Genomic DNA, 125,523 nt, shown 5'->3' with positions numbered 1-125,523 from the left:
AAACACTCTATTCTAGGGACCTCCTTGACCGTCTTTTACCCTCATACAACACATTTGTTTCTATCCTTTCATACCCCCTGCTGACACTGCTCGTTCACCAGTGGAAACTTTTGCAGAGAAGCTCACTGAAAGTCTGCAGCCAGTCCAAGATTATCCCAGCCTTCCCTTTCAGGGGACTTCCTTTCAGGGAGTCTTTTGGTAGATGCTTTCCTTATGTACATTGATCAGATCACACCATCTCTGAGAGGTTCCCAGAGTTCTTAGAGCTTCCGTAGAGCTAGTACAGCATTAAACAAATTGCCGGAGTTTACAAGTCTTTTAAATGGAAATAGTGGTTGTAAGGATTGAGACTGTACGTAAGTGTTCAGTATAAGCACTCAATAGTTGGAAGTTGGTATGAGGCCCTGTATACTTCCCACATCTCACCATTCAGTGGTATTGGCAACGCCTTCCCTGCAAAGAGTGGGAGAAGTTGCCTAATTTTGCAGTATTTTATACACATCTTTAAATTGAACTTGAAATTTAGCAAGACAGAGAACATTTATTGTAAGTCTGAGTCTTTGACTAATTATATCAGTGACTCTTAGCAATCTTGTAAGAGAGATATTACCCTTATTTCACATATAAGGAAACCAAGGCTTAGAAAATAAATTGTGTACTTGATTAATGGGATGGAAAATAGCAGCTTTTGAGAGGAGGTTATAATAGTGGTTAATCAATAGTCTATGTGGACTATGATTTCTAAGGCCTCTCTTGATGGAACTATGAGCTGCCAAAAAGCCTTTTAAAGTTTCTCCTAGTTCTTAATGAAGATAGCATTACAAATTATAGAAGATAATACCAATTTGTGTTTTCTAGTAATTTAATAAATATGAAGAAAATTAGCTTGGTTTTTATTTTCATATAAATGACAACTGTTGAATATCAGTGCCATATAATTATGTATTTTGCAGTTAATTTGGGTCAGATAAGGCAAAATGAAATGTGGTTTATATTCACACACCTGCAGAAATAAGCCAATTAGCTCACTTGATGGGGTCATAATTATAATGAGGTCAAGACCACAGGTTCTATGCATGTGCAGACCAGTATTGTACCTAGAGGCCTTCCTGCTACAAACTGTCCCTGACCTTGTCAGTTATTAGCAAGTGTCTTTAGGTTTTGGTTGAGAGAATGAATGGCACAGAAGAGAACATCTCTTTGTGTAGAAAATTCAAAGGACATACTCTGATCAGTATGTTGACTTAATTCTTGGAGCAATTTTGGCTCTTTATAAGATATTAACTACTGCCCATGATTAGTTTTATTTGTTAAAATATTCAGACCTTAATTTGAATTCTTATACAGCAATGCCATTTCCAAACCTGTTGACTATTCCTGAATAAACGCAGTGCTTACCTATTTTATGGAGAAAACGCCATCATCAGATATAGTGGCCTCTGAAATTAACTCAGCATTTTATTGCAGTGCTAAGTGAAGATGTGCATAAGAATACAGATATATTTAACTTGTCACATTTAAGTTTAAAATGTGAAAATACAAGTGCTTTTATTGCTTTGTGAGGTTCTGCAGTGCATCTGAACCTTGTAATTACCTAATCTGTCTTGATTAGAAGGAGCCCTTATAGAGTGAGACAGTGCATGGGCGATCATTTTTAAAACTTGTCCATGTACAACTTCCAGTGGGAGATGTAAAAATTATTGTCTGCTTTCATTTTTCATTTTCTGTATACAACCAACAAGCTAGAAATAATGTGCTGGTTCAGAAAAATTAAAGGTCAGTTTAAAATGCCAGCACCTATTGTTTACTGTAGAAAGTGAGGCTGGCAAACCGTTTCAAACACTGTGAGCTATTTAATTGTGAGGAAGGGGAAGGAGGTTCTTAACTGCACCATCAAATTAGAGAAGCCATGATACCTACTTTTAATATTCACAAGGTGAGTCAGACTTGATTTTATAATGCATCGTCATCTTATATGTATCATGATAGTCCCAGATACTTACATGGCTTCTATAATCTGAGGGAGAGAGAATGAGGTCCTCTTCATAGTTAAACCAATAGAGCACTGGCAGACAAATTTTGTAACAAAGGTTTAGAAAACAATTCTGTTAAGCATTCCTTATTTAGGGCAATAGAGAAACATATCTTCAGCATTAACCAGAGCAGTATTTCAATTAACAGTTTTCATATATGAGATCTTACATGAACTGAAAGTTTTCAAAGAACCTGGTATATAGGGAAATGACATGCAAGTCATTCTCAGAAGTAATACCAGGACCCGCGCAGGGGGTAGGGGGAGGTCAGTGGCAGGGCTTCCAGCCTGTATGCTCATTTGTATGTGTTTTATATATTGGAGTTTTTAAATGTCTAAAATACGCGTTAAAGTTGTACATCTTTTAACAAACTTGAATGCTACTAAAAATATTTCAATCTTCTAACAAAAACTCTTCTAAGTAGCACTTAAACCTTTTTTAAATTTTAAAATTCTTTTAAGTTATTGTAACCATTATAACAATCATTATGATTGTGGGAAAATCAGTGCACAGCAGTACATCCAGTGGGTTTAAAATAATTACCTGATACAAGCCTGTTTTATTCTATTTGGACTTTCTAATTGTTTTTGTTCAGGACAATTGAGAGTCTGATGACATTCTTTCAAGATTTGTTATAAACTATTAATTTCCTAGGCTACTGCCTCATTGTGCACATTTTGCCGGCAAGATTGGAAGGAAATAAAATTTTTTCAAGTGCTCACTGACCCAAAATGGAAATGGGAAACTACCCCAAATCTTTCAAATTGAAAAACCCTCAAGAGGAAGACATATCAGACCCAACCACTACTTAGGCAGGGCAAATGATAAATGCAAATCACAGACTTCCTTTTTCTTCTGCCACAAATGTCAGAAACGCTTGGCATCTGAGTGCATTGCATTTTTTCCCCTCTTTTCTGAACAGCTCAACTTGGAAAGGTCAACATATCCCTTTGGGAAAAATCTTTTCTTATAAATTGGAATGTTTGCACACGTAACTGTAGGAAATGTTTAACATTTGCTTTCATGGGACAGCAATTTGTTCAATAGAGTGGGATTGTTCTTGTTTTTTCCATTTTCCTGCCTGTTTGTACATCACAGGCACTCTAATTACTGAAAGCAACTTCGAGGCACTTCTTTCTATGGAATCAGATCATCCTATCCACAAAACCAGCCAATGCCTTGGGCTTCCAAAAGGCAAACATGTTCCATCTTTTAGTTACTCCAAGGGACTCATTTGTGAGAGACTGTTCTGAATAAAAGCAGTAATTTTCCACAGACTATACAGCTGAAACCCTGAAGAAGGAGGAGAGGGAGGGTGAGGGGGTGTCCAGTGTCTCCAATGGGTTGTTTGAATCTTTTGGTTTATGTAAAGGAGGATATAGGACATTAAGACGATAAAACTGTTTGCTATTGGTGATCAGCTGCATCCAATCTGACAATAAATATTTGTGGTTTGTGGAGAATTCTTTCTAACCAGAGCCTATCCTTTCCCTCCAACTTGAATTGATGAAGAACAATGCTGAGTTTGTGTAGTTATATTTGTTTATATGGAAACAAGCAGATACTCAAAACAGGCTTATAATTTTTTTAAATAAAAATGCTCTTAGCAATGACTTAAAATAAGCACAAGGAGGGACTTTAAGGAAGATACCAGTATCTAAGTATTGATCTGGGCAGGACTACAGGAAGGGACCTGAGTCAGCATGGCTCATTATTTTGGGACACTTCCGATTATTCACCTCCAGAAATAGTTTCCCTTCCATTTCAAACAAATCCTTCTACTGCTGACGAGAGCTGCAAGATGTGTAAATACAAATGTGTGTGCTTGAGACACGTGTGTATTCCAGTAGAAATGTCCTATCAGAGACAAACCATCTCTCCTCACGCACATATTCCCATGCCCTGGATCCTATCCCTTCTTTTCAAGGGCTCTCCTTCCTCAATTAATTTATAATTGTTTATTATTTTATTCCCTCCTATGTCATTAATTTGTTTCTCTTCATTGACCCAATCACAAAAGCATACAAACATGTTCTGTCTCTTCTCAATATTGAAAAATTAACCTTTGACCTTATATCTCCTTTTAACTACCACTCAATTTCCTATTCTCCTTCATTATAAAACTTAAAAAAAGTCAGCAGCACATATTTCTTTCCACTTTCTCTCTTCCATTCACTCTTCAACCTGCTCCAATTGGCCTTCCATCCCCATTTCTCCAAGGACTGATCTTGACACAGTCACTAAGACCTTGCTGTCAAAGCCAGTGACTATGTAACTATTCTCATATTACTACCAATCTCTTGGTGGGACTTCAACACAATTGACTGCTCCATTCTTCTTGAATTACTCTCTTCTCTTGGTTTTTATACTACTAGTCACCTAGTTTTGCTCTTACATTTTGGGCTGTTATTTCTTTGGCTGTTTTGTTGGTTCTTCATATTCCACCTCTACCTAAATGTGGAAGTACCTCAAAAATCCATTTTTGACCTTTTTTCCTTCTCTACACTCTTCCTGGATGACCTCATTTGTTCCCATGGTTTTAATTCCCACACAAATGCCGGAAAGGTTCAGTGTTACAACTCTACTCCTGACAGCTCCCTTGATTTTCACATTTATATATACAGTTACTCTTGATGCCTCCACATAGATATTTTAATAGACATCTCAGTTTTATTTTCCCAAACTTGTTTCTCTTGAACTCTTCCCATTCTGAGCAAATGCGGCCACCACTGATCCAATTACTCGAGCCAAAAACCTGAGTCACCCCTATTTTTTTTTCTTTTCCTTACTCCACATTTAATCCATCAGCAAATCACATTAGTTCTATCTTCAAGCTATATCTGTAATTATTCAACTTAATCTCTGTATCTACTTCCACCTCGAAATTGGCATCATCTCTCATCTGGACATTACAATAGACCCCTAAATGGTGTCCCTGAATAAACTGAAACCTCTACCATGGTTTATGTGACCCCATATGAAGCAGCTTCCTGTCTACTCCAACTTTCTCCTTCCTTCTCACTCTGCTCCAGCCACACTGACCTCCAGGATGCTCCTGTCACATGGTGAGCCCATTCTATCTGATGGCCTTTGAATTTGTTGCTCTTGCAACAAGATTTTGTCCCATATTTTCTCATGATTGACTCTTTTTCATCCATTCCCACCAACGTTATTTCTTCAGAGATGTGTCCCTTGTTTTCACCTCTGCCACACTTGGTCAAAACACCTTATTTCCTTTGAGGCATTTACCACTATCTGAAACCATCTTTTGTTTATTTGATGGCATGTTGTGTCCCTCACAGACACAGAACGTAAGCTTCCTGAGGACAGAAACCTTGTCTGTCTCCTTCACTATTTAAGACCCATCCTGGAAAGTGCCCAGTTAGCATCGGAGTACCTGGTATTTGCTGGATTAATTAATTCATTCAACAGCAATTTTTAGACTTTCCACTGTGTACCAGGTACTGTATCAAGTTATTTTTAAATTTTTAAATCTTGTTTTTAGAAAACTAAAATATTTTTTAAATATTTTGGGCATCCCCAGTAGGTGTCTATATAGGGCTCATGAGATTTTGGTACAGGCAGGCAATGTGCATGTAATAGTCACATCACGAAAGATGGGGTATCCATCCCCTCAAGCATCCTTTGTGTTAAAAACAATCCAATTATACTCTTTTAATTATTTTAATATATGCAATTAAATTATTACTGATTATAGGTTCCCTGTTGTGCTATCAAATTCTAAGTCTTATTATTTCATTTGTTCTAGGTTCTTGACATACACCAGTGAACAAAACAGAACACAGATCCTTTCCCTCATGGAGCTAATATCTTAGTGGGAAAGATGGGTAATAACCAAGACATTGTAAGTAAAAGGGTGGTATGTTTAAAGGTGGTAAGTGCTATGGAAGAAGAGTTTCTGGATGAGGACTTAGGGTATTTTCCAGCCTCTTCCCTTTGTGTGGCAAATTAGAAAAGGCATTTGCTTTTGTAGACACTTGAAATCATGGCTTCTGGAGAGATGAGTTCTGAGATCCTGAACATTTTTCCTCTTTGAGGCTTAGGTCTCTTATGTGTATAAAATACTAATCTCAAAATTTTGGTGTAAGTACTAGATGAACATAGATCCAACACCTTCTCATCCCTTCCCAGCCACCCACCCTCATCCTATCATTCTGGGGAAGGAAGCTGTATGTCACTACCATATTCTCCCTCTCCTGAACACCTAGCATGCTTAACCCAACGTTCATGAAAACACTCAAGATGTACTTACTGCATAAACATGTAGACAAACTAGCGTATGGGCAATTTAAAAGTAAACAAAGCTACTTGTACTCAGAAATGATGCTTTTTAAGTAAGGGTAGGAAATCTTCACCTTTATTTAATAACTCTTTTTCCCTCTTTCTAATTTAATTCAATTTTTACAGACCCCTATTGATAAAGATGTTAGATCTGCTCTTCATTGTCTTTCTTATACATAGAAGTAAAATCACAGAGATAATTATTTTATAGGAGGATAAAACTTTTATTTAAATGGAAACACTAATCTTTATTTTCATCATGCTGAAGTGTGTGGTTACAATTTCCAACAAAACACTATATATAATAAGCAAAATAAGTTAGTACATTGTAAACTTATGCACAGTTTCATCAATTAACAGTTTAAGAACAAACAAGCCATTTAAGACTTTGTAGCTACATTTAGTAAAAAATTGCAGACACTCAAATCTTATCAACCCCAAGTAAGACACTAAAGAGCTATTCAAGACTTCTTCAAACCAATTACACAAATACATGTTTATTTTTGGTTACAGTCCCCTGCTATGCACAAGACCATTGGAATGCTGGAACGATTACACATTTTAAAACGGCACAAAGCAAAGCAAGGAGATAACATGCCAGCCTTAGAGAAGCTGTCTTGAAAGTGCAAACTGCATTTTCTCTTCCTGAACCACTAGGATAAGAACGGGTACCTCAGACGACACGGCAGGGTCATGAGCATGCTTTCTATACCGCACTGGTGGGACATTTACTAGAACCAGGTCTCCATGCCTTTGAAGATACCTCCGGTTTTAAACAGTGAACAGGCTTCAACTAAATATAGTGCAAATCAAATACCGAGGAGCAAAACGACAGAATAGAAACCGTCACAGATCGACCTCCTGTTTCTCTACCTGGCACAACCCACATGGGACACATTGGCACACAGTAACAACAACTTCTATTTAGGTTTTGATATGGAAGGCGGTGCGGCGGAGCGAATGCAGGGCAACCACGCAACAGCCCCTGAGCAAGGCCCCGATGTTATAGACAGGATCCGTTCCCCCTCTCTGAGTACTGAATGCCCACAGAACCGTGGGGACCACGGGGGCAGCCACAGCCAGGAGATCCACCAGGAAGCTGCTGCTCCAGTACTGCCTCACGACGCCCCCGCGAGCCAGTGGGATGACACCATCCAACCTCTCTTCCACGCAGGCTGCAAAATCCAGCTCTCTCATGAGGCGGTTTGCATGGACTTCTGCATCCACATTGGCGGACGGGGTCTCCACGGGAGACAAAAGGATGGCTGAGTTTGGATTTCTTGGAGTTAAATCAACCACTAAGGCAGAGAGGGACTCTGGGAAGCTCTCCATCGAGTCTGGTTCAGACTCATCAGGGGACGCCAAGCTCGAGGGACAGGGGTCCTGGAGCTTCTGCAGCACATTCTGAATGAGCTCCGAGATGGCGGGGCTGTAGGGCACCACGTCGGTCTGTACGGCTCGCTCCACCACCACACTGCCCTCCTCCAGACCCATGACCATGGGCAGCAGCTGCAGGACATTAGCCCCAGGGGTGGAATGCACAAGCTCCAGGTCACCAGATTCTGTGGTGGTGGCTGTTACCATCTCATCAAACAAATCTGTGCCATCGGCTATGCTATCTCCCACCAGTAGCTCCCTGTCAACCCCTTCCCCAGCAACCTGCTCTTCCAGAGATAACCCATCTGCCATTGTGTCAAGAGGCGGGTTGAGGGTTAAACTCTTCTCTGGGGAATCACATGGAAAATCTAGGCACAGTTCGTCCCTCAGAGAGCCACTGTGTGCCATCTCCATGCTCTGAAGGAGAGACTCCAACTTCTTGTTTTGGATGTTTATGTCCACAAAATATTTCTGAATGCCTTTATCTTTATCAGCCAAGCTGCTCCGCATGGTTTCGATGACCTGTTTGAGCTGTTTAATCTCTTTCCTGGCTTCTTTGAGTGCCAACTGGGCCTCTACCCGGTGGCACTCCTCCTCAATCCAGTCCTCTCGCATGCGGGCCAGCTGGGACTTAAGCTCCACGATTTCACTTTCCCTAGAGTGCCAAGACAAGCATGGTTAATAAAAAAATAAAATAACTTTGAACTGGGCAACAGGCAGTTCTGGCACAGAGCCAAGAACTCATACTCTTCCACTTGAAATACAGATGTGAAATCAGTTTTGAATGCAGGGAACTCAAGAGAACACAGAAAACTTGAGAAAACACTCCAGCCTAAACTTAAAGAAACAGTACATTTTCTCTTTGGCAGAGATTAGCCATGAACTTTCTCTTTAATTGTAGAATGGCTAAAGTAATAATAGTAATCAGAATCAGAATCAAAATAGCTACCACAATTTTTTTGAGTACCCATTATGAGTCAGATATTGCACTGTTACAAGTCTTATCATCTACTCAATCCTTAATATTTAAAATGTTATTATTAGAACATCTTAGCATCTGTTAGCGTGTTTCTATCTCCATAGCCTACTCTTTCCAAATGTCTATAGTTTGTGGAAGAAAAGGCCAGTTCACTTTTAATTACCTATCAAAGACAGAAGGTAGACTGATAAGTTTTAGCCTTGCTAAATTGTTCGGATGATATTCCAATGATAAACATTTTTGAAATCATAAAATGCTACACATGGCAGGGACTTTACATGTTGACAAGCTGCTTATTCTATCTCCTCTCAGATGGGATAATATTGAATTCATCCTACATTAAGGAGAAGCGATCCTACTTTTTAGATCCTTCACAGGACAACCCTACTTCAAGATCTTTGCATATAAATTCTTTCTTACATATAATTTTTTCATAGTCAGTCCTTACATTCTCAGTGGATATGAAGATAAGGTAGTCAGGATCCTCATATATATGAAGAGACATCAATATTGTTCATTTAAGTTTAGGCTAGAATATTTTCCCAAGTTTTACTGCATTCCCATTCCTTCCTCCCTTGAGTGCTCCAATCCTCCTACAGACTGGGCAAATCACAGACCAAACACTTCCAGACTTAAGGTCTAACTCACCCCAGAGGAGAGTTTGGGTCTCAAGTCTATTTCAGACAGATGATGAACCAGATTAATTCGGAAGATGAAAAATGTCCCTTCCTCACAGTCTGCGCCCTTATCTACCCACAGTTTTAGCAACCAAGGTCATTGAGTTTTCTCTATTTCTTTGTGGCAGCAGCAGAGCAGGTTTGGGCTGATCAGGTAGCCCAGACTCTTAGAGAATGCAAATGCCACCCTCACCCTGAGCTCACAGCTACCCTGGTCAGAGCTTTCCTGGTCTGTTCCAAAATGTTCCAGGGGAAAACCATCAAGCAGAAAAACTGGCCTGCTGCCCAGATGTCAAAAGTCTTCTCCCTCAGATAAGATCTCTTAAGCATGGGCTTTTTTTTTTTTTTTTTTTTTTCAACCTTAACACTTGGCCAAGAACAATGAGCCCCTTCCTTCAGCACAAAAATAGCATGCAGGAATTACAATGCACACAGACATCCATTCGTGCACGGATATAAACAGGGCGTAATTGGTCCACGGTGTGTGACCCATTCTGCTGGAAGTATGGGATTGTTCGCTCACGTGTTTTTGCCATTTAAAAATAGTCATGCACACACCCGATTATTTCACATCAAAGCTGTATACACTGCAAAACAACAACAACAAAAAGGATCCCCTCTAACCGACGGGTCTCCCTGAACTCCTGAAACAGCCAAATCACACAGAATTATGAAATGGCTCTTTTCAGAGGCTGATTTAAAAATTTGACAAAAATTGAATACAATCATTTTTTCTTTTCTATCTTTCTATAGTTTGGGTTCATGTTTCATTTTATGGAGAAAGAAACTGTCCTACACCCCACTGTGCAAGGAAGGCAGATTCACCTTTCATGGAGTCGGCGCTCAGATTCCTTCAGCTTGGTTTTGAGGTGTCTCACTGTAACCTCTTTCTGCTGCAGAGGAGTCAAATACTGCTCTGGATTTGGGGGTCTGACACCATGATTTTCACCGCAAGACATGTACCTTCCAGAACGCCTGAAACAATCCAAGTAATGAAATGTTACTTTTTGCCATTTCCTTTTCTATAAAAAGAAGAGTAACACAGAGTGTTATCAGCTGAATGTTTGTGTCCCTCCAGAATTCATATGTTGAAATTCTTACCCCAATATGATGGTATTAGGTGGTGAGGACTTTGGGAATTAGCTCATAAGGGTGGAGCCTTCATAAATGGGATTAGTGCTCTTATAAAAGGAACCCCAGAGAGCTTTCTAGCTTTCTTTTTACACCCTGTGAGGTTACACTAAGAGGTGAGCAGTCTGCAGCCCAGAAGACAGCCCTCCCCAGAACCATACCTTGCTGGCACCCTGATCTCAGACCTAACCCTATAATATGTAGCCCATGGTTCTCAAAAGATATGGACCAACGTCTAGGGTACTTTGTTATAGCTACCCACATTGACCCAGACACAGCTAACAGCTTGAGAAGGAATGGCAGCTATGTGCTGGAGTCTTAAGCCTCAATAATGGCTGACGTCACTTCAGAAGGTGAGCTGTAATAGAACTGCAGATCTTAAGACTGTTAATTACTTTGAAGATTGAAGGCGGTATTGGTGTACTTATGGAGAGAATAGGGACAGTGGAGGAGGAGAATTTTCTATGGCTTAGGAATGTTCTCATACAAAATAATGCACCATTGTCCAGATGCCTGAGCTGTCAGTTCAGAGTAACAGGCAGCACAATGGGCGAGGGTCAGGGGATGGGCCTGGGCAGAAGAGAAGGAAGCAAGCAAGATGACCTAAGTTTCCGCACAGTGTGCCACTGCCTAAAGATCCTGATGGCTATTTGCTGAATGCAAGTTGTTCTAAAATCAATCCCTGCTGTGAGTATGCCAGTTTGGAGGAAATGGAAAGGTCCTTCTTCTGAAGGGGAGAAGTTTCTTCCTCTACTTAACTGTCCCCAATGTGTTTTGTAAGAGAGGCTCGATGTTTTACAAAACAGCCCTTGCTGGAATCTTGGCCCCTCTCAGGCCTGGCTGGGAGCTGGGCATCTCTGCTGTAAGAGAGCTGACTGACGAGAATAGGGATGCCCAGCAGGAAGAAGGCTGAAGGAGGAAGGTGACCAGCTCCTTCCCTGACTCTGGACCCAGTCCCAGCCACCGTGCTGCCGGCTCCCTGAGCACCTGCCTGCCTCCAAGATGACCTGTGTCCATGCCCACTGTCCAGTCCTCCTGTCATGGCCTCTTTGGAAATGCAGTTCCTTCTTTCTGCTCCACACTCCCTACAACCTCATATGAATTAACTTCTTGCTTGCTCTTCAGACCTCAATTCCACTTCACTTTCTCAGGGAGGCCTCCCCGGATCGCTCCAGACTGAGTTGGACCCCTCCCCACCTTTCACACACCCCTCTAGCAACAGGTGCCTACAGAATCATCTTAAGTTGTTTTTGTTTGTTTGTTTGTTTGTTTGAGATGGAGTCTTGCTCTGTTGTCCAGGCTGGAGTTCAGTGGTGTGATCTTGGTTCACTGGAACCTCTGCCTCCCAGGTTCAAGCAATTCTTCTGCCTCAGCCTCCTGCTGCCTCTGTGGCATTTTCTCTCCCTATCCAGGAACTGCTTAGATTGCTGCGCGTTGTTAGAAATTGTGGCTTGTGCTCTTTCTGCAGCAGCCCTTGAAGAATCAGCCGAATGTCCGAAAGAAAAGTGCAGTGTCTTGTTGCAGAATCAGGCAAGGGATCAAGAGTTGTATAACCCTTAATTTCTTTTTAAAAGAAAATCTTACCAAGTAGGACAAACTAAGATGCATGAATTAAGCAGGACTCACCTCATGATGGGGCTACAGTCGCTTCCTTTATAGGAGCCTGAATTGCTACTGCTTGGGGAAGAAGGTGCATAACTGGGATGGATATTGACAGGGCTCAGCTGATTCCTGCACAGCATGGACAGAAGGTCCTTTTCCCGTGGGGATGATGGGCTGCTGCCAGGCTTGTGTGACGAAGCTCCATTACTCCGCCCATGAGGACCTCGACTGGGAAAAGCATGAAAAATGTTAAAATCCTTGGGGCTACAGATGCCCAAGGGCTAATGTCTTACTCCCTAAATCTAAGGAAATCCAATTTATGGAGTTGAAAGGGGCAATACAATTATTTGTGTAGACTTTCCTTCGGAGCGGCCTTCTTCCCACCTGCCTGGTATTTTCTAGCCTTGTGTCATCAGCACAAGCAACCTCTCCCTCTGTTGTTCTTTCAAATAGTTTCTGGCCATAAAGCTTGTTTTGGATTACACCCAATAGCCTGCTAAGAACATACACAATGTAGAATATTGATTTAGCTCAGGTTTATTTTGGACGTTGTTTTCAAGATGTGGTTTTTGTTCTAGTCCACCTGTTTCAGTTTAGAAATATTTGCGTTTGGTTCACGTCAGGGTAAGAAAATTAATGTGGCTCATTTGGAGGATGGGGGAAGGTGGTAGCACATAAAGGAGGAGGAGAAAACAGGGCAGATAAACAGCACTCATAAATGCATCATCGGTAATTTTGATCACTTAAATTTTTTTTTCATTTCTTTCTAGCCCCAATGACTTAAGACAACTTTTGTCATTTAACTGCTGAAATACTGTAACAGCCCCATCTTGGGTCTCCTGCCTTTTGCTTTGCTCCCTCCAGTAGAAGGTTGGCTTGTGGCTGGAGTGGCCTTTCAAAACAGAGTCTGATTCAATGTCCTCCTCAAAGCCTTGCCATGGTTCCCCACTGCCCCCAGAACAAAGGCCAGCCTCCTTAAGATGGTTCACAAGGTCTAATCCCACCACTCCACCCAACCCCATCCTCCACCACTCCTCCCTCCTCCCTCTGTACTACAGCATTCCAAATGACTTACAGTTTCCTGAAGGATCCATGCTTGATCATCCTTAGGTTTTTGAACTCATAATCTCCTCTGCTTAGAATGTTCTCTTGCTCCCTTCCCTAAGCCCCTGGATACCAGGATATTTCCTACTTTGAGACTGATGGGAACCTACTCTAAAGAGCCTTCTCTATATTCTTCCTTTCCTAGGCCAGTGTAGGGGCACTCCTTAATGCTCTCTAAAACTCTGTGCAAATTTCTACCATTGGACTTACCACATGGCATCACAACTGCATACTTATTTGTCCTTCCTGCTAGCCTAGGGCATCCTTGAGGGCAGGGACAGCCTGTTCTTTCTACCCTCCTACTTTTGATACATGGTAAGTGTTCCCTAAAGGACTGCTAAATAAATAAACCAGGTGTGAGTCACTGGCACTGCCACTTAGTAGGAACTTAGGCAAGTAAGCCACTTAACATGGAGATCAAAACACACACACACACACCCCCACACACACACCTTTCCTACCTTCCTCACAGAATTGATGTGAAAATCAAATCAAAGAATGCATGTGAGTACATTCCACAAGCTATTAAGGGTGACTCAACTGTAGAGTATTATTAGATGATAAACTTGTTCAAACTTCACCGTTAATCCTGTTACAGAGATTTGACACCCACTAGTGTAAGGAAGCATCTTGAGAATGTTGAAATTACTTAAACAGGATAAAAATTCTATGTCAGGAATATTACTTGATGGCAAAAAAAAAAAGAGAAAACAAGATAGCTTTCATATAGTAGTACTGCTTTCTGACAATCCTTTCTTTGCAATTTTAATTACAGCTGTATCCAACTGACATCTTAATGAGAAATGTGTGTAAATGTGAATGCAAGTGTGCGTGTGGGTATACTTGGCTTCGAAACCATGATTACTTATTTACAATAAAATATAATTTCAACTGGCTGTCAACCTTGCAAACCATACATAAATAAAACGTAACCCAGTTCTAAAGTTAAAGTTCTTTCCTTTTGAAATCATCCAAATGAATGCCGCTCTTCTCTTCGTGAGGACACTTTATATGGAACAGATGGGCTGATGGCTTTGTGACAAAACCAACTTCAGCAGCCCATAGTAGAAAGAACTTCATGAGTAGCTGAAAGGAACATGTACCCTGGTGTGCATTTTCTTTTCTACGCTTCAATTCTAAGTCTGGCATCAACCAGACTAGTTCTTAATCTGATTATGAGAAATATGGATGATTAGCTATTACATGTTAGGCGGGAATGTAAAGAGCTGTCCCATATTTTGACCTGGGGAATTTTATTACGAGTTAACTGCCACTGAGGACCTTCTGTGACCCTAGCACTGTTTCGGGTGCTTTCTGAATATTGATCAGGAAATAAATTATCAGACAGCTTGTAAGAGCTAACTTTTTAAAAAGAAGCAACATGCTTAAAAATATCAGTTCTCTTCATTTAGTAGTTCAAATGCTAACATATATAGGTGCAAACTCATTATAGGCATTGATAGGAAACATTTTCAAAGGAGACACTGAGATTCCATGTTTGTCATGGCCATGAACCGGCAAACCCAATGCTGTCCTCTTCAGCCCATCCCAGATCCTTTGGTCTGGTGGACAAGAAAAACACAGTCCACAAAAAGGAGAGAAAATTCTGCTGACCTTGAACCCTTCTACAAACCTGAATATGTAATTAGAAGGTCAGAGACAGAGGAGTGTAGAAGAAACCTCATGAGTGACTCAGGTAAGTTTCGATTCCCTGACCATGGCTCTGGACTTCAGGTAATATCATTGTTATCACCATCATCATCACCACCATCATCACCATGATCTAGGGTTGAACTGTGTCACCCCCTGCAAATTGGTATGTTGAAGCCCTAACTCCCAGTACCACAGAATAACGGGGCTTTAAAAAAGTGACTAAGTTAAAATGAGGCAGTTAGAGTGGACCCTAATCCAGTTTAACTGGTGTCCTTATACAAAGAAGGAATTTGAACAGACATAAACAGAAGGAAGATGATGTAGAGACACAGGGATAAGATGGCCACTACAAGCCAAGGAGAGGAGCCTCAGAAGAAGCCAACAGACATCTTGGTGTCAGACTTCCCATTTCCAGAACTGTGAGTAAATACATTTCTGTTGTTTAGGCCATCCAGTCTATGGTGCTGGGTTATGCAGCCCTAGCAGACTAATATAATCACCACCACCATGATTACCACCATAACCACCACCACCAGTAGCAGCAGCAACAGCAACAGTACCACGTCTCTTAGTATTACTTTCACCCCTACTGACAAAAACCACCTTTTACCAACGCTTTCACTGAGTTCTGGGCATCATGTCAAGCACTCACATATATCATCTCATTTAACGCAGTGAGGTAAGATGCTATTATTATCCCATATCCCAAAACAGGAAACTGAGGCTTGGGGTCATACACCTGATAAATAATGGAGGTTAACCTCAATCCCAGGTCTGTCTGACTCCAAATCCCAAGAGTTTTCTTTTTCTGTCTCATTTTTATCTTCCAAACAGATTCGTGTTTTAGTTAAGAAAGACAATTCCTTAGCAATATCAGCAGAGTTGCCCTTCTATGAGACAAGATGATCTGTACGCCTTTAAAATTTTGTTTTAAAAATAACTTGTCAAAAATATTCTCACCAACTCCACCTATTCCTCTCATTTCCCAACGACTGACCAATCTTCCTGTTAGCCTTCCTTCAGGGAGCTAATTCTCCACAGAGAAAATTCATTCTCTACATGGGGAAGCAGCCAATTGAAAGGATCACAAACTACTAGAGTTTGGCAGGGATAGCCGGCTACTCTTGAGGAGCTGCCCACCCATGCATGGCCCTCCGGAACACAAAATTTACGTGAAATGCCTGAGATAGTCCATGACCAAAATCTACCAATGGTACTCTGTGCCTCAGTGAGATTCTTTTATTTATTTACTTTATTTATTTATTTATTTATTTGAAACAGAGGCTTGCTCTGTTGCCCAGGACTAGAGTGCAGTGGTGCTATCTTGGCTCACTACAACCTCTGCCTCTCAGGTTCAAGCAATTCTCCTGCCTCAACCTTCCGAGTAGCTGGGATAACAGGCACCAACCTACATGCCGGGCTAATTTTTTTTTTTTTTTTTGTATTTTTAGTAGAGACAGGGTTTCACCATATTGGCCAGGCTGGTCTTGAACTCCTGAGCTCAATTGATCCACCCGCCTCGGCCTCCTAAAAGCACTGGGATTATAGGTGCGAGCCACTGCACCTGGCCGAGATTTTTAAAAACTGAGGATAATAGATAGAACACTGCCATTTTTCAATTTTCCATCTATTAATTTTTGTTAAACCTTTGAAGTCTATTATTGCTTGGCTATAACGGATACTAATATAAGCATTCATCTGATTTGCATATAATTATATTTGGCTATTTTATGTTCAACATATCAAATTTTGATCACTTAAAGAAAGCATGAATTCTAGACTAGAATATTTTCTCTTAGTCACTCTGTATTATTGACACAACCTTGGAATTTAACCACAAACACAAATTCCTTTGAAACATTTAAATTGGCTTCATCTACAGGCCTTCCTTTTTTCTTTTAGCCTTTCTATATTGTTTGATACTTTGTTCCAGGTGTATGTCATAATTTCTTGAATGGGTTGTATAAATGGCTTGTTCTCAGAGCAAGCCACATCTGATGTACACAGAATGTTTACATTCATGTCCTATAATCCCAGAGGCACTTTATTGCCAAAATGGGGGTGGTGGGTGGGGCTGGGGATAGAGCAACTGTGCTTTTTTACTGTGGACTTCACTCTTTCATTACAGGTTTGTCTGGCTTCAGCTGTATTTTTAATGATAAAACTGTGCCCTGGGGGGTCTCAGGTCACCTTATAAACATCAGCTAAATCTTCGGCTCACCCAAGAGAAATAGAAAATATTTGCTTGATGAGTCCTGGAAAGGTAGGCTTTTGGAAACTAAATAGATTTTCTCCAGGAAGAAACCTTAAAAAGTCACACAGTCCAACTGTCTTTTGGACACCGTGGCCCAGGAGAATCAAGTGACGTGACAAAGTCAGAAGCCAGGTCCCCTCATGTTCCGTGGCTCCCTCCATAGCTTCCTTTAAGTCTCTGCTCAGAGCTCAGTTCATCACTGAGGTATCCTAGGACCTGCCAAGCTAAAATATATCACAAACCACATTACTCTCTATCTCCTTCCCCTGAGTGTTTTTAAAATAATTATATTATTTTTCAATTTATTGTCCTTCTTGTCCTACTACAATGAATATAATTTTGTGGAGTTTTGTTTCCTCACAGTAGATGCTCAATAAATAATTGTTAAACGAATAAACAAAGCCACTGGTGGCAAGCACAGAATCCTGGGGCTTGCAATCCCTCCCACTGAATGTGAATAGTGGCTCCCGTGTTCTCATAGTCCTCTCCACCAATTCAAATAATATCAATGGAGAGCATTGGTTGATGTTTGCTATGCTCCATGCTCTGACTCAGCATTTTACTTATATTAACTTGTTTAATCTTAACAATAAACGCTCTGAGGTGGGTAGGGCTATTTCACAGATGAGGCAAATGAGGCATCGAACGGTTAAACAACTTGCTCAGAGCCACACAGCCTGGAGTTGGTGCTGGCATTTGAGCCAAGGCAGCCTGGCTTCAGAGCCCACACACCCAGCTAGTGTGCTCTATGGGGTGGCCACCATGCCTATGAACTTTACTACACTTTTTTCACTCCTTCCCCAGGTAAATGTTGGGAGTGGTCCGGGAGTAGCTGCTTCCTTCACAGAGGTTAAAAATGGAAGCCCAGCTAGAGGAAAAAAAGGGTGAAGTCAGAGACTTCACAGCTAAGAGACTCATAGATTCACAGAGAGGGGGTTGGGAGGGAAGTGGAAGAACACTAGCTTCCTATGCAGATGAGTACACAGGTGAGTGAGGGAAAGAGAGAAGGGACAGAAAGAGGAGTGAGCATAGAGTCAAGGGTTGGATGGAAGACAGCCATGGATGGCTAAACACAGGTGAGCCATGTGACCACAGTAGGCAAGGTAGGAAAAACTACCAATTTAAAAATCACTGTAAAAAAACAAAACAAAAAGCCTAACTGAATAATAAAATATGAACGAACAGTAATCTGGGTAGTTCTACGGACGCATAGGTGCAGGTGAGTCACCTGTGTAAAGCGTATTAATTACAGAGCAGGAGACGGTGCCTACTTGCGTGAAGAAGAAGACCGCTTGCTCCCCGCAGTCGACATATGGACCTCAGGAGCGGAAATGCTGCCTGTGCTGCTCGAGGAGCTAAAATCAGCTTCACTGCCTGAAAAACAACAGGGGAGAGAGAAGCGTGAGGGAAAGGAAACCGGAGAACACGCTGGCCAGTTCCCTGCCTTCCAGGTCCCTGCTCCCTGCACTTGCACACTATTGGCAAGTGCCAAGATCCCAGAGTTTCCAGGCTCACAGAGTTTTCCTCAAAGCAGTCAAGAGAAGGCCCAGCACAAGGACATCATTTCATAAATACAGCTAAGATGCACAGTAAGGCTGGTTTCATATAGAGGCCGGTCTTCCTGCAGACACTGTCAACAGTGACCCAAGCGAGTCAAGAAATGCACTGTTCTCCCGTGTGTGAGGCTCTCACTCCACAACAACGGGCTCACCCTACTTCAAGCAAAAGAAAAAGAAAAAGTAAATACTGATCAGTCCAAGAGCAGTTTTTCCAAGAGAGTTTATCTTTGGGTTTCTGTAGTCAGCTAGTCATACTTCAATTTGGCACGTTAGGTTTGGAGACAGTTAACCAGTGAGAGGCAGTCAGGAAAGAGCAAAGCCTGGGCTCCCAGACTGCCTGCACTGGCACTATCTGAGAACTGACTTTCTCTGACTGCAGTTTTGGTTTTTCTTTAAGGAATAGATCCTTAACAGAAAAGCAGAAATTTAACAGTGATAGGACCTGTAAATTCCACTGAAACTTGGAATTTCAGCTTCAGAGTGGGATTACAGGTAGGGATGTTCATTAGTTTGCAAAGATCACATGATACTTTGAGTACAGACTACAGTTGGGTGTGTAATTATAATAGAAACATGCTGTGCAGTAAAATAATTTATATAAATTAATCCTAACAAAAATATGTAGTTCTAAAAGAGCGATAATGGAAACATTCTCATACACTGCCTGGGGAAGTGAAAGGATGTGGAAGAGGCAAGCTAGAACAATGAGAAGAAGAAAAAGAATTTTTTAAAAACGTGAAGTACCATGTGCTTTTGAAAAATAAGTCTAGGTATACAGTTTAATCTGACCTTGTTGCTCAACTCCTACAAAACAATTTGTGCCTCTTCTGGTCTAGAACCCAGAGCCAGCTCACATTTCTGGGCTGAAGAAAATATGAATAGCCTAAATCCTTGATTTTCTAACAAGCAGTGAACAATAATTATCATAATATTGACTATTTATTGAATGTTTACTAGGTCTCAGGCCCTATTCAAGATGCTTTCTATGCTATATATTATTTATTCTTGACATCTTTGTAAAATAGACATTAATCTCATTGTTTTACTATTGAGAAAACTGAAGCTGATTTGCCTGAAGTTTGTAGGTGAAAAATTCTGTCCAGGACCAAATCTTCATACTACTTCTCCCATACTATGCTTTATCCTCAGAAAGGCAGTAGGAAGAAGCAGCGGAACAGGAGAAGTTCTTAGAGAAACTCTACATTACCATCTCCCTAACAGGCCAACACGAACCACAGGTACAAGATGTGGCCAGACTTTGGCCTGCTGGGGAACAGATTTCGCTCTCTGATGGGCTTTATTAGTTTTGCTAGAGAGGAAGGTAGGTAATCACAAGGTAGAGAGAAAAAAAAACGTCCTTTCCCTGGTTTCCAGGAGCTCTCAGGAACCCCAGCCTCTAGGAAGTCCAGGTCTCTAGGAAAGAGACCGAGAATGACCCATTAGCCAGATGACAGCAGTGACTCCTGGCTCCCAGCAGAATTCTGGGAAGATTAGCATGGCAGTTTATCAGAACTGAGACCAGCTATTCCTTCTGGATTGCACAGACTTTGTCTAATGATGTAATGAGCTCCTAGAAGCTTCCCAAACTTCATCAGTTGACTCTAAGGAATGCACTGGTTAAACTGTAGTAGTTCAATCTCAAGGATTCATGATTGGTAATGGAGTCCAGCAACATGAGATTCCTGACAGCCTAACTCAGCCAGCTTTGTTTGCTAGTAAATTATCACGTTTGTTATCCAATGATAAAGGTAGGCAATTTTCAAAAATAGATCCTGTGGTTACAGCCATCAGGTTTAAGATATTATTTTCTAATGTGCAATTATTCCTCTGAAACACTCAGCTTTCATTCCTTTCACAAAAGTCCATCGATTATAATTGAACTGCTTGCCTAAAAGCAGAAATTCTAGAACAGGAACAGATAATTGTGGAAAATCCATTGTTACCCCATGGTGCTTCTGATCTGTGGTAATTACGTTCTGTGAACTAAAAGGACAACTTTGTTCTACATTTTATTGCTACTGGAACTCAATATATTGACTTTTATGTATTTGCAGGGCCTAAGGTCACTTTGTTTCAGCACTTTCCTCTCTTACTTTCTGTACATCTGAAAGAGATTAGAAGGCACAATCGGGTCCCTGCAGCTGTATTCAGGACTATTTGAATAGCACGATAGTGAAAAATGAATATACTACTTCACAACTATTTCAGTTTATGAATTTAAAAAACACAAACTGGTTAATGCAGTGTAAAAATCAGTGAACGCTTTTTAAAGGATACACAGGAAAGCTAAATGTAATACATCATCTGATATACTTCCTTCAATACTAAGCAAAATAACTAAGAGAAAAGCTGGAGACCTAATCACCGCACCCCCATTTATCTATTAGCTGGCAACAAAGATACAAGGAAGGAGAGGCATTCTTTATTCATTTCCTTTAAACAGTGTATGCAACTAATATATTGTTTTCAGTGCTCTTTTGGGTTATTAAAATCATGCACAGAGTACCTAACCTAAAAACATAGAACCTCGACTGGGCATGGTGGCTTACGCTTGCAATCCCAGCACTTTGGGAAGCCAAGGTGGGCGGATCACCTGAGGTCAGGAGATTGAAACCAGCCTGGCCAACATGGCGAAACCTCGTTTCTTTTTTTTTTTTTTTTTTTTGAGACGGAGTCTCGCTCTGTCGCCCAGGCTGGCAAAACCTCGTTTCTACTAAAAATACAAAAATTAGCTGGGCGTGGTGGTGAGCACCTGTAATCCTAGCTACTTGGGAAGCTGAGGCAGGAGAATCACTTGAACCAGGGAGTCCGAGGTTACAGTGAGCCAAGATGATGCCACTGCACTCCAGCCTGGGTGACAGAGCAATACTCCATCTCAAAAAACAAAACAAAATAAAAACAAACAAACAAACAGACAAAAAGAAAAAACATAGGACCTCAGCTAGGCAGCCTGGATTCAAAGCCTGCCCCTAACCCGTATTAGGTGGAAAGTTTTAGCCAAGTTACTTCACTTCTCTGTGTCCCAGTTTCCTAATTGGTTAAACAAAGATGATACTCATAGCGCCTGCTTCATGGGTTTCTTGGAAACAATGGATGTCATCCTCATTAACAGTCTTTGTTCCTCATCAATATTGTTTTCGATCAGGCTGCCAGGTTAGTGGAGTGTTATTCCAGGACTGAACAGACAGGATGAATTTGATGACCTTTAAGATAATGCTCTGATGCCAAACATTTAGTGACTAAGCATCCTGCTGCAGAAGGCATTTTTCCAACTCTAAAGAAGCTATGCCCAGTGACCTCCAGAAGTTCTGGCAGTTTTTTGTTTCATAGCACTGCTGAACTGTTTTGAGAGATATTCCTTTTATTTATAACGTTAGGATAATTAAGCGTTCTGTGCATGTATGCTAACGCCAGGGAATTAGAAAAGGAAGAAAAAAATGAAAACAAAAAGAATATGTGTCCAAACCGATAGCTAACTGACTTATTTTTAAAGCACTGCCTGTAATCTGGTCTCTTAGGACATTATTAATTTTTCCTGTTTTCAAGATATGGAGCAGTCCTCATACATCAGAACACCACAGTATAGAGCAATCCTGAGATCTACTAAGCGGTATTAAGCCATTCTAAAACACTGATTTAAGTAACCCCAAACCCTCTCTTATCCTTTATCACTGCAAAGCTATCAAATTAATTCACGTTGGACCACCTCAAATAGAGGCAGTAAAAAAAATAAAATAAAATAAAATAAACCCACCTAGTTCCCACCCCTTCTCTCCCATCCTCCTTCTCCACCCATCCCCCCAAAATACACAGATTTTTAAATTTACAGGTCGGTCTCCAGGGAGGAGAGAGGAACCATTTTCACTGAAGCCAAGCACAGCTATTAAGGAGCAGCAGAAGCAGTGGACACATGCAATTATAAAAGATACTATTAAAAGAAGCTGCTCTAAAGTACATTCAGTAGAACTGACTCTTAGCTGCTAAGGCTTGGGGGGCCCAGCCAAGGAATCCAAGAAATGCTTCACAGCCTAAACAGAGTTTTTGTTTTAGTTTTTGCAAAATTACTTTCCTAAACCCTGTATAGGTATTTATCTCGGAAAGGGAATATTTAGTTAAATGATCAATACATTGATAAGATACATATACAGGTTTTTTAAAATTTGAGAATAAAAATATTCTTGAAAAATTGTAAATGTAATTTCCATTTATATCATAGTTTCAGAAAATAGTTTTCTTCATTCTGATTGATGCTAAATTGATGGAACTGCCATATACTTAAAATCATACACACACATACACACACACAAACAGCTAAACACAAAAGAAGTTCAAACTTATAAAACTGCTTATGGGAAAATAGCAAGGTCAAAGCCAAATAGATACACTGAAAAAATATTTACAACACATGATAAAAAGTTAATCTCCTTAATTTACCAAAAGCTCATAAAATTAGAAAAATAAAACCTAACAAAAAAATGGGCCAAGGACATAATAGGTAGATGAAAGAAAAAGAAAAAGAAATGACTGATACACATGAAAAGTCATATAATCTATCAACGTCACTAAAAATATAAATGAAAGTAAGGAGACATTTTCCATCTATCTGATAGGCGAAAGAGTCTGATAATGCCAACCCTGTTAAGGGTTTGTAAAAACAGAGTTAGTAAGAGTGTGAACTATGCTACATGCATAAAAAGGAAAACTGTACTGCTAGGAATTTATTCTGCACATAAGGACCCAAAAAGGCAACCTAGTTGTCCATCAATAGTGACTGGTTAAATCAGGTGGTATAGCAACAGCCTAAGAGAATACTCTGCCATTGTGAAAAGGAGTGACATGATCCTGGGTGTGTCGAAGTCAAAAGATATCAAATACCTGTTATTAGATGAGAAAAACAAGATGCAGAAAAGTGGGTACTGCAAATCTGCTTTTTTTTTTCTGTAAATAAATCTTTAGATAATATGTAACCTGCTATAGGCACAGAACATTTTTCTTGAGGTATAAAATGATCTGTTAATAGCGGTGTCTCTTGGGAACAGGAAAGTGTGGATATAAAGAGACTCTTATTTTCATTTTGTTATCTTTCTGAGCCATTTGGCTTCTCTAACCATGTGCACATTATTCACATTATAAAATACATATAGGAGTTCACTGACATATGAACAATCCATTTTTTCCCTTTAAAAGTATAATTTTCTTAAGGAAAATCTTTTTATAATAAGAGTAGTCACACCATATTATGTAGTATTAAGAGAGTTCTGGAGTTGAGACACCTGGGTTTGAATCTTGGCTCCTCTACTTGCTCTCTGTGGTGCCTTGAGGAATGAATTTACCCTCTCTCTGCCTTAGTATCCTCATCTATAAAATAGGGATGAAGTTATTAATATTAAGTATTGCTAAAAGGTTGTGGAAATTCAGATGACACATGCAAAGAAATGAGAACAATGCCTGGCATATAGCAAGCCCTCAATAGTACCATTTTAGCTGAAACTACTGGTACAGTGGCCCAAAGGCCAGAAGAAGGCTTCTCAAGAAAGGTCTTGATTACATCTATCTCTTAAAAAGAACTACAATAGGAAATGCTTTTTTCTACTCATACATTTTTAAATTACTTTTTGTAAAAGGTGATTTTCCTTTTGCCATTGTTCAGCAAAGAGCATGTTTCTGTTTTTTAATTCTCTTTCTGTGTGTGTACCATAGGGGGTGTGTGTGTGTGTGTGTATACCATGGGTGTGTGTGTGTGTGTGTGTGTGTACAAAAGCACGTCTCCAAAGATCCTGATTCTAAAAGAGACTCCCCATGGATGCCTCCAAAAGTTCTAGAGTCTCTTGTGGTTTAGAACTCTGCCTTCAGAAAGTCCCAGGGAAATATGAGTAGATTTACTCTAGTTCTTATCTTCGCAGGGCCCAGTCTCCTGAGTTAGGTAGCTTGGAAGGTCTGAGAAAGGGAGGAGGCCTTAAGGAGGCCAAGAGGGTCAGAGGCAACGCCACCCAGTTCACTCCTATACCTTGGACTGGCTCAGCTACCTGTCTAAGCAGAAATACAGGCAACCCATCTGCTGAACAAGAAGAGCGAATGAGAGAAATGATAAGCAAAGAGGGTGTAAAGAAACCAATAAACAAGGGGAAGTGAAAGTTTCTGACAAGAAGTAGCTATAAAGCCCAGCTCCACCTGTCACTAGTTGTATATCTTGACCAAGTTTTCTTAACTTATCTAAGCCTTACTTATATATGTATACACATACATTTTAAAAGGTTAATTTATTATTTATTTAGCAAAAAGTTATTGAGCACCTGCCATGTGTCAGGTCCTGTTTTAAGTGCAAAGATAATGATTCCCATCCCATTGGGTTGCTGTGAAAATAAATTGAGTTAATGCATAGAAAGTGCTTGACACACTCATAAATACAAATTTTAAAATTATTATTAATAATGCAGTGGTCCCTAAACCTAACTGTGCATGAAGATTATCTGTGAAGTTTAATAATAGTGCAGATTTCTGGGAAACTCTCACAAAAATTCCAGTTCAGAAGATCTGGGAGGAGGGTGAGCCAGGCATCTGCATTTTTGATAATTACGATAGCTGATTGTGCAGCAGGTGGTCCATGAACCATATTGTGAGGAAGAGAGCTCCAAACGTAAAAAAGTGCCTGGACTTTCTCTCCAAGTCCTGTCAAATTGCAAGAGCTTTCTTCAATGCGATGTGAACAATGAGTGAGCAGAAACGAAGACAGACAGGCCAGCGAAAGGATGAGGAAGAAATTCATGGACAAACTGCACAGGAGAGAATTTAATTTACAGAATGATCTGTACCCTCACGGCTCTCCAGGAACACTTTCCTGGAGTGAATACATTATCAGAGGACTGGAGGGAAAGATGGAAAGTACATAAGGCACAGGTTGTTTGAAACTGGGCCAGTTCCAGCCAAACTCACGTACACAAATGTTGGTTTGCAAAGCTAGTAGGATACTTAACAGTTGGTTCATGGTTCAAAGTCCTCATAATCCTGTTGTAAAAGAGGAGGGGCCAACCAGTGTGCAGTTGAACATGTCAAACGCCATTCAGCAGAGAAAAACATTTCACAATCCAGCATACGCTGCATTGGGGTTATTCCATCAGTGCCAACCTGGATTTTCCATGGCAGACATGTTTCACAGCATCAAAGGAACCACACACAGGCATTCATCATCTCCCACACTGACTCAGCTCAGGAACCACTCCAGTAGCAGGCATGTCCAACGGGCAGCCCTCCCCCCACTGCGTTTCACCCAACGGGGCTGGGAAAGGTTACATCCACTGTGGTCATAAATTTCATCCTAGCTCATTATCTTGGGGACCCAGTAAAAACAGAGCGAATCCTCCCTGAAGTATTTTCCAGACTTGAACATGTTACTTATCTTTGATTTCTTGTCAAATTTACTGAAGTGAATTGAATTTCTGCCCCTTTAAAAGAACTAGCTGGAAAGCCTGCTGCTTCTATTTAAGGAGAAGCATTTATCCAGTGTTTACCAAAATGAGATGCCTGCCCTCCTGTCTGGCAGGAAAACCTAAATCAGGAAGAGCAGTCCTAATGGTAGTGCTGGGTGCGGAGCAGGGGTGTCACTGCAGGAGGCGTTCATAGGGGAGGAAGGAGGTGATGAAGGGCTGGGAGAGAAAAATGGGGAGTGAGACACCAGGAAAGACAGAAGGTCAGGACGGGGATAGGATTTAAGTCTATGACTCAGTCCAGAATATAAGGGAGAAGGAAAAGATGAGGAGGTTTTGGAGTCACCTCATCCTCCACTCTTCTTCATCTCAGTGAGGTGGTGCTGTCTGCTTGCAATTCTAGACCACAAATGGAATAAAACACCCACTTACTGGGAAACAGATGACATAATTCACAACTCATTGCCAAGACATCCAATGGGGCCCTAAAATAATGTTGTTGTTTTTTTTTAAACCTCATTTCTGTACTTAAACATGGGTTTTCTTAATTGACTCTAAGACCTAACAGCCTTGACCATTCAACCCCCATCTTCGTCCCCACTGTGTGACAACCTCCAGGGTACATCATCTTCTTGACCCACAGGTTCCTTCCTTCCCTTGGCAGTGGCACTCAGAGTGTCAGGAAGGTTGCATCTGTCTCACATGTGGCTCACTCCTTGGATTTTCTCAGTAGCACTGACCTCCAACTCCACTGCATTTAAACAGAGCAGAGTTCCGACACCAGACTCGGCCATGCTCCCCTTCCAATATCTTGACGTGCTTTCACCCTCCTCTCTCTTTCTCACTTGCATTTTCAGTCTCCATGAAGTTATTTCTCTTTGCCTTTTTCAAAGTAATACGGTTTAGTAGTTTCAGTTACTAGCTGTGTGACCTTGGGAAATACAAGCTCTCCGGGCTTCACTTTTTTCTATGAAAGGAGAATAATAATAGTATCTATTTCATAGAGTTGTGTAAGAATAATGTAAGATAATATATGTAAAACATGAAAAATAGTGCTGGCACTCAGTGAACACTTTAACATTTCACTATTATTTTTATTTTTCTTCTTATGATTACCTTCTTTGAACCGTATCTAGGTCCCAACCCATGTGAGGCCAAAATCTGGAAGAACTTAGAACAGGGACACGGAATGAGGCGAGGCTGTTGTGTGGTGTGAGTGGCAAGAAAGGATTCAAAACAAGCATGAAAATAAAAAAAGAAATAGAAGATGGTCCTGGCAGAGGATGGTAAAAATTTTTCTTTTAGATTATAAATCAATGAGTAAGTCTTCCTTAGCTGTATTGACTGAATATCCCAATTTCATAGGAAGGCCTGCAGCACACTAAGCAACAGGGAGCTAATGATCCAGACCTTCTTATAGGGTCTGTGGCTCACAAATAACACATGGTGAGAGCTATTATCTCCACATTAGTTCATATTTGTGTGTTCCCCAGCTCTTTGCTAGCACATGTGGGCTGAGACCATAGTTCAGCCTTCAGAGACAGGCAAATGTCTTAGGAGGGACACAAGTTAGGTGCTAAGAGAGGTCACCAATGGGAAAGACTGTTTCCTGCTGGAAGCATGAAGACTTCATGGAGGAGGCACACTGAACTAGCCAGGTTTTGAAGCCATTTACAACAATTCATGACTGTAGCATGCAGAGCTGTGGAGACAGCACGGGGTGAAGGGAACAGCATACAGAGATGGTAACGCAGAAAGAATTAGAAGCAACAGCAGGCAATGAGGCAATAAAGGCAACTGGGAGGCAGGTGAATTTAAAATCTTCCTTAGACACAGGTCCCAGTGGTTGCCACTGGTCAAGTTAAGAGTTGCTCATATTTGACACATAGGTCTCTTTTATTTTCTAAAATCCTCACTTTCACTTCTCTAAGAAAATATGCAAACATATTACCTTACTCAGAGAGGTGAAAATGAAAGAAAAGGAAGCACATATTTTTCCTATTCTAGGGATCCTACAGCCACAATTCTGTCTGAAGTGATTCCCCTGACAACCCTTAATGGTCTACTGATGCGTGCCCTTCATGATCTCCATTTAGAGGTTGAACATGCTGACATGTGTGAGGTGAGGAAGTGGCAGGTCAGAGAATGCTGTATGAAACTAAGCATGGAACTATTTTTCTATAGATGAGTGACATTTCATTATTCTTTCTGTGACCTAGAAAGCTGTTCTCTCAATGTATTTTTTAAAAGAATCTCAGATGCAAAGAACTGGATTAATCATAATTCTTGGTTTTTGACATTCTCTCATCATTGGCCCATGCAAGGCTATCATTAGTTTGTTTATTTGCTGACTGCTCTGTTTATGTATTTATGTTTTGTTTATGTTTAATATAATAAATAAAGAAACCACCAACCCATCACAAAAACTAGAACAGTGACACTAACTTGCATCCACCTATGTGGTCTTCCTTCATCTTATCCCCAGTTCACCATTTCCTTGCATTCACTTTTACAAAGAATGATCACATCTATATATTTTTAAAAGGTAGAATTTGAGGATTTTGGTTTTATTTGTTTTTAACTTTTTAAAATAAATAAGTTATCATGATGTATATAAAATCTTTTGGGACAATTTTCATTCAATATTATGTTGCTAAAATTCTCCATATAGTTGTAGTGCATTCATTTGACTGCTATATAATATTAGAGTGTGTGATTTTTATCCATAATTTATACTTCATTCTCCTGATAATGAGAAAATGAGTTGACTTTATTCCAGTTACTCGTTTAGCTAGATTTTCCATTCCAATAAACATGTATTTGCATTTCTGGAGTCTAAGAAAAAAAAATCAAGAGGAAGTCTACTCTTAGTAATATATTTCATAGGCAAGAAGAAATGCTCTGTGGACCACCTGTCCTTACAGATTCGTACTTATACCCTTCTTCCTGTCGTTATGAATAAATAAAGGTAGTTATGAAGAAGAAAAGTAAAACTAGAATCTCTGTTTTACCTTATTCCAATTTTAGGGTCCAACATGCCTAGGGTGACCCCTTGTCTCATGGTAGCTCTGACCTTGAATAGCCCTAGAAGATCAGGAATTACCTGATGCCCTGTTGAGTCTGGCTTAGGTCACTTCACAACCCTGTACTTAGTCTTGGCAAGGAGACGAAGCCCATGAACGTGAGAAGCTGACCCAGAGTTGCTGGATTATGCATACAGCCTCATCGAGGGAGAAACCTCTTGTCCCAAAATGGGGAGGAAGAGTGATGGGAGAAAGCTTCCCTGACAGTATGTGCTGGTGTTTAATGCAGCCCAGAACTCGTTCCTAATTCCAAGGCCTAATTCCAAGTTGCAAGTGAAGAAAAGATCTTCATTTTAAGGCAAGCCCCGCTGTTTTGGAGAAGGGGAAGACACCATGTAAGTCTCTGTATTAGAGCTGGGTGAAGTGGCTCCCGTCTGTAATCCCAGCATTTTGGGAGGCTGAGACAGGCCGACCAATTGAGCCCAGGGGTTCGAGACCAGCCTGCATAAAATGGTAAAATCCCATCTCCAAAAAAAAAAAAAAAATACAAAAACGTAGCCAGGCATGGTGGTATGCGCTTATAGTCCCAGCTACTCAGGAGGCTGAGGTGGGAAGATCAATTGAGCCCCGGAGGTTGAGGCTACAGTGAGCCATGAACATGCCACTGCACTCCAGCCTGGGTGACAGAGTAAGGCCCTATCTCAAAAAAAAATTTTTAAGTCTGTATGAGGAAGTAACTGCTATGCTTTATAAATGTTAAAGGCAAAGTAAACATTTCTATCTTTTGATTTTTATCTAAGCATCTATGTGTTAGAGCTGATGACTTGTCACTTCCAAATGTCTTTGTGAAGTTAAATGTCTGTTCAGCGAGTCAGGCGATTATGGGATAGATTTTAAACCATCCTCAGTGAGTCAGAAACACGTTCCCAGGTGGTGCTGATGCTGCTGGTTTGGGACCACTCTTTGAGAGTCACTGTTTCAGAATAATGAGAAAGATGACTAATTTAGGAGCAGAGATGACATTTTGTAAGATTAAGTAACTTATGGGTAGAGGCGAGACCCAGTAATGTAGGTTTTAATAAGCCCTCCAGGAATATGGACACTAAAGTTTGAGGACCACTGCTCTAAGACTGGCCTATGCCTGAGATCCCCCAGCAGCTTCCTGAATGGCTGCCTCTGACAAAGTGAGAGCAGCCGGCTTGTCTGTAATTTAACATACAGATACACACTGTAGTATATATTTTGAGAACCATTTTTACATATTTCACATCCAAAAGGAGTGAACTGCTTAATTTACTTGGCATAATACTGAGTGGTACTAACCATGCTGTATGTAATTGACAACATGTATTTAACAGCTGTGGTTAAGAGCAGGTGCTAGCATCAGCAGATCCAGGGCTCAAATATCTGCTCTTTCATTAACGACAGTGTGACCTCAGGCAATCACTTAACCTCTCTACACCTCAGTTTACTCACTGTAAAAAGGGACTAAAAGAGTGCCTATCACAGGGAATTTTTGTGAGAATGAAACGTCATAATATGAACTACTATAAGTGCACAGTAAATATTCATCATCATCATCATCAGCCTACTTATCCATGTTTGGTATGTGTGCTGCTAAACACTAAACTTTTCCAATAATTCTTGCATATGGGCACTATAGACTATTTAAGTAATGTGATTTAAGAAGGACAGGTATTTATTAAGTGACTAAACTCTAAATACAAGTGATAAGTTATATATGACCTGGTTTCTCTCAGGAATAGTTAGAAATGGCTTGTTATGTTCACACACTGTTCAAAGTGCCTTACAGGCATTCTCATTGAATCTTCATATCAAGCATATGAAAGAGGTACAATTATTATTCCTATTTTACAGGTGAGAAAAGTAGACAACATGTAACTTGCTGAAGGTCACACAGCCCTTATGTGGGGATCTGAAACATCACAATAAGATTCAAAATATGCCTTAAACGCCATGAAAGTACACCTGCATGGAACTTCAAGATTTGGGGCAATTTTGCACCCCACTCCCCAATTCCACCCAAAGTGTTTGCTTGCTCTTGCAAGGGGCACACTGAAACCTTTGAAAATACATTTACAAACAATCTGCAATAAAAAGTCGCAACAAAATTACCACTACTCTATTTTGCATGCCCTACCAGAGAGCAAACAATTAGTGAACACAGACTATACTAGCAAGGAGACTGCCCTTGTACAGTAAACAGTAGGGCTGAGTCATTCATCTACTTTCAACAAAGATAGTAGGATTGAATCTTCATTCTTAAGCAAAAAGTTAACATAATAGAAATATATTTTAAATAAGTGTTTCCATTTGAAACATCAAATAGGTAGGGTTTTTTATGGTACAGTCTGAGGACCACCTGCATCAGTATCACCTGGACTCTTTGTTAAAAATACAGATTCTTGACTCATACTCCAGATCCTCTGATTGAACTTTCTTTAAGTCAGTCTCGTAATCCATCTTCATAAATTGCCCAGGTGATCTTCTGTGCATGGTAATGTTGTGAAATCACTACAACAAATGGTTCTTGTTTTCAAATCTGTCTGTTTAGTAACTGTGTCATTTGTCTGCTCTTTCCCATCCTGAATGCTCCACCTAAGGCCATCATCATTTCTCACCCAGAATTACTGAAACAGCATCACACTGTGCCCAGCTGCTCCTTGTGGCCCTGAGCAGTCTGTCTTCCACACTACTCCAGAGAAGAAACCTCATTAGGCAATTCCCTTGTTGAAGCTCCTCAATGGCGCCCTGTGTCCATAAAGTCCAAACTCTTTCGCATGATTTACAAACCCTCCATAATCTCTTCAGACTGTCATACCACAACCCCTGCCAATGGAACCATTCACAGTTTCCTGAAGGAGGCATGATATCCTCTAGACTCCCAGTTTTCACACACGCTGTTCCCTCTAGCTGGATTATTTTCCTGTCCCTCTGGGCCTGGCTAACTACTACCTGTTCTTCAGTCTCAGTCTAGCCTTGACCTTTACTTCCTTCAGGAAGGGGATTAGCTGGCCTTCCTTTATCTGACCCCACCCAGAATTTAACAAGTATTTATCACATTGCACTGCCATTGCCTGTTTGCTTTAACAGATTTTCCAGTATGCTTGTCAGCTCCTTGAGGGCGTGTTCTTTTGTACCCCAGTGTGTCACACAGCGTTTAGCACAGAGCAGATGTTGCTGTTTTGAAATGTTATTTCACAGCATTAAAAGTTTCTCCACCATTGGCATTTAGGAATAGCTCCTCTTTCTCCTATTTTGCCCTTTAGGTTGGATTAACAGACTGGTGTTATTTCCAATTAGGACAAAAATACTCCCTTCCACTCCTACTTCCAGCCTGTATGCCCAAACCACTTAAAAGTCAAGTTTTCAACCCAGGATACCAGCATGCAAAAACCATGCTAACAGCAAAGACCTCTGTCTTGTTCATCACTGCATCCCCAGAGCCAAGAGCACAGAACCTGGCTTATAGGAGACTCAGAAGAATATTTAATGAATGAGCAAAGAAAGGTACCAAAAGAACTTAGATATATGATTGCAGAAATGGTATCATTAACTTTTGAGAAACTGGAAAGGATGGGAGGTAGAAGATTGGAAATGGGCAAAAAGTCTACAGGTCATGAATGTAGAGAAAAGATAAATTCTGAAAATCACAAACTTGTTTGGTGTTGATCTCCAGTGAAATTGTAGAGAAGGTCCTTTAATAAGGCAAGAAGGAGCCAGCAAGAGTTCACTGGGTCAGATGTGAAAAACAATCCGCACTTCCTTTTTTTTCTGACAGAGTTATCATGGCCACATACATCACATATCTGGAGTTCAGCACATGTTTAATGTAAACACTTAGGATACTCTTATGAACAAGGTTGACATGTGTGCACTGGGTGATAGCACAGTCCAGTACCCACAGGATGTTGACAAATGGACTGTCTATCAACCTCCAGGGAAATCTCTAGTAACACATCACCTGGCCCTGGTGTTGTCCATATCCTATTTAACATGCTTTATTAATGACACGAATGAAATCATGGATGGTATGGTGTTGACGGCAGACCCCTGATTACGCAAAACCTTGAAGGGATAACAAATGCATCGGATGACAGCGTCAGATAATAATGCCACTAGCCACTGTGGACTCAGAGCCTACTCTGTCAAGAACTCTACAGCTGCTATTTCCTTTAATCCTTTCTCCCAAAGACATACAAGTTAAGACCAGGAAACCAAAGTTCTGAGTGATGCTGAGACTCACCCCAAATCACAGAGCTAGTAAGCAACAGAGCTGGCTTGTCTGATATTATTCTGCTTGATCCTTGTGATCAGTATTCACAAAGATCTAAGGACAGGAAACCAAGACAACAATGTTCAATCTAGCCCATCTCAACTATGCGTTAAACACTTTCTACGCTAAGGCACTGGATTGGGAAGGCATGGAGATACAGAGTTCCAATGCTCAAGGGTTTCCTAGGAGGAGTTAGGCTATGCAGACAAACACCCAGGACATAAGTCAGAATACAATGAGTGCACACAGAGAGGGAGGGCATCCAGAGAACACAGAGGACGAAGAAATCTTCTTAGCTAGGGTGAAGGGATGACGGCAGGGGAACACGTCACGGGAGAGATGACACTTGAGATGGGCCTGATACACCAGGAAGAATATAATGTAGTGTTGGGGGCATGGACAGGAGTTGACCTTGGGTGAAAGAGATCACATGAACTAAAACACAAAGGAAGAAAAATACAGGGCATGTTTAGTATATATATGGAGTTCCTTGTATGGCTAGAATGTAGTGATCAAATGAGAAAATGCAGCCAAAAAGGTGAGTTTTAACCAGGGAGTTGAAAAACGTAAAAACTATGCTATGGGCAAGAGGGAACCATGACATATTAAAGGCAAGAGAGAACCATGACGAGTTTTGTTTGGGGTGGTAACATGAACAGTGACGCTTTATGAAGACAACATGACGGCAATATCTGAAAGAGAGACTGGAGGCTGGCAGGGAATTCAGGTGACTGTTACAGTTTGGAGATGGGTCATAAGGTAAGGGAGAAGGAACGCTGAAAAGGGAGACCTTTTCCAGGTAGCTCTTAGGTTCACAAAATTAACTGTATAGGTTCAAAATCATTTGACACTCCAGGTGAACCAAATGATTAAAAATAGAAAAAGGATAAAGTCAAGTTAAACATTTAAAAAAACCTTTATCTTATGCCATATGCTTGATTGCAGTGTTCCCACATAAAAGAACAATTGAATGGAGATACATATGTTTGGAAAAGCAAACAAAATGAGAAATACCTCAATCAAATGAAAAGAACAATGTCTCTTATATATTGCCTGAAGAATTTGTGAAGAATTGGATAATCTGATAAGAATGGATTGAGGTACTACAAGGTCAATGCTAGATTTACCCTCTGTGTAATTTTCTTTCCTTTTTTTTTTTTTTTTTTTTTTTTTTTTGAGACAGGGTTTCACTCCCATTGCCCAGGCTGGAGTGTAGTGGCACAAACTCAGCTCTCTACAACCTCTGCCTCCCGGGCTCAAGTGATCATTCTGCCTCAGCCTCCTGAGTAATTGGGACTACAGGAGCATGCCACCACACCCGGCTAATGTTTGCATTTTTGGTAGAGACAGGTTTCATCATGTTCACCAGGCTGGTATTGAACTCCTGACCTCGAGTGATCCACCCGCTTTGGCCTCCCAAAGTGCTGGGATTGCAGGTGTCTGTAATCTTTAATGTAAACTTTGTTTGCAAGCACAAATGTCAATACAATAAAACAAATAAGCTGGGAAAATTTTGGCAATTTCTGGCATCTGCAGGGAGTGTGAGAACAAAAGCAAATGGAGAAATGGAAGGCCTAGTGGCGTTGGGGTTGTTTTTAACTCTGACATGTGTTCAAGAAACCCAAAAGAGAAAGGAAGAAACAGAATAATGAAGTCACGAGAAAGTATTTTCAAGATAAGTGCTGGCAGCATAACAGAGAAGTGTCTGGATCAGGTGATGTGGTCAGAGGAAAGCAGGTGGAAAGCAGGTGGAACAGCTCCTACACGCCTGCCCTGGGACACCTGTGCAAGGATCACAGAGCCCAGCGTCCACCCCAGGAAGGGAAATGCACTTGGGATGCCTCGTTCCTACTTGTCTTCCTTCTTGAGCTGGGGCAGAAGCTGATGAGAGGCAAAGAGCTCTGTCTCCAGCAGCAGGCAACAACATTTCACCTCATACCATTGTCTATCAATTGAAAATGATTCTCTCTCTCAAGCTTCTGAACAAAATGTTTTTGAATTCCCACTCATCCTTCCAGAAACATTTTCTACAAATCCTGGTTTGGTTTATAGCACTTGAAATGCACGAAGCATACTCACGATTGGATTTTGCTCTGCACACAAATTATGCTCTGCATTTCCTTGGACTCCTTTAGTGGAACCTTCCCCAGGATCTCACTGTCAGTGACGTCTGGCACAAAGCACATGTTCCCAGGCCAACCCTTCGCTTGCCCAGCTACTCTGCCCCACCCCCCTACACAAATTAACTTTTAAATTCAAGTGTACTCAGTGTTCTCTACTTTCTCCACCCCTTCCCTCTCCAGCCCACAATGTTCTGTGAAAAACCAAAATAAAATGGAAAAGCAAAGCAGAGTATTACGAAAAATAAATCAAGGCCATTCTTTTTAGGACCATCAGAGAGTGTTTGCATGGCATTAAAAAAAAGGGAAGAAGTAGGCTTTGGAAACAGTAGTTTTGAAAATACCCCTAACATATTTTAAAGGGCATATATCTAAGGTTGTAACATTATTTTTAAAGTGCAAGGAAATGTTAAAACACACATTTCAGTACAGTGGTTACCCTTGTGGGAGTCAGAGAATAGGATCTGGGAGGAGTGTACAGGCACCTTCCCTGGCGGCAACTCTTAAAGTAGACGGTGAAATCACAAGTTTTGCTTTATTATTATTCTACCCAGTTCACGCATGTCACATACATTCTCTTTATGCATCACATTATATGTAGTATTTATAAAGAAGTAAGGGAAGCAGCAAAACTGAATGTAAAACAAAAGTTAATACAGTGATTATCAGAGAGAAATAAAGAGAGAAGGAAAGAGAAAAGATAACATGTTCTTGTTCCTAGAGAGGTTCACATTCTAGTAGAGAAAAGAGCCATCTAAAAAAATTGTTATTAAATATAACATGGTGACCATAACAATAGAATATAAAAAAAAAAAAAACACTGCCTCTAAGGGCATACATAGTATTTAAATTAACAATGAGTGCATGTAAATTTCAAATCCCTAAGTGTCTTTGCCTTAAAAATATAATTTTACCCTTCATAAGTATCAATATTGCATTACATTTCCTGGGACCCTTCCCACACCCCAGAGTCTAGGTAACATGGTCGTCCTCTGGGCTCCCACTGGACACCGCATTTCCTCCTGAACATATCACAATGTACAGGGATCCCTGGTTTACTGTTGTACCCAGTGCCTGGGTAACTGCCTAGCACATTAATAAACATTCGTTTAAAAAAACAAATGAGTAGCATTACCAGGTTCAGTTGTTTTAAATGGTAGCTGAGACTGAGAAGAAAAGGAAATGCTGAGTTGGAGAATCTTTTTTTTTTTTTTTTTTTAATTTTTTTTTTTTTAATTTATTTATTATTATTATACTTTAAGTTGTAGGGTACATGTGCATAACGTGCAGGTTTGTTACATATGTATACTTGTGGCATGTTGCTGTGCTGTATCCAAAACTTGAGAATGACCCAGTGTTGCATGGGAAAAATCCCTTTACTGTCCCTGGTTCTCTGAGCTGGGCAGTATAGGAGGCTATGGCGCAATCTGCAGATTCTAACCATTGCCCTGTATGCACTAGTGCTTCTAAGCTCATGGCTTGGATCTTTCACTTCTTCCTCTAACGATGAGGGAAAAGGCATTGGAGGTCAGGCAGTAACCCAGTATCAGATACATGCATAGCCTTCATCTTTCAAGAACAGTCAGGCCCGCCAGGAGTCTCTGCAGAAATCAGATCATCTTGGCAGAGGCTTGCAGAGCCTGCCTATCTCAACCTCAGAGGTGAGTACAAGAAGCCAAACACTCAGGAAGATCCAGTTTCCCTGAATAATGTTGCTGCCGTGTAAGACAAGGAAGCATCCTTTCCTCTGAAAGTGCCACAAACTCTCCTGACAGAAAAGGATGCAACAAATAGAAATGTCAACTGAGACCTCAGAAAGCTCCTCAGATATGACCCGAATATCATGACAGAAGCACCAAGTACCTAACAAACAACTGACGAACTGTGCACCATCAAAGCATGTGCATGCGTGACTAATAACAATGGAATAGAAAGTGGGGCATTATTTTGTTCACAGACTAGCAGAATGTAAGTAAAAGGTCACCATGCTAGTGAGGATATCATTAAGGATTTAATTGTTCCATTGCAACTTTAAAATAGAAGGCTTATTCTAGCTAGGCCATCTGAGTGATATTGCATCTGAAATTATGTTTAGCTAAACATATTCAGCATGTATGAACATACGTTGATTCCAAGTTCCCAGCCTCTCAAGACCTCATTTTAAACCACATCCTACAAATGCTACCCGCCCCCCCACCCCGCCCGCTCCTTTTCTTCATTCAAGTGACTTGGTATAGTCCTTGATGCACATGCCACGTTTTTTCCAGGGAAAACAGAAGGAAAGAAGAGAATATGCCAGGAAGAAGTGGAAATTAAAGTGGCATTAAAATAAAAATAAAGCTGCAAAATATAATCTGGGTCAACTCTTCATGAGTTTTAAAATAAGCACCAGCAGGCTCAGCACATATGGCATTGGTTTTATGTATTTTTTTGGCTCAGATGTCACACAGAATTAGTGCAAAAGAAAAAATCCCAGCATGGGGCCTATTTTTATACAGATTAATCAATCATTTCCCATCTCCTTCTCTCCCATCATTCCCCAAACTTTGAACTTAATGAAAAATGAAATTGCTTTTTTTCAAACTATGTCATGGAAAGCCTTTTAGGAAAAAAAGCTAACTTAATATTTGAACCTAGATTTTAATCATCACATTTTAAATTCAAGTTATAAATATTAACTAGACTTATGCTATGGCTCAGCCTCTTTTATATTAAACATTTACTGTGATATCTTATGTATCCATTTTGTTAATAGCAACACAATTTCATATATATACATACATACACACACACACACACACACACACATATATAGCAAAACAACAAAGCCACACATTTGAAAAGATAAAAAACTACTACTGTATATTTCACTTTTTGTTAGGTACATTCTCATGTACATAAAATCCCACAATTCCCATCAAAGTGTTAAGCACATAGTAGATTCTTAGTTAGTATTTGATAAGAAATTTGATAGGCTGAATCAAATTGAAACAAATAATTGTTCAAGCTATTAGCTAATGCCTCCCTTGACTACCAGGCGTTGTAAAAATGGTGATAATGTTTATAGTATTCATAATACAATAGAAGCTATTTTTTGTATGCTTCTATTCATATATATTCTATTCCTATAATCATATGCCAATGATTATTTCACTGAATTTTCAAAGCAGCCTTATGTGAGTGGTACTCTTAGTATCTCCAATACATAGATGAAAGAAAAGTTTTAGAGGGAAGAGTCAGATATTTTGAGGTTAAAAAGAAATCCCATACTATGCTGGGTTTTAGAGGTGGGTGGGGGACTTCATTGCAGATATACTGAGAAAGGGATATGGGGCTTTATACTATTGGTGCAGTAAAAGTTTGGAGAAAGTGTCATCCACATGGTTTCCAGGGTTCCAAAATCATGATCTCTATAGAATTTCTCACACACCCATGTTTGTCTGCTATTCCATCTACTGTTAGAAATTATATTTATGAAATGTTAAGTTAATCATCTAAAGCTTGACCCCAGTGACAAAGCCAGGGACAGAGTGGTCCTTGGTACATTCACATTCTCAAAGGGTGGTATCTTTTCACCGTTCTCAGCAATTAAACTTGAACCATGACTAACCATTGGAAAAGATGACATGAACACAGTATGTCCCTTGCCTAAGTAGTCATGAGCACAAAAAAGTAAACAAAGTTAACAATCTAGCATAATGCTGTGTTCACTTTTTTATAGGATTAAAGATGAATTTATCTATACTAATATAGCATATGTTTTGCTTTTTGTTTAGAGCTGCCAGATGTCAACTATATATGTGAACAATCTAAATATCTTAATTTTACACAATTTTAAAGTTACTGAACTAAAGTTGGAGTTGCCATAAACATAGTCTTTCTTTTGTTTCTACTAATTAATTTTACCACCACAGGCATTAATCATTTGCCCAGCAGATGAAAATACTTTAAGATGACTCACGTGTTTTACAACACTACAAACCCAACCTTTATGCTCTTGGAATGTACAGTAAAGAAGAAGTGTTAGGTCAGATCAGTTAATAAAAATAAAAATGTTCCACATCCCAATTCCATGAGCATTAACTGTTTCAGAATTTCTACTGGATGCCATGTGAGAAAAGTAAATTAAAACTGGCCAGAGAGAGGTGCTCTCAGTAATTTTCATGGTAATCAGGCAGACATGGGTATTCCCTTTCCTAATCACATGCGCAGGCTCTCTCTTGATAATAAATACGTCGTGTTTCAGCCTACACAGAGGCCCATTTCAAACTATGTGCAGTGCCAATTAGCGTTAATTGTGGCTGTGTTCATCTATTCCCTTAGCACACCACTGGTAAGGCCAGGCTTTTCATTTACAAATGCAACATGCAATGCTCATGGTTAGAAGAGCATTCTAAATGTAATTGCCAATGGTCAGTCTTTTTCACTGTGGCAGCAAATTGACTTACAACTGCACAAATAGACTCATAAATGACAAAGAGTATTTAAAATAACACGTGTATATTTTTAAAAGTTTAGTTATAAGACCATGCATTCAGAATATCTGAGAGGTGGAGATGAAAACTTGTTTTAGGCTCCATTTTGGCCTACCATAACTAACTTACACACACACACACACACACACACACACACACTCTAGCCTCTGTGATCCAATATAATTATTTACTTACTGTGACTAATACTACTTACTTAGAAGGTAAGCTCCGTAGACTTTCATGGCAAACATTGCCTCTGCAAACAACCTCCCAGCACAGACTGGGGTATGTCTTTTGCAGAAATACAGTGTGTGCAGCTCATATCTCAGTAGAGTACAGTCTCAGAGTGGGGTATCCATGGAGACTGAGCCTTCTGCATGTGCAGGGCAAGGAAGTTACTCTGCTGGCACCATAGCAACAGGAGGCAGAGGGAAAGCCAGCCTATCAGGGAAGAGCACAGGGCCTTCTCCCTGGTGACTGCAGTGTTCCAATGAAACCATCGCCCTCATGAATGGACACAAAGCATTTGAAGAAATACCAAATTGTCAAATAGAAGTAAATGCCTACACAACAGTCAAGATGAATCCTTGGACAATATTGGAGCAAAACGTATAGAATCTTTCCACATTGATTATAATATCCCAATGGGCAAGCAAGACATTATATCAAACCCCACAGAGCCTGAAATTTTATGGCAAACACAACATTTTGAGAAAAATGCTTGGTGTACTCCAATGAATTCCAGCTATTTAAATATGCACGACAGTTCACAGCACTGCCCAGAAGAGAGGAACAGGGGAGCCTTATTATTCTGAGAGAAAATGGAATACAGAGCTCTCTGGAACAATTCAAGGCAGATTCCCTCTAAATAGAAGTTTGCTCAGAAAAAAATGTTTAATAAGCTTCCACCAAAGCTCTCTATTATTTCAGAATAATTCTTACTAAGAAGGCATCCGTGACAGAATAGGACTAATGCAGATGAGATGATGAGTGGACATTCAAATGCCTTAAAGTTGTGCTATTCATAGACTTTCCTTATTTCCCATTTTATAACAATAAAAGTGATCATTTATTGAGCACGTACTGTATGCCGGGCAAATATTGTCACTACAAACACAGCTGACTGTCAAATGCCAACACCGATTTTTGCAAAGATAGAGGATGTGCATGTTTACCTCTCAATGTTGTGTAGTGCATATTAGGTGATGCATATATTCTGCTACATATCTAACACCTTTCATGATTTTCACAATCATGCAAAGAAGCTACATATTAATTATCCCCTCATATTACAGTTAAAGAAAAAGAGAGAATATTTCCTTATGTTACCAAATAAACTCCCCCCAACCGGCGCTGCTCTGCAGGTGACCTGGTCCACCCTACCTTAATGTCTAAATATAAGGTGAAGAACCCCTCCTCCCGCAATTACCTCTCAGAAACTAAGAAATCCCCTTACATTAGAGTCCTTCCAAAGCCTCTTATTACAGGGCTCTCTCATAATTACCTTCTTTGAACAAAAAGTGCCATTTGCAAAAGACATATCCTTCTGAATTGGCTGCAATCAGTGCTAGTTTTGGTTCCCTTTGGAGATCCAACTGACAGAATTGTTTAAAATGGAAGAGACAAAGAAATTTAAAAACAGATTTTGTAATTATTTGTATGGTATGACCCTTCCAGCCTTTTAATGATCACTTTAAATAGAAATACAGTGGTTAAGTTGTAGCAATCACAAAAACCTATATTCCTTTTTTTGCTCTCTGAATTCAGGGACTGAATAGCTTTGGATAAGGAAGGATACTCATATATGTATACAAGACATATATGAATGTACAGAAAAACCAGCTGTCCCATGCTATCTAGTGACAACCTGCTTGCTAGTTGCACACTAATGTCCCTCTCTATTCTCTTTTTCCATAGCAAGTACTCATTTGACTATGATGTCCTGGCTGTAACTGGAAATGACATGGGCCATGGAGTTCAAGGCTACAGTGAGTTATGATCACACCACTGAACTCCAGCCTGGGGGACAGAGCAAGACACTGTCTCTCCAAAATAATAAATAAATAAAACACCTAAAAATCTCATTAGGAAAATTAGGGGATTTTATATATATATATATATATATATATGTGTGTGTGTGTGTGTGTGTGTGTGTGTGTGTGTGTGTGTATATAGTCTCCCTATACTTTTCTGTATTTCCACCACCTCCATCCTAGGCTAAGCCATCCAAATTTAGTGTCCTGCTTCCAGTTTCACCTCAATCGAAGCTCAACAGAGTCATCAGAGGGATCCCAAACATGTAAATCAAATCATTTCTCCCTTCTTAAAACCGTCCAATGTCTTCACATTACTCTAAGGATATAGACTTCAGCTGCTACCACTCTTCTCCCTTCCTAACTCACCGCTCTGCCCACCACCTGCCACCCCATCCCCAACCCTCCCTAAGCATGGAACAATAAGGTTAAAGTCTCAGCTCAAATGTCACCACCCTAAACACTCCCCTGACCATCCCCCATCATTCTCCAGTTACCTTGTTTTACTTGTCACCATCTGAACTTATCTTGCTTGTGTGCAAGTATCAGCCATCTCCCCACGTTAAAGGTAGGCATCTTGTTTTTTCACTCCTCTATCCTTAATGCCTGGAACAATGGTGTCAGCATAGAGCAAACACTTAATAAATATTCACCAAATGAATGAATGAAAGCTAGTAAATGTACAGCCAGGAGTGAATCTATGTTTAACGGAAATCTCTTCTTGATTACGTGGTGAAATGAGGGTTCCCTTTCCTTCAGACTCCTTCAGAGCGATCATTCTTGCAGTGCTACAAACATGCCAGTCCGTGTATGTTGGAATACAAGCCTATTGCAGCTGTGTTGCTGAAGCATTACCCCACTTGACCGCAGTCGGCATTCATATAGCTTACTTGGCTGCTCTCAGATATAGGCTTGGGTGGTGGAAGAAATTAACCCATCGAATTGCCCAAGTGAACATACTATGCTGTTCAACAAGTAACTTTCTGTAAATAATCCTACAGTTCACCAAAATGCCATGCAACAGATTGTACCAGCAGACAGTGAGGTCCAGGTATTTATTCCTCTGGCTCCTTTTCTGCTGGTGGCTGTGTTCCTCTGCCAGAGTCCATAGTTCCTTCACAGGTGGCCTTGAAGTTCTCTCTCTAGGTTGGTAACTCTACCCTCCTCTTGCTCCTTCAGGATGCAGGAATGGCCCCAAGCTGTTGCCAGCACTCAGTATTTCACCACAGTTTGTCAGATCCCCTTAATCATGCACATACCTTTGCAGGCAGTCTCTTCAATAAATGCTCCTCAATTAGGGAGGTGGGGAAAGCCCAACCTAAAGCATATACCTGCATGATTCACAATGCTTGGTTTAGAAGTCTGTGTGTAAAAGAAGTTTCCAGGTTTATTTCTCTTATGCTGACAGTTGATAAATATGTTGAATGGTAGGTATCTGGTCTGCTGGAGCTTCCACTACTTTTGAGAGACCTATAACGCTTCCTTCTCAACACATTAGAGTACTGAGTGAGCATTTGGCAGGCCCCCAAATCAGTGGCTAAGAACACTGTGCATGCAATAAATCCCAGTAGACCCAGGATTTGGATGGCAGTTACCTTTGGAAAGAAGAGGATTATAATTCACTAATTCTTAGGGAAAAACCATTAAAGGGCCATTTGGCACCATTACATCATTTGGGTGCATCATCGAAAACACAGATGGGAGAAAGGCATGAGAGAAAACATGTAACCCTGCCATAAAGATAAACACGTAAGTCCACTTATCACAGTTAAGCTTTATTTTACTGGTTTGGTCCCTGCTGGGGAGATGTGATAAACTATAAAACGGCCTGCCATAAAGCATGATCTGCTGTATCCTAGGGGAACGTTCTTTCTCTCAGGGTGAAAGAAAGTTTTAGAGATCTATTTCAGCATAAACACAAAAGCTCTTGCTTAAGCTGACAAACTCCAATGATTTTCGTTTAAGAAAATATTCATGATATGCAGGGTAGCACATAAAACATTTTGACATGTGAAGAAAGGACTAGCTCATGATTAAGTAGAAAAACACTGAAGACCTTAATTTTTTTTATATTCATATCTTTATGGTTTATTTTACTGATTTGCATCCAAATGGCCTTGTATGTTCACCTTTCTGTACTTCATTGCAGTTACATTGAGGCTCACTGATTTTGTTACTGGCAACTGTCAACATAATGTACTTATGGACTGTATCAGCTAATTTATAAAAATTAGTAGGAATTTTTAGGGTTCTACAAACATTTTTAAAAATTGTGTTTTATATCAACACATCTTTCTTAATTTTAACACTCTCCTAGTGCAATTGAAATTACTCCTTTGAAGGTGGACTTTACTACTGTGGCAGCGGTTAAGAGTTAGGAGCAAGGCTACCCTGTTTAAAATCCATTTACAAGCTGTGTGACCTTGGATGAGTTACTTAACCTCGTTGTGCCCCAGTTTTCTTATCTGTAAAATGAAGGATAATGATATCCCTTTCTTGCACCGATATTAGGATGAAATGAGTTAAGTGCTTGGAATTTTGCTTGGGACAGACAGTGCTCAATAACCATTCATTTAAAAAATGAGGGTGGGGTTTGCTGCTAGAAGACCTTAGCTTACAACTTGTGAGCTATTAGAAAAATAATGCCTTGCCAAAGTATGCAGAATGTCTTCATATAACCCAAATCTTCCCTTTTAGCATTAAATTTTTAATTTTTTGCCACTTTACGGAGACACTATTAAAATGCTTGACACATTTTTCTGCCTTCATATGCATTGTGTTTTGCCAGCTCCGCCATCACATTGTTTCAATCTGCTTTTACATCAATTACTGCACTAAGTGCTACAAGTAATAAAAGCCTTCGATGGCCTAAAACACTTAAAAGGCCACCCAGGCCGAGTGTGGTGGCTCACGCCTGTAATCCCAGCACTTTCGGAGGCCAAGGCGGGCGGACCACCTGAGGTCTGGAGTTTGAGACCAGCCTGACCGGCATGGTGAAACCCCGTCTCTACTAAAAATACAAAAATTAGCCTGCCGTGGTGGCAGGCACCTGTAACCCCAGCTACTCAGGAGGCTGAAGTGGGATAATTGCTTTGAACGTGGGAGACAGAGGTTGCAGCGAGCTGAGACTGCACCACTGCACTCCAGCCTGAATGACAGAGCAAGACTCTGTTAAAAAAAAAGGAAGGAAGGAAGGAAGGAAGGAAGGAAGGAAGGAAGGAAGGAAGGAAGGAAGGAAGGAAGGAAGGACCGACCCAGCTTTTTAGTGGTCTCTGTCTGCTCACTTATATTTTCCCATCTCTGTTCATTGTCAGCCATCAGCTGTAAATTCATACTCCTGCCTGTCCTCCTAGAGCAAGTATTCCTCTCCTTTTATGCGAACTGGGATAACATAACCTGCTAGATTTTTGTTTCAAGTACACACAAATTGTGCGTGAGAGTTTTAGGAGTTTTCCTGTACATAAAGTGCACAGAATGTAGGGCATCTATTTTAAGATTACAAGTGACCATCAGTAACATTTAGTGAGGAATTACTTTCTGCCAGGTCCAACACAGAGCACTTGATATTCACTAATTTCATCTATTTAATATTTTCGATAACCCATTATACAGATGCAGAACACAGAGGCTCAAGAAGACAGCAAGTAGCTAAAGATCACACAGCTACAAAATAGTGGTATAAAGATTTGAACCTAGTATGCTGGACTCTAGAGTCTGGTGGTTAGAAAGTCCTCCTCCACCTGCACCCAATAACACAAATGTACTTTTTTTTTTTTTTTTTTTTCCCTCAAGATAGGACAAGTTGGGTAATCTGGGGAGAGGCTGTGTAAATCTATGCTCTCAACTCCCCTCTAGGTTGTTTCAAGTTATTGCAAGAATGGCCTACTCTAGGTAAGTTGTCTAGCTGTGTTTTATTTCACAGAACTAACTTTGAAGTGAAAGTGATGCTCATGATAAGAACAGAAACATTTGTCGGCTTCACTGTGTGTGCATGAGCCTCTATTAAGGGAATCAGTGTTGATTAATCACTAACCTCATTGGTGCCTTTTGAGTTTTCCAGGAAATGCTTCTGAATGTGGGAAATAAGGTTTTTTAAAGTAACCAATCCTCTGCTATTGTTGTAAGGCTATTAGAGTTCAGCTTAGCTAGGTCTCCAATTTCAGTAGCAGGGGTAGTGTCTGATGACAAGGGGATGCTAACTTAGTTTGAATGCTAAGGAGATACAGTGACATCTTTCACATGCAGATTTTAACATTTCAGTTTCTAAATGTGGATTGTTTTAAATTTTAGTGGCTCTAACCATTTGCTCTTTGCCAATCTCCTTAATCGCCACCAGTGCTTTTCTCCTTTCAAATTTTCTACTTATTTGTTTAAATTATGTAATGGTTTTCCCACCTCTCTAATTAACCTTGTGGACAAAAAGATTTAGTACTTCCCTTTGTAAAACAATGACATTAGATCTTTTTCTTCCTTGCTTTAAGATATTCCCCAAGTAGGAAGTCAAGCCTTAAATGAGGCCCAGCACTGCCATTTAATATTCTAAGGAAGTAATCCAATTAGGTAGGTCTTTCATTTCTGGGTAAAAAGAGTTTCATCAGGAAACTGACTGCAAACTAAATACGGGAGGAGCACCCAGGAGAAGGAACACCCCAGATTCCTAAAAAGTTTACCAGTTGTAAAGCCTTCATTCCTCTTCTTTTAATCTGTACCACAGTCCAAACTTATCATACAGTATTCTGCCTTAAGTTACAAGCTCTCTAAAAGCAGGGATGCTGTGGAGGATGTTCTTTGTCACAACTTCCCCACGCTCCTCCCACACAAAACATAATCTCTTGCACAAAGTATAAACTGTACTTCTCATTTAAGTATTTATTGGACAGCGTTAATACTTTATGACAGACACAATATTAGGCTCTGCAGATTCAGCCTTGCGTGTTTTGCAGAGTTGTAGACAAAAGAGAAACATGAAAACACAAAGCCACCATCCAACTGGACTGTAGGACTGTTTTTCTTTTGCTCCTTGGTGGCAATTTTTAATTAAATCTGCATAGGCATTAAGTGATAGAAGCCAAAATGACAGAAGGCTCACTGCCTCCAAGAAGTTTCCAGAACCAGTTCCTGCCTGGAAACAGGAAGGGCTTTCCTGCTGCGCGTGCTGCCGGGCCCTGTTGGCAAGGTACAGGCTTGCTCGGCTCACCTTTCCAAGCCCTTCCCCGATGTCCTGTGACATATTTCCCTTCTTCTTCTGCATCATACAGCCAGGGAACGTTATTATCTCTTTATCTTAATGACCAAAGGGGCATTTTAATAACTCCTTCCTGAGGTGAACAGCAGTGTTCCAGAATCTAGAGCAAGAGACCTAAAATTAAATGGGCTTAGGTTACTTAATGTTAAAGAGTCCCTGAGCCTCTGTATAAGAGCCACTAATTGCTTGCTATTTTAATAAATTGGTATTGTTATTAATGAGTTGACTTATTTCTTAAAAAGTAGAGCATGCATCAAGAGTTGAAGATCCGTTTTGGCTGAGAGGAGATGGTCGCTTGGGGCTATGGAGGAGGCAGGACATTTTAACCTGAGAGCAGTATCCTCTTGTGTTTTAACAGATTATGTCTCTGGATTCTATAAATTTCAGAGTCATCAAGGGGCCTCGCTTCCAGGATTTCCTCTCTTCATATTTATGAGACTGACAGTTTTTCTGCTAAAAGTTCAGAGAACTATAGGTCATGGTGCAGATTTTTGTCAAAGAACTTACTGTGCAGAATTGGGTCACACTCAAAAAAGTTGTAGCAACCTTTTCAGTGATGACATTAGAAATTTTAAGCGACTAAAAAAATAAGCTTTAAGGACCCCTTTACCTTGGTTAAATATGAATAAATAAAAAGATCACCAGCTAAAAACTGCTCGGGTGATATTTATGCCTCTGAGCAATTATATTAGAAGCAGTTGACAAAGTTGACAAAAGTGGTTGTTTGAGGCTTTGGCTTTGGGGAAGGGTCATTGAACTAGGATTCATAAATGCTAACAAATGAGATCCATGAACCCCCTGATACGGTATGTGATATTTTGTGCATATGGACACTCTTCTGGAGTATGGGTGCATAGTTTTAATGATTCTCAACGATCCATGAATCAAAACAGCATTAAGAAAAATCCTTTTATCCTTCCTTTTTTCCCTGTAATTTTTTTTTTTTTTTTTGAGACAGAGTCTCTCTGTTGCCCAGGCTGGAGTGCAGTGACATGATCTCGGCTCACTGCAACCTCCGCCTCCATGGTTCAAGCGATTCTCCTGCCTCAGCCTCCTGAGTAGCTGGGATTACAGGTGCACACCACCATGCCTGGCTAATTTTTGTATTTTTAGTAGAGATGGGGTTTCACCACATTGGCCAAGCTGGTCTTGAACTCCTGACCTCGTGATCTACCCGCCTTGGCCTCCCAAAGTACTGGGATTATAGGCGTGAGCCACCACGCCCGGCCTATTCCCTTTAATTTCTTCATGAAGATGGAGAGTCATAATACTTCTCATCAAGATGAGTGGCTGATCTTTAGCAAATGAGTATTTTCTACAGGATTAGGGAAATGTTCAGTGTGAGTTCTGTATATATACACAGAGTTTTAAGTATTTTGTTAACATATAATTATTAGGATTATTGAAACAAGGAAGGGCCATGATAATATTAACTCTCATATAGATGTAGTTTGTTCTTACTGTGCCATACTTGTCTACTGTTTTACTGTTTCCTTGTATTGCCATCACCATAAAATGTTTTGGGAATGAGGTGGTGGGGGTAGGATGAGGATAACAAAAATAAAATCATTACAGGTTATGTTCAAACCCTACAATAGCTTCATGATGAAACATACTTTTTTTTTTTTCAATCTATGAAGCTGACATTCTTTCCTACATCATTTTATCTTTTGAATCCCATAGCCTACCTTTGCTGTTGAGGTGGACAAATGTTGACTGAGTCCCTAATGTGCACTAGAGCCTGTGTTCTGGGAATGCAAAAGATGACGGGAGGGCCGGACACAGAGGCTCATGCCTGTAATCCCAGCACTTTGGGAGGCTGAGGCGGGCAGATCATTTGAGGTCAGGAGTTTGAGACCAGTCTGACCAAAATGGGGAAACCCCATCTCTACTAAAAAAAAAAACAAAAAAATTAGTCAGGCATGGTGGCGCTTGCCTGTAGTCCCAGCTACTTGGGAGGCTGAGACAGGAGAATCCGTTGAACCTGGGAGGTGGAGGTTGCCGTGAGCCGAGATCGTGCCAATGCATTCGTCTGGGCAACAGAGTGAGACTCTGTCTCAAAAAATAAAATAAAATAAAATAAAAACGTATGAAGTACTGATGCACACTACATGGGTGAACATTGTAAACATTATTCTAAGGGAAAGAAGCCATGTACAAAAGCCCACATATCGTATAATTCCATTTGTTTGAGATGTTGACAATCGGCAAATAGAGGCGGAGAGTAGGTTAGTGCGTTTCAGGGACTGGGGAAAGGGGGAACAGAGTGCTGATGGACTTGGGGTTTCTTTTTGGGAGTGATACAAACTTTTTAGAATTAGTAAATGGTGATATTTGCACAACAGTTTGAATAGACTAAAAACTATTGAATTGTACACTTTATAGGGTGAGTTATGGTATATGAATCATATCTCAATTTTTCAAAAAGGCGGTTGGGCTAAGGGAGACAGTCCTGGCCCTTGGGTACACAAGGTAATTGTTTTATTTATTGGCTAAAATTTCATGACATTCTTTAACTCACTGTCTCTTTCTTAAATATCAAGGGTACTCAACACCCTTTGTATCATCCCCATCTTTCTCATTTATAGGCTGTCTTTCCTTCTTCATTGTGTAGCATTCCTTTTCTTTTACAGGTTATTCCAAAGTGGGAGACTATTAACGAATTCATTACAACTAATGCTTATCAGGCACCACTAGGAAACAGAGGATTTCTTTTTCACAGTTTAAGTTTTCCTTGGTGACAAAAAGACCTAATATTTGGTTGACAAAAGCAAGATGAAGAATAATTCATTATGATGTATTGCGTACATCAACGACTCAGGAAGAACAGAAGCAGAAAGAGATGCTAGCATCCTATGGAAGAGGACACAGGGCCAGGCCTTGGCCTCATCAAAATAAACCATCTGTAGCTCCTTGCACAATAACGTCAGCACCAAAAAAAAAAAAAAAAAAAAACTTAGAAGACAAATGTAAGAAACGAGGACTCATGCAAGCCAGTAATCTGTCTTTTCAGCTTGTAAATACGAATAGCATAACTGTGACGGTTAAAGAGAATAATGCAATATAGAGGATACCTCCCAATGACGATGAACACATCCTTTTACTTTAAAGTTATCATTTCAGCTTCTCTAAAACTATCTTTGTTTATCTACTGCATGTATATTTCTGAGATACAAAGTATTCATTTACATAGTGCAGACTCTAAGAATTGACCTTTTCTGATGCTGCTGGCATTTCATTCACTGCAGTAATGACCTCCATTTCATCTTATAGCTTCTAATATTTTGTAATTATTGAACATTTATGTGTGTATATACATATCACATTCATATTTAAATCTCTAAAAGAAAAGACTATAACTAAGTTAGCAAGTATGCCCAGCTCTACATATTTGCATCAAGATAATGCCCAGCTCTACAGAGATTTGCATCGAGATAACCTGTTCCCTTCACAGTTTGTGGTCACTTATGATAGTACTAACTAATTGCTTAGTATAATTGAATCCAGAATTGCTCATATAGTTTCAATGTTTGTTAAAACACCTAGCTTATATTTCTTCAACTTTTGTTTCTTTTCATAAAAAAACTCTTTATAATGAATACACATGTCACTGTAGGTCACTATAGTTACTCAGTTATTAAAAACCATTTCAGACAATAGTCCACCTTCTACCCTGCCTCCTTTCAAAATGATGCTTTGGATGCGGGGTGCAGTATTAGTGATCCCCAACTCGATATACAGTTGTCTAGTTTCAAACGTGAAACTTCTCCCATCACATTGTTCTAATGAAAGCATGGCGAGTAAGTTCACTGACCTGGTTTCACAAGGCCTGACTTTGATTCCTTCTTATATCGAGAGGACTGAATGCTTCCTTCACCAACCATTCCAATCGTGCATTTCTTTCTGGTGAAGTCTTCATCACTTCCAGGGCAAAAGCCAATGGGGCTGTTTCCAGCATCTGAGGGTGTCTTCACAGGAGACACTGACTGGCTGCTAGGACAGCCTGTGTCATCTAGAAGACAGGAATCAATAGGTGTTAATTGATGAGGAGGAAATCAATGATGATGATGAGAAGCCATGCGGTGCGCCACACACACACACACACGTGCTCTCGCACACATCCACTCTGCTTATGAAGCCCAGGTTAACTGCTGTGGGGACTCTCCCTTCCTGACGCTCCTTCATTTCTCCATATTTTCATGCAAAACTTTTTTTTTTTTTTTTTTTTCAGACAGTCTCGCTGTGTCACCGAGGCTGAAGTGCAGTGGTGCGATCTCAGTTCACTGCAACCTCCGCATCCCAGGTTCAAGCAATTCTTGTGCCTCAGCCTCCTAAGTAGCTGGGATTACAGACGTATGCCACCAGGCCCGTGTATTTTTTTGTGTATATTTTAGTATAGACAGCATTTCACCATGTTGGCCGGGCAGGTCTCAAACTCCTGGCCTCAAGCGTTCCACCTGCCTTGGCCTCCCAAAGTGCTGGGATTACAAGCATGAGCCACCACGCCTGCCCCCTTGTAAGCTTTTTGACACAAATATTTCTGTAACACTCATTTTGTCAAGCATAAAGTCACATCTGTTTCAACACTTTATATAGTGTGTTTTTGGGTCATATGTGTCCATAGATTTTTGGAAGTGTTTAGCAATAAGAAGTTCACCAGAACAACTAGGATCTTTAGGGTGAACTCTTCAGAGTTTATGTCTGGAAGGTAAAGTTACTTGAATATTATTGACCACATCCAGTTTTGGATCACTTGACCCATCAGTTGGTTAACAGAATTTGAAAGATAAGTCACCTGACTTCAGGGTTCAAAGAAGCAGAGAGAAGTGATCCTGTTTTATCATACACACACAACCAAAAATACATAAATCAGATATATTGCTGTCTGGAGTAAACTGGTAAGATGAAAATGATATTCAGATTAGAAACATTCCTTTAACTTTCAAGTAACAGATTATTACCAGGGTGATTATATTAAGTTAATATGCACGATAGGAAGTGACCTGTGTAGATGCTTATTACTGAAACAGGAAAGTCATACTGCTGACTCCTAGAAATGCTTTCCATATTTATTAAAGTACTTATGATGGTTGGTTAATTCATTTGTATTTTAATGAGCAGAACTGAATTGGACCTCAAAGTCAAATCAATATTACTTAAAAGATCATCTACTCAAACTGATCAATTAGTGGTAAATTTACATTACTAAATAATCTTTATTATATGAAGATGTTTTGACGCCAGAGTTACTTTAGTAACTCATTAGACAAAACAACAAATAAAGACATTTAGTACTAATAACTTTTCAGACATCTTGTGAATATTAAGGGAGCTAAAATAACATGCCATCTACCAATGGCTATCTTAAAACTCTACAGCTTGAATAAAGATAGAAACAGAATTAGGCTTGAATAAAACATGGTGATTGCTAGAATCCATCTAAAGAAAGAATTACCATTACTTCATTTTTTGGACTTTATTTCATTTTTCAATTACAAAATATCCCAATTCCTGGAACAGAGTGAACTTGGCACTAATAAAATGACTTATTTCTCTCGATAATAGTGTTTTGACTTTTCGGTGTATTAGCAGATGCAGGACCTCTGTGGTCTGTTTCCGGAAGTGAATGGTTTTTAGTGTGCTGCTCATGCCTGCAGTCTTTGGGCTCTTTTAAACATGCTGCGTTCTTCCTGAACTGAAGAAACTCTGGCCCTGAATGACAGGGTGATGAGAACCCTTCCTGGTGGCTGTTGCTCGGTTCTTTCATCATTCACTGCCCTTGCCTTTCCCTTACACTCACACACCCCAGGCTTCAACCCAAAGATATTTGAGCTCCTTTTTAAAGGTGCAAAGCTGTTAATTACTCAGACACAGATTCCAGCAATTTTACAAGGCACAACAGGTCTGCACAATGTCTCAGGAGAGCCTCTCTTAATTCCTATCCCAAAGCAGATAAATGAATGAAATCTAACCATTCAACATTCCCTGTTGTCTTTAACATTATTTCCTTATGAATCAGTTCCATAAATCACTTCTTTTGAAAGAGAGATGTCCCCACAAAATAAAAGTCTATGCTTCAGAGTGTCTACCCTAAAAAACTCAGTTTTCCTGAAAACTCTCAGACTCTCAGGGATAAAATTAAACAATTTCCAGCATTGAGAAATGCTGTCAAAATTATACCTTCAGTTCTATTACATTTTCTGCAGTTAAATGAGAAAGAATGTGTGTGCACCATGTTTTCAGTGCTATTCCTTTCAAGGATTAAGTGCTGGGGTCTGGTTAAAATTTGAGGACTGAAATTATTTAGAGTGGTGGCAGTGTGGAAGAAGTAGTAGCAATTTTTACCCTGGAGTGTGATACCTCACCTGTCATCAGTATTTACAGCCAGGATCTCCAGAAGCAGGGAAGGAACATCACACACCAGGGCCTGTCACGGGGAGGGGGGAGGGATTGCATTGGGAGTTATACCTGATGTAAATGACGAGGTGATGGGTGCTGACGAGTTGATGGGCGCAGCACACCAACATGGCACAAGTATACATATGTAACAAACATGCACGTTATGCACATGTACCCTAGAACTTAAAGTATTTAAAAAAAAAAAAAAACCTAAATAAATCCTGAACTTTGGATCCATCTTACAGGATTCAAATTACTACAAAAAATCTCTTAACTTTCTACTCTTGTGCTTCATATGGTGTATGTGGGGGGGAATAATAGGAATTATTATTTAACCAATGAAAGACATTATTTAACCAATGAAAATGTATCAAGTCCTGGCACTGAGCCAGCCCACAGGCACTGTACCCAGGCCCCATCCTGGTGGAGTTTATAAATAAGCCAAAAGGATCTGGGTACATGTCACTCACAATGCACAGTTCTTGTAAACTGGCAAGTCTGATAAAGTTAATCCATATCCAAGAAAATCTGTGGGCTATGTGGGAAGCCTGGGGCATTTGCCTGTTTTGTGCACCCGACACTAACAAAGGAATCTAGTTTCAGAAAGGGCAGGGCCATGAATTTTCCTACTACAGAGGGCACACTTGAGCTATGTGAAGTAAGACCCCAGCAAAGGCACAGAGCTTCATGTGCTAGGGAGTAATCTGAGGTATTTTTCTTTGTGCAACACGAAAGAAGTTATCTTTACAAGTCTTGTTTAGGGCTCCTTCTCTGTTCTCCCTCCTCCTCTCTTCCTCTTCATGGCCAGTTGCAAGCTGACCACCAGTTCAAATGAAGATAACACTCCTTTTCAAAATTCTATGAAAAATATTCTTAGTTCCAATTTATCTGAGATTTTTTTTCAAGACCTAAATGAGTTCTGCTTCATTAAACAATGAAATAATTTGAGTATCTATCTACCACCTATCTATCTATTCTATCTATCTATCTATCTATCTATCTATCTATCTATCTATCTATCTATCTGTCTGTCTGTCTGTCTGTCTGTCTGTCTGTCTGTCTGTCTATCTATCTATCTATCTATCTATCTATCTATCTATCTATCTGATTTTTTTTAAGACAGAGTCTCACTCTGTCGACTAGGCTGGAGTGCAGTGGTGTGATCTTGGCTCACTGCAGCTTCCACCTCCTGGGTTCAAGTGATTCTCCTGCCTCAGCCTCCCGAGTAGCTGGGATTACAAGCGTGTGCCACCACACTCAGCTAATTTTTGTATTTTTAGTAGAGATGTGGTTTCTCCATGTTGGCCAGGCTGGTCTTGAATTCCTGGCCTCAAGTGATCCGCCTGCCTCAGCCTCTCAAAGTGCTGGGATTATAGGTGTGAGCCAGCGTGCCTGGCCATATTTACTCTGAGATTCTAAGAATAGTAAAGCCAAGCTGATGTTCTTTGGTTGTTTAGATCTAATCTTACCATACTAAACTACATGTAGACCAAGCACATATTAAAGAGATTTATTTATTAAACCTGTTTCAGTTAAACTATGTGAATGTGTCTTCTGTTTCCTGCTGCTGCCTGACTGCTGAATTTTCCTGTACAATCTATCGATTTATAAAGATAGATTTATAATTTTAGCTTTTATAAGTTATGTTAGTATAAAGAAATTATAGATTTCTTTATATGAATGATATAAGATTTCTAATGTGAGAAAACTCTAGGCAGGAAATTGCAGAAATACTGAATAATCTGCCCCCAAAGTGCAGGATGTTTCAAATTTCCAGAAGAATGACCGACAAAACTATGAACATTTTAGTATGGTTTTGCCATAGGGAAGCTTTGCTCCAAGGTTTTAGGGAAGAAGATGTAGAAGACTGTTGGTCTATTAGAGAAGAATTTACATCACAGACATGTGTGTGTGCGTGCACACACACATACACACCCCTCTTACAGAGGGGGTGTATAAAACTCTTGCAGAGTTGAGTTTTTACATTTCTTTCTCCATTATTCGAGGTAAGTATAACTTTACTTAAAAAACATGGGACCAGTTTACATGCTTTATACAGTGTGATCCATTTGAAAATATGGGGCAATTTCCTTCCAGGGGCTGCTATTTTAAATCCTCCTTAGACAGGTCCCGCATAGCCTCTGGTGGAACTCAGGTAAACATTACCCTCCTCAAGGCCACATCTAAATGATCACCTTCTAAGTAAAGGAGACTAATTTACATGTCTCCTTGATTTTATTAGAAATTGGTTCTTTTGTTGTTGTTCTTGTTCATTTGCTTAAAATTGGTGAACACACAGGATTAAGGGTAGTAGCAAGAATACTCACAGATCCGGGAACCTCAGAGGTTGTGGGCTATCTAAAGTACTGTTAAAAGTATATGCCTGTGGAATGGAATAGTTTCCAAATTGTCATCAAGAAAATAAAAAACATGCCAAGTTCTATAAAGATAGATGGGAAAAACCAGCAACTATTACAATTTTGTAGCCTAGATGTTGTTAAAAAATGATGTTAAAAATCTGTATTTCCTCTCTCTTTACATTACAAGGTCTTTGAAATATAGGATATAGTTAATAATTATGCAATTACTTATAATTCTGAAAAATATGTGTCTAAGTACTTTAAAAATACTTTGAATCTCATTTTAAATGTACTTGCTAAATTAAATTAAATCTGTTGAGGTTGTTAAAATTTTAGCTTAACTTTTAAATTATAAAACATGTAATTCTCGTTGTGTGAAATTTGAAGTACAGAAGAGTATAAAGAAGTAAAGAATAAAATAAAGACACACTATTCTCCTATAATTGTGTTACCCAGCAAAATATTTTCTGTTTGCTTTTTGTTTTATCCAATTTTCAACATATATTTTAGACAGTTTCATTATCTGTCATCGAAAATTTCTCCCTAGAACTTGCTAGGCTAGAAAGAAACAAGCTATTAAAGACTAACGAGAACCAACGCAAAGGAGGCCTCATTGGTCAACAATGAAATAATTTGAGTACCAAAAAGAACAATAAATTCAAATGACTGATAATCACTGGATATATAAAAAAATCTGAGTTCATGGTCATATAAAAAACACATTACAGAGATAGAGAAAGGCCCCTTTCACCCCCAAAATGCCTAAATCCCTAGAAATCAATGGAAATGATCCAAGGACCAATTCTTTATATTGAAAATTGGCAATTAAAAGGAAAGAATTAGCATATATTTTTATTGTAAAAAGTGTTCCTATATAAACTGTATCTCAGTAGAACTGAAATCATTCATTGTTATTGGAAAGTTTGTCCTTACAAAAGCATTCTGGCTAATGAAAGCAGATGGAATAACAGAAATATAAAGTTGCTATTCTGCAACCTCGAATGAAATAATTGATTTAGGCAACAACCCGTAATAGATAAAACCATTAGACAAAGTCTAATAGAGAGTTTACAGTGGAGGGATCAGGCCTTACCCAAATGTACCCATTGAGTCTTCTTCCCATCACCAACAGTGGGAAAACCCCTTTGACGGGATGTGAGATGAGGCATGCAGCACTCCCTATGAAGAATTCTTGACACACACAAACACACAATTGCCCCCAAATCCAATCAAGGCTTTACAGCTAATAATGTTCACCTTATGAAATATATAGAAAACAGAATAATGAGTTAAATTAGAGATTGGCAAACTGCAGCCTGCAGGGCAAATTTGGTCCACTGCCTGTTTTTGTAAATAAATTGTTATTGGAACACAGCCATGCCCAACCCTTTATATATTGTCTATGGTGGCTTTCAAGGCTACAATGGCAGAGAGTTGAATAATTGCAACAGAGGCTATCTAGCCAATGAAATAAAAAATATTTGCTATCTGGCCCTTTATAGAAAAAGTTTGTTGACTTCTGGGTTAAATGATACTACAGGGAAGCAAATAGGCACTTTTGAGAAAATCTGGGATATTTCATCATTCTCTGTCATACCAAGGAATTATGTTAATCATGTTAGAAAGTAAAAGGGCACTGTGATTATGTAAGAAAATGTGCTTTTAAAAAAAAAAAGTTATGCATGCTGAGGTATGTTGGTAGACAAGAAATGACATGATGTCTGGAGATTTGTTTTAAAATGCTTCCACAAAGAAAAGAGAGACATAACAAATACAGGAATATCTTGCTATCATTTGATCTAGATAAGTGGGTAATAAGCACATGAGAGTTCACTGCACTGTTCTCTGTTGTTGAGTATGCTTTTTAAAAGTTTCAAAATATTTTATTTGATTTCTGGAAAGCATTATCCTAAAGGAGTACTGATTTAAAATAGACATAAACATCACTTTTAAAATGTGTTTGTTTATTTTCAGACAGAGTCTCACTCTGTTGCCCAGGCTGGAGTGCAGTGGAACAATCATATCTCGCTTCCAACTCCTGGCTCATGCGATTATTCCACCTCAGCCTCCCTAGTAGCTGGAACTACAGGCTCAGGTCACTGTGTTCAGCTTATTTTTATTTATATATTTTTTTAAGAGACAGAATCTTGCTTTGTTGGACAGGCTGGTCTCAAACTCCTGAACTTAAGTGGTCCTCCCACCTTGGCTCCCAAAATGCTGGGATTACAGGTGTGAGTCACTGCTCCCAGCCAAACACAGCAGTTTTAAAGACCAATGCTTCCTGTAGGAAGTATTAGTTTGTTTTAATTTTTCTCACTATTATTAAAATTGCTTTACTACACATTTTATAGATACATCCTTGGTCAAATCTTTGATGAGCTCACAAAATGTATGTCTAATGGAATTACTAAAACTTCCAAGAAGTTTGAGACAACTTATATTCCCATTATTGTATGAACATACTCCACTTACTAAATACCTGCCAATACTAAATATTATTTGCTTTTCATTTTTTAAGTTAATTAAAAATAAAATTTTGATGTCTTAATTTACATGTATTTAATTGTTTGTGAAGCTCAATGTCTTTGTATGTTCATTGACCTTTTAAATTTATTCTATGAATTGTTCAAATCCGTGATAATTTTTCTGTTTGGATGTTCAGGTTTTCTTACCAATCTGTAAGAACTCTTTATATATTAAAAGCGTCAACCCTTTGTCATATTTCACTGTATATTGTTTGCTTTTGACTTTATAATGTTTTTGACATTCAAACCTTGCTCTATTCTGTCAAATCTCTCCATACGTTTCTTTGTGATTTCTTCCAATACTTTTATGCTTAGAATGTTCTTTTATTACTTAAAGATCAACTAAATATTTGCCTGTACTTTCTCCCAGATATTTATAGTTTCACTTTCATTTAAATTAAATCTATCTGGAATCCATTTTAAAATGTGGTATGAGGGTTAGATGCTAACTTTATTATTAATATTGTAATTTTAAGGAAGTCTACCACATTACTTTGCAATGCTTTTATGATGAAAATTTGAAAGCAACAAATACTTTTTGCATAATTCATTTATATATTTCAAAACATTAGATTGCCCAAAGTGTGTATGTATCATAAGCTTTCCTGATAATTAAACAAAAATGCCTAAAAACCAGTGCCATCAAACACATTTGGTGGCAATTATGATGACCAAGTCCCTATTAAAATCTTCTAGCTGAGGCTGGCAGATCGCTTGAATCCAGGAGTTTGAGACCAGCCTAGGAAACATGGTGAAACCTAGTCTCTACAAAAAATACAAAAATTAGCTGGGCATAGTGGTGCATACCTGTAGTCCCAGAGGAGGTTGCAGTGAGCCACAATTGCACCACTGCACTCCAGCCTGGGTGTCCGAGTAAGACCCTGCCTCAGAAATAATCTTCTTACACCAATTACAGGTAAGAATAAAACACCAAGTTCAAAAAATTACAACTATTAATAAAATATGTCTTCAAAGTCCAAGAAGCATCTCTAAAACTGCGGGCTCCTTTTTGAATGTAGATCTCAGAGCCCACTGGCTTTCAAAGATGTTGAACTAAACAATTCCAGAAGACACTTAAAAATAACATCAATGGAGGAAAATATGATTTTGTGCCATAATGTTTTGAAACATTCACTTATGGTTTGATTCTGTTTGATGTTCAGTTGTATAATTATTTTTTGGGGGGAAGTTATTGCTAGTTTAAAGAAACATTATTTTAAACTATATGGAAATCTAGTTGATTCTCATGAACAATGGAAGCATTTACTGACTGCTTATTCATCCATTCAACAAATATTTATTGAATATCTACCATGTGTCAGACACTAACATAGCTCTTATTATGCTTATTGCTCCAGATACTGGCATTTTTGAAGATAGTTTAATGGAGATAGATAACATGTCACAACTTAAACTCATGATTAATATAAACCATGTGAAATTCTTATCACAAACCTTTCAGTGCTTTTATAAGGCAAGAAGACTAACATTTATTAAGTACCTGTCATGTGGCAAATGCATTAATTATTATCATATAATTTTAATAATATGTTACTGTTGGAAAATGGAGGCTCAGAGAGGTTAAAAATTTCATGGGCCCAGAGCTGCTGGGCAATTGACTCAGGATTGAAAGTCAGGTTTGTCTGACAAAGTGCCTGTTTGCTCACCACCGTAAGCTAGCTGTTTTCTAAAGTTTTCAACTTATGTTTGTTCCAAGAGGAAACATCAGCAATTCTGGGAATGCCCAAATTAAAAACAGACAAAGGAAGCTGTTAGAAAGAACTCATCCCATAATAAACAGCCCACAGAAATTGGAGGCAAGAAACTCTTTCTAATTGTTTCCAGTATTCCTGCCTCAACACATGTAGCCATATAAAATGTGTGCCATTTTGATAATTTTGAATTCTAGGTTTTCAATAGCACACCTTGAATTTCTATTCCTTCACTCAATTTTAGCATCTTTTTTCAGTGAGAACTCAGAGATCTACAGAGCTCTAAAATCTGCTTCAGTATTATACAACATGTCACTAACCAGTGGCTGATGTTGAAGTGTATACATCTCATCCATTCATCCACTTATTTTTTTCTACAAATAATTATTGATTCCCTACGTGTGTCAGGTATTGTTCTAGATACTAGGGAGGTAATGCTGAGTGAGACACTAAGATCCTTGTTCTTAACAAGTTCACATTCTAGTGATGAGGAGAAACAGTTAATAAGTTAAAAAAATACATAAAAAGATATTTTGGGGCCAGGTGAGGTAGTGATAGCTCATGCCTGTAATTGCAGCACTTTGGGAGGCCATGGTGGGAGGATAGCTTGAGCCAGGACTTTGAGATCAGCCTGAGAAATGCAGGGAAACCACATCTCTCTTTTTTTTTTTTTTTCTGAGACAGGATCTCACTCTGTCATCCATGCTGGAGTGTAGTGATCAGGGCTCACTGCAGCCCCCATCTTCTGGGCTCAGGTGATTCTCCCACCTCAGGCTCCCATGTAACTGGGACCAAAGGTGTGTGCCACAACAGCCAGCTAATTTTTTCTTTTTCTTTTTCTTTTTTTGTAAATGGGATCTCACTATGTTGCCCAGGCTGGTCTCCAACTCCTGGGCTTAAGTGATCCTTCCACCTTGGCCTTTCAAAGTCCTGGGATTATAGGCATGAGCCATTGCACCCAGCCAGAGACCCTCATACCTACAAAAAAAAAAATTAAAGTTAGCTGGTCATGTCTATAGTCCCAACTGCGCAGGAGACTGAAGTGGGAGGACTGCTCAAACCCAGGAGGTCAAGGCTGCAGTGAGCTGAGGTCATGCCACTGCACTGCAGCCTGGGAGACAGAGTGACATCCATCTCAAAAAAAAAAAAAGATATTTGGGATTTACTGTTAATGAAGTATACCAGATGATATTATTTAGACTAGGTGGGAGGTGGGAAGCTACTTCATTACATGTATTGTCATACAAGGCTCCTGAAGAGGTCATTTGACTCTAAACCAAAAAAATGAGAAGGAAATAATCACACAAAAGGCAGAGAAAACAAGAAAAAGAATTCCAGGTACAGAGAATAAGTACAAAAAGCTCTGAGATAGGCAGGAATATGGTACATTAAGGAAACCAAAAAGAAGAAGAGCGGTGGGGAGAGAATGATGATGAGGGCAAAGGGATGCAGCAGCCCAAGTAGTGAAGAATTTTAGGTCAGTTATCTTGACTTTTATCGGAAGTGCAACAGAAACTGCAGTGTGCACTACGCATGAGATAACAAAAATTTAGCCTGTGCTTATAATGGAGAACAGACTGAATCAATGATAATATATCTAGCTAATATTTACTAAGTGCCTATTAACTACCAAGCACTGTTCTAAACACTTTACTTCTAAACACTATTCTTAAACACGTCTTAACTAACTTAATCTAATATCCCTCCAAGATAGGCACTGTTGTCATCCTGATTGGCAGGGGTCATACAAAACTAGCACTAGTGTTTATGCCACCTGTCCAAGCTTATAATCAGTAAGTGACAGAGTTGTAGTATGAATCCAGACAAGCTAACATCAGAGCCTCTTTGTTAACCACTATGTTCCATGGCTCCTTTAAGAATGAAAGGAGAGAAGCAAATAAACCCATTTGGAGGCCACTACCATAGTAGAAATGAGAGGTAACAATGGCTTGACTCAAGTGGTAGTAGTGAAAATTGAGAAAAGTAGATATGTTTGAGATAAATTTGGAAAAATAATTGAAAGCATTTATTTATAGTAATGAAAAATGGGAAAGGATTAAGAATGTCTTCTAGGTTTTTTTCCTAAACAAGTAGGTACATGGCAGTCATTTCTGAATTGGAGAAAAATGCGTTTATGACTGTGTGGGGGTGAAATCAAGAATTCTGGTTTTGCTATGTTACATTTGAGACACAAATTAAACATGACCTTGGAGATATCAAGTAGGCACTTGGATAAGTGAGCCTGGGACCCAGCGGGGAAGTCTGGAGCATCACCACCCTACAGGTGAGACTTTGAAAGACACAGGCCTGGATACAAGCCCTTGGGGAGGACAGAAGAAGAGGCCAACAAGGTGACTTGAAAGGCAGGAGGAACGCTCAGCAGAGCAGTTCACAGAAGCCACGGAGGAAAATCTTTCCTAGGAGGGGGGCTTATTCAATTATGCTGAGTGCTGCTGAGAGGTCAAGGAAAATGAGGGCAGACAAGGGGAATATTAGATTTGCCAACGTCGTCACTCACGTGCTTGCCAGGACACATTGTGGAGCCAGGATTTTGGAGAGCTTTTGCCATGAAGAGGAGCAGAGAAACAGGATGGCAGTTGCAAAGAAATGGGGGGGTCTTTTGCAAATGAAGGGCAGTTGTAAAGAAGGAAGGGAGCTCTTTTTTCTTTATAGATGGGGCGTGCGTAGGTGCTAATGGAAATTAGCTTGTCAGAGTGACTGAAATGAACACCTCACACTAAGACATGTAACTTACATCCACAAAAGCAAAGTGGAGAGTGTAGTAATTATTTACTGAGTGCCTTCCTTGTTTCTTGGAGACAAAATAATCACTTCACGGATAAACATTCCCAGGATTTCTGAGCTATTTTGGAGCTTCGAGTGCTCCCATAAAAGTCACTCTGGTGAAGCCCTGGGCAGTAAAGGAGGACGCAGGGCCAGGTGAGGTAAGCTCCATTTCTGCAGACGACTGCGTGCTCTCTCTCTGGAACATGGGCCGAGTACTTGGTTTCTACCAAGCATCAATTTGTTTGATTTGGACTAGCAGCCCATGAAGAAGGAATCTGGAGGAGAAAATATTTGGTCCAAATATTTAATGTAGAATGAGTAATGAATCTACCTAGATGTTCTGGTGAGGGAGGAGTTGGTGTTGAAACTGGGAAACAGAGGGTGACAGAAGAAAACTGAGCCCTGGCATGGGGGTGGTGAATTTGTCTTTCAGAAGAACTTTATCTTATTTTTTCTTTCATATGGTTATGATCTTTCCAAAATAGGCATGTTACAAATCTTTCTGACCTTCCCTCTCCTTAGCATTATGGGTTTATTTGCAGTTTCTAGGCCATGCCTTTTTAAAGGCTGTTTCTTTTTTAAGTTTCCTTAGTAGGAGAAGATAAAGGAGAGGGAGAAGAAAGAGAACTAGAAAGGTAGGAAGGGAAGAAGAGAGAAAGAGAGACAGAGAGACAGAGCCCAAGAAGTTATTTCTCTTCTTTTTTTGAGACAGAGTGTCACTCTTATTGCCCAGACTGGAGTGCAGAGATGTGATCTCGGCTCACTGTAACCTCCCCCTCCGGGGTTCAAGCGATTCTCCTAAATAGCTGGAATTACAGGTGCCTGCCACCATGCCTGGTTAATTTTAGTAAAGTCGGGGTTTTGCCATGTTGGCCAGGCTGGTCTCAAACTCCTGACTTCAGATGATCTGCCCGCCTCGGCTTCCTAAAGTGTTGGGATTACAGGCATGAGCCACCATGCCCAGCCCCAAGAAGCTAGTTCTTAACCTCTTGAAAAACTTATAATAAAATAACTACAAACCACTTTAAAGGCATCTGAATTAAAATGAGCTGTCTTGTAGCAATGTGAGTATTTTTTCCTTTCCTTTCCATTTTTCTTCACAGTAAGTATCTGAAAATGGTAATGGTTAAGATAAGGTAAGGGATAAAAATGAAAAAATAAAAAGCACTGTTCATCATACAGTTTATGTAATTGCTACATCTGAGTTTTTTCTATTTTGAAAAAAAGAATTGTTTTAGATAACATTTATATCATGGAATTTACTTCTTTTTTAGAAAAAAGAACAAAGGAAGAAAGCAGAGTCAAAGAAAAAATATAGTCTAATTACAGTGACATTCATAATACAAAATTCTAAATTATGAAAATTAGTCTCATAGACAAAATGTTCACCCACAGAAGAATAGTTGAACAAATTATGGTCCTCCGTAGAGTGACACGCCATGCTGTCATTACCATGAATGAGGGGGTCTTCCTTGTGCTGACAAGCAATGACAGGTGCAGGTCCTGCCTGGAATATGCATTCCTTGAGGGCAGGAAGAGCCATGCCAGTAGTGTTCATTGCTCTAGCTCAGCAACTAGAAAACTGCCTTGCACAGAATAAGTATTCAATAAATATTTGCTTAATGAACAGAAAGGATCACAGATCAATATAGCATGATTTCACTTTGGCAAAAAGCAAAGCAAAATACATCATATAAATGTGACTAGCTCCAGTCTCATATATGCGTTTGTATATTTTATAACAAATATGTTTTTGTTACTTCTGAATTTAAAAATAAAAATATAATTAGCATTAAAGAAAATATAATCCTCACAAACACTCCAGAATCAATAGAAGGGTAGCCTAAGATCCAGAGGGTCTTAAGAATTCTGAGTTAGGTCAGTCTCTAACAGTGATCCTATCTGACTGGTCACCCACACACAAAAAGAATAAAGACTGAGCCAGCTGGTAAAGAGGCAGAGCCCAGAGAAAATCCACACTGAGCAGGGAAAAGTTGAAGCATATGATTTCTAGTGTGATGGGTGAATGTTGTGTGATCTCAACAATAGCACAGGTGTGCATTTGAAAACTTGGTTTGGGTTCCCTAAAAAGAGGGAACAGTCAACCTGAAATAACAGGTCTCCTTCTGGAGCCAGAGGAGCCTAGCAGCTGGCAGGGAAGCTTCAGAGCATGAGGACTGTCTCCAGCAGTGGCCAGGGCACCAGGTTAGGAGGCATTTTCTGCTCTACTTAGTGGGAAGAGACTGGGGCTTTCTCAGAATAAAAACCACCTGGAGGGTGGGGTAGGGTGGTGACTAGTGTCAAATGAGACTCCTGGGAAACACGCAAATATGGCCTATACTAATTATCTTTCTTTCTTCCTTCCTTTTTTTTTTTTTTTTTTTTTTTTGAGACAAAGTCTTGCTCTGTCACCCAGGCTGGAGCACAGTGGCACAATCTTAGCTCACTGCAGCCTCCACCTTCCAGGCTGAAGTGATTCTCATGCCTCAGCGTCCCAAGTGGCTGGAATTACAGGTGTGTGCCACTGCACCCGGCGAATTTTTGCATTTTTTTTTTTTTTTTTGTAGAGATGGAGTTTCACCATGTTGGCCAGGCTGATCTCTAACTTCTGGCCTCATGTGACCTGCCAGCCTCAGCTTCCCAAAGTGCTAGGATTACAGGCATGAGCCACTGCAACTGGTTGTAATTACCTTTTAGATTGTAATCTGGGCTACTCATTTTTCTGATGGTTTTTGTGACTGAAAAATAACAATTAGAGAAGACAGTACTCCTCACTGCTCCCTCAATATGCCCTGCACTTTTAAGACTCTGCTTTTACCCACATTGATCTCTCTTTTTACCATTTTATGCTTTGCTTCTCAAACTCCTACACAACCTTCAAAACCTTGCTTATTTGCCAGCTCTTGAGTGGGGCATTTTCTGGTTTTCTTAGCAAGAGACCTCTCTTCTAGATGCCCACAACACCGGAGTCATGGTTCTATTGTGGAGCTTACTCTTTTTGACATTTAGAGACGCTAAACTCCTCAGGACACGGATGTTTTCTTCATTTAACCAAGCTATTTAATAGAGTACCGAGTACTTTTCTAGTTGTTTTATTTCCCCAACTACTAAGATAGTGCCATGCTCTCAATGTATTTTATAAATGAGAGAATTATTCACTTGTTCTGTTCTCATAATTATAATTTCTACCAAATTCCAACAAATGCTTACTAAGCAACTGCTAGGAGTGCAGGGGACTATATCGTTCCTGCCTTCATAGGGTTTACAGTCTTGGGGAGTCAGGTAACCAAATAAGAAATTTTAAAAATAGGCTGGGCATGGTCGCTGGTGCTGTAATCCCAGCACTTTGGGAGGCTGAAGCAAGCAAGCAAGCAAGCAAGCAAGCAAGCATGCAAGCAAGAAATTTTAAAACCAGATAATGTGGAAAGCACCTAACCTGGACACTGAAATTGATCCCTCAGCTTCTTACTCTGATCTATAAATATACTTATTTGTAGTCACATCCAGTCTTACTTCTTTTCTTCTAATTTCTGTATCTTTTTTTGGTCTACCTCGGCCTTGTTAGTTAATACTTCTCCACTATTGTTATTATTTTTCTCTCCCTTGATTTCTTTCTCTCTGTTTTATTCTTTACTGTTTACTTCTCAGTTCAAAACGTTATCAAATATCTGCCACTTGATAAACACCTGATTTTCACTGTAAATGCAATATTTGTTTTTATTCTATTATCTGTTCCCCATCCCAGTTAAGCCCTTTTTTAAAAAGTTGTCTATACTTTGTTACCTCTCACTCATGTCCCAGTTGATGGGAGTTTGATACATTCCATCTCCTGCTCACCACCAATTTGCTGCAACTGTTTCCGCTGCAACTGTTTCTGCTGAAGATCACTGATAACCTAATGGTCTGATCCTTGAGCACTATTTAATGCACATTTTACTTAATCTTGCCATGATATCTGAACCTCTTGGCTACTTAATTCTTGAAACTCTTTTCCTTTGGAAGTGGAGACTTCGTCACACCTGGGTCTCGTGCTTTATTCCTGAATGCTCATTCTCAGGTGTCTTGATTTCCTTTTCCTGCCTCCTCCTGCTATACCTCAGAGTCCTTCCCCTGGTCCTCTAATTTTCTTCCCCATGCACTCCCCAAAAGTAATATTATCAAAACCCTTGACTTCTGCTGGTCACCATCTTAGAATTTTCTTTAGGGCTCCAGACTTTTGTCTAAAATTCTACAAAGCCTAAATTGAGCTAATTAACTTGACTCCCTGCCCTTGTCTCCAGTCCTGCTTTCCATATTATTCATCCAGTGGAGATTTAGATACAATCCTTCCCCTTCACCTTCCATTTGCAATTGGTGACTAAGGCCCATCTGTTCTAGTCCCAAATCTCATACATGTCATTTATCAGTTCTTCACTTAGACTGTAGCAGTGTCCTTCAAAGCAGGCAGACTCCTGCCCCCTCCCTGTCCAACACAGAAATAGGAAGATTTTCTAAATTATAAATGTGATCTAACACTTCCTTGCTGAAAACCCTCCACTAGCTCTGCAAGATCTTTAGAAATTGCAAAATGGCAGCCCATGATCCATATTCACCTATGCACACGTGCTATTTGTCCCACAGGGTTAGTTTAAAAGCTGCATTTTTAAAATTCATAATATGTTTCGTGATGGCACACATGTGCAGTTCTAGAGTTCTCGCTGTTGTCTTCTATCCAGGTGGCCTCACTCTTTACATTACTTGCGTAGTTTCTGTATGGACTCTTGAGCTCATGAAAGAAGCTCTGTGCATGGCATAGGAGGTCTTGCATGATCTGGCCTGCCTGCCCTTCTGTCTCATTTCATGCTTTTAACTCGAGTTTGCTGATGCCAAGGCTCATGTTTATCTACTACACCATACTAACTAATGTTACTTCTTTTCTTCCTTGGGCTTATGAAATGTGAGAAGTGCAAATAATACATGGAACAATGCAAATAATAAATGGAACAGCAAACTCAAATTATAAGGTAGGAGTGTATGTGGGGTGGGTGTCAATGAAAGGGACTGGGACACAGGTGAGTAAAAGCAGTAGTGTGGGAATCCCATCCAGACGGGATAATTTGTCACCCCATTTATTTCAGTGTCCGGGTTAAGGCAGTAAAACAATTGATTTTTCTAATTCCTGTGTATCACTAATTTTGTAGCCTAAGCACAATTCCTGATCCTTTGCAGGCATTTAAGAGATGCTTACTGAATAAACATGTTTTGGTGAAGGCTTGCAAAACGCTGAATGTCCTATCACTTCCAGGCCTCGGCTTCTTTTTTTTCTGCCTCCTTCAGTGTATCTACTGGGTGTTCAGGGTACAATCTTGGTATCAGTATACCCCCTTTTTGTGTACCCCCAAATCATCCCAATATCACAAAAGAATATGCAAAATAGTAAAAAGTATAGATATAGTGAATTCAGAGAGAAGATTAATAGGAAAATAAAAAAGGAAATTCTTTCTCCTTCCTCTTACTTTGCTACCATCTGAACACAAGTTAAACCTATTATGTAGACATAAATAATATTATGGCTAAGACTAATGACATGGGACCAGCGAATGTAGAGTCAGAAGCTATAATTTCCCGGGACTGTGGAGGCATCCTTCCACATCCACCTTGCCCCATGCTCATTGGTTTAAACAGCCTGGCTGGCCACCATTTCTACCATCTTTGATCCTTATTCATCTTGCAATGCTATTTTGGGCATACCCCTCATATGCCTCATACCAAATCCTCAGATACACACAGACCACAAAGAAGTGAGGCTCAGCCTTCAGAGTGCACAAGAGTTGCCTGGAAAGCCTGTAAAACGCAGATTCCTGAGCCTTTTCATTTCAAGACAATAGTTTTGGGCTAAGGCCATTGTATCTGAGTTTTAAACAAGTTTCACTGAGGATTCAAAAGTAGGCAAACACCATACTCTAAAATTGGAAAACATTCTCATAAAGACAGGTGTTTTAGAACCTGAAAGATTTTTCAGGTTAAGTACCTTAATTTGCTTTCAGACATAGTCCAGTTCCATCACGTGTTACCTTTCACCATTCCTACTGTTAAGAATTGTTTATTAGATGACAAAAATTTTGCTCTTGGCAAACTGCAGTTACTACATTCTCAAAGAAATACTATATGCCTTTCGTTTATAATCTATTTCATTAGTTACATGCTTCTGTGGTGAGGCGGCTAAGCATTTGGAATATTTATTATACAACATTTCCTAGGTCTCATACTCATTAAAGTGATACTAAATTGATAGGGTCTTTTTTTTTTTAATTCACAGCAGGGTAGCAGTCATTCAACTGTAGTATAATTTGGTATTGCAGCTCACTTCATTTTAAGCAGTTCATCTCAGTTCTAATCATTATGTTCAAAGCTTCACTCTATCCAGATGCCAAGTTTCCCCAACTGTACAAAAGCACAGCAGAAATATTTCTGTTTGGCAAGGCCTGGCAAATTTTTGGAGGCATTGTCATGCCTCAACAGGGCACCAGTCAGGTTATAATTTGCCTTAATTGCTTGTGCCACAAACAGCAACAATAATTACCTCTAGGTCATTGGCACTCAAAGAAAGATTTCTTCCCAGCTACGGTAAGTAACAAAATACTTTCTGCAAACACCTTACTTGGGATTAGACTGCAAAGAATCTCAGATTTTGACCACTTAAAAAAATTGACCTGGTACATGTTTTTAATGTGTTGACTTGCACGCTTGCCTGTGCATCTGTGTGTGCACATTACAAACATGAAAATAACTCAGATAAATTACTGTTATCCCATAAAACAACTAGTCTTCTATCTGCATAATTTGTTCCACCTGCCATGTTTACAAGGCGCCCCAAGGAGAACTAGCTTAAAAGCCAGCAATCCATCTGCCTCTCAGTTCTAAGGGGGTAATTATTGCCTCAACTAAGCAAAGAGGAATGCACAGCATGCTGCTAACCATGTCAGGTGACTGATGTATGTGCCTGACACACTCACCCAGGTCATCGGCTTTTCTAATAGTGGCTGGGGTCATGGTACAGTAACAGACACAATTCACTACTTACAGAAAAGGGGGAGAAAAATGGATAGAGACTATATTCAATGGGCCAAACCCAGAACACAAACCAACAATGTGGGCTTTACCACTTCTTATGTTAAAAACAAGAAACATGGGGGAGAAAAGACAGGTTAACTTTATGCCAAAACACTAGTTTAAACAAACAAACAAACAAACAAACAAAAAACATTTTTTTTAAAGGGGATGGGAAAGGAGGTGTTTTGTTTCTATTAACTTTCTATTAACTATACTTCCTTACATATTTTTAAAATAAAGCATTAATTAATATTTATTAATAATGTACAATGTTCTACTTTCTGTGCACACAAAATAGGGCCTGGTCTCTGATACAGTATAAACTTAACTGTCTCCAACTAAGGTCATAGTGACCAAGACTGAGTACAAACTGTGAGGAATACTGTTTGAAGACTAGAATGATGTCCAAGCACAAAAACACTCATGTGCTGATGAAATGCACAAAACACATGCAGATCTTCAAAGAAATTCCGCTATGAAGAAGTGATTAAAAAAAAAAAAAAGAAAAAGAGCTCTTTGGGGACACACCCCAAATGAATTGCAAAAGGTCACACACAACTTCTTCCCTCTGAAATAAGGCAGAGACAACATACAAATTAGCATATAGAATATCAAGTCATTAAGTGTTCCTTGCCAAAGCTCCCATGGGAAAGCAAGAGGGAGGCAGTGGAGTGGGGAAGGAAAACTGAAAGTGGGTAAAAACGGACAGATCGCTTTGGAAATATTTCCATTCTTTTCATCTCACAGGCCAGTAAAATTATAAGAAAAACTTGGGGGTGGAGTAGAGAAAACATCAACACTGAGTTGTCATTTATTTTGCCAAAGTAGAACTACCATCCACTATCATGAGTTTTGTTTCATTACAAATGATAGAAAAGCCAGATTCTCAGAATAAAGGATAATTCTTTGTATTAAGTAAATGTTTATGAAGCTCATTACATTATCTTTTTTTAAAAAATAAAAATTTTAGAACATATGATGCTCTCCATAATTAATGCTTTTGATATAGATTTGGGGAAAGAGTCTCCAGTTTGCAGTTCTGAAAATGCAATTTTCAAATTAAATTTAATTGTGTTTGAGGTGACACCTTCCTCTATAATTTCATTACCAGATTGTAAGAATTCCCCTAACAATGCATGGCTCCTTTTACATGAGTGAATGTGATTTATAAAGAAGATAAGCTAATACAGGGGGATTACCGGAAGGTTGTGAAGCTATGATGACTATAGATCTCTCTAAATTATTTTAGTTTTGTTCTAGTAAAGGATGATATTTTTAAATATTTGTATGCACCTTGCTCTCTGACTTAATTGCCATGATTAAGCAAATGAACACACATTCTGGCCTCAGTGTTGGAGTGGCTGGATTAAAACAAGCGATTTTCCCCCGCTGGTTGAACAAGTCTTACATTCTCTATCTCACTGCCTGCAGCATTAACACTCCCCATAGTACCAAACCCATTTATTTTCCACCCACCAACCAGCCTCCTAAAGCATCATTAACATGCCCCCAAAGGCCTTGCTGCTGTCAATTTTAGCCTGCACAAGCACTCAAAAGCTTTTGTGGGGTTTATCAGAGTTCTGTAGGAAAGGAAGGGAAAGGCATTAGACTCAAACCTTGGGGAACTGACAACACAGGAAGATGAAGAGAGATGAGGGAGAGGCTCAGGAATGGAGGAAATCCTATCTGCAGGCAGGGTGCAAGGCTCAAGATTGAAAGGTTGTTCAAAGACACCCACAATTATATGCTTCTGCCACTCAATTTTCAGCTAGTTAATGGCAAAAAAATCAATATCTACTTTCGATTTTCATGTACAGCATTATAGCCTCAGCCGGAGACAGGTCTCCTAGGAAGGAGGATGATTCAGGAAGTGGTTCCAGGGAAGAATGATTCATAACCAAAATCAATAATCATATTGGTTTACCTTCATGTTTTCTAAAATATATTTGGGGTTTTCCTTTTTGTTGTTGTTTTGAACAACCTTTTCTTTTTTTCTGATAACACTACTCACCCCGAAATCAGTCACAGAGCAATTGACTACATGGAGAGAATACCAGGAATAAATGTGGAACTGAGTTATGTACACAAAGCTCTGTCAGTTTGAAATGATGTGCCCAGAGTTCATCCACACTCACCAGAGTGAGCTCTGGGCTCCAAAACAGAGTTAAAGTAAACAGCATTACATTCTGCAAATACGACTCTAGATTCTAGGAATATTAACTGTGATAGCTTCTCAGTTATCCTTTTGTTTTCTTCTTGAGAGAATAGTAAGCAAAGTGGTGGGTTTCCATCTTAAACTAGATTCATGTGATTCAAATAGAAAGAAATAAGTTTTAAAGCATAGTATTTTGATAGGTTTTTTTTTTCAGAATCAAGCAGACAATTTGAGTTATTTAGCAAAAAAAAAAAAAAAAAAAAAAAAAAAAGGCAGTGCAGAATTTCCAAAATACAACTTATGCAGAGGACAGAATAACTTTGTGAAAGTATGTAATAAATCCAAAGCTGCATTTATAAAATCCTTGAAAAATGTAGCTGCGAGCCCTAAATGCAGTGGAATGTTAGGTCCTGCTAAATTAGAGCATTAATCATAGCATCTTGATTCACGTGTTTCTTCTCATACATGTGTTAATCTTCAAGTTCCATGTTCCCTAAATAAGTCTGAAAACATTATCCACTGTGAGACATTCTTCACTAGTCATAAGACAGTCACTCTTTTAAATTTTACCCAAATTCCTAATAGTTCTCAAGGAATGTAAGTCCTTCTAAGTCATGTACTTCAATGGGAATAACAAGCTCTGTCAAGTGATACTGGTGGCACCTACAGGAATTATCAAGAGATTTGTGCTCTTACCAAACATGCTCACAACTTTAAGGAAACTTTCTTAATCATGTGCCCAAACGGACATCCATAGTTCATTGTATTAAGAACCATCATTTATTAAGCACTTCTGTAAGCCAGGCACTGTGCTAGGTGAACATTTAGGTACCTGGTCTCATTCAACTTCACAGCTACTCTACAAGGCAAGTATTATAACCTCATTTTATGGATGTAACAACTGAGGCTTAAGGAGGTTAGGCAACTTGCTGAAGGTGACACAGTATGTGATGGTGAAAGGGCCAGGGATTCCAGCCCTTCAGGCTTGACAGATCACAAAGCCTGGGCTCTTTCCCACTAAACCATAAGGCCAGGCCAGCCTTGGTCTATAACTCTCCTTGATCTTGACCTCATTTATTAGGAATTGCTTTATCTTTAGGGAATTTTATAATTAGAGGTACACAGGCTTCTAGAGGTTGCTAGTATAAAATTCAATCCAATATTTTTTCTAGATTTAAAAAAGGAATGCCTTTTAAAAAACAGTCATAGAATGGCAATCATTAAAAGGTCAGGAAACGACAGATGCTGGAGAGGATGTGGAGAAATAGGTATGTTTTTACACTGTTGGTGGGAGTGTAAATTAGTTCAAACATTGTGAAAGACAGTGTGGCGATTCCTCAAGGATCTAGAACCAGAAATACCATTTGACCCAGCAATCCCATTACTGTGTATATACCCAAAGAATTATAAATCATTCCACTATAAAGACACATGCACGTGTATGTTTATTGCAGCACTGTTCACAATAGCAAAGACTTGGAACCAACCCAAATGCCCATCAATGAAAGAAAATGTGGCACATATACACCATGGAATACTATACAGCCATAAAACAGGGTGAGTTAATGTCCTTTTCAGGGACACAGATGAAGCTGGAAACCATCATTCTCAGCAAACTAAACACAGGAACAGAAAAACAAATACCACATGTTCTCACTCATAAGTAGGAGTTGAACACACAGACACAGGGAGGGGAACATCATATACCAGGGCCTGTCAGTGGGTGGAGGACTAGGAGAGGGAAAGCGTTAGGAGAAATACTTAATGTAGATGATGGGTTGATGGGTGCAGCAAACCCCCATGGCACGTGTATACTTATGTAACAAACCTGCACGTTCTGCACATGTATCCCAGAACTTAAAGTTAATAAAACAAAAGAAAAAAAGTCATAGAAACAAGAAGTTAGATTTTACATTCGAAATTATAAGCTAGAATAACATATGAAAATTCAGGTGTGAGATTCCAATAAACTGAACTATATGAAACTGCTGTGTTTGTAGGTCACAAGAGCCAGAAATGTGCCGCCTTCTACAATTCATCCTAATAGCAGAAGTGTAGTTCTAGACTATAAGGAACCCAGTAGGGGCCCATTCACAATGCACCTGCAGTGCACATGCTTCATGCCTCTGGTGGCCTCCCAAGGGTACTGTACCTGAGCAGAAGCTGTTGCTGCTAACCGTCCTCGCTGAGCGCCCAGAGCTGCTGGGGTTGAACTCTCTGCTCTCTTCCTCAGAGAAAGGAGACTCAGAGGCTGGGGACACTTTGTGCTGTTGTTGGGGCATATGGGGCCGAAGAATCAACCGGGGAATTCGGCTTCGAGAAATCTCCTTGTCATGATGCTGGACTCTGTGCTCCTTCTCAAAATTGGACATCAAAAAAGAAAACAAAAGGAAACGCGTTTCCCTCTCTTAACTCCTGTCGGTTCCTTCAAGGATCAGTTTCTAAGATACACATTTCTGAGTATTGAGTCTTCACAGAGTAGTCCTTATCTCAGTTGCTGAAATGAGCTTCAAAACTCTTCCACGGAGCTAACCTTTCTAATCCACTGAATAGCACATGTCTGTGTGGCACATACACACACACACACCACACATATACACACCACACATATACACACCTCCACTCACTAGCTGGAAGGCCATCCTACTTCCCTATGCCAGTCCTGACTCATCTTCCCACCCTGACTTCTTCTATCACATTCAAGCTTCTGCCTCCCAAAGGCTCTTTATTACACCACAGTTTGGCTCACTCGACAGCCTTCAGACTTCCATTTTGCTTTCCGTAAATTAGCTGTGACAATCTGACTTCTGTTTTCTTGTCTCCTCACAAAGTTGAACCCTATACCTGGAACAGTTATTTCCTGATAGCTCACATACAATTATCTTTAAAATCCCTCCTCTTCTGGACAGGATTTTAATTATTCATTAATATCCTGGTACACAAGGCTTGTTGCCAACAGAAAAGCAAACACAAATCCGATACTCGGGAAGATGGCTCCACCTTTTACATCATCTTTAATTTTTGTTTTCCTTACAGGACATCCGAAAGAAGAGATTTTTCTCTCTCCTTAAAAATGCAGCATGAAGTACCCTGCCATGTCTTGGTTTTAAAAATGCATAACTAATATTTTCACAATGTTTTTCAACTTATGAAGTGCTTTTCCAACCATTTTCTCATTTGATCTTTACACACCAGACTGTACATAGAGAGGACACCAATGAATGTCCCTATTTTCAGATGAGGAAGCAGGCTAAATGGGGTAAGAGATGCTGAGGCAATTCTGCACATCATGCCAGAAGTAGAACGAAATTCAAATCCAGTGCTTTGCAGGGTCACCACCACCCTGCCTTATTGAAATGGATTCCTAGGAGGAGCGTTTTGCAAAAATTCCACTGCTTCCTCCAACCTCTGCCACTGAAAAGGGACTCTTTGGCTTAGGTAACAAACACCGTTTCGAAACATGACCTACTGTTCCTTCCACCGGTTTACCAGGAAGGGTTACGGCCAAAATAAACACTTCTGGGAGGCCGGCACATGGCATAAATTGAAGGGTAAACCCCAGCAATGGGGAACTTCGGAGGGCCCTCAGGCATCCCCTCTACCCGGGGGCTGCCAGCCGCACCCAGCCTCGGATTCGCCCTGAACATCTGCCGCCCAGCAGGTACCACGCGCCAGCCACTCCGCCGGGCACACCGCAGACCCTGAGCCAAGGCAGGGTCACTGACACGCGCGAGTCCTCATTTCCCAGTCGCGAATGCATCAAATTCCTTTCATTCACATCACACACACAGGACATCAACTGAAAGCTACACCCCACAGTCCCAGTTTCAGGAGGTGGGATTAACCCTCCAATCATGTCATTCTCCAAAATCTGTTCCTCCAGTACCACCTCCCTCCCCATCTCCTGGATCTCCACTCCTAAGCAATGCCTGCTGCCTTCTCCGGACCCCACCACTACCTCTCCCATCTTTCCCCAGACTCTAAACGTCCCCCCTCCAGCTCTCATCCCGCCCGCTTCTCGCCCCTCAGTGCCCGCCTTCCCCGCCCTCCAGTGCCCGCGCTGCCCAGCGCTCCTTACCTTGCTCTCGCGGAGGGGCCCCATCGCGCGGCTGCCCGCCGACTCCTCGCGCCGCCGCTGCCGCCTTCCAGGAGGAGGCACCTGCGAGCACGGAGCGAGGAGACTGCGCTGAGCCGGCGCGGGCTGCGGGCGGCGGCTGCTGGTGAGGCTCCAACGCGCCGCCGCCGCCACTGCCGCCGATTGCGCTGGGCTCCGAGGGCGCGCCCGGCCCCTCCCGGGCCGGACACGTGGTGCTGCAGTAGCTAGAGGCAGCTCCTGGGGCGCCTCCCACGCCCTCCCTCACCTGCGGCCTTGGGGCAACTCGAACGCGCCTGGGCGCGCCCCATCCGCCTGATTTCGCCACGGCACTCCCCCCCGCCCCCCCAGCCAGAGCCCGTGTCCTCCCTCTCCAAGGACCTCGGCCCGGTGGGGGCAGGCTGCGGCTAGTGGCATCTCCAGCCCGCACCCTCTTTTTTTTTTTTTCTTTCACTTGATCTCAGGTTTGAAGTGGGTGGCGTTGGATGGAGTGACTGAGAAAAGCTGCGACATCACAGAGAGGCAAAATAGAGAAAGTTTTCCCCTGGCGATCCCTTCTTGGCCTCCGGGTCTTAAGTCAGCCTACAGCTCCGCACAACCGCCTCGCCGGAGAGCGGCGGAGATCCCTCTCATACCGGACCCCAGCCAAGCCTGTGCGGCACGACTGACACAGCCTCTGGGCTCCGGGATCTCAAAGGCTGCGATGGATTCTACTTGGCGGGTTGCATCAGAAAGGTCTTCAGTGGTCAGCGCAGCTCCCTCCGGCTTGGGGAATCCAGGCTGCTATGTAGAGGGAGAACAGCCTTTTCCCCAGCGCTGCCCTGCAGCTGCCCGGCGCCAGGAAGGAGCTGAGGCACACTGCTAAGCGAAGAGCACTGCAACTGAACTCAGAAAAATGAGTCAAGCCAGCACTCCAATCAGTCCCTTCAGCCTGAGTGCCTTTATGCCTAAAGTTTTCGTTGTTGTTTTGTCGTTGGTTTTTGTTTGTTTGTTTGTTTGTTTTTTCATTGTTGTTGAAACGGATCTCGTTCTGTGGCCCAGGCTGTAGTACAGTGGTGCGATGAGGGTTCACTGCAACCTCTAACTCCTGGGATCAAGGGATCCTCCTGTCTAGGCCTCTCAAAGTGCTCGAATTACATGCAGGTGCCTTTTCATGCGTGGCCTACGCCTACGGTTCTTGACCCTTCTGAACTTCAAATTTACCCTTGTTAAATTGAGAGATAATAATAGTGATACCTACCTCTAGGATAGCTGTGAGGATTAGATGAGGAAAATAAACAGCTCTATCCAGCTGATTGAACAGAACTTTCCAAAGGCAGCTAAGTCAGGTCCAGGTGATCCAGTCAATATTTGTTGATGCCTTTTACATGACAGGCAGAAAAAGCATTTGTGATGCACACAACTTTGTTCAAGAAAGCTTGAATATCTGTCCAACTGCGGACTTAGAATAGGGTACATCAGCTGGGCCAAGGGCCCTGATTTATTACAGTTGCTACCCTTAAATCTTATCTGGTGATGGAATTCACTATGTATAGTGGCATATACCCTTTATTCAGAATTGGAGAATATTCCAAGCAGCAGTGCGACAGGTCAACACTCTGATCCTTAGGCACCAGCATCCTACATGGGAGGACTGTGCTCCTCGAAAACTGAGGGTCACTGTCCCCTTTTGTCCATCCTCCAAACAACATTTCTCTGAGGCCTCAACTCTCAAGCCTAAGAATGTATGTTGTGAGTCTAGGGAGAGCCTGAAGCCAGAGGATTAGTGGAATCAAATTTCCCTTCTTCCTATAACTCCAAAGAAGAGCTTCCTCCATAAATCTTCATGCCTTTTCAATCTACTTAGTTCTCTCAAGCAGTGAGGTTGGTAATTTTAGGATTCTTTTTTTGGGAAGAAGAGGTGATTAATTTATACTTTCTACACCCACAGCTGTTTCAAACATGGACCTCAGGAAAGTGATGGTCCAGGATGATTCATACAACCTATTATTCCTAAAATTATGAGCCTGGGATCATATACTGTGAGATAAGAACAAACTTTTAAAGTTAATGGATGCTTCTGAGTTCCCTACTTAGAATTGAGAATTGACACTGGGGACCTAATAGCAGAAACACCTTCCACTGAGTTAGCCAAGTCAGAACCTCATTGTCATTGTGGACTTTTTTCTGTCACTCACCTGACTGACACATAGCATAAACCACCAAGTGATGTCCATGCTACCCAGGTAGTAACCGTCCTGAATCTGATTACTTCTGTCCACCATTTGTCTCTATTATCTTCATGTAGAGTGTAAACCACAGTCAGCCTAGATTATTGCAATAGTGGTCTCTTGCTAACTCAAGGTCTCTTGCTTTCAGCCTTGCCTCTTATTCCTTTCTCTCCAATCAGTATTTCCATTTTTCCACAAGCCTTTATGAAAAGCTAAATCAAGTCATACTTCTCCATGAAAACTTATTAATGATTTCCTGATTGTCCTCCGGGTAATACTGAAACTCCTTAATGTGGCACACAAGGCTTTCCTGATCTGGCCACCTTGTTTACCTCTCCAATCTTATTTCTTGCCACTCCTCTCTTTTATAGATACTCTCTCCCCTCCCTAGCCTGCCCCTTTGGTCCTTGCCACTTTTCTCCTATATACAATGGATACTGCTCAAACTGTAGCACTTTCAGTTCTCGGAGATGGAGGTTTTGTGTTCTCTTTTTCCTCGAGACTGCTGCACCTGCCTCTGTCTGGAACACTTCTTGCACTACATCGCCTATCCTCCTCAACTCTTAAAGATACATTACATTTCATTTTAGATGGCTTCTTCTAGGAAACCTCCCCTGATGATTCCAGGACGCTTATTTTTACCCCCAAGAGAGCTGTTATGATCTCCTCAGAATTTCTCATTTACTTGTTTATTTTCACCGAAGCTTGTAGGCAGTGCCTAGTACAATTCCTGTTACACGGTAGGCACTCAATACATAACTGTCAAATGAATTAGTGCCTGAACAAGTGAATTCTATAACCCCATAAGAGGCCCATCAGTGCAGGATAAAGAACATAGATACAACTTGTTTTGAAAATGATTCAGATAAAGCTGCCTCCGCAATGTATTTGTGTCTGATGATTGGGTGTGTGCCTAAAAAATCCAACATGTGTTCAGTGACAGCTTTTACTGCAGAAGTGCAGGCACTGAGAGGCTGTGCAGTAGCCTCGCTGTCGCCATAGCAACCTAGAAGAGGGAAAGGCTGATGATTTAGTGTTTAGATGCCTCTTAGCTCTGTACTTTTGGAACCTAAGCCTGTTTTCCCACTGTTCTAAAAGGCAAGTTTTACCAATGATAATATCTACGCTGCCTTGATTTCATTCAAGTGTTTCTCATGTCATTAGGAGAAATGTCGTGTAACATTTGGATTATACCATCAAAGAGATATAATCTAATACAGAATATGGTCTCCTTTCCCCTGCTTTAAAATAGTCTTATGTGTAATTTTCATTTTTTTACTTAAAGACATATTTTATGATCTTATTTTATCATCTCGTGGCTTCTTTAAAAATTAATATATTTCTGGCTTTTGGAAAATATCAGTTGCTTCAGGATTGAACCTTGAAAGATTATAAATAATATACCTGTCCAGGCCTGGCAAAGCACAGGAGAAACAGTGTATTGTAGACTGGGAAGGAAGGTAATGTCTTTATATAATTATTCCCCCAAATCCAGGATAAGTTATTTGATTGTTTAAGTGAAATTTGTAATTAAATGATTCCTACCTTTCTTATGCACACAACTTTATATTTTCAGAACTCTTTCACATATTCAATTTTATCTGAGCCTCACAAAAATCCTGTGAGATACATGTGGCCAATCTCTGAGACCAGATAACTGAAAAAGCACAGATTTTTATTAATAGGAATCCCCCAGACTGCAGACTTCACAGAGAAGACAATAAAATGCACTGCCGAAAAGAAAACGCCTGCACCAAACAACCCAGACACATCACGGTTCCTCACATCCACTCTTCCTCGCATCTCACCTGTGTATGCTGGGGGCTTTCTTGGGCTCAATCAGGGCTGACAAAGCACCATCTCCTAATCCTATCAGCTGTGTGAGCAAGTGCTGCCGTCTCTCTCGGTGACCTGATGTTGGGTGATCTGCACAGCAACAAGGAGCAGCTGACGTGCTTCACCACACGTCATGAAGGAAAGAAACTGCATTCTGGGGCATCGTGGGATTTGTGTGTGTGTGTGTGGTGGGGTGGGGTGGAGACCCATATTTTTCTTACCAGGGAGAGAGCTGCCTGTTTTCCCATAAGAGCATGTGTGAGTGATCAACCCTCCTCCCTTGGTTTTTTTTTTTTTTTTTTTTTTTTTTTTTTTTTTTTTTTTTTTTTTTTTTTTTTTTTTTTTTTTTTTTGGAGACGGAGTCTCGCTCTGTCGCCCAGGCTGGAGTGCAGTGCAGTGTGATCTCAGCTCACTGCAACCTCCGCCTCCTGGGTTCAAGCGATTCCCCTGCCTTAGCCTCCTGAGTAGCCAGGACTACAGGCACGTGCCACCACATCAGCTAATTTTTGTTATTTTTAGTAGAGATGGGGAGTTTCACCATGTTGGTCAGGGTGGTCTCCAACTCCTGACCATGTGATCCACCCACCTCGGCCTCCCAAAGTGCTGGGATTACAGGTGTGAGCCACCGCACCCAGTCCAATCCTCCTCTTAATGTATGTGTGTTATTGTTATGATATGGTTGAGGTACTTTGATGTTGTAGAACTGAAATGACTAGAATTGCACAAGATCACTCCCCCAGAAGGGGGCCTAGAGGGTGCTTGGGGCAGAGAGGGTAGTGGGTAACCTGAGGCAGGGCATGCTTGAACATTCATTCATTGGGCTCAGAGTGTGTCAATTATCTCTGCCTGACAAATGAGTGTTCAGTCAGAGTGTTCTCTCAGTGAAGAACAGAAATTAAGGGCAAGTCTAGGGGAAGAGGCAGAGGTTGGGGGCTTGGAACGCTGAAGAATGATAAGGGTCTAATCCTCTGCTTGCCTTATGGGGTAGCAGACATGAGAGAGCCTCCCCCAAAATGGCTTTTTGTTTGTGGCCTTTGGTTCATCTTTGAAAATAGGGTAGGATACTCATCAAAAACACAGGCATGGTGACTGCATTAAACAAAATGGGGACACATGGTTGGAAAAGTAGGTGTATACTTATTAGGACAATGAATCAGAATGACTGAAACTAAGAGGCTCTGGAAAGTATGCGTGTAAAGGTTGCCATCTAAGTAGGGGAAACTGAGACTTGACATTTACCTCGTGAAATGCTTCATATGATTGGACAATTTGTTGGTCTCGCAGATGTACAGAAAAGGTAAAGTTATCTGTAAGACATGAAAAGGAAAGCCTAAATCCAGTAGTTGAATTCTAGGGCTAATAGAGAAGCACCTTCCTTCCCCAAGAAACCAGAAGGTGTGGGAAAAGCAGCTGAAAGTTGCCTGAACCCAGCAGGGTGGCTATAGAGAGAGGATGCTTCTCAGACATGCCAGGCACAGAGCAGATATACAGGCTGGAGGCTCTGAGGGGTTCACTCAGCATCCATAGCAGTCTAGGCTTAGAAAAAAAATTGTAATCTGGGTTCCCAGAAAGCAGATCAGTGGTAGATTTGAGTTACATTAAAAACAGTGTGTTCTCCGTAATATACTTTATTTCCATGATTTTTTATTTGTTGCTTCCATTTTCTAGTAAACATCTTAAAAAATAACTTTGTCTTTATTTCTGCTAAGAAAATGAGAGCAGGAGCAAAAGAGTAAGATTGTGTCTCTTCTCAAAGAGCAAGAACACTACTGCCAAATGGAGCCGAGCGCCCCCAGAGGCCAACCAACTACAGCAGGGAATGGTTGGGCTGTTGGTGTGGGGGTCACTTGTGCAGTTGTAGAGCTGAGGATAGTTTTGATTGCTGCTTTATTCCCACTTCCTAGGTTATTCCTGTGAACCACTTTTCTTTACACCTGAAATCTTGTGACCTTGTGAGTAAAGCTAGCCTTTGCTGTGTACTCCCAGCTCCACTCTAATCCACTGCAGAAGAATTTGTAGAAAAATAAACCTAGAATTTGGGAATCTGGCCTATGTCATTTCATTCGCCCATGTGTCCTCTTTAGCTACTTCTGCTAATCAAGAGAAAAAATATGCCTTTTTGAAATGATAACTATTTTTTTCTTAAAAAAAAAACTAAACCATGTTATCAAAATTTTAGAAAAGAAAAAGAATACTCATTATCTCATTGCCTTAACATCAATTATCCATATTCCTTCTGTTAGCAGTTTCATGTATTTACTTACAGGCTTATCTACTGTGCATCAAAACCAGCATGTTAAAATAAGAATGAAATTCTAAGTGACATATGGCGAGTGAAGTTACTACTCCCCTCTGTCTTTTCTCTGATTATCAGGGACTGATCTGAGATACAGGGATCTCGGGCCTTCTTATCACTACTGACAAACAGCTGAGGCTGCTGCAGGAAGCCTGGACGTTTCAGGATGATTTCCCAGATATCTGGTCCTGATGGAGACCTGACCCATCTGAAGCTTCAGAAAAAGTTACTGGTGGGGAATTAGCAAAGCTAAGGCTGGAGAAATGACCTTAACTCAGAGACTGGTAGAAAAGCACTTGTGTCCCTTTCTAATCAGAAGCCCAGCTACTAGCTTGCCATAATGTGAAGCTAATTCAGGGAAGCACAGAAAAGTGAAATGAGTTTCCCAAGTCTGAAAAAGATCTGTGATGAGAAAATGTAGTTTAATAAAGAACATGAATTCTTGAGTCTCATAGGCCTGGAGTGGAGACTTTTTTTTTTTTTTTTTTGCCTCTGACAGTGCTACTCCAGGCCAGTTATTTAACCCCCCTAGGACTCAACATTCAGTATATGCACATTAGTTAAAAAGGAAAGAAGAACCAGTTGCACTAGTTAATGTCTTTGGGCAAATTAACTTTTCTGTGCCTCATTTTCACACCTAGAAAATAAACTTAATAACAGTAATAACAGTTCACAATGCAGTTATAGGGGTTACACTAGAACACATGCAAAGCCTAGCGTTTATATCTGGCACATGGTTAGAGCTTAATAGATATCTTCTGTCCCTCAGGATCAAACAACTCCAGCCACCATTGCTGCTTCCTGCTTGCTTGTTTCACACTTGCCTCATCCTAAAAACTTTCATCTTAATTTTTATTAAAGGGAAGCAATAAGTTTTCTCTCGATGACTTATGGCATATAAAGGACACTGAATTTCTCATTAGAAAAGATATTGCCAGGACTTTTCCTCCAGAAAGTAGAGTAGAAGACATGATGAATGCACCGACACCTATCACTCATTCATTCATTCATTCATCCATCACTTCTTACTTCATTCCTATTCTGAGCCATGCACTGCCTCAGCCACTGGTTCCAGAGTATTCAAAGATGAACAATGATTTCTGCCCCAAGTATCCCAAAGGTCTAATAGAGATAATGGGCATGACCATCAGATGGTAAACTATTCAGTGTGTTTGCATGAGATCGGGACACACAGAGGGCTTGCCAGTATCTAAATTAGACTGGGGTCTGAGATGTTCTGGGGTGAGTTTTAAGATTAATTTTGAAGCATTGAATACATCCTATTATAATCTGTTTTCTTCAGAGTTCCTTTCTCTTTATTGTTCCTCTCCTCTCTTCCTCCTCCTCTTCTTTTTTCTCCTCCCCCTCTTTTTTTTTCTTCTCTCTCTCCCTTTTTCCCCCCTACTTTGAGATACTTCTGCCACAATCCAAGCCCCAAGGATTGATGCAGAGGAAAACAGCTTTTGGGCTTCCCCTTGAGTCTTTACTGCCTGGATGTAACCTTCTAGAAGAAAGGGATTTTTCTCAAATCTTGATCACCTAGGACAGCATCAAGACAATACCTGGTGTTTTGTTAATTAGCAATAGTTGACATTTTAAGAACACCATGTTATACTGCCACCTACGGGTTTGTTCGTGAAATTTTCTTTTGACAGGTAAAGTCTCGGCCTGAAACGTAGTAAGGGTTAATCTCAGGGCTATTTCAGAAAACTTTCAAAATATATGGCTATACAAAACTGGATGTCAATAAACAGAATATTATTTAGTGGGTATGAAATAATGAGCAGGTGCTTTGATAGACAATAGTTCCAAACTCCTTTCTTCTGTTTACCTGCTGAACCACTTTAGGCAAGCTAGGTAACATCTCTGTATCTTGGTATTCTTATTAGTAAAATACATGCGTGGTTCTACTTCATAGGTCTATTTTGAGGATTAAATTCTATAACACTCATAATAAGCCCAGCATAGTCTCTTGTACAAACTGGGGATTTAACAATAGATTTCTTGCTCTCCTTTCTTCTGTGCTTCCACAATTCACAATGACCCAGAGGAAGATAAACGACATAATTCCATTTCAGCCAAACAGTCAGGTAAATCTTCCAAAACAATAATGATAAATGATATTCATATGGTCACTACATTATCTATTCCTAGGCATCTATGTTATTTTTTTTAAAATAATAAACTTTATGTTTTTGATTAGTTTTAGGTTTACAAAAAAATTAAGGAAAAGTTAGAGAGAGTTCCTATATACCCCCTTACTGAGATCTATCCCAATCTGCCTGATTAGTTAGGTATGATTATACTCTGGCTTTTGAAGAGGTGTAAATAAGTGCCCATCAAATGGACCTATATCTCCCATCTTTCCCTACCCTTTGCCTGCCTACTACCTTTGGATTTGTCTCCAAAGTCTTCTCTGTCTCCCATGGTGGATTCAATGCCAAGACTCCTATAAGTTTCCCAAAAGTCTTAACAGCACTGCCTCTCCTATGACCTGAAGCTGAGCACAGTGGAAAAACCCCACAACCCTGTGAATGAATGACGCTGTATGTTCCTGCTTTTCACCTGCAGCAGGCCTCAGTGCTGCCTGGCAATCATTTTGGGCTTCTAGTGAGTGTTCTCTCCTATTCTCCACAATGTCTATTTTAAATCTCCTCCATACTTCAAACCTACCAGCCTACCACCCCTGCCCTCGTGTTGTACAGATGGCCATTTCTCCCGATTGACAGACAAAAATAGGAGGCATTAAGAGAACTCTCTCAATCTCCTGCCTCCAAACCTGTAAATTCACCTGCCTCCACCTCACCCTTCCCATTTCTGGTTCTTTAGGATGGAAGTTGTGTTTCTTCCTATACAAGGAAAAGTCATTTACTTGAGCTCTGGATCCCATTCTTTCCCACCTCTTAAGGCATATTATCCTATCAGTTAGTCCCTCATAGGATTATTGAGAATATCAGAGGAGTTAATAACCACAAAGAACATGGAAGAGCACCCTGCACACACTAAGCACTCCATGAATATTAGCTATTTTTTTGATAACTTTAATCCATTTTTTCTCCTGTACATTTCATATATGCATTTAAACATGCCAAAAACTCCCAATGAAATAAATGATGTGCCAAAGTTCTCATATATTTCTAGTACAACCTGATTTCTTATCCCCATTCATCACCAAACATCTGAAAAAGTTACTTGTCTACGGTATACGTCTCACACCTCCCTGCTCCTTGAACCAATTCACTCCACTCATGTACCCACTACTCTACCAAATAGCTCTTGCCCAAAGTCACAAATTCTTCCATTTGGTTTAATCTGATGGCTAGTTTTGATCTTAATCTTGCCTTCTCATCAGGCTTTGGCATAGTGAAATACTCCTACATTTTTGAAAAGCATTTTCGTTTTTTCTGGAACATTGCCCTCCTGATCTTCCCCTACTTCTTGGTATCTGTTCAGCTAGTTTCTTAAATGTTGCTTTTGCTCACTTTCAAGCCCTCACCCTTTTATTCTTTCATCCATCCTTCCCTCCTGGGGTAATATCTTTCTTTCCAATTGCTTCAATTGCTATTTATAGGTAAATCTTATAGAAATTATATAAGTGCATATCTCTATTCCATGATTATCCCATAGTGTATTTGGATATCTCAATTTTATATCTCACAGCGTCCATAAACTCACTACATTCCAAATTGAATTCATTGTACTTCCTCTAAAAGCTGATTTTACTTCTGTGTTCCCTGAGTTGATAAATGATATCATCATGAAGACCCTGACACCTGGGTGACAGTTTTAACTTTTCTGTCTCCCTTTAACCATTACAACTAATTGGAACTGAAGTCCTATCTGTTCTACTTCCTAATTATCTTTAAAATGTGTTCATTTATCTACCACCTCTTCCTGTCTAGATTTCTAATCTAACCCCCCAGACTTGTCCTGTTCAGTTCATTTTCGAACAGTGGCCACAATGTTCTCTTTAAAGTGCAGATCTGATCATTCCTTCCCCACCCCATCTCCCTAGCCCCAAATGAAATCTTTCAATGCTCACTACCAGTCTCAAGATAAACTTCATCCACTAATGCTTAGCTTACAAGATCCCTCATGATTTAATCCTTGCATTCCACCTTTGACCTTCACAAATGTTCCCTCTACCTTGAATACACCAATCTTCAACCTCCATCTCCCAGCACCATCTAGTTCCTTTTGCCTTTCGGGTATATTCACTGGATAATTTGATTTGTCAGTCATGGAATTTGCTCCTGTGTTGAGTGTGAAATAGGATAAAATTATTTTTGGCTTTGAAAATACTTTTTGGGGAACTATATGGGTGTATTGTATAATGGAAAGATAAAGTTACATTAAAGCTATGATGAACATAGAAGCTGTGTTTGCTTTTGGGCTTGTAACATGAGTTGAATAGCAATTCAAAAGAATTTTTAAGTGACCAAGTGAAATAATGACTTCCAAATTGGCATAACTTGAAAAGCTTCTGCCAAAGAAAATACATACATTTCATCCTATGTATTATAAAATATTAATCTTAGCTTCATTATTTTAATGGACTCATTTCTCTTGAGTGAGAATTCAAAGAATACTCTTTGAAAAAGTATCCCCATGATTCCTTGTTATAGTTTTTCCTCCTGCTTTCTTCTATCACTTATTTGACTTTTTGTATTAAAATAGAAAACAATTCTAAGAATTTATTTTACAAAGGACACTGTCATTTATATTTTCACATATTCATATAGTTGCATTGCTATATTTTTCTTGTTCTAACAAACTCAGGATAATGTGTAGTTTTGAATTTATATATGATCTAGGCCGGGCGCGGTGGCTCATGCCTGTAATCCCAGCATTTTGGGAGGCCGAGGTGGGCGGATCATTTGAGGTCAGGAGTTTGAGACCAGCCTGGCCAACACGGGGAAACCCCATCTCTACTAAAAACATAAAAAATTAGCCAGGCGTGGTGGCACGTGCCTGTAATCTCAGCTACTCTGGAGGCTGAGACAGGAGAATTGCTTGAACCCAGGAAGCGGAGGTTGCAGTGAGCCGAGATCATGCCACTGCACTCCAGACTGGGCAACAGAGCGAGACTCCATCTCAAAAAAAAAAAATTATACACCATCTAGGTAGACCTATTTGTAAACTTGAAAATGGTTACTTTGGCAAGAGAGTATTAGAAAACTTCATACTGCAAACCTGCTTTAAATATACTTTGAGAGTAGCCAATTTCCTAATGCTTGAGACACTAAATATAGAACTGTAAGTTTGTTAAAACCAATGTGCTTATATCTCCCTTAGTGAACACCTGGAATTTGTGCATATATTTTTTTCTGCCTACACTAATGTCAGCAGTCCTCTCCGCAGAGTTCTAAATTCAGAAATACCTCTATAGGAATAGAAATGTTGAGTATGGGGAATAGATATAGAATTAAGACACTTCTGTTTGTCATTTTTGCCTTTTGATTATGTAACATATATCTGAAAATATTATCTTAAAATGTGAAGATTATTCATAGCTAAAAACCAGGAAATGAAGCAAACAATAATTGGGCAAGTTTCCTAATGCTCATTTAAGAATTGCCTTACAGACTTACACTTTTACTAATTGTAAATCCTACCCCTTGAATTCCAGGCTTTTTATACGTAAGTGATGTTATTTATACAATAAATATTAATTGAACCCTTGCTGTGTACCAAGAACTCTCGTGAATGTTGGGAGACATTTAAGTAGTTTGCTTTGGCAGTACAAATAGGTGTGATGTCTTATTTTGGAATAAGCAGTGTTTGAACTGCTATATGGCCATGGAAAATAAAGGCAGAATAATGAGCTTCACCCAAATACTATTATTAATTTTAAATAATAAAATAAAGTATTATTTTGACACTTAAGGTAAACCCATGACTCATTTAATATTAATATAGAGAAATTATATTTCTAGCTTTAAACTATATTTTAATATAAACTAAGAATAAAAACATAAAGACATTACAAAAGAATCCTATTTATTAATACAGGACAAGATACAGGTGTATCTTTTTCTTTCTAATTAAGAAATATGGTTAAATGAAAATTAAGCATCTTTTTTTTTCTCCCTTGGTTGAATCATTTGAATCTTTTCCACAGAGTACCGCTGTTTTTATAAACATTGAAAACTAAGTAGACATACAAAATTTTCTTAGTGGTAGAAAATGTACTTATTTCTTCACTATTTTGCCACAGTGACTCTATTATTGCACTTTATTATTGACCAGTCACAGTCCCATAATTTAAAAATATAGCAAAAGATCATTTACAGAGGTGGTTTGAGCAGAAAATTCTAAGTTTTTTTTTTCCCTTTCCTTTTAAATCAGAAAGAATATGACACTCCTTTAACACCAAGGTTTTCTGGTAGTCTTTTGCCCAAAGGAAATTTGTTTGTTCTAGAGAGCTTTAATTTAAAAAGGCTGACAGCAGGTCTGTAGTTATATACTTCTGGCATTGGGCCTTCCATAGAAATGCACATTAAATATTCAACTCCTTTCTTAAGCATTCTATTCCTGTAACCTGACTTCATCCTTTTCTTTCCACTGTTGCCACTGAAACTGGAAATGACTGCAGAATACAAATCATATGATAAATATTTGGGAATTTGTCTTTGTAGTTTTTCAGAACCACTGCCAAACTTCTTGCCTAGAGAGCTGTGTGAGGCTTTTCAATCTGAAACCTTTGAGCAATCCCCTTCTGTAGCCAACTGGGAAGCATCCACATGTTTTAATTGCAGCAGTCCTTCAAAACGTTTAATAAACATTTCATGTTCTTTGACTCCATATTTTTCTAAGGGTGTTCATTTGTTGGCCATATATTTATACTCAATAATTTCAAACACTGGGATGCATCTTCTTTATGGAGATGCTCAAATGTGATGCACATGGTTTGAATAGCATTAGCATAAATGGACTCTTTCCCTAAAATGTTTATCACAATACTGTCTGATCCTACTGAACACTACCTGTGGGTTCGTTCTTCATTCACCAGTAAGCTACTAAGTGCACCATACAAGGTCCCTTTCTTGATCCTCTTGAAGGTACTGTAGCAAATCACATTGTCCTTCCGGAAGACAGTGCCAGATCTAATATCTTAACTAAGAGTAGGATGGTAGGACAAGTTTTAGGCTAATTAAGCATGCTCAGGAGGCTCTGGATTCTCACTTTTAGGTCTTTTGTGATTTTCTCACTGACCTTACTTTTAAGTTGAGGCACTAATATATATAAAGGAGGAAATATATAAAGGAGGGTTTTGTTTTGCCTGTCCTATTTTTCTGCTATAATGAATGCATTCCATCTGCTTCCTTTGGTGGTGTTAAAGTTTCTTCTACAAACTTCTCAATTCATGAAGACAAACTGGGGATGTTCAATATAAGTTATAAGGAGAAATAAGTGTGGCAAAAATGTAAACAAAGCCAGTGTTTTAAATATGTTTAAACGTGTTCATAGTTGGTAGCTCTTGAAATGACTAAGACAAGGTATGTGAATGAAGGACCTTCCCTGCTTGAGTAGGTCAGAAGCTTCTCTCTTCATTTAGATATTGGGGCCAATGCTTTCATCCATTAAGTCAATATGCTTGCTATTTACATCCACTCCAAGCTTGAGACTGTATTAAGAATTATATTCATGGCCAGGCATGGTGGCTCACACCTGTAATCCCAGTACTTTGGAGGGAAAGGTGGGCAGATCACCTGAGGTAATGCGTCTAAGTCTAGCCTGGCCAACAGGGTGAAACCTCATCTCTATGAAAAATACAAAAATTAGCTGGGAGTGGTGGCAAGCGCCTGTAATCCCAGCTACCTGGGAGGCTGAGGCAGGAGAATCGCTTGAACCGGAGAGGCGGAGATTGCAGTGAGCAGAGATTGTGCCACACTGCATTCTAGCCTGGGAGACAGAGCGAGACTCTGTCTCAAAAAAATTAAAATAAAATAAAATAAAATAAAATAAAACCTTCTGCATTCACCTGCTTGGCCTCTTTGAAACTCAATAATCAAACATTTTTAAAAGTGATATCACTCACATATAACTTATATATCATTTCAAGGATATTAGCATTTGTGGTTTTGGACTCTTGTGTTTTCCAATAATGATGATAAAGAACTGGGCTTGTTGAACAGTGGTCATTAGAACTGTGCAATGATTTTTCCAGTAATGTGGCTCAGCTTACATTTACTTTCAGAAAGACAGTCTTGCTCCAATTTCATTCTAAGATGAACTTCTAGTGTGGCAATGTGAGAAAATTAGCCAAAGGGAATTTCTGGTTTAGCCAATGTGTAGGCAATATCAAACAATTTGACAATCTGATGCTGCTTCTTGGCCTCAGCACCTACAAAACTTCTATTCATGATGATCAAATTGAAGTTCTCCAATGTTGCAGGGGTAGGGATTTTTCAAAGCTGATGGCTTTTTGTTGCATTTCACTGCCTAAATGTTTATTTACATTGTTCATTTTTAATGAGAAGCCCATGATGCCATTGACAAAAGCATTATATTTCACATTGGTCCAGTTTGAAGTTTTTCTTTTGTACACAGAGAAAAATACATTTTACTCACCACAACTCCATCACCACATTCATAAGAGCTCTTCGGTTCTGCCTGCCGTTTAAAACTCTCCCACACTGACAGCAATTCAGTTGTTCCCTTCTACTACAGTTTTTCCACTTAGTCTTTTTGTGTGTCTTTCCCCCCAAATCTTACAGATCTTTTGCAGTTTTCTGTAAGTAGGTACACTTTAATGAACTGAGTATTAGGAGGGGAAAATATATATTTACTATTATTAATTAGTTTTAGATATAGAGGTGGATATTTTTGTAAAATTATTGCTTAAGGCAGTTTTTAAAATTTACTGGCCAGATCCTAAGTAAATTTAATATGTGCAAATATAAATGTTTCTAGAAAAGAACAAAAATATTTGCCTTTCTATCAACCTTAATATTTATGAGTCAAGCAACCAATTAGCCAAATAGCACTAATGAAATGACTGTAAAATGTTTCTAATTTTGAGCCATCTTCTGACAGTGTCTATGTAGCTTAATTTATTTTAATAGCAAATATCTAGAAAGACATCTTTCCACACTGATTTCAAATTTAAAATAAAACTAGAACCATAGTTTTGTTTACAAATCAAAAGTAAAAGTCCTTTTACTTGTTAACCTAGGAAGGAAGTTGGCTCACAGCAGCTCATAAGTTCTTTAAATTGTTTACATTCCTAGTTTTAATCAATAACTTCCATCAGTACTATGTTGACAAGTTACAAGTTATTTTAACATTTATTTCATTATTTATACATATTGGAGAGTTGAGTTTAAACTTTTGAACTGCATATTTAACTACGTTAGTATTGTGCCTTATCTCAAATAATAAAAATTGGAGTTCATGACTGTTGTCTGATATCTAATATTCACACTGGCCATTTTTCAAAGCTAAGGTTTATTTTCTATGTCTCACATGAGAATATATTTCCAAGTGTAGTGTGGCTAGCCTGCCTAACTGTTTACCAGATTACTATCTATCCAAACATAGGGAAACCTTTAATTCAGGCTAAGGAAAAGAATAAAGTGGTTAACAAGAAAATATGGGAGCTGAAAGAAGTAAAAGGCAATATCCTAAATAAAAAACAAACACATCTATTAATACTATTTTCTACTCATTTTACAATGATAAATAAATATTTTTGACATTTCTCTTTGACTTTGTTGTCTACATTATTTCTCACTAAGCAAATATTTATTGGGTGTTTATTCTGACTCTGGTAACTTTTTTACTTATGACAAATAAAAATGAGGTCCTTATTCCACAGTGAGTGGAGCTGGAAAATACATGAATCGCTGAGTATTATCCAAAAAGATTTTAGAAACATGAATTTGTCCACCTACAAATCCATAGTGGCTTACTCTGGAAATACTAAGAAATTCTGTGTCATACCCAATAATTATAAGATAAGCAGGAGAAGGTTGAGGTTACAGTGATTAAAAGGAGCAAGGGAAACTAAAATGACCAAAAAGAAGCGAGGATGTTTCCTGAGAAGTCTAAAATTGTAAGGATTCAAATCTGGAAAGGCAAAGGCTGAATAGATTTTGGACAGAAGTGTATGCACCATACAGTGTGTAAACACAGTTATATCACACTTGCCCACTCAGCAAATGCTGGAATATGAGCATGAGAGAGTGCCTTTTGACTCCTGAGGAACTTAAGATGAAGTCTGTGGTCTCCAAAGTGCAGAGAAGCTCCCTATCAGGGTGGAGAGCAGTTAAAGAAACTATGGGGCATGGAAAAGAAATGCTACAGTTGCACTTCATAAATAAAAAATAAATATGAGGTTTAATATGTAGAATGATACCTGTAATCTCATTTAGTTTCTAAGTGGAGATACCTAGTGTCATCTATGTAAATGCAATGAGAATGAGAGATCCATTCTGCAGGCTTAGACAGGGATGCCCCTCTTTCATTCACAGGGTATTGTAGCAGAGCACAGTTTGCATGTGCCTGGACCATACAGAACAGTTTTAACTCAACAAAATGGAGAAATGACTTTAAAAAGTGCTCAGCAAAGGAAATGCAGGTTGAAGTTAATGTCAATAGTGCAAGAAGAAGCAACCAGAAAATTATGGAGCTGCCTCTTTTCCCAGTATGAACTCTTCATTAGCAACATTATCAAGTAGAAACAATGGAGAATAAGTCACAGATATTAAATATTAAGAGTATGTGCTCAACAATTCTGTTATTATAGAGATGTGTGATCAAAAATGTTGGTAGAGCACTGGTCTAGGGTCACATAACATGAAATATCAATATGCATGTTTACCAACTTTATTACCTCCAAGAAATATTTAAAATTGACATCTTCAGTACCTCTGTTAGGTTCTCTTTCCTTCATGCTTTTAACTTCTTTCTCATGCTTCCTGTGGAATTTAGATCTCCAGCTTGTCCAAGCTGAGGTCTTTTATCTTCAAATCTCACCTGGATGCTGTTGTCCCAAACCCAAACTAATTTCAAATTATATGTCATTTTTAAAAATTCTCCCCCAATTAGCTCATCATCCCAAATGTATCTATGTTACCATTATTCCTTTAGGAAGTGAGTCAGAGAATAACATAGAAGTTAAGACCATTGGATCTAGGCTGCCTAAATTAAAATTTCTGCTCAGCTGTGACTTTGGAAAATTTACATTTCCTCCATGAATTTTAGCTTTCTTATAAAATGGGGGAACTATTGCTACTTACATCAATAAATGCATCTTGAAACTTGGGAAAATCCAGTAAAAGCACACAAAACACTGCACAGAGCAAATTGGCGACTGTTACTTTTTCATCAGCTCTCAAAACCCTGGGGTCATTTTTGACCATCTCATCCATACTTTTTTACCTGCTGTTTCCAGTAAGTCACCAGGTCCTGTCTGCTCCTCTCAAAAACTACTCTTGGTCTAGTCCCACGGCCACTGCTCTCATCCCATGGCCACCGCCCACTCATCTTTCCAACGTAGGCTAAAGCCAAGAATCTCTGACACGGTCTTCTCTCTGCAGACTCTCCCAGACTCTAACCTGTTTCCACATTGGACTATATCAATCTAATTTTAGTATAGGATTTATCCTGTAGACCCTCTCCTCAAAATTTTTCTTGGGTTCTCTAGTATCTATCAGGATATAATGTAAACCATGCCTTGGGCTTCAATAGCTTTTCAAAATTGGCTTTCTTTTACAAGTTTTCTTGGTTATTCCAGCTTGCCTTCTGTTCCACTTTTCTGAACTCGAGTATAGGTTCCACAAAATTTAGCATTCACTCTCCATTTATTTTCAAATTACATGTTTGTCTTTTATTCCCAACCAGATCAAGATCCTGAAGGTAAAGAAAGTATATGTCTCACTTTCTTTTTGTTCTCCCTAAGACCTGGCCCCAAACACAGTAAACAAATTGTAGATGCACACTGTTAAGACATTGTATGATGTCACAAAGTCATGAATGATATTTAAATGTGTCATTAAGAGAAACCTGGATCCTAAGATATACTCTTGATTTTTGAGGTGGAAATCAAGAAGATAGCTACTTCTTTCTTTAATATGATGTTTAGTTTAATGCCACTGTCACAGTTTCCACAAATATTGAGTGAATTATATCAAGCACAAGAAATACAGAGAGACATACAACATAGGCTCTCTCAGTCATCGCTTATGTGTGTGGAAGGGTCAGTTTAATAAAAATACAGATAGATAGATAGATAGATAGATAGATAGATAGATAGATAGATAGATACCAATAGAATAAAGGCTGCAGTAGGGCTGATTTTGATCAGGACAATAAAAGATATAATGGGTCAATACAAGATAGTTTCTGGGTCAGAATTCACATCATATTTCCTAGGTAATATCTTTCATTTTTGTCTCATTACTTGCATAAATATTCCAATTTTGGTTTGTCAGTGCAGTGTGTATAATGGTAATGAATCAATTAGGCTTTGGAAACTGGTCGATAAGTGCATATCTTTGAAAAAATAAATTATAGTTAACATACAACCATGCCAATATTTGATAGAAGTGGGCAATTTTTGTTTCACAATGAAAATATTTCTGGTGGTACTTCATTATTTCTTTTAGTCTTTCCTTACCCTTAGTACATTTTTTAAAATGTTAAGTTCTCTTTTTTTTCATTTGCTCATTTTCTAATAATCTATTCAACCCTGATATGTATTTTACAGTGATTTTACTCCTTTTGCCAGCAAAAAACATGTCAATGGTACTTTTCGGCTTTGCTTATTGTTTCGGATGCTATTTCGTACTAAACAGGTTGCAGGTTGTCCTATACTTCTGAATTAAAATTTAAATCGGTGTTAAAATTTGAAAGTATTGTACAACAGTAAGAACCATAGGTTCAGCTTACTGTGTATGTCCAATTAGTGTTGCTATTACTATTAACAGGACCAATACAAATGTGGTATGATCATTTGATATATTAAGCTAAATAAATAGGTAATGACTAATTTTGCACAATGCTAATTATGATAATTTCTGGCTTCAATAAATCACATACAATATATTTAGGAAAGAAGAAAAAAATTGGAAAGTTTAAGTAAATGAATAAGATTTATATAATGGCTCCAACTGAGAGGGAAAAATGTCACAAAAGAAGTATGTACTGATTAATGTCCTATGACATGGTTTCTCAAAGTGCATTGCCAGAAACTCAGTCCTGTAACATGCTTGGAGAAACAAATATGCTCCATTATGTGGGGGAGAGGGTAGGTCGTTTTATGAGGTGGGGAAGAACGAACCTGGGATACATAGAAGAATGAGAGTGTTTTTAAATGAATAAACACAAAAATAAATAAAAGGAACAAAAACAACAACAAGAAAAGACTAGGAAATGCTCTATACCATATGGCTCAATCCAGATGAAGCTATTAACGGCCCTAAGAAATCCTCCAGTAAAGACACCAATTTGACTACATTTAACTCAGTATTTGTCTAACTCATTTAACCACAAATCTATTTTTTTTTCCTCAGAAAATGTAACACCTGGCAGTCCCAGTGTTAGAAGAAACACACTTTGAGAAAAGCAGGTATTGATTAAGTACCAAAGAAATTAGAAGAGGGAGAGTCTACTTGCAACTGGGAAAAACCATTCTGAAGAAGGACAAATTTGAGTGAGACCTTGAAGCCTGAAGGAAGATGAGCAGGTGAGGCATCCCAAACAGGGAACACTGCGATCGAAAACACAGAAAAGAGACGACTGGGTGTTGGGAGGAATGGTTTGGAAGAACCTGCTAGGGAAGTAGAAGGTACCTGGAGGGCAGAAGAACCATTTCTGATAATAAAACCCTCCTTCTGAGGAAGCAGAAGGTTCCCATAGGGCATAAACGGGGAAATGGCGCTTTAACACTGTGAAATCCATGCCACCAGTGAAGTGATTAGCAAATGATATGTTCTAATTTCCCTTCATCGATATCCTTTTTTAAATGCTTATTTGATGAGGAAAGCTATTGGTTAATTAACACTTGAATGGTCTAGGCCAATGCTGTCCAACAGAAATATAATGAGCCAATTATAATTCTATAATATAATATACAATGCACTTTTAAACTTCCTACCAGTAACATCAAAAAAGTAAAAAGCAACAAGTAAAATTAATTTAACAATGTATTTTATTTAACATATTCAAAATATTATTTCAGTATGTAATCAATATAAAAATTAAAATTAGTTGACTTTTTTCGGCCAAGCCTTCAACCTCGTTTGTATGTTACACTTACAACACATCTCAGTTCAGGCTAGCCATATTTCAAGTGCTTGATGACCGTGTGCCTTGTACTACCATATTGGACAGCAAAGGTCTACCAGTTAGCATATATCAACTGGGTAAAGCAGAGTCGATTTGGGTAGTTTTCTGATAGCTTTCACCATGATCAAAAGTTTTAAATTATTTAAAATTAAATGGGTAAGGCATACCTGCTTGGCCAGTTTCTGAAATTTATGTTTTGATTTTTTTGGTTGGATTAAAAATAGGCAAATTATAGGGTAAAGGTGAAAAGCTTCACTTTCGACTTCAAATAAGCTAACTAATGTAAATGAATGACCATGAAACTCTCTTTAGTCTATTAATGAGTTAATGGTCACTGCATTTGTGACACTGAAACAAGAAGGCTCTATTGCAGATTCCAGTTGACTGGTAACCATGTACATGTTCTAAGAAACTATTTTTTAGATTTTTTAAAATTTAAATGATTCCTCCTGCTGGTGCAGTCTCTTCACACTTCATCACATTTCTAAATAAGCAATCATGTAACAAGTGAAGATTTCATGTCCTGAAGGCATTATACCAATACTTACCAAATGCTTCTATTTAAAATACAAAGCAGTTTTATTCACACTTCCCATTTTTGAATCCACTAAAGCCATTTTGGGAGAGGAGAAACTAGAAGCCTGCTGTTCAGTTTTTGTTTTCTACAACTTTTCTTTACTGAGAGCTTGCACGTTTCTTGTTAAGTTTCCAAAGCATATTTAATACACATTAGAATCTGAGTAAATATGGCACATTCTGTAAATGGACGCTCTGGAAAATTGCTGCTTTCAGATGGAGAAGAATACCATGGCAACTGCTGTGCTTCTGAATAGGGAGCTCTACTTGACCAACGTGGATGTGGATTACGAACGGAAAATATCCAACGACACAACATATTCTTTGAAAGTTCATGGCTTTATTCCTGAGTTTCCGAACCTGGACACTATTAACTTATTGGGCTAGATAATTCTTGTAGTAGGGCTGTCCTTTGCTTTGTAGGTTGTTTAGCAGCTTCTCCAGCCTCCACTCACTCACTAGATGCCAGCAGCAGCTCCCCCTACCCCTGACCCAGGTCATTACAAATAAAAAATGTCTCCAGACATTGCCAGACATCTCCTAGGAGACAAGATCATCAATTGAGAACCACTGCTCATGCCTGTAATCCCAGAAATTTGGGAGGCTGAGCAGGGGGATCACTTGAGGTCAGGAGTTTGAGACCAGCCTGGCCAACACGGTGAAACCCTGTATCTACTAATAATACAAAAATGAGCCAGGCATGGTGATGCATGCCTGCAATCCTTGCTATTTGGGAGGCCAAGGCTTGATCACTTGAATGCCAGTGGTGGGGGTTGGCAGAGGTTGCAGTGAATGGAGATCACACCATTGCACCCCAGCCTAGGCAACAGAGTGAGACTCCATTTCAGAAAAAAAAAAAAGGAAGTCTGGAAAATATATATTTAAAATTATAGTATGAGCTTTAATCTCAGACTACTAATGTATTAATAATAAACTATACTACATTTACTTTTTTTTTTTTTTTTTTTTTTTTTTTTTGAGATGGAGTCTCGCTCTGTCGCCCAGGCTGGAGTGCAGTGGCCGGATCTCAGCTCACTGCAAGCTCCGCCTCCCGGGTTCACGCCATTCTCCTGCCTCAGTCTCCCGAGTAGCTGGGACTACAGGCGCCCGCCACCTTGCCCGGCTAGTTTTTTGTATTTTTTAGTAGAGATGGGGTTTCACCGTGTTAGCCAGGATGGTCTCGATCTCCTGACCTCGTGATCCGCCCGTCTCGGCCTCCCAAAGTGCTGGGATTACAGGCTTGAGCCACCGCGCCCGGCCCTACATTTACTTTTTAAAAGAACGTATAGCCTTAGGAAAATGTATTAGATTCATATGAGATTCTCTTGTATCCCACCTTCTCAATCTCAATGATCTTGTTTTAGCTTATTCTCTAATTTAAATATCCCATCTCATTTTTACATGGAATTGGCATACCATAATAAAATGCCAACTTTCATACAAAATTAATTATTACATACAACAGAGTGAAAAGATGTAGCAGCTTGAACTAACTTAGATATATTTCAAGGATGTTTACTAAAATTATTATTATTATTGTTATTATTTATATTTTTGAGACCGAGTCTCCCTCTGTCACCCAGGCTGGAGTGCAATGGCATGATCTTGGCTTACTGAAACCTCCAGCTCCCAGGTTCACGCCATTTTCCTGCCTCAGCCTCCCGAGTAGCTGGAACTACAGGTGCCCGCCACCACGCCCGGCTAATCTTTTGTATTTTTAGTAGAGACGGAGTTTCACCATGTTAGCCAGGATGGTCTTGATCTCCTGACCTCGTGATCTGCCCACCTCGGCCTCCCAAAGTGCTGGGATTACTGATGTGAGCCACTGCACCTGGCCCCTACTAAAGTTATTTTTATAATAACCTGTACTCCTTAAAAATAAACAAGAACAATAAAACACCACTGCCATCAATTTGGTATTTTTCAGTAGTGCCAAAACAAAACAAAAAACCCAGTAATTTGTATTTTAAATAGTATCTAAAACCTCTCCTACCACATAAAATACTGTGCATAAATAAAATGCTTCAAAGCAAATTTTACATTTCTTGTTTATTTTTTATTGTTCTGTTGTTGGTGGTTGTTTGAGACAGAGTCTTGCTCTGTTGCCCAGAGTGCAGTGACATGATCAGAGCTCATTTTAGCCTTGACCTTTTGGTGTCAAGCAATCCTTCCACCTCAGCATCCCAAAGTGTTGGGATTACAGGCTTTTGTTGTTGTTGTTGATTATTTGTTTTGTTTTTTAAAAACAGACCAGATTAAAAAAACACCTTAGCCCAGCCTATTCATTGTCATATGAAATATTTGAACAGTTTAAGTAGAAGCATATTCCATATTTTAAAGCTTATTAGCTTATTTTAAAATGACAGAAGTCAAGTTCATTCTGTATGTTTTACTGCTTCCTGGGCAACTCTTAGTGAGAGCTGGCGTGATACCACAAGGTTTGTAATTAGAGGAGGCTAATGGACTTTTTGGCAAAAAAGTAGAGTCTTGTCATATTCTCCTTGAAATTAAGCAAACACAAGTCACACTTATTCAAGTTTAGAATAAGGGAGGGAGGTGGGTAAGGAAGAAGAGGCAGAGAGGGAGGGGGGAGAGAGTGAGAGAAAGAAAGGAGAGAGAGAGAGAGAGAGAGAGAGAGAGAGAGAGAGAGAGAGACTTTTAATAGTGTAGGCATTTCCAGTTAAGGCCTGAGATTTAAAGTGAAAAGCGAGGTGTGGATCTGCCATCTCTTCGGCTCTCACGTCTTGCTGAACCATTTGTTGCTAGTGTTTTAAGATCCAATTATTTGTACATTAAGATTCTAATTATACATCAACAACTTCATCTGGCATTTTAAAAAAATTGACCTGTTCTGATGCTAGAGGGAAACTGGCTAGGTAACTTAATAGGCAATTTAAAATATTTCAAAGATATTTTAACTATATTACTATGACTTGCTTTCCTTAAAATCTAAACCAACATGTAATATGATTCTTCCACCTTTGTCTGTCTGCATGTATGTGTGCTTTGGAGAGGAGGGGGTAAGGAATAATTTTGAGGGGATGTTGCCACACAATTTTCCAACAGGAAAAATGAAACCTGAAAACATATTATTCATGGTATCACTAAAAATAGCAAAATAGTATCCTGCTATTTCAGATCATTGCTGGCAAAGATAAACATATTTCAGAGCATCTCAGGGTGAACACTGGATGGCAAATGTTTTATTTTCAAACTTGACAATCCTTCAAAGGAGTCTCAGTGAAAAAGATTGGGCTAGTAACTCAAGCTCAATACCTTATAACTTAAAATTCCTCTTAATTTGTATGATGAATATTTTACGAAAATTAGTAAACACAAGTATTTAACTCAATCATGTTAAATTGTACATACAAATAGGTTGAAATTCATCCACATGCCAAATTTTTAAGTGCCTGTGAAAGGGGAGACATGGAAAACAGCAAAAATTTTACTAGACTGAAAATTTAGGCTTATTTCTCTGACACCGAATTACTTTAAAAAGCAACTGATCGGCTAGGCGCGGCAGCTCACACCTGTAATCCCAGCACTTTGGGAGGCCGAGGCGGGTGGATCATGAGGTCAGGAGATCGACACCATCCTGGCTAACATGGTGAAACCCCGTCTCTACAAAAAATACAAAAAATTAGGTGGGTGTGGCGGAGGGCACCTGTAGTCCCAGCTACTCGGGAGGCTGAGGCAGGAGAATGGCAAGAACCCGGGAGATGGAGCTTGCAGTGAGCCAAGATCATGCCATTGCACTCCAGCCTGGGCAGCAGAATGAGACTCCATCTCAAAAAGAAAAAAAAATAAAAGCAACTAATCTATGAATTTGAAGATATTTATTGTCTCTGTCACAGATACTTGTAAAATCTGACTTAATAGATTACGTGTATGAGGTATTATAAAACATATCAACGTGTTGAAGTTCAGCTGCTAAAGCATCTTATTGTCATTTCTGATTTAATCCTATGTCAGGTTTGGTTCAAACACTGTATGTTTTATTATCTGGAGTGCAAGTAAGAAAAATGTGAATTCACTTATACCAATGAAATGCTTCTTTGGGTTGATTCTTTCCTTTCCCCACTTCTCTTCCTCAGCCTGTCCAAGGAAAATTTGATGCAGCCAGAGGCTACTATTTCATAATAGAGAATAATGTGTTCATTGATTTTATGGTTCCCATACGATGAACATTTATTTGTGAGTTTAAATAAATGTTTATTCTTTGATTACAGTTGTCTTTGTTCAAGTGACATTGACATAACCTGGATCCTAGCTACCTATGTAAAATAAAAAATCCATACATGCGTGAGCAATCGAGGCACTTTAATCTTTCAAAAACCGATGAATGCTCATCAGAGTCACATTTATTTTCAGTATAAATGTAGAGGTTTTAGCAGGCTTAGGTCAAACAAAAAAAGGTCAGTGACGGTAACAAAATTATGAGCAGAACTCTAATAAATTCATTTTCATGATGTAGAAATTAGCTTCTGTTTTATTATTCTGTTATTAGCTGTTTCCAACGTATATGTGTATGTATCCACATACCAAACTGAGTACTAAGCAGTTTAAATTCTACTTTAAAACTTTAACAATTAGACTTTTCATATTTACAAAAAAAGTTTAGAAAAATAAATTTTTCATACTGTTACCTTATATATTTTAGTTTTACAAATAATTTTCAAGTATACTAGCTCACTGAATTTCCAAATACCTCCTGACCTTTACTGTGATGTTTTCCCTATAAGACTGTTTTGATAAGGCTATTGTGTAATAATTTATGTTTTTGTGATTACTACTGAATGAAGATATAAATGGTCATTCACGTCTATAATTTATCATTCATTATTGTTTAAACATAAGATCTTTAATTAAATTTTAAATTAAATAGGATTTGCTTTATTTCTGCCAGAATATCAGCTTTTGCCAAACAAGCCTGATACCTTTCTTTCTTTTCTTCCCTCTCCATCTCCCTTTATTTCTTCCATTTATAATAGAATTCTAGGAGGATAATTTAACTGTTTTCTCTAAAGAAATAAGAGGGAAGGAGGGAGGGAGAGGTAGAAATAGAGTTAGAATGGGGGAGGGGGAGAGAGAGAGAGAGAGAGAGAGAGAGACTGACTTTGCTTTATGTGGGCATGAAAGGGAACCCTAATATAGAATTGCTCCTCTTTGTGCTAAAGGGATAAAAAATTGGTTCTTTTTAAAAGACAGAGTCAACATCTCTCAAATTATGATTTTCTAGATGAAGTTACTTGCTCTTTCTAATTTATAGCATAGTAATTGGGTATGAAAATGCTGATTTCAAATGTGTAATGTTGGTTTCCTACCCCCATAATAATTCTTTCAGAAAAAATGAACTCAAATTTCCATGCAAAAAAAATTATTTATGTCAAAATCGTTAAATTCAAGACAAATCTTATTTCATCATTTCCAGTTTTTTTCCCCTTACTATAGGTGTGGCATAGTGTTTTCTTAAAAAGAGAGGAAGGCTATTTGAGTGCATGTTTCATAAGCTTCTTATTCATTATTCATGCCATTAAAGATAGAGGAGTATATACACATGGGGCATTTTCTCAGATGTGTCCTCTGAGAAGTACACTCAGCCTAAACCTCAAAGAGTCTTTTTCGGTGGGGGCTGGAGGGAAGCTCACTGAGGATGGCAGATGGCCCTCCTCAGATATATTCCTATAGTAATGTTCTTGTGGGTTCTAAGTTCCACTGCAATTTAGTTTTTGGCCACATGAATTAGGCCAACATCACCTTACCCTAAAATACTTTGAGTGATTAAAGCATTTGAAATGTTTCAAACTAGTTTTGTTCAATGTGTTTCAGAAATATTATTTTCTGAAATATGAAAATAAATCAATCTCTAATTCAATTTTGGTAGGGCTAACATCATTTATTTAAATTGGATTTAGGCTTCTTGCAAGAAGGTACAACTGACTTAGGCCAATGTGTACTTTATAAATATTTAATTATAAAAATGAGGATGGCGTGTTTCTTCCTACTTGAATTAAAAATGAGTTATTAGTGTAAACCTTTTTGAAAAACTCATTTATGAAGTCAAAATGAATTTTTTTGTTTTGTTTTTGAGACGGAGTTTCGCTCTTGTTGCCCAGGCTGGAGTGCAATGGCAGGATCGCAGCTCATCGCAATATCTGCCTCCCAGTTTCAAGCGATTCTCCTGCCTCAGCCTCCTGAGTAGCTGGGATTATATGCATGTGCCACCACGCCCAGCTAATTTCGTATTTTTAGTAGAGGTGGAGTTTCTCCACGTTTCTCAGACTGGTTTTGAAATCCCGACCTCAGGTGATCCGCCTGCCTTGGCCTCCCAAAGTGCTGGGATTACAGGTGTGAGCCACTAAGCCCAGCCAAAATACATTATGTAATTTAAAAGTTGGGGGCGGCTGGCAAAATGGCCGAATAGGAACAGCTCCGGTCTGCAGCTCCCAGTGAAATCAACACAGAAGGTGGGTGATTTCTGCATTTCCAACTGAGGTACCCTGCTCATCTCATTGGGACTGGTTAGACAGTGGTGCAGCCCACAGAGGGCAATCTAAAGCAGGGTGGGGCATTGCCTCACCTGGGAAGCACAAGGGGTTGGGGATCTCCCTCCATTAGCTAATGGAAGCTGTGAGGGACTGTGCGGTGAGGACCGGTGCATTGTGGCGCAGATACTCCACTTTTCCCATGGTCTTCACAACCCACAGACTAGGAGATTCCCTTGGATGCCTACATTACCAGGGCCCTAGATTTCAAGCACAAAACTGGGTGGCTGTTTGGGGAGACAGCAAGCTAACTGGAGGAGTCATTTTTTCAAACCCAGTGGCTCCTGGAATGCCTGCGAGACAGAAACACCTCCCCTGGAAAGGGGGCTGAAGCCAGGGACCCAAGTGGTCTAGCTCAGCAGATCCCACCGCCATGGAGCCCAGCAAGCTGAGATCCACTGGCTTTAAATTCTCGCTGCCAGCACAGCAGTCTGAAGTCAAGGTAGGATGCTCCAGCTTGGTGAGGGGAGGGGTGTCTGCCCTTACTGAGGCTTGAGTAGGTGGTTTTCTCCACACAGTGTAAACAAAGCCACTGGGAAGTTTGGACTGGGTGGGACTCACCACAGCACCACAGAGCTGCTGTAGCCAGACTGCCTCTCTAGATTCCTCCTCTCTGGAAAGGGTATCTCTGAAAGAAAGGCAGCAGCCCCAGTCAGGGGCTTATAGATGAAACTCCCAACTCCCTGGGACAAAGCACCTGGGGGAAGGGGCGGCTGTGGGCACAGCTTCAGCAGACTTAAACGTTCCTGCCTGCTGGCTCTGAAGAGAGCAGTGGATCTCCCAGCACAGTACTCGAGCTCTGCTAAGGGACAGACTGCCTCCTCAAGTGGGTTCCTGACCCCCAAGCCTCCTGACTGGGAGACACGTCCCAGCAGGGGCCGAAAGACACCTCATAAAGGAGAGCTCTGGCTGGCATTTGGTGGGTGCCCCTCTAGGATGAAACTTCCAGGGGAAGGAACAGGTAGCAATCTTTGCTGTTCTGCAGCCTCTGCTGGTGATACCCAGGCAAACAGACTCTGGAGTGGACCTCCAGCAAACTCCAGCAGACCTGCAACAGAGAGGCCTGACTGTTAGAAGAAAAACTAACAGAAAGAAATAGCATCAACATCAACTTAAAGAACATCCACACAAAAACACCATCCAAGGGTCACCAACATCAAAGACCAAAGGTAGATAAATCCACCAAGATGAATAAAAAATAGTGCAAAAAGGCTGAAAATTCCAAAAACCAGATCGTCTTTTCTTCTCCAAAGGATCACAACTCCTCACCAGCAAGGGAACAAAACTGGATGGAGAATATGTTTGATGAATTGACAGAAATAGCCTTCAGACGGTTGGTAATGAGAAACTCCTCCGAGCTAAAGGAGTATGTTCTAACCCACTGAAGGAAGCTAAGAACCTTGAAAAAGGGTTAGAGGAATTGCTAACTCGAATAACCAGTTTAGAGAAGAACATGAATGACCCAACGGAGCTGAAAAACACAGTACAAGAACTCTGTGAAGCATAAACAAGTATAAATAGCCAAACTGATATAGCAGAAGAAGAGATATCAGAGATTGAAGATCAACTTAATGAAATAAAGCATGAAGACAAGATTAGAGAAAAAAGAATGAAAAGGAATGAACAAAGACTCCAAGAAAAATGGTACTATGTGAAAAGATCAAACCTACTTTTGATTGGTGCATCTGAAAGTGATGGAGAGAATGGAACCAAGTTGTAAAACACTCTTCAGGATATTATCCAGGAGAACTTCCCCAACCTAGCAAGACAGGCCAACATTCAAATTCAAGAAATACAGAGAACACCACAAAGATACTCCTCAAGAAGGGCAACCCCAAGACACATAATCATCAGATTCACCAAGGTTGAAATGAAAAAAAAAAAATGTTAAGGGCAGCCAGAGAGAAATGTCAGGTTACTTACAAAGGGAAACCCATCAGACTAACAGTGGATCTCCCTGCAGAAACCCTACAAGCCAGAAGAGAGTGGGGGTCAATATTCAACATTCTTAAAGAAAAGATTTTTCAACCCAGAATTTCATATCCAGCCAAACTAAGCTTCATAAGCAAAGGATAAATAAAAGCCTTTACAGACAAGCAAATGCTGACATTCTTGTCACCACCAGGCCTGCCTTACAAGAACTCCTGAAGGAAGCACTAAATATGGAAAGGAAAAACCGGTACCAGTCACTACAAAAACATACCAAATTGTGAAGACCATCAACACTATGAAGAAACTGCATCAACTAATGAGCAAAATAAAGCGAGTTCTTAGAGAACTACAAAGAGACTTAGACTCCCACACAATAATAGTGGGAGACTTTTAAACACTCCACTCTCAATATTATACAGATCAACGAGGCGGAAAATTAACAAGGATATTCAGGACTTGAACTCAGCTCTGGACCAAGCAGACATAATAGACATCTACAGAACTCTCCACCCCAAATCAACAGAATATACATTCTTCTCAGCACCACATCACACTTATTCTAAAATTGACCATGTAATTGGAAGTAAAACACTCCTCAGCAAATGCAAAATAATGAAAATCATAACAGTCTCTCAGACCACAGTGCAATCAAATTAGATCTCAGGATTAGGAAACTCACTAAAAACTGCACAACTACATGAAAACATGAAAACTGAACAACCTGCTCCTGGATGACTACTGGGTAACGAAATTAAGGCAGAAATAAATAAGTTCTTTGAAACCAATGAGAACAAAGACACAATGTATCAGAATCTCTGGGGCATAGCTAAAACAGTGTGTAGAGGGAAATTTATAGCACTAAATGCCCACAGGAGAAAGCAGGACAGATCTAAAATTGACACCCTAACATCACAATGAAAAGAACCAGAGAAGCAAGACCAAACACATTCAAAAGCTAGCAGAAGGCAAGAAATAACTAAGATCAGAGCAGAACTGAAGTAGATAGAGACAAGAAAAACCCTTCAAAAAAATCAATGAATTCAGGAGCTGGTGTTTTGAAAAGGTTAACAAAATAGGTAGACCTCTGCCAGTCTAATAAAGAAGAAAAGAGAGAAATCAAATAGACACAATAAAAATGATAAAGGCGGATCACCACTGATCCCACAGAACTACAGACTGCCATCAGAGAATACTATAAACGCCTCTACGCAAATAAACTAGAAAATCTAGAAGAAATGGATAAATTCCTGGACACATACACCCTCCCAAGACTAAACCAGAAAGAATTCGAATCCCTGAATAGACCAATAGCAAGTTCTGAAATTGAAGCAGTAATTAATAGCCTAAAACTAACAACAAAAAAGCCCAGGACCAGAAGCATTCACAGCTGAATTCTACCAGAGGTACAAAGAGGAGCTGGTACCATTCCTTCTGAAATTATTCCAAACAACAGAAAAAGAGGGGCTCCTCCCAACCTCATTTTATGAGGCCAGCATCATCCTGATACCAAAACCTGGCAGAGACACAACCAAAAAAGAAAATTTCGGGCCAATATCCCTGATGAACATCAATGCAAAAATCCTTAATAAAATACTGTCAAACCGAATCCAGCAGCACATCGAAAAGCTTATCCACCATGATCAAGTCAGTTTCATCCCTGGGATGCAAGGCTGGTTTAACATATGCAAATCAATAAACGTAATCCACCACATAAACAGAGCCCATGACAAAAACCACGTGATTATCTCAACAGATGCAGAAAAGGCCTTAGATAAAATTCAACACCCCTTCATGCTAAAAACTCACAACAAACTAGGTATTGATGGAACATATCTCAAAATAATAAGAGCTATTTATGACAAATCCGCAGCCAATATCATACTGAATGTGGAAAAGCTGGAAGCATTCCATTTGAAAACCAGCACAAGACAAGGATGCCCTCTCTCACCACTCCTATTCAGCATAGTGTTGGACATTTTGGCCAGGGCAATCAGGCGAGAGAAAGAAATAAAGTGTATTCAACTAGGAAGAGAGGAAGTCAAATTGTCTCTGTTTGCAGTTGACATGATTGTATATTTAGAAAACCCCATCATCTCAGCCCAAAATCTCCTTAAACTGATAAGCAACTTCAGCAAAGTCTCAGGATACAAAATCAATGTGCAAAAATCAAAAGCATTCTTATCTCAGGAAAATACTTACTGTCATTATTAAATTAAGTTATCGTGTAGTTGGTTATCATTATTGGAAAGAATATAGCAAATGTAAGTCATTTTAAGGCTGCTGTGCATTTAATTAACTGTAGTCTAGCAACTTGGAATCCAGGTTTTCATTATAAATAGCAGTTGCTTAACTCCAATTTCACAGTATAGCATCAGGATTTTTGTATACAAATATAAATTATTGAGAATTCAACTGGAATAGAAAAAGTATTAGAAATTTCTGGATTGGATTCATAGTCTAATGTCCAGAAGTTGTATGATTAAAAACGGCTTAAATATTTTCTTCATAAATTGAGCTATGGACATGGCACCCAAAAGGGAATGGTATTTTCTGCATAATGAAGAACATGTCACTTTGTTATTTGTTACTTGTTAAAATACTTTGGTATTTATTGGATTACTTTCACAGTAGTCAGTCGTGATCACTTACGTTGGCTAAGATCTTGGAATATGTGTTGTGGGAAAAATCTCTCGCTCGCTCTTTGTCTCTCTGTCTCTGAATCTCCATTTCTCTTTTTTCTCTCTCTGGCTTTCAGGGTGTGTGTGTGTGTGTGTGTGTGTGTGTGTGTGTGTGTGTGTGAAGGAAGATACAGGAAAAAAAGAGTTAGAAATCTGTAGTTGGTCTATTGGATAGAAGCGAGGGTTATGCACGTGTATTAAGATTTGTGAGAGGCTTTTAAAGAACTTGTGCCAATAAGTGACAATAGTCATTTACAAAACTAAAAAAAATTAAGGTACTTTAAAAGTAATACATACAAGTTAACCTGTGGTACCTTTTCAATTAAAAAATATGAACACACTCAAATAATTTGAAATGCATTCTGCAGTATATTTACCAATGACCAAAATAAGGACATATTTTAGTTATTTCTTTTTCTTTAACATTTAGACAAATTAATAAACTTTACACTTTCTGCATGATTTTTAAATGACTTTGAATTTCTATAATTATTTGAAGTAAATTGCAAAAAATATACCTCATGTTCCAGGCAAAGCTTTGAATTAATCCTTTTTAAGAAACAACAGATGAACCATCATAATATATGGGAAATAATAGTTTTTCTCTACTCATTGCCTTAAGGTTATCCTGAGACACTTTAATGTTAAAATTAATAAGCCGAGGGAGGAAGCTGAAAACTAACATATTAAATACCTTCTGTATGTCAGGTACTATGCTAGATTTCATCATGCATTATATCTTCAATTCTTTCAGCACCCTATAAATGCAGTATTCTAGCCACTTTTTCTACCTGAGCAAACTGGCTGGAGTAGGTGTTTTCCAAACTTCAGACTAAGATGGGTCTCAGAGACGGAAGTGTGATAAACATTGCTGAATAACTCAAGCACAACTTTATTACATTTAGATATGGGAAAGTAAGTCCAGGAGCAGTGGCTTACGCCTGTAATCTGAGCACTTTGGCAGGCCGAGGTGGGTGGATTACCTGAGGTCAGGAGTTCGAGACCACCCTGACCAACATGGAAAAACCCAGTCTCTACTAAAAATACAAAATTAGCTGGGCATGGTGGTGCATGCCTGTAATCCCAGGTATTTGGGAGGCTGAGGCAGGAGAATCTCTTGAACCCAGGAGGCCGAGGTTGTGGTGAGCCGAGATCACGACATTGCACTCCAGCCTAGGCAACAAGAGTGAAACTCCACCTCAAAAAAAAAAAAAAAAAAAAAAAAAAAAAAAAAAAAAAAAAGGAAAAGTAACATTTAAAGTTAAAAAAAAAGTAAAAGTAAACTTTAAAAGTCACACCCTTTTAAAGTTTACTTTTCCAGAGTTTACCTCAAGTATATTAGCATTTAGATAAAGCATCACATTTGCACCCCTATGAATTTTATGTCATATCCCGTAACTCAAGATTGTTAGGTTAACCTTGAGACCCCACTTCTCACTTTGTCTTATAAGTAGATAAATAATGTACTACCTGATATTGCTGTCTGGGGATGGGGTGCAAGAGCAGTTTCAAATAACTTTTAAAATCATGAAGAAAGACAATTCTTTCTAAGGCAGAGATTCTCAACCTTGATAAATCTTAGAATTACCAGAAGACCTTTAAAAAATACTGATGCAGGAAGCCCACCATGTGATTCTGTCAGAGGTGTTTGAACTAGAGCAACTCCATCTTGAACAGGGGCTGGGTAAAATAGAACTGAGACCTACTGGGCTGTATTCCCAGGAGGTTAGACATTTTAAGTCACAAGATGGAGGTTGGCACAAAGTACAGGTCACAAAGACCTTGCTGATTAAACAGGATGTGGTAAAGAAACTGGTCTAAACCCACCAAAACCAAGATGGCCATGAAAGTGACCTCTGGTCATCCTTACTGCTCATTATGTGCTAATTATAATTCATTAGCATGCTAAAACACACTCCTATCAGGGCCATAACAGTTTACAAATGCCATGGCAATATAAGGAAGTCATCCTATATGGTCTAAAAACGGGGAGGAACCCTAAGTTCTGGGAATTGCACACCCCTTTCCCAGAAAACTCATGAATAATCTACCCCTTGTTTAGCATGTAATCAAGAAATAGCCATAAAAATAGCCAATGAGTAGCTCATGCTGCTGCTCTGCCTATGGAGTAGCCATTCCTTTGTTTCTTTACTTCTCTAATAAACTGGCTTTCATTTTACTCTATGAATTCGCCTTGAATTCTTTCCTCTGCAAGATCCAAAAACTCTCCCTTGGAGTCTGGATCAGGACCCCTTTCCTGTAACATCTTCCAATGTGCAGTTAAGGTTAGGTTGGAAAACATTGCTCTTAGTTTGTCCGTACAATAATGGCATTATTCTTATGTAATTGCTTTGCTATTACACCTAAGTGATCTCAAATAAGGTGAGGTTTGGGACATCAGCTAGGTGTGAGGAATTAAGGACAGCACAAGTAAGACAGCTCTCTGTGTTATTAGGAATGAGATGACTCTGACAGTAACAGTAACTACCACCATTTCAGGATAGATTTCTGAACTGAAAAAATATTATAAGTCTTGCTAGAGATAAAACTGCCTTTAGAGCACTGGAAAACAATCTTTTGTCTTTTGCTGAGGTGGGAGTTTAACTGGTACCCACTTAATGCCAAATAGTATTGGAGACAATAAGAAAAATAGCTGTATTTAAATCCAGTTTCACCTGCAAGAGTCTCCAAGTTGTAAACTAAACCATTACCTTCATGGTAGCTATTTTTGAAAATGTACACACTTGATAGTTTAGCAATAAATAATACAACACATTTACTTAAGAGCAGAGATGGCACTTCAACCCTAACCTGTGAAAGCTCCCAACCAGGAGAACATGTATAAACTCTTATATACTACAGATGTATTCAATTTGTACAACCACAAAACAACTAGCATATCACGTTCAAATTAATTCAATTTAAAATGATTCTAGATCAAGAGCATTAATTTTCACTTACATTCTAGAGCAAAGCCTGCAGTACAAAATTATTATATAATCTGGAATAAACTCTAAATAGAAACTAATTTAAACTCCTTTGCTCAACTACTGTCTCAACCTGCCAAGTGTAGGAACGGCGGCATGCTACTCTAGTTAGCAGCTTTCTCCTAGTCAATCAGATCAGAGAGACTCAGAGTGAAGAACCCACAGAAATTAGTTTCGTACAGTTTGATAAAAGGAAAACAGCTTTCTACACTAATGACAAAGTAGGAATAATTTTATAATACATGATTTACAATTTCTTTGCAGGAATCGTAAGTCAGACAATACAAATTCTTTGCTATTTAAATGCTCTCTTGAAAACTTAAATTTTCTCCTGATCATTTGTAACTCCAAAACTAGGCTTATTTGGAATATCAGCAACATTACAAAATGTGATTTAGTTAACCACATCTTCCTTAATATTTTTATGACAAATCTTTGACAAGAATATAACCCCTTAGCAAAACAAATATACCTCCCTTACCACAGCAAGCAAACTTACCTCTTGGGAAGAAGAAGTGATCAAAAATTACTGGCTCGGCCAAATAGAAAGAAATATATAAGGCTTCAGTTCTGGAGTCAAGGACTGGAGACTTGTTTAAATAAGTCCAAGAGTCAAAGGGCTCTGTCTACTCTTTAAAGGGAAGCCAGAAAGCTCTGCATTAGTGTGTACTGCTTCCGGGCACCTCCCTTTGTTCTAAGTAGAATGCTAATGCTAAAATTGCAGTTTGCATTCCTGCTTACTCAGGGAACACTGATGCAGTCTGACAAAGCTTCCAGCTTAAATATCCTGATGGAGGGAAAAAAGTCCCAGAAGATAGTATTTCCCTTGTGAGCTAGTAAAACAAGCAACACGAAGAATGTGTAAATTTGAGCAACTGGAAGTTTGTGGTCACATTAATGTTACCTGATCTCATTTGTAACATATATTAGAGACACTAGGAAAAGAAATGTTTCACTTCTTGTGAATGTCCATTAAGGAAGTCAAGAGTGTGTGTCTGAATGTTTTCACCTCTTACTTCTTGGCGTGCAAAATTTTAAGTAAAATACATAAAAGCAGTTAGTATAAAAGGAGAAAGAAATTACTTAGGGCAGTGAAATATAGATTAAGCTTAGTATAATAGGATGAAAAATAATGAGAAAAAGTTAAGGACATAAAGAGAAAAAGAAAACCTAGCAGTGCAATTTATTCATGTGTTAACATGATATATTTTAAAGTATAGGGAAAATTTAATTTCAAATTATGTTTAATATTGTTTTTTATTGTACAGAGGGAATGTAAAGCAGGGATTGCTATGTAATCTCAAATTTTTAAGAAGAAATTTAAGGTGTTTTATGTGATATCTCATCCCTTCTCCTAGGGCCTTTATAAATTATGAAGTTTATTTTCTTCTTTTTATATACAATAGTTGGATAACAGTATACATAATTCAATAACTGGGAAAAAACTATTTTGGAGCAAGCAATCATTTAATTTACAAGCCTCCAGATATTTACTGATATATACAGGACTGGAAAGTATATCAATAATATGTCAGTCACTTCATGATATGGTTTGGCTGTGTCCCCACCCAAATCTCATCTTGAATTATAATTCCCATAAACCACACATGTCATGGGAGGGGCCTGGTGGGAGGTAATTGAATCATGGTGTCTGTTACTTCTATGCTGTTCCTGTGATACTGAGTGAGTTCTCATGAAATCTGATAGTTTCATAAGGGGCTTTTCCCCTTTTTGCTTGGCACTTCTTACTGCTGCTATGTGAAGAAGGACATGCTTACTTCCCCTTCCACCATGGTTGTAAGTTTCCTGAGGTTTCCCAAGCCATCTGAAACTGTGAGTCAATTAAACCTTTTTCCTTTATAAATTACCTAGTGCCAGGTGTGTCTTTATTAGCAGCGTGAGAATGGACTAATACAGTAAATTGGTACCAGGAGTGGGGTGCTGCTATGAGGATACCTGAAAATGTGAAAGTAACTTTGGAAATTGATAGCAGGCAGAGGTTAAAACAGTTTGGAGGACTCAGAAGAAGACAGGAAAATGTGGGAAAGTGTGAAACTTCCTAGAGACTTGGAGGGCTCAGAAGACAGGAAGATGTGGGAAAGTTTGCAGCTTCCTAGAGACTTGTTGAATGGCTTTGGCCAAAATACTGATAATGATATAGACAATTAAGTACAGGCTGAGGTGGTTTCAGATGGAGATGAGAAACTTTTTGGGGCCTAGAGTAAAGGTCACGCTTCCTGTGTTTTAGCAAAGAGACCGGTGGGATTTTTGTCCCTGCCCTAGAGATCTGTGAAACTTTGAACTTGAGAGTGACGATTTAGGGTATCTGGTGGAAGAAATTTCTAAGTGGCAAAGCATTCAAGAGGAAGCAGAGCATAAAAGTTTGGAAAATTTGCAGCCTGATGATGCAATAGAAAATAAAAACCCATTTTCTGGGGAGATATTAAAGGCAGCTGCAGAAATTTGCACAAGTAACAAGGAGCCCAATGCTAATCACCAAGACAATGGGGAAAATATCTCCAGGGCATGTCAGAGATCTTTGCAGCAGTCCCTCCTATCACAGACCCAGAGACCTAGTAGGAAAAAATGGTTTCGTGGGCCAGGCCCAGGGCCCCCCTGCTGTGTTCAGCCTCAGGACATGGTGTCCTGCATCCCAGCTGTTCTACCCATGGCTAAAAGGGGTCAAGGCACAGCTCTGGGCATGACTTCAAAAGGTGCAAGCCCCAAACCTTGGCAGTTTCCATATGGTGTTGAGCCTGTGGATGCACAGAAGTCAAGAACTGAGGTTTGGGAACCTCCACATAGATTTCAGAGGATGTATGGAGGTTTGCTGCTGGGGTGGAACATTCATGGAAAACCTCTGTTAGGGCAGTGTGGAAGGAAAATGTGGGGTTGCGGGCACTGCCTAGTAGAACTGTGAGAGGAGGGACACTGTCCTCCAGATCACAGAATGGTAGATCCACTGACAGCTTGTACTGTGTGCCTGGAAAAGCCAAAGACAACACCAGGCTGTGAAAGCAGCCAGGAGTTGGGCTGTCTCATGCAAAGCCACAGGGGCAGAGCTGCCCAAGGTCATGGGAGCTCACCTCTTGCATCAACATGACCTGGATGTGAGACATGAAGTCAAAGGAGAGCATTTTGGAACTTTAAGGTTTAATGACTGCCATATTGGATTTTGAACTTGGATGGGACCTGTAACCCCTTTGTTTTTGCCAATTTCTCCCATTTGGAATGAGTCTATTTGTCCAATGCCTGGACCCCCATTGTATCTGGGAAATAACTATCTTGCTTTTAATTTTGCAGGCTCATAGGCAGAAGGGACTTGCTTTGTTTCAGATGAGACTTTGGACTTGGACTTTTGGGTTAATGCTGGAATGAGTTAAGACTTTGGGGGACTATTGGAAAGTCATGATTGTGATTTGAAATGTGAGGACATGAGATTCGGGAGGGGTCAGGGGAAGAATGATAGGGTTTGGGTCTGTGTCAACTGCTCATATCCTATCTTAAATTGTAGTTCCCATAATCTCAACATGTCATGGGAGTTATCGAGTAGGAGGTAATTTAATCATGGGGGCAGTTACCTCCATACCGTTCTCATGATAGTGAGTGTGTTCTCACAAGATCTGATGGTTTTATAAGGAACTTTCCCCCCTTTTGCTTTGCCCTTCTCCTTACTGCCACCATGTGAAGAAGGGTGTGTTTGTCTCCTCTTCCACTATGATTATAAGTTTCCTGATGCCTCCCCAGCCATGCAGAACTGTGAGTCAGTTAAACCTCTTTCCTTTATAAATTACCCAGTTTCAGACATATCTTTATTACTACTGGGAGAATAAACCAATACACTTCACCTAATGCATAACTTTATTATTATTTCAGCAAGGAAAATCAGGTTGTCTTTGGTGTTTTCCAACAAGGAAAATAAGTGTTTAGGTATTGTCAGTACGTGGAATGTTTTCAGAACTATTGGGCTTAGTTAACTTTCATTTTTAAGTTTCAAGCTGGATGTCCAGATGCAAATTTAAGAATGGTAAGAATTTTATGTGATTAACACAGCAAAGCTACTAAATCTATTCTTTTTGTACTTCTTTATGAAAAGTGATCATAAGTGAGTTAAATTCAAGATGATTGATAAGTTTTCTGGACAAACTTCAGTGATGATTAGTGGTGACAGCTAAATAATAGATGCTGGATTTAAAAGTTTTGATTTCAAAAATGTGACATAAAGATAGGAAATATCAGACTGGGAAATACTGTGAGGAAATTATATACTGGGCTTATTAAACATCTATACATAAGTTTAATATTATTGTATAAAACATTATCAATCTTGCTCAGGGTGTTTGTTATTGGTCTTGTTGGAAACTGAAAAATAAGCCTCTGTCTGGAACATTGTTTCAAAAGTCTTTGGATAAACCTCATGCCACAGCTATTTCACTTCAAAAAGAAGTAGCGGAGAACACTCTACTTGTGGAGTCCCTACAAAACCTTTCCAACTTAGGGCACAGGGTAGAGAGGACTATCTATTCTTTTCCCACTCTGTTATTTTTCTTCCTCTGCTTTCTACATAAACCCAAAGGATGGCTCTGGTTCTGGGATTTTATGCTTTTTCCCATGAATAAAGTTTCCTTTTGCTATTATAAAGAGGGACAAAAGTGACTTCTTTACTGTTAATTAGAAAAGTAAGGTTGCTTAGGTAACAGATCTTCCATAAAGAGATCAAGGGAAAGATTCCTAAAGGGCTAGAATTTACATGATGGCACGAAAATTATAAAAGCTCTTAAATGCTCAAGGATAGGTTGGAGTTTTGGCATAGTAATAGTTAAAAACTCAGAATTAGACAGGCTGAGTTTTATTCTGAATTGCTAATTACTGACTGGGTTACTTAAGACAGTCTCTTAATTTTCCTCATTTGTAATAAGGAAATTGTAATAATTGTAGTGACCAATAAGTGAAGGGCATGTGTAAAACACTTAAAACATACCTAACATTTAATACACCTAAAACATGTTAGACTTATTTTTGCTTTTCATAATTTAATGCATGGAGGAAAACAGATAAATGTATATCAATTTCCGTAACATTATAATTAGACAATGCATACTCCTTCTTAAGTGGGTAGCTGTAAATCAACACCATCTGATTGGTGCCACCAATTGTAGCTCTTTTTGCACATATTCATTCACTAATGTTCTAAAGCATTTAACAAATACTTTTTGTGCACTCACTATGAGTTAGGAACTGTGTTACATACTTGAGATAAATCTATAAAAAAATCAAACAGGTCCAGTCCCTCAATGATCTTAAATTCTAGTAATATACACTGCTTTGTGTTGTTATTATTTTATTTTTTATGCAAATGCAGTAATTATTATATTTAAGGTTTCTCAGGGGCAAAGACCATGTATAAAAATTCTTCATAATCCTCACAATTATATGCATTAAGTATTTCTTGACAATTTGTTGTGGATAATAAGTATTCTGCAAACATATAAATGGTAATGGAAATAATGGCTCATTATTTGAAGAGACATAATTTTTCTTATTTAAAATTATATGAAAAATGCCCAAAGTATCTACTGTAATAAAAGTCAGAGAGAAAGCAATACTATGGGACTAAGAATTACAAACTGAAGAGTTTTTAGAAAACAAATAGAAATTGACAACTATTAAATATTATTAATTTAATGAATAAAGAAATTGTAGGAGTAAAGTGATAAAAATTTCCAAGCTGTACTTCAAATAGGGCAAGAACAAATATTTGTCAATTCCTCCTACAAGCACATCACTCAAATATACAAACTAGTAATGTCTGCAAATTCTCTTTGCATGCTGATTATAAAAATAGATAATTTTTAAAGTCAGTATTTGTATTCCTGTAAGTCATTAACTGGAAGAAATGCCATTTTTTTTTTCTTTCTGTACCTAATTCTGTAGTGAGGTCACTGAGGAAGAGCCCGTTTCAGCACCATGGACAAAGCACCCCCGACAACCTTACTCTTGGGAGCTACAGGAAATGTTCACCTTTGATTAAAATTTAAAAATAACTTTATTATAGCCACCTTCCATTTTAATATGTTTTAAGAACCAAATGGATACTAAAGAATGTTCATATAGGTAATATAAAGTTTACACTTTCAAACCCCTTCTCTCACAGAAAAACATAATGGCCCTTTAAAAGACATACATCACATACATCAATGTGATGAATGCATTTAAGTGTCATCAGGTTTAATGGCTCCTACTCACTTAGACTATCATTCCATACCATTTAAAGTTAATTTGGTGTGTATTGATGGTACAAAATTGATGAAATTATGAATTGAGTTTCTCCAGGTACAGGTTAAATCAAGAAAGAAGGAAGAGAACCGGTTAATATTACCTTCCACCCATTCTTCATTTATACTACAAAAGATGTCAGCTCTGTCCTTGGGAAGAAAACTCTCACAGTTAGTAAGCTGAACCTAAATTGATTTTTAGGGTTTTAAGTCAGGAAACTGTCTTTAGTTGGGTCATCAAAAGTTCACAGTTTTCTTTAGGGAATAAGAAAATATGTACTCTTCTGAGATTAAATTCATATTTAATTCCTTCTTTTCAGAGAAATATATAATTTCTTACTTCTTTCTCTTTCTGTATTCTATTTGCATATCTTTACTTGGAAGGTCATTCAGAATATTCTTATTTTGTAATCTCTCTCACATCCCACCATTTTCAAATAAAATAAAGATGTTTGGTTAATTTAAAAGCTGAATTAAATATTATGATAATAAATACCATTACTATTAATGCAAAAAACTGAATAATCTAAGGTTCTGATCCCAAGAACATTTGATACGGTAAATCTTCAGTTCACAGTTTCAAGAAGACTGAACTCTAATTTTGAACTATGACTTACAAAAATAATAAGAAATAGAAAAATATTCACTTTATGTTTTATGTAAGAAGCAAAAGTATAAACTCACTACTTGTTACAGTTCATTTAATACTGATGAATAAGAGAACACATAACTGTCTAGTGACTCTTTTGCTTCTCAGTCAAGTAAAAATTATTTCCAAACTAAAAAGGAAAAAATAAAACTTGGCAAAAGAGAATAAAGCTCAGGTCAAGTCATGTCACTAGCTTCTCTTAAGACATTTAACAAGTTATGAACTGGGCTTTACAATTCCATCTCATACAAATGGAATTATGGTACCACTGTTAATGTCTATGAAGAACCCTGAACATTAGATTCCAAGTTATTAGAAATATAGAAGCCAAGCATATAGTTCTGATTTTCAAAAACCAGAGAGAAGGGAAAGCCAGTAAAACCTGATTGATGAGACTGAAATGAAACGTTGGACAATATTTCGGCACAAGTTACTAAAATGTTGGTTTCTGGGTGCTTAGAAAAGAAAAAAGTGACAGAGATCATCCTCAGCTTCTAAGAATTACTCGGACCAAGTCTAGATTTTTTTTTTCTTATTACAGATGGGATTGGAATTGGCAGAGCATATGGACTCTGATGAGGCTTCTGGCAAAGTGTCACATGGAATCATCATAGAGAATGTTTGGTTGGGTGACAGTAGAGATACAGTAGAGGTAATTTGGTGAGTTCACATCTACTCTCAATATAAGGATAAATGGATCTTCCCAATAATTAAATGGATTGTTCTAACACTGGAAGTACTAATTCTAACTATATTTTGACAATTCACAAGACCATATAGGAAAAATAATCTAGAGGTAAATTTTTAATTTAATATTTTCTCTGCTTACCCTATATAGCTAGGCTTTCCCTCATCATCAGGCCCTGGAGCACCTCCCAAGGTTGTGTCATTGTACAGTGTTTCCTGATACGTTAGGTGGTACGCAGATAATTTTAGGTGGTTCATGGATGTCTTTTGTAAAGCTGTAATATGTATTTATTTGTACACATTAGGAGAAATATAACTAACATATGAAACATGGTATTTCATAGGTGGGCATTATTCCTTTGATAAAGTCCGAGTAAAAAATAATACGTTAATTTAAGTAAGAATAAGTAAATAGTAGTATGATTCATATTCAGAGATGATAAAAATTGTGAAGTATACTAGAAAAACTGAAGTTCTGGAAATACTGCCTTCTCCCATGCAAAAGAATATTTCTTTTGTCAGAAGTATGTACACAGGAACCTTTCTTTCCTTTGCCAGCACCTGCTGTCAGTCTACAAGACCACGGAAGCTTTAGTTCCCTGCTTCCTTTGGGGATACATTTAGATATTCTGGGACTTCTGCCATTGGTGGCCAACCCCAAAGAAAAAACACCCTAATGTTGGTGACGGTGGCTCTGAACATCCACAAAAGACTGTTCAGATATTTAAAATAACTTAATTTACTTTCATAATTTCTCTCAATGAGAGATCTTTATGAACATCAGTTTTGTTCTTTTTTTTCTATCCTATCCGCTCTATCATGTCTGCTTGGTCATATCGCTGGGTTCTGTCACCTGAACCACAGAAAATATCCTGCTAAGAAGAAGAGAAAAGACCAACTGTAGACTCAAAACCTCAGTATTTTTACACAGACAAAAAAAAAAAAAAAAAAAAAAAAAAAAAAGAGAGAGAGAAGAAAAGAAAAACACCAGCTGTTATTTTCACACAAGTACTATTTAAATAAACACTTTCTCTTTGTTTTCCAAAATTTTAAATACAGAAATTAACTAAACTGAAATTAATATCTATTGCCAAGATGCTATTTGATACTCTAGCATGATTAGTTACATCTTAATGGTGTGTATGGTCTTTTAAATATTGATAAAGTTATGTGCAGGTGTTAGTTTGTACCACAAGTATTTTAAGTTTGTATTACCTACTTAAAATAGCATATATAGTAAAATGCAATATTTTGTATACATTCAGATTCAGAAAAATGGCCAATGTTGGAATTCGATATACTTACAAAATGACTGTAAAGGAAATTTCTTTATTTTGAAATTTTTATAGATTCACAGGAAGTTGTAAAGATAGTAGAGAGAGATCCTATGCACCCCTCACCCAGTTTTCCCCAATGGTTATATGATATAACTACAGTATCATATCAAAGTCAGGAAATTGACATTGGTGCAATGTCTGTTTACAGCTCTATGATTTTTTTCTTTTCTTTAATTAATTAATTTATTTTTGATACATGGTCTTGCTCTGTTACCTAGGCTGGAGTGCAGTGGTGCTATCACAGCTCCCCGCACCCTGGGCTCCAGCAATCCTCCTGCCGCATCCTCCTAGGTAGCTGGAACTACAGGCACCTACTGCCATATCCACCTACTTTTTTTATATTTTGTATTTTTAGTGGAGATGGGGTCCCACCATGTTGCCCAGGCTGGTCTCAAACTACTGGACTCAAGTAACCTGTCCTTCTCAGCCTCCCAAAGTTCTGGGATTACAGGCGTGAGCCACCGCGCCAGGCCTGATATTTTATCTTATATGTAGACTTGTGTAACCACAAAATCAAGATACCTAGCTATGCCATCCTCACAAAGATCTCCTTCATGCTACCCTTTTAGTGTCACACTCTTCTCACCCTCATCCTGTCTCCAAACCTTGTCAACCACTAGTTTGCAGTATTACTCTTTTGAACTTATCTTCTACCTACTCTTACTACAATATGAAAAAAAAAAAAAAAATGACTATTAGGAGACAGCTGGTTCTAAGTGTGCCACTGGCTAAATTACTCACTTACTCTCTGCAAGGCTCAGTAGATCATCTGTAAAAATAAATTTTGGACTCATTTTTTGTTTTTTGTTCAGTGCATCAGCATTTAAGAATGCATACAATTATTTAGTTTCAATTATGAGATCACTGTAAAGACTATTACATACAAATCAAGTGAATAAAGTATTATTTAAATACGTACAGATCATTATGAATTGAACAGTGTACTTTAAATATATTCTGCATTAAAATAGTGCTATTGTAAAATAAATTAAGTGACCCAAATCTGCTCTATGATAATACATTGCTGCTCTAAAATCTGAAGCATATATAAAAAAAAATGATTTCACTTGGGCTCATCTCTCAGAGACAGGTGCTACTGCTCTCCCAAATGTACAAGTGGAGAAAACTTGGTGTAAAGAATACCTGACTCCTTTTGCCCCAAGGGCACCCTGTGGGGAGGAAAAGGCAAACATTCCTAAAATGTGCCTACTGAGAATCTGATCTGGCAGAAATTTTAAGTTGAAGATTCTGATCTGTAGGGTTGAAATGTGGCCCTTTTCTGAGAAGAGATATCCAGATGTCACAGCTGCCCTTTGCTTCTGCAGCACAGGCTCTGGGGTCAAGGCCAGAGGACCCAAGAGGAACCTAGCAGTGGAGTCTCCTGTTTTCCTTGATAGCACTACCTGCTGGACACTGGGGAAGATAAAAGCAACGATTTTCGGCAGTAGCTTCTTTCATTTAAAAAGATTCTTTCAGAATCTTTTTCCACATACTAAATTAAGCTTACAGGTCTCTTTTACTTTAGAATTTACCTCTATTTTAAATCCAAACCTGTTGATACCACCCACCATGAGGAGGTTTTGAGCTCATCAATGCAGCCCTTCGAGAACACATTAATGGAAAATTGATCATCCTTTCTCACCTGGAATAGTCTTTACGAAAGTTTCTCCAGGAAGCAGAAACTTGAAAAGTGTCCTCTGGGGACTTGGGACTGTGTCCCTCTTTGGAGAGCTCAGTGAAGTCTTCCTGGAGAACACCTATTCTTAATGCACTTTCCTTATCAAAAGCCACCATTTCCAAAACCACTCCAGAGAACAACCAGTAAAGGGAGATTCAAAACCGACGGCCTATATATTGGCCTGGCCAACCTTGCTTGTTGCAACCAGGAGTCCAGCCTGACCATCTCAACAACCAATCAAACAGGAACGCCCTTCCCTTGGCCTCTATGTGCTGAGAGTGCCCTTGATTCCCCATTTTCCATGACCTTCTTCTGTGCATCGCCGAGCACCCTGGATACCTCCCGCGCTGGAAAGGGTGGTCCTGGGGTCCGGAGCGCCCCATCACTGCCCTCATTGGACCCAAGCCCATCAGTCACCCTCCCATGTCCGCGGGCACTGACAGCAGAGCCCGCATAGGCGCCCCAGTCTTACCCTTTCTCGCCCAGAAGGGCCCCATCGCGCTGTCCAAGAGGAGGCACCTACGTGCGCCCGGGAGACCGGGCCCCGGCTGGGCCGGGTGCCGGTGCGGACGGGACCCCGCGTCGCTGCTGGTTTGCGCTCAGGCCCGGGGAGCTGGGCCCGGCCCGCTCCGCCCGCCTTAGCCCGGCTCGGACACGTGGTGCCGCGGAATCCCTTGCGCTCTGGTGCCGGCGGCCGCTTGGCCTCTGCAGCCAGCCCGGCGGCTGCTGGGGCTGAGGAGGAAATAGAGAGAAGGGCGGGGGACCAAAGGGCCAGCACCGCTGGCTGGGGCGCAGCGGCGTGGGCACGGTGAGGGCCGCGCGCCGGGGGCGCCAGGATTCTCCTCCCGGGGCTTGCTGCCTGAAGGACCGGCTCCTGTTGCCAGGGCCCTGGCAGATTATGCTGCAGGATCTGTTTCTTGAAGCGGCTCTCAGCGGGGGTGGCGCGCTGCAGAGGCTCTGGGCTCCTGACAGATGAGGGAGCCCCAGTGGAGGCTGGGAGGGCTTGCGTTGCACAATCCGGAGCGGATCCCCGGGGGCGGCTGCGGGCCTGGGACCCCAGTCTCCCTCGAGGTCTTTACTCACCCCCCCTGCTAAGGAGTACCCTTCTCCTCAAACTGGAGAGGAAGAGCCCTGAACACTGACTGCAGCGTGAACCTAAGGTGCCCTTTAGGACAGTCTCCCTGGGAAAATTTCTCTCGCTACCATAGCCTGCCTGTCTGGCGACAGCTAAGGAGGCACGGCTCAAAACTGGGGGGCGAAGACTTACCTGCAGCTTCAAGCTCTTTCTAACTTCACCAGTGACCTTGGGCGCCTCATCTGAACAGTGTGTCTCTGTCTGAGTTTCCTGATCTTTGATCTGGGGATAAACGTGGCTGTTCACTTTCTAGTTCTCAGGAGATAACAGCAATTGAGTTTAACAAAAATACTCTAGACTTCTTTAATAGCAAGTGCAATAGAGATATAATTTGTTGTGACTTTAGGTAGGGCTGACGGGAATCCAAGACTGGAAAGGGTGCTGTGTGCTAATTTCTTAGTCCAAATGCAAACTTAATCATCAACGCCACTGCCTGCTTTTCTGAAGAGTTCTGAAGAGACTGTTGCAAAGGGGCTTTCTTTCCTCAGAATTGCCAGAGTCGCAGCTAGGTAGCCTCATCAAGAACTCCTAGCTTTCCTAAGGCTCTTCATGATGAAACCAGTTGCATCGTCCTATCATAGCTAAGGGTGAAAGAGTCGCTACCACAGTTTGGCTGAAGACTCTTCTAGGTGAGATTCTCGCGATGTTGTTTGCTTACTCTGAGATTACTCTTAATTTTTACCCCTGAAGGGAACTTTCTGTACAGAAGGAAAGGATGCTTCTGGAGAGTAGCATCCCTGTCCTCATCCTACCCCTTCTCCTTTCCCTGCCTCCCTTCCTTACTGTATTCACTAGCCGTTAGCACACAGTTAGCTTAAAGTCCAACCTACTTACATTCATGTGTGAGGAAACTTGGCAGCGCAAGTTTATGCAATGGAAACGACAGTCTCATGTGCCTACTTAACTTGGCACATGTCAAATGCATTAAGCATTTTATTTTTTGTTCCAGTTCATTTTCGTTTTCTGGTCATCTCTTCTACTTCTCACTGTAAGGCTTAGACGTGAAGATTTCTTCTCTCTAGTGTTTTCTAAGCCCTGGAAATCCTTCCCGCATTGAAAATACATATTCATAACACAATGCCACACATCCCAACAATTTCTTTTTCTTTTTCTGTTCTCCTTTCTTTCTCCTTTCCTCCCCTCCCTACTCCTCCCCTCCCCTCCCCTTCCCTTCCCTCTTTGCCAAACTGTGACATAGGAGGTCTTAGTATGTTCCTTCCCTCTCTCCCCACCCCTCCACTTCTACCTCTATTCAAAGTTCAACCATTGAGTTTAATCTTCCTTTGGCCTTAAAGGGATGTAAGCGCCCTCCTTTGGCTTTTGGTCAAAACTTCTCTCTGCCCAATATTTCCTTCACCAGATTAGCTTATGTTCTCTTGGAACTATGTTCTAGGAATTCGGCTTTCTGTCTTCCTTCTATCCATAATCCAGGCTTCCAGGTCCTCTGCATCAGGTATTCCTGGATTGTTCTTATGGAATTCCAACTAGTTATTTATAAGATCATTCGTGAAGCTAAAAAAAAAAGTGTACACAAAGTGCTATGAAAATGTAAGACTATTAGGTTAAAGATAACCAGTCTCATGCCCTTGCAAATAAACAATTTCCTTTAGAATGGGGATTGCTACCTATCTGGAAGGAAATGTCATTCTGTTTTTATTGTGAAGACTTAAGGGCACTGAGAGGGTGTATGTGAGAGAGGTGGGGGTGGGGTGGGGGTGAGGGTGGTAAAGTAGGGAAGAGGAAAGGGCGGACATGGAGCTCCTGAGTGGGAAGGGTCAAGTGGACTAGAAGGTAAGAAGAGGAAAGGAAAAAATCTTGTTTTTGGTTTTCATCAGACTGGCCACAGTCCTGACTGTACTGTGGAATAAAAGGAGGAGGCTGATATGTAGGTGCTTTCTTCCTTGCTCTTTGTCTGCATATGACCTCCACGATGTATCTTCTATAAGAGAACCTTCTGAAACTGAGAATATAGTAAATACCTCTCGATGAATATGAA

At 39.5% G+C, this 125,523-nt stretch overlaps 1 protein-coding gene across 5 annotated transcripts; it reads right to left on the bottom strand.

Moving 5' to 3' along the window:
- Positions 1 to 6,534: 6,534 nt before the first annotated feature.
- Positions 6,535 to 123,324, bottom strand: SYBU (syntabulin). Of its 5 annotated transcripts, XM_050802202.1 has the most exons (9): positions 80,430 to 80,544; positions 77,652 to 77,771; positions 76,397 to 76,477; positions 74,471 to 74,675; positions 51,103 to 51,300; positions 18,384 to 18,486; positions 12,126 to 12,329; positions 10,194 to 10,343; positions 6,535 to 8,367 (listed from the first exon to the last, which is right to left on the bottom strand). In XM_050802202.1, exons 3-9 carry the CDS (start codon positions 76,418 to 76,420, stop codon positions 7,260 to 7,262), a joined length of 1,992 nt encoding a protein of 663 aa, XP_050658159.1. In that variant the 5' UTR covers positions 76,421 to 76,477; positions 77,652 to 77,771; positions 80,430 to 80,544; the 3' UTR covers positions 6,535 to 7,259. The 5 variants fall into 5 exon arrangements, with proteins under 5 accessions (XP_050658159.1, XP_050658157.1, XP_050658156.1 ...); XM_050802200.1 differs by lacking the exons at positions 77,652 to 77,771; positions 80,430 to 80,544 and adding an exon at positions 122,865 to 123,324 and having other exon boundaries at positions 74,471 to 74,672; XM_050802199.1 differs by lacking the exons at positions 77,652 to 77,771; positions 80,430 to 80,544 and adding an exon at positions 122,865 to 123,323.
- Between the last annotated feature and the right edge of the window lie 2,199 nt (positions 123,325 to 125,523).

Source organism: Macaca thibetana, chromosome 8 (assembly GCF_024542745.1).
Source record: "Macaca thibetana thibetana isolate TM-01 chromosome 8, ASM2454274v1, whole genome shotgun sequence".
NCBI classification, from domain to species: domain Eukaryota; kingdom Metazoa; phylum Chordata; class Mammalia; order Primates; family Cercopithecidae; genus Macaca; species Macaca thibetana.
The sequence above is the reverse complement of the archived record's forward strand: the minus strand, read 5'-3'. Positions and strand labels throughout refer to the sequence as shown.

What these genes read in the sequence shown, in the direction of transcription:
- SYBU (XM_050802199.1), bottom strand. Translation starts at nt 76,420, where the DNA reads ATGGGGCCCCTCCGCGAGAGCAAG. An exon ending in CAGCAACAGCTTCTGCTCAG is followed by an intron (nt 51,301 to 74,470) that starts GTACAGTACCCT and finishes CCTGTCTTCTAG; the next exon opens with ATGACACAGGCTGTCCTAGC. An exon ending in GTCAGGCCTTGTGAAACCAG is followed by an intron (nt 18,487 to 51,102) that starts GTCAGTGAACTT and finishes GTTGTTTTTCAG; the next exon opens with GCAGTGAAGCTGATTTTAGC.